This window comes from Sphaeramia orbicularis, chromosome 14 (assembly GCF_902148855.1).
Source record: "Sphaeramia orbicularis chromosome 14, fSphaOr1.1, whole genome shotgun sequence".
In the NCBI taxonomy this organism is placed as follows: Eukaryota; Metazoa; Chordata; class Actinopteri; order Kurtiformes; family Apogonidae; genus Sphaeramia; species Sphaeramia orbicularis.
In genome coordinates, this window is record NC_043970.1 from 27827573 (window position 1) to 27936735 (window position 109163).

At 38.1% G+C, this 109163-nt stretch overlaps 5 protein-coding genes across 7 annotated transcripts; 4 read left to right on the plus strand and 1 right to left on the minus strand.

Moving 5' to 3' along the window:
- Positions 1–477: 477 nt before the first annotated feature.
- LOC115432776 (calpain-5-like) lies at positions 478–16181 on the plus strand. Its single transcript, XM_030153779.1, has 13 exons — positions 478–724; positions 3308–3496; positions 4282–4413; positions 5970–6178; positions 6322–6514; positions 6594–6784; positions 7116–7193; positions 8392–8587; positions 8672–8794; positions 11028–11230; positions 11961–12082; positions 12166–12302; positions 13474–16181. Exons 2-13 carry the CDS (start codon positions 3332–3334, stop codon positions 13654–13656), a joined length of 1932 nt encoding a protein of 643 aa, XP_030009639.1. The 5' UTR covers positions 478–724; positions 3308–3331; the 3' UTR covers positions 13657–16181.
- A 682-nt stretch (positions 16182–16863) lies between these two features.
- On the minus strand, positions 16864–46368 carry LOC115432777 (serine/threonine-protein kinase PAK 3). 2 transcript variants are annotated; one of them, XM_030153780.1, is made up of 16 exons: positions 46167–46368; positions 34052–34245; positions 33830–33930; positions 28854–29007; positions 28702–28739; positions 25240–25302; positions 23164–23319; positions 22906–23080; positions 22100–22163; positions 21465–21513; positions 21254–21366; positions 19671–19788; positions 19376–19475; positions 18298–18494; positions 18030–18167; positions 16864–17374 (listed from the first exon to the last, which is right to left on the minus strand). In XM_030153780.1, the coding sequence occupies exons 2-16, from the start codon at positions 34221–34223 to the stop codon at positions 17285–17287; spliced, it is 1728 nt and encodes a 575-aa protein (XP_030009640.1). In that variant the 5' UTR covers positions 34224–34245; positions 46167–46368; the 3' UTR covers positions 16864–17284. The 2 variants fall into 2 exon arrangements, with proteins under 2 accessions (XP_030009640.1, XP_030009641.1); XM_030153781.1 differs by lacking the exon at positions 25240–25302 and having other exon boundaries at positions 46167–46367.
- Positions 46369–60782: 14414 nt separating this feature from the next.
- On the plus strand, positions 60783–71199 carry LOC115432533 (7SK snRNA methylphosphate capping enzyme-like). Of its 2 annotated transcripts, none has more exons than XM_030153420.1 (5): positions 60783–61102; positions 61780–63608; positions 66930–67148; positions 67241–67364; positions 67459–71199. In XM_030153420.1, exons 2-5 carry the CDS (start codon positions 61827–61829, stop codon positions 67491–67493), a joined length of 2160 nt encoding a protein of 719 aa, XP_030009280.1. In that variant the 5' UTR covers positions 60783–61102; positions 61780–61826; the 3' UTR covers positions 67494–71199. The 2 variants fall into 2 exon arrangements, with proteins under 2 accessions (XP_030009280.1, XP_030009279.1); XM_030153419.1 differs by lacking the exon at positions 60783–61102 and adding an exon at positions 61109–61230.
- Positions 71200–76013: 4814 nt separating this feature from the next.
- spag7 (sperm associated antigen 7) lies at positions 76014–80051 on the plus strand. Its single transcript, XM_030153423.1, has 7 exons — positions 76014–76227; positions 77288–77355; positions 77571–77659; positions 77750–77834; positions 77925–78014; positions 78802–78955; positions 79047–80051. Exons 1-7 carry the CDS (start codon positions 76035–76037, stop codon positions 79160–79162), a joined length of 795 nt encoding a protein of 264 aa, XP_030009283.1. The 5' UTR covers positions 76014–76034; the 3' UTR covers positions 79163–80051.
- A 410-nt stretch (positions 80052–80461) lies between these two features.
- chrdl2 (chordin-like 2) lies at positions 80462–87087 on the plus strand. Its single transcript, XM_030153421.1, has 11 exons — positions 80462–80606; positions 81005–81117; positions 81283–81376; positions 81494–81639; positions 83487–83580; positions 83725–83786; positions 85136–85304; positions 85437–85625; positions 85718–85891; positions 85976–86068; positions 86156–87087. The coding sequence occupies exons 1-11, from the start codon at positions 80540–80542 to the stop codon at positions 86287–86289; spliced, it is 1335 nt and encodes a 444-aa protein (XP_030009281.1). The 5' UTR covers positions 80462–80539; the 3' UTR covers positions 86290–87087.
- The last annotated feature ends 22076 nt before the right edge of the window (positions 87088–109163 follow it).

A 109163-nucleotide genomic window follows, 5' to 3' on the forward strand; every position in this document is an offset into this window, starting at 1 on the left:
GATCATATCTGTAACCTCTGGCATGCGTCCGTGTTCCATCTCTTCACATCTAATCCAAATGATTTACTGAGATTTATATACTTTTTTCGTCTTTGCTTCTTCTTGGATTTACCTTATTACTGTTGGCTTCCAACAAACATTTTTCTGCTGCCACTTAATGCCTCTAGTTTGAACAGTGGGATTATCCAGACAAGATTTTTGTCTGTCTGAGGGAGTCAAAGAGCTCCTTGTGTTCCCTCTTAAATTAATCCAGGACCACAGAGCATTGCCAGTTTGTCTTACAGTGTGACCCAGTATCAGCTGTGTTTCCTCGCCTGACTGACATCTAAATGAGGAAAAGATTGTTGATGTTGAATACTGCACTGGGCAGGTTTATGCTTGTTTTACCTATGCATATCTGGGTGGTGGGAGTGAAGGTGTTCTGTTTCAGTTTCTCCTCCCCTCCTGTCGTATAATCAGCTTTTTGCATTACACCTCCCACTGTAGAGAGGTGCTTGTCAGACCAGTTTTCAGACTGTGTTTGTGTACAAAAGGACCGATTTGGAGAATCCCCTGTTTCCAGAAACAAAACTCAACAGGATCTACTGCTCTGAAAGAGGTGACTGTTGTTTTTCAGAGAGACTTTTAGGACAGAAATGTGGAACTGACAGTAAAAGGTTTCACAAGAGATTAAAGTGACAGAGATTGTGTTTCATCCCATCACTGCCAGGATAAACTCACACAGGTATGTTTTTAAAGCTTTGAGATCTATTAAATAACACTCACTTGCAATTTTAAGAGCTGTACATTTCTTGCTTTGTGATTTACTTTATGTCTCGTACATCTTTCAGTTTCTTGCTTCAAAATAACACATACAAACTTTGTTACCAAGTGACGTTAGATCTGTTCAGTAAAATGATCTCATATATTACACAAAACATCTTTTCTCTTGTCATAACACTGAAAAACAATGTCTGTTAAGTCACGTAGTAGCATGTATGACAATGTCTGGAAGGAATATGTGACCCAATTTAACCTTTACACATATTTACATAAAGATTAAAACTGTAAATACTCTTAGCACTAAAACAAACTTGCACTACGCTTACAGTATAGTCATCTTTAAAGAAAGCTAAATAACAAACCAAAAATAACCTGCCTGACCACATTATCCAGGAACTCTAACAGATAACAGTCACACATTCACACATCAGACAAAGCCTTGGCCTATTTCCACACACACAGCCATATAGTGATTTATTTTCAAGCAAATTAACAATTATTGGAAGCATATTACTCCTTCTAACGTTAGAGTAAAAGCAGGAGGTAATAGAAATCTAACACATGACGAGACTAACTCCTAGGTGTGGCTCTACAAACGCACATGCATAAATAGGCCAGTGGTGTGTGGGCGGGAACTGCAGGCAGGTAAGTTTCCTTCCTGCTGTAGAGGCGGAAGCAGTAATCGACTTTACACAGGTACGTTTGGTGTTTTGTTTCCTCCTCTGTTTACTGATCTGTTTTCCTGAAATAATGTCTAGTTTTAGATTCTCAGCACATTTAGTTCATTACCACAGATTCTTTCTTACGTGAGATTGTTGAGTTTATGTTGATCCTGCTTCTAACATTTCCCACTTCAGGTGTGTTTTTACCTTTTAAGTGACATTTTAACCCAGTGATCTGATAAATAATTAAATCCTGTGTGGGATTTTTGTTTGTAAAAAATAAACAACGTCCTCCTTAATTACAGTTGTTTTGCTCCAGGAAATGAGATTTGGTGAACTGTGGTGTGTTATTCTTGGCAATCTGAAAATATCAGGATATGTTCAGCGGAATTGTAATCTCAGTGGGTCAGTGTGAGTGGGCAAGAGGATCAAGAGTTAAAATATCATCTTTCCCCAGACAGAGCACTTCTTCTGTTATGTATATTGTATTTCTGTCATAGAAAAATCCATATTTCAGTAAAATTATTTGATTACTACAATATTTTATGGTCTAAAAATGGTGTTCTCATGTTTTGGCAATGTGTATTGGACTTTTCCTCAAGAAAATAATTGTAAAATTTAAAGGATCTTCAGTTAAACAGGCTTGTATGGATTTAGTTTTTCATCTTAAACTAATGCAGAAAACAGTAAGTATAAAATAGAAGTTAAAGCAGATGTTAGGTTTGTTTTCTACCTTTTCTATAAAAACATTCATTATCAGCATCTCTTACTTTATTCCAATAAATGTAGTTGTGAGTATTTAACCCTTTCACGCATAGTGGTCACTACAGTGGACAGTTATTCTATAGATGTTCTCTTGTATATTCATGGGTTTTGCTGTTTTAGTTCCATATTAGCCAACACAGTGGACGCTTATGCATCATCCCATACACTGACATTCCTGTAACTTTCCTGTTCTTTTATCTAAATCAATTACTAATTGTTATTAGACTGTAATTAACAGTTATTGTTTGTTTTTTTGTTTTGTTTTTTTTTACTTTTTTAAAAAACATATTATCTGAGTGAGTAATAACTAGTATTATAGTGTGTTAAAATGTGAGAAAACATCAGATTAGCAGCATTAACCTCCTGAGACCCAGGAAAATGAAAATTTTTAGCTTTTTTCCATTAAACAATTGTCTTGATTGGAAACATCATAATGCAACAGGGTTTTTTGTTTGTTTGTTTGTTTGTTTGTTTATTTTCAGATACATTTTAAAAATTATTTGTATTTATTTATGTATTTATTTATTTATTTTAGTGGAATGTTCTTTGCAATGGACAGAGGGTAAAACTGTCACACTTTTGTCCCCTACAGAGGACAAAAATGCATTGCTTGGTCTCAGGAGGGTAAAAATGTTTTTATTTCATAGTTTTCACACAGTATGTGAGTAAATGCATGTTTCTGAGCTTCAAAAATTAAATGCATGGAGTTTAGCTGAGTGGATATTTTTGTAACTCCATGAAAAATAGGTTCATAAAAAAAATAAATAAATAAAATAAAATCAATCACTGTGTTTTTTTCATGCCTAAAGAGGAATAAAAATACTCAGGAAAAAATTTTTGATTAAGGTTCTCATAATTCACGCATGAAAGGGTTAAACTTTTAGTTGTCATAAACTTCAGTAATTAAAAGTTATTCCCTGTATGCTCATCAGTAAACCCAGACTCTGCATCACAGAGTGCTCTGTTGATCTGGGACGTTTCTAGCAACTTAGATTTACGGGATGCAACTCTGTCCAAAAATGCTCAGAGTCAGAGGTTGGAACAAAGATCCTGCCCACATAAAGTATTTCTACTATATTAAGAGCCACATCGTGTCTGGTGTCTGTAATCGTCCGCAGCTGTGAGGCTTCAGCGTCTGGACCATGTTTTCCTCTGCCGTGCCGCACAAAAACCAGCACTACTCTGAACTGAAGAGGGAATGCATCAAGGACAAGAAACTGTTTGAAGATCCAGAGTTCCCAGCCACCAATGCATCACTGTTTTTTAGGAAGCCTCCACCTGGACTGGTGCAGTGGAAACGCCCGGGGGTGAGTGGAAGTGATGTGATTAAAATCTTTTTTCACAGGTTACTGACCAATAGAGAAACAAATACAGTTTCTTTAATTCACTTTGATGTGAAACCTCTAATGTATTTGATGACATCTAATGTTCGTGTAGGTCACATGTGTCAAACATGCGGCCTGGAGGCCAAATCCGGCCCACAGGATGAATTTGTGAAAAACTGCAAAAATTACATTGAGGATATTAATAATCAATGGAGTCAAAATCCTTTTAATTCAGGTTCCACATACAGACACATACAGTCCAATCAGATTTCAAGTAGGTCAGAACCAGTAAAATATTATCATTATAACCTATAGATAATGACAACCCCAAATTTTCTCTGTTTTTTTGGTGTAAAAAAGTAAAATTATATGAAAATGTTTTACATTACCAAACTATACGTTTACAAAGAATGTGAATAACCTGAACAAATATGAACAAACTGAAATATCTAAAGAAAAGTAAATGCAATTTTACCAATATTTTGCCTGTTACTAAATGTGTTATGCCTTTTTTTAGATCTGATCTGTAATGCATATGTATAAATGATAAGTCGAGGCAGAATAGTGATAAAATTGTTCTTATATTTCATAACAAATTTCCTTTTTTTCAGGTTATTCACAACAATTATGTCGTACGTAGCAAAATAAGACCCCTTTAATAGGAATAAATAAATTAGAAAAGGTCCAAATTACAGTTTCTGGTGCATCATTACATCAGACAGAACTTCAAAATCCTAAACTTGTTGAGTCATTTCTTTGTGTTTTAGGAGATCACCAATGAGCCCCATCTATTTGTGGAAGGCATCAGCTCACATGACCTGAACCAGGGGGTTGTGGGTAACTGCTGGTTTGTCGCTGCCTGCTCCTGTCTGGCTCTGAAACCACACCTGTGGAAGAAGGTGAGTTAATGTTGTGTCCTCAGAGTAACTATGTGACCTGAGGGGCTGTTGTTGAGTAAATGTCAGAAACCAGTTTTTAAGTCGACTTCAAAAATGACAACACAACAACCTGGTACAGCTGTGAGGTAACGGGAAAAAAAGGGGGGGACACAGGTGTCACAGTGCAGCACAGGAATTCACTTCAGGGAGTTTGATTTATGATAATAAATAGTGTGGTTTATTATAAAATGTACATTTTAAGACAGATTTGTATCAATAAGGACAGTTAGATTTATTAATTTTCATTATAGACAGAATGTACTAGTACTAGGTAGTGTGTGCTCAGTACTGTGTGTGTATTAAAATTGGTAAAATGCAGATTCCCTACAGATATAATAAAGTGAGTTAACTTTCATAAGTTCTTGATGTCAGTGGAAAATCTTTTTTGGTCACATTCTTCTCTGTGAAGTAAATGTCAATAACATGGCATGTTTAGAAAGTCATGTTTTAAATTAAAAATAAGACGTCACCCAAAAAATTCATATTGTAAAAATGGTCTCAAAATGAACATCATAAGTGATTATGGGAATACTCATAAGTTTTAATACTGAATGAAATCCTACTTGTCTGTTTTTGATAGTTAAATTGACTTATTCAGTGGAAAAAGTGGGTTCAGAAGATGAATGAATGAATGAATGAATGAATTTACTTATTCATCCTTTATTTATCCTAGTGAATCCCATTTATGTACAAGATCTCTTCTCATCAAAATGGCGGCAACGAACAGTTTGGCATATAAAACATACTAAATAATAACAAGATCACAATAACAATAAAGCAATATATTAAAAAAGAAGTAGAGAGAATAAAAGAGGTGAAGAAAATGAGAAGGTACCAAATAGATGATACAAGTGACATACACTGTTTTCATACAAATTTCTCTATTTGTACACATCAATAATCACCTCTGATCAAGTGCAATAATCTCATAATGAGTCCCAGTTACACATTATTTATCAAAAATGAATCACATTGTCAAAATAATTTCATGAGAAGAAGTGAAAAAAATTTTTTTATTCCGACTTAATGTACAGTAGTGTATATAAATCATACCCCTCTACAGAGATTTATGTGAAGCAGCAACATGTTTCACAAAATCTCTTTAAAAAAGGAAATGGTTTGAGTGGAGCGATGCTTTGTAATTCACTAAATGCCGATGTTTCATATATTGAAAAAGTGTTATTGAGCTCAGAGTTAACATTGAGAACATTAAGATGAATTCAAACAGTCGATCTAGTTTGTTATAGGAGAAGAGACTGGAGATACATCATCTACTTAACAATGCCCAAGTAATTCAAATAACATACGCATCCTCTGATTTAGAGAAGACCATGCAGTATAATGCATAGCCCAGTTTAAGCAGGGATGAAGCTTATTGTATATGCTTGAATGTACCCAGATGTTACTTTGTGAAATAATTCTCAAATGCTATTCAGAGCTGGAAAATGGTAAATATTTGTTGCATGCAGAATTATACAGTAATTCAAGTTTTACTATTTGTTTGTGGGTTGTTTCAGGTAATTCCAGACTGGAAGGAACAGGAGTGGGATGCAAAATACCCAGAGAACTATGCAGGGATATTTCACTTTCAGTTCTGGGTGTTTGGGGAGTGGGTGGATGTTGTGGTGGACGATCGGCTTCCGACAATCAACGGGGAGCTCATTTACTGTCACTCAAAGCAGAACAATGAGTTCTGGAGCGCCCTGCTGGAGAAGGCCTACGCCAAGTCAGTGAACTTAAAATAGTCTATTATAATAAGACACAACATACACATCATATTGCAGGGTTATGTTAAATTTCCATATGTGTTCCTACATTATATTAAAACAACTGTGATACTTCTTGTTGTTTCTAACCCTTTGTGTCCAGATTGTCTGGCTGCTACGAATCACTGGAGGGAGGAAACACCGGAGATGCTGTTGTAGATTTCAGTGGAGCCGTTTCAGAAGCCATTAACCTGGAGATAGAAGCTTACTACAAGGACCAGACCAAACAAGACAAACTGTTTGAGGATCTGCTAAAGGTCTACGATCGGGGGGGCATCATCAGCTGCTCCATCAAGGTTCCTGCAAATGAAAATATTTCATTTATTTGTACAAAGATTTCTGGAAAATAACAGTAAAACGTATGTTTCATGTCAGGCAGAGCCTCACGAAATAGAGCTCAGGTTGGCAAACGGGCTGGTGAAAGGTCACGCATACTCAGTTACTGCAGTGAAGAAGGTGCGATTAGGCCACGGGCTGCTGGCCTACTTTAAGAATGAAACCATTCCTATGATCCGCATGAGGAACCCCTGGGGAAAGACAGAGTGGAAAGGAGCCTGGAGTGACAGGTGAGGAGGAGGCAGCTCCTTTATATGCACTCTACTGTATATTCTCCATTATGTGAAGATTTCAGAATCATTTCAGGATCATTCACCACCTGAATGAGCTTTGGCTGCAGTAATTTAGCTCAAGTTATCAGACCTTATAAATGTACACAAAGGAAGTCATCTGGTAGGTTTTCATGAACTTTTTTCTGCTGTTCCAAACTGATAGCATCATTTTTCATCTTATTTTTACTGTCACCTTTCAGTCCTGTAGGGGTTAAATGTTTGTAATGTAACTGTAAGTACTATAATACCATAATAATACTTTGCATGTATTTGATTGCTTTGTTTTCAGTTCTGAGGAATGGGCAAAAGTTGGAGACACAGAAAGGGGAAACCTCGGCCTCACAGTAGAGGACGACGGCGAGTTCTGGTGAGAGTTCTGTTCATCTTATTTAGTTTTATTTAGAACCTTTATTTAACCAGGGAAAAAAGCTCATTGAGACTGCAAATCTCTTTTTCATGAGTGCCCAGGCCAAGGCAGCAGCAGCAGAAGTTACACAACATAGAAATCACAGCCATACATCTGCACTAAAAATATACATAAAACACAATAAAAGTCAGCTCTAAAACCATACATAAATCACTAAAATAAGAACATACAGCTCTGGAAAAAATTAAGACCACTGCAGTTTCCTCTGAAATCAGCATATCGGCATGTATGACAGCCATTCCATTCCTGTGTCTGTTGAATTCCAACATAAGCACACCTTATTCTACTTAATAAACACCTGATCCATGTCTTTTTTAAGAAGCAGAAGTATACAAACCACTACTGTGGCCATCATTATCTTCTTACAATAGGCAAAAACAGTTCCATTAGTACCACAAAAGTAACTGGAATCCAAAAGTAACTACTGAAAACTACTGGACTTCTGCTCTGACAATGTTCCTAAACTCTGAGGACTGGCTTTTCTATCAGGACAATGCTCCTGGCCTCAGCTAGGTCAATAAAGGTGTGGATGACGGACCACCAGATGAAGACCCTGTCATGGTCAGCCCAATCTCCAGACCTGAACCCACTTTGAAAACGTCTGGAGGAACATGGATGGTCACAATCCATGGAACATCACTGAGCTTCTTGAATGTCTATGCCAGGAGCTTCATAAAGTCATCCAACAGCAATGGAGGAGAGACAAGACACGTGAAAGCTGTTATTTAAAATCACGGTTAATCCACCAAATATTGATGTCTGAACTTTTCCCAGGTTACAACATTAGTATTGTGTTGTTTAGAAATAAATATGAACTTGTTTTCTTTGCATTATTTGAGGTCTGAAAATACTGCATCTTTTTGTTATTTTGACCATGTGTCATGTTCTGCAAACACATGCTCTAAATAACAATACTTTTATTTGGAATTTGGGAGAAATGTTCTCGGTAGTTTAGAGAATAAAGCAAAAATGTTCATTTTATTCAAACACATACCTATACATGGTAAAATCAGAGAAACTGATAATTTTGCAGTGGTCTATTATTTTTTCCAGAGCTGTCCATATAAAACACCACCATTATTATTATTATAATTATTATGGAGGATATTCATAATGTATTTGATGTTTTCCTCCACAGGATGGCATTTGAAGACTGGTGCAAGCACTTTACAGATGCAGATGTTTGCCGCCTCATCAACACCTCCGTGATCAGCATACATAAGACGTGGAATGAGGTCATGCACTTTGGAAGCTGGACCAAACATGCGGAGCCGCTGTTAAACCGCTGTGGAGGCTGTGCAAACCACAGACAGACATTCCTGCAGAACCCACAGGTACTGAGCATCGTCACGCTGTCGTCACAGTGGTTACCTCAGTGGAAATTCATTCTATTTACTACTTTTACCCTCTTGTTACAGTATCTTTTTGACGTGACAAAGGAGGTGGATGAGGTGTTGATCTCCTTGCAGCAGAGAGACATGAAGATTCACAGAAAAATCGGCCAAGGTGAAAATCTAACCATTGGCTTTGGTGTGTTCAAGGTACGCTCCAGTGTGTTATACCCATATTAACACCACTGTTGTACGACAAAATGACCTTATAACAGGGATAAGTAAACACTACAGGGTTCATAAAACATAACCCGTGTTAATGTTGCGACTGATTTCATAACAGTGGAAGTGATGTTTGTCTGGGTGATAGACATGAGGTCAGGTCATCCAGCGGGGAAACATTTCCCCACATTTGGCTTAAACTTTAGCTCCAATTGACTTGTTATTTTTTTATTCTTTTGTTAATCAGGCTGCAGACATTTAATGCGTATTTTCGTTGATAGCTTTATCAGAATCAAAACAGATCGATTCAGTGAGATGCTAAATCACACTAAAGAATGCACATATTTTTACTGATTGTTTCAAGCTGGAAACAGAACAGATCCAAATGCAAATTCTCAGTAGGTGTCAACAGTTCAGTACCATGTAACCTTGTAGACAACAGCGACTATAGAAATGTGATGTTTCATATGCTCTATGGCTCCTTTATTTACTCTAGAGTTGTCTATATTTACACATTTTATAAGTAAAAAACTAATAGGACCACCAAACAGATGAACAATCTCAGATTTTTCCTACAAATATCCATCATGAGCCATTCTTTCAGTGCTTCAGGTTATATTAACTGTATGTGGCAAAGCAACAGTTGCAGTAAAGTTATTCATTTGCCAAACATCTGGTTAAGTTCAAACACATGCACCATATTTCCTTATGACCGCTGAAGCCAAAGGGACAGGATCAAGATGCAATAAAAGCGTCTGTGACCAGCATACTGTGATTCCAAAAACTGCCCATATGGCAGCTTTAACCCATAAAGGCCCAGCACTACTTCTGTGGCAGTTCTTAAATGAAATTTTCTCTATATTTAACCTTTCTTAAGTGACCACCATTTATTGTAATATTATCTTCTGTATTTTGCATTCAATCAGTATAAATCAGGTATTTTTCTGTATTTAATTTACTGATCATGATTGATATTCATAAAAGCTCAAATTAAAGTTGAGGGCTGTTATATCAAAAACAGAGAAAATGGAGGAAAAAGTGACTTTTCCAGTAAAATCTGTCATTAACTGAACATAAACCCAGTGTGTCCATCCACTGTTGTTGATCTAACTCCATGGATTTTACTGGCGAATCAATGTTGTAGAAGATGACAGTGTTTCCATGGTAACTGTAGAGCCTCTGAACATCCAAATGGGTCATATCTGATGACCATGAAAAGATGAATAACTGTATTTTACAGCAATTATTTACACAGATTTGTACGGTTAGTGGATCAACTGGTATTAAACAGTGTAGTTCAGATGGTTTTGGTCTATGATGGATATTTGGGTCTTTATGGGTCAACTTGTATTTAACTGGAGTCAATAATGAACTGTTGTGTCCTCTTCCACGTGACAGATTCTTGACAATATGTCCAGATTCTGAGCAGCATTAAATGTGTCTTGTTATCATCCACTACATTTATCACACGAAGGTAATGTTTAAGAGAATTATATGACTTTAGATTATTCAGATGTTAACCTTTTACTATCAAACTTCTGTTTTCAGTCACTGTTTAGGAACAATGGATCTGTAGATTAACCCTAAAACCAGTTCAACCAGATTTGTCTGAGACTCATTTATTCATACCTAAATAGTCCACCCATGAAAATGATCACTACATTGTATTTACAGAGTTTATTCATAATCACACCACTAGGAGGTGCAAGAATATGACTAGATACATTGTAATGTTATATCTTTACACCAACAGTATTTGAGTTAATTTTAAGTCGGTCAAGCTAAACAATGCTAAATTCTACTTTAATTGTAAAAAATGTAATTTATTCTTGAGAAGCAACATTAATTTCATATACACTGAAAAAAAATCTAAATCTTACCAAGTGTGTTTTTCTCATTTCTAGTCAAAATATCTCATCACACTTAATAAGACATAATCAGCTAAAGAGTAACTTTTAAGTGAGATATAAGAACTTATTTTTAGACAATAGATCTTGAAAATCTTATTTCAAGAAATCTTACCAAGATAATTTTGGAAGTTTTTTTTTTGCTTAATTCAAGCAAAAATATCTTGTATTAATTTTTTTTTGCTTGGTTTCAGAGGGGCATTTTTTCCAGTGTATTCCAGTCCTTTACTTGGCTTAACATTCTAACATATACCATTTTTGCACTAATATAGTCATGAAATGGGATTCTTTTCTCCTTGTTTTTGTTTCTCAAGGTGGAATTAAACCGGAAGTATCGGATGCATGACATCCTGACCCAGCAGTGTGTGTCAACATCAACCTACATCAATGCCCGTACAGTGTTTATGAGGTGTTCACTCCAACAGGGCCGCTACATCATCATCCCCACCACCTTCAAGCCTCAGGTTCTGGGCGATTACATGATCCGGGTTTTCACCGATGAGAGCTCAGGCTGCAGGTACGACTGTGATGGGACGTCAGGATACAGTACAACTGACTAGTTGAGTTAGTTGAGCAGCACACAGCTGTGCTTTATGAGAACAGACAGAATTGTTTGTTCATATTATGAGCGTCAGATCTTGAGAAACCCATGAAGAAAAGTAGGGCTGCTGATGCTGTTATGTGACTTTTTATTTAGAGACTGGTAGATGGAAAACATCCAAGAAAAGCACACAGATGAGTGTTTTGGAGAGTGGAGAATATAATATTACATTTACCTCATGTTGTCTGTGATTGGTGCAATTAAATCATTTTTAAAGTCAAGGCCTTCTTCGTGTTTATCTTGGCTTGTTTTGTCAGATTTTATATTTTTTGACAGTTGCTGGCAGAACTAAACACAGACTCAAATCATTTTAATCAACAGATGAAGATCCTGTGATCAGATAAGCTTATCCTTCCTTCACAGCGTAAAGCTCATGCAGTAACAATATTAAATTATACAAGAAACACTCCAGCACACTCATGGGATGTTTTAAATATATTAGTGGTCATAACTAATTGCAAATCTTAGAGCGAATAATGTGTTTCATCCTGTGGCATCTTACAGCTCGCTCATGTCCTCATTCAGAGCCAAATAATGTTTTGTTCACATTCAGGTTTAACCAAAGCACTGACTTCATAACAAAGACACTGTCAGTGCTCTACTTTCTTACCTGTTAATCTTAATGAGATCTCCTCTGTTCTCACAGGGAGCTGACAGAGGATAAACCCAGAGTCAGGTGCTGGAGTTCATTCCTCGGATACCCCCAAGTTGTGACTCACGTCTATGTCCATGGAGCTGAGGGGCTGGAAAACCAGGACAGCACAGGAGGTGTGGAACCAACTTTTAGGTATTTCAGGCGTTAATCAAGAAAAATAGTTGGCTTACATAGCTTTCCATTCTTTGTTTTGCAGGTGCAGACCCCTATGTGATCATATGGTGTGAGGGCAAATCTGTTACATCCACTGTCAAGAGAGACACATTACAGCCAGATTTTACAACCAGCGGCATTTTCTATAGGAAGAAGCCCAGAAAGCCCATAACGGTGGAGGTGAGACTGTGTGTCAAATGTTTATGTCAGTTAAATCAGGCTTGATACCATCATTAGACACATCTGTGTTATGTGTGGCATCATGATCACATAATTATTGCACAGTAAATATGCTCTTTTGATAAGAGGTACATGTCACATATGCACACTGGTATATCCTCTAAAGACCCACAAATATATTTTCGTCTTCTGTAGGGAAAAAAAAAAATTAAAATTAAAAAAAGATAGATAGATAGATAGATAGATAGATAGATAGATAGATAGATAGATAGATAGATAGATAGATAGATAGATAGATAGATAGATAGATAGATAGAGACTGTATTTTTTTCTATTTGTGTATTGTTAGTATTTCATAATTGAGTGACTAATCACTTGATTGAATTCTTCCTACATGCAGGAAAGAAATGATCAGTTACAAAGTAAAAAAGAGGAAATGTATGACAGACGGATGGACAGACATACATATATATGCACACACACACACACACACACACACACACACACACACACATACACAATATTTTGTTTTCGTGGGTCGCAGGTAGATACGATGGTAAATACAATGCAGTGCAAGCACAAATGAACACAAAAATCATAACATATGAGGTTTACATAGGACAGCTACACTATACTATAGTGCAGGGGTGGCCAACCCTGGTCCTGGAGAGCCACTATCCTGTATGTTTTAAATGTATCCCTCTTCCAGTCCACCTGACGGTCCTTATCAGGCTTCTGCAGAGCTTGATTAAAGGCTTATCTTTTGAATCAGGTGTGTTGGAGGAGGGATACATCTAAAACATGCAGGATAGTGGCTCTTTAGGACCAGGGTTGGCCATCCCTGCTATAGAGTATCACTGCATTAAAACCCATTGTCTTCTGCTTTTTACAAACTTTATATTACTTGATGCTGTTGTTTTTTTCCTCAGTTTTCAAGTATAAAAAACACTTTAAGGAAAATGGTACTCTTTAATTATTAAGAAAACTTTGCCTCTTTTTCTCTCTTTATTTTCTTTTCCACTATTAATTCACATGAGATTCTTATTGTATGAACTGAAAAAGTGCATTTTAAAGTGATGACTGTGACTTTCACATAATTTGGTGATTTTTGTGATGTAGAACTCATTTGTCACACACTCTGATCTTTCTCACGGTTCCCTGTTAATCCCAGATTTGGAACAGTAACGCCGTCAAAGACCAGTTTATGGGCCAAGTGGTGCTGTCTGGGTCAGTAAAGGACAGCAGTGAAGCTCAGAGGCTACAGCTGAGGAAGCAAGGCCGGCAGATGGCCGACGAAATGCCCGGTAACATCAGTCTGAGGATCGTCACGGCTACTCAGCTGACCGCTTTTTGACCTCATCTGCGCTGAATCGTTTTTTGTGTTCAACTTTGAGAGAGAAACTTCACATCACTAAGGTTCTGCTGCCAGCGGTGGTGTGGCCTGTTTTCTACCACTGTATCAACAGGCTTGTACACAGACATTTAAACCAGATTTTGGTGAATTATTTACAAAGTTGAGGGGGAACAGCACTCTACTGGACAGACTGACTTCTGTCTTTTTTCTTCTTTTTATACATTTTTATACTGACATTTTACAAGTTGACAGCAGAGATATCATTCCATTTTTTATTAGACTGTCATCAGTGGCAAAGATTTATCATCCAAGTTTTAATGTTATGTTTACGTACATTCTGTGCAACACTTAATCCATTTGTAGTCTGTTTTATTGGTATCCTTCTTTCCTTTCAATCACCACTTCATATCATCAAGATTGTGAAAATACAAATAACAAACAGAAGAAATAAAGAAAAATACAGTATAATTCCGGTTGCCTAGAAGCATTGCAATGACTCTGGTTTTCTTCCTCTTTTTATTTCAGTCCAGTTCCCAAACTGCAATTTTTTTTACACTCAAGACACAGCCATGCACAATTCAAAGTTCAAAAAGTCTATTGCTTCAACCACAATTAAAAATAGTTTATCCAAAACCTCATTTCCCCATCATTCACTTGTCCTTTTCAAAGATGGGGGGGAGAAAGCCTGCTGAGGTATGCCGGATGGATCAGCAGTTTTACAAAGCTAGACAATAATAAGAGTAATAATAATAATCATAATAATGATAATGATAATAATTTAAAAAGTAACATTTTTTGTCTTTGTTCCATTCTCTTGATACACATTAATAGAGGAATTTTCACACCACGTGTACAGGTTTACACATTCAAAAGATAGGAATGTACAGGAGCAACCACAGAAAAGGGGCACGTCAGCGGTGTCTCTTGTTCCGAAATTCACCTTTGTGCTCATAGTTCAGACCTGTACATGGGGCAGAGGCCAAATGCCTCCGAGCCGGCGACTTTGCACAAAGCTTCCTGACAGGCCACCCCCACCTACCGCACACATACATACATGTACTAACACTCAGCAGTGGTACTCAGGACAGTCTGTGTGGGCCTGCACACAGCGTGCTGCATTTATCGGCTCTCTGTCCAGATGAAGGAGTGTCCGATAAAGCCCAAACAGGAGAGCTGGATCCAGGAGTGCAGAGACAGAGTGTGTGTTTATTTTTCTCTTTTTCAGTTTCCAGGGTGCAAAACATTTATTGATACATACCATAGAGCAACCTGAATATTGTCATTTTAATATTGTCATAATTCTGAAAAAGGGGTGTTTTTCCTGTCATATTTACATACATACATAAATATCCTAACAATCTTAACCTATCTGAAGATGAGATACAGTGTATAGTTTGTTTTACATGCATGAGATCTGTTGCATCCTCCTGTCTAACATCACTCCTTCATCTTCTGTACATTTGCTGTACAATGGAGGTAAAATATGACTAAGCAGCTACCCTGCACCTCAGAGTCAAGGTGGACAACACGAGTGAGGCATCTTCTAGTGCAGATTGAGGTAGCCCCCTAACACACACAAACACACTCACACACGTAGGGATGCCACGTGGGAATGCCTGACAAATACCAACACAAAGTAGCTGGTAGATAACTTTAGTACAGAAATGAGATTGAATACTAACCAGGCATGAAAGGAATGTCACAGAACAATGTGAACCTGTTCCACAGTTTCTGGTTTCAGTGGTCATTAGGACAAGGTACAGTCATAAAATGACATGCACTGCTTCACTCGAGGATGCTAGCGGATAACACTTCCTCCCTAATCTGCCACACATCCTAAAACTAACCACTACACATACAGATCACATGACAAAAGTCACATAAGACACCAAAGAAGAAGAAGAGGAAGAGGGGAAGGGACAGGTGAGAGAGGTACAGGTTCAGGTACAAGAGCAGTTGTCTATTACACATGAATGCTGTATGCATACTGAATGTAGTCTAGTTTAGTTTTTGGCATTCAGTGAAGAGCTAGTATTAAACCATGCAACGTCGTTTTTTTATCTGCATTTTACATTTGTGTTCAAAGGTTAAATGTGTCTTACATTTCTTTAAGAAAACTGTTAAAAAAAATGTTTTTAGTTTCTTAATCTTGCTCACAGTTTAGATTTGATCATTTCTGCTTGTTAAATTTCATGTTGCATGTTTTTTTTTTTAATCTTTTTACTTGAGCACACAGGCACACATGAAGCAGCATAGGAACCTCTCCAAGGGTTGCTGAACTTCTCAACAGTGTATGCAGAAGATTACAGCACGACCTCATCTTAAATAAGTTTACTTTGGTGTATAGTGTGCGTTAGCATCTAAAAAGTAACAAAAAAAAAGAAAAAAGACACTAAATATCCACAACTGTATGTGTAACTTGTATTACTGTGGAGTAATTGATTACATTTTTTGAGACTTAAATTCAGTATGTTTTGTACTTTATCTTTCATACATCATATGTTGAATGTGGGCCATTTGCTACACGTCAGAGCGATGGAGAGTCAGGACCATGTTTCATATATATTCAGAACATGAAAACTGATCATATCTGGGAATCCAACATTAATTTCGTCATATGTTTGTGATAGCTATCTTGTGTGAGTATATGACATAACATTTACAACAGCTGGTCAACTCCAGTGACATCTATGACTCTGAGAGACGTTTACTGAAATTAAATATGAGAAGTGAACTGAATCTGTGTTGATTAATGAATAAAGGATATTTAAAGCTGGCTCATCCAGACTTTTTCCCCTGTAGCTGCATCCCTTCGTACATTCACACACATTCACACACACACACACACACACACACACACACACACACACACACACACACACACACACACACACACACATACACCAAAATGCCACCTTGAGATGTGACAATCTGCAGAGGAGTAGCAGTGTTTCTCCACAGAGCCAAAGTCATGCAGGCAAAGGTTGGATCCAGAGTCCCAGAGTCACTCTCTCACATCAGCTGGTCACTGCAGGTGTAGGTGTGGCCTGATCGTGCTCCATGGTGGGACTAGAGGAAAGAAACCAAGCCTAAAGCTGGGCAGGGAAGGAATCACAGGCTTTTTAGTTTTTCAGTTTGTCTTCTTTACTCCTGAAGTTTACTCCTGAAGTCTTTTCTTTCATTTTTTCACCCTAGTTTTTGGTTTGGGAGCCTCCCAAACAAGACATATGACACAAGAGATGTGCACAGTTTGCACACACACACATAACACACACACACACTCTCTCTCTCTCTCTCTCTCTCTCTCTCTCGCTCTCTCTCTCACACACACACACACACACACACACACTTGTGATGGACTGCTCTACATGTACAGAGTGCTGGAGAAGAAAACGAGGAGGCAAGGTCTTTTCAGCAGCATGGGTCAAGAGGCTGCAAGGCCAGATGTCCGTCCTACATGTGAGGCCTGGGGGACTTTTGTCCTTGTGCTGTCAAAGCAAGTCACACATGCCCCCCCTTGTGCTGTCACTGTCACGTCACCCACCGCCTATACACCCAAGCTCCTGCCCCTGTGAACACACACATCCCGGGCAGGGCTCCAGCCTTGGGTGCAGGCAGAGGGCTCGTCCTAGCGACTGCTGTTCTTTATGGCTTCCTTCGCAGCTACAATCAGAGGCGTCAGGCTGGATAGAGGCTTCGCCAGCTTGAGGAAGGAATGCTGCAGGGGAAACCAGAAACCACAGTTATTACAGTTTAGAAATGCTTATGAGTTTTTAGTTTTATTTGGTCTTTAAGTTTGGTTAAGTTTTACAAGTGTATAAATAGTGTCAGTTTTTGTTTTATGAGGAATTGACTAGTTTTGCAGGTATGAAAAAAGCTGTGATTTAAAACAGAAAAGGCAGGAACAAACAGTGCAGGTCCCACATTGTACAAAAGTATTATATGTTTAAAGGCTAGGAATCACTGGGGGAAATGACAGTGAAGCTGATTTCACTTGCAACCCTATGCATTTTAAATTGTGATGGATTGTTCACTGTAGTTTTTTATGTCACTAATTTTAGTTTTGGTCTAAGTTTTTGTTATTACCTATAACAATACTAACAATACTAAAATACTACTAAAAAGGTAATTGTGAGGTCAAAAGGGATCTTGGATTCAGAATTATGCCAAATTGGCATTTGGTGATGATTTAGTGACATCTGCAGGGCATGAAGAGAACAGAAGCAACATGGGGACAAACTAAATGAGCAACAGCTATCATTATGATCTGCTCAGACCAGGTGAAAAAGGAACATTATCTAATAAACGATTTTAGAGTGTTCGGAAAAGACGTATGTATATAAATGCATGTGTTTATGGAGGACAGCGTTTACCTGGAGCAGCTCCTTGGCAGAGCCTCTGCGGTCCACATCCATCTCCAGACAGCGGTTGAGGAAGTCTCTGAATACAGACGACAGCCTCTCTGGATTCTGTAGCTCTGGAGTGCCGTTGGTAGCTATCAGGTACAGCGCCTGGAGAGACACATGACCAAACAGACTGTCAAATGTGGGCATGGTAGCAAAAGGTTTTAATATTTCATTTCCATGCATATTGCATGACCACAGAGGCTCTAACATCATGAGACCTGTGTTGCGATCTTACCCTGAGTGGATTCTCATTCAGGTAGGGTGGTTCTCCCTCAACCATTTCTATTGCCATGATTCCCAGGGACCAGATGTCCACTTTGGGGCCATAAGCCTTTCGAGTTACAACCTCTGGTGCCATCCAGTAGGGTGTGCCCACCATCGTGCTGCGCTTGTTTTGCTCTGGCGTTATCTGAGCACAGAAGCCAAAGTCGGCTGCAGAGGGAGAAAGATGGAGGGAGGTGAAGGGACTTTGTTAATGCTTTACTTGCATTTATTGCGTTAAAGCAGGGGTGTCAAACTCATTTAAGTTCAGGGGCCACATTCAGCTAAATTAGATCTGAAGTGGACCGGACCAGTAAAATAATAACATAATAACATATAAATAATGTCAACTCCAAACTTTTCTTAATGTTTTAGAGCGAAAAAAAGTAAATTTACATTATGAAAAGGTTTACATCTACAAACTATCCTTTCAAAAGATGTGAATAACATGAACAAACTGGAAAAATAAGTGCAATTTTAACAATATTATGCCTCAGTTTATCATTTACACACATACATTATAACTTACAGATCACAGTGGATCTACAAATACACAAAACATTTAATAACAGGCAGAATCTTGTTAAAATTGTACTTATTTCTCTTAAGACATTTCAGGTTGTTCATATTTGTTCAGGTTATTCACATTTTTTGTGAAATTATACTTTGTTTTAGTGTAAATACATGAAGATATTTACATTTAGAAAGAGAAACATTTGGAGTTGTCATTATTTATATGTTATTATGATAGTATTTGACTGGCCCTACCCACTGGAGACTGAATTGTTCCGAATGTAGAACCTGAACTAAAAGGATTGTTCATATCTTAGTGTAATTTTTGCATGTCACAAATTCATCCCAAGGGCCAGACTGGACCCTTTGGCGGGCTGGATTGGGCCCCCAGGCCGCATGTTTGACACCTGTGCATTAAATAGTTTCTAAGTGGATATTGTCCTGCACTTCTGCATCAGGAATGGCACTTCATTTAACTTGTACAACACTGAATCCAAATGATAAAATTTAGTTTTCAAGTATAAAAGTTAAGGACTTACTCAGCTTGACAGAACCGTCCATCCCCAGGAGGATGTTGTCACTTTTTATATCTCGATGGATCACCTGGTTGGAGTGTAAGAAGTCCAGGGCTTGAAGACACTGTTGAGACAGATAAAAAAAATGCTGAGATATACGCAATATGTAAAGCATACATTCGTTAATGATAAATACGTTTAAAATCTTTGCTTCATTGTGTGAATTTTTCTGCATCTGCACACCCAAATGTAATGGTCAGTTCAGTTATGATGCAGAAGGAGTGGGTGGAACTGCTCAAGTCTAAACTTGGCGTCTTACCTCTCTGCAGACTGCAGCGATCTGGCCCTCATCCATGCAGGTCTCAGTCACTACATCTGTCAATGAGCCACCAGCCAAATACTCCATCACCACCCATAGCTCATCTCCTACCAAGTAACTAAAAAAAGACACAAGGACAAAAAAGTTACACTTCAGTTATTTTGCAAAAAATCATGGTGTGCAGCTTTATTATGAAAAGAATGAAAAGAGATGAAATTAAAAGAATGTTCCACCTATGATGAAAATTTCTAAAAAAGTACAGAAACCTGTTTTCAGTTCGAGATGTACTGTTATGCTAAATGATGCACAGTCATAGGTGGTCAAGCATGTAAGAACCAGACGCTAAAACTAACAAAAAGACAATTGTAATGAAATGTGATCTAAATAGAAGAGGTGCGATAAAAAAAAAAAAAAAAAAAAAAATTAATCTAGCATTTTTTTCACCCTACATGTTGCTAAATGTTGTTATTTAAATGAAGGTCAAATGAATGTTTTGGTAGATCAAATTCATCTTCAGGTCCCGGCAGTAGGTGTCAGTAATGCGCCTCATGCTGGAAGCTGATCCCCATTTAAAGGAAAAATAAAGAAAATGAGGAAGAACAAGAGGCCAATAAGGAGACTCCGAAGGCCTAGTCAGTGTAACTATATACAAGAGCAAAGCCTTGACTACAGATAGAAAGTGTCTGTGAGGAGAAAAACAGTACTTCTAGTTATACATATTTATAGTGTTTACATGCTGAACGCTGAAAGTGACTTTTTTAGCTACTGTATGTGAATTATCACCTTTACTATAATGTGCTTGAGATCTTTAGTACAGTATTTCTCAATGAAGGAGATTAGATTTAAGTTTATAACACATTTAAAAATAGCTATGATATACATTACTTGACAAAAGTCCTAGTCCGACATTAGGGTTGTATGATTTTATGTATGCTGTACTTTCTTCTAATTATGTTATTTTAATATTTTTATCTTTTATTGTTTAAGCACTTCATTTCTATTTACCTCTGGATGTTGTTTTTATTTGCAGTACTGTGCCAAAATCCCAGGCCAGAATGAGGTTTCTTGGTTTAGTAAAGTTATAATGATCGAACATATGCATTTCTCAGTTTATGTATTAAGATCCAATCTGGATATAAGTGAAACATGTACAGTAGTAAAAACAGTTTCTATAAACCAAAGAGGTAGTATTTAGTGTGTTCTCTTTTTGCACTTAACATGAGAATATGAGACAATATGAGATTTACTGCATTCATTTTCTGATGTTTTATACCAGGTTTCATTCAACTGTTCGTGCTGCTTCTTGTCATGGGGTCAAAGGTCACACTAAATAGCCACTTCAACCCTTAGAAACCATTTAGTTCATTTTTTTTTTTTTTTTGTGTGTGTGTGTCTGTGAAAATGTTTCCTGTACTTTCTTGTTGTATCTGAAGAAAATAGTGGGAAAAAAATATGTAGCTCATTTCAACCCAGCAAAAACAAAACAAAGCTAAAGGCGGCCCAAGATTTTGCACAGTATAATAGAACAACTTAAATGCATGAAACACTCATTCATGGACTGAGTACATTTTACAAAAACTCACCTGTCCAGGTAGTTTACTATGTTGGAGTTTTTGTTTTCCCTCATCACCAGGATCTCATTGATGATCAGCTCTTTTTTGGGCTGCTGCTGCAGATTCATCTGCTTAATGGCCACCTGAGAGAAAAGACAAGATACTTAAGGCTCAAAAAATATCCAGGTTGAAAAAATAAAATCTAAACAGTTGTTATTGTTATTATTGTGAACTGACGTACCTCTTGGCCAGTCGCTATATCAATGGCAGTGTAGACAGTGCCAGACGCTCTGGTGAAACACAAAATTACAATGATGTATTGAGTATTTTACGATTACTCATAGCTTATTTTAGCAGCTTGTTTTGTTTTTCTATTATTCAAGTCTGTATATAGCGTGGCTAATATTAAATGAGGATTGAGCACAAAAATAAGTCACTTATGGTTTCGAATAGCTGCATGTGGTCAAAGGAATGTTAGCATAAATCCCATCCTTATTTGGAAGTGAAACTAGAAACTTATAACCATGAATTTCGACATCACTATCACCTTCTCTGTTTGTCTCCCTGTCACATACAGTACACCTGTGTCCACTATGAAGCTGTGAATAATGAAGCACAGTTACTGGTACTAATAGTTAATGATAACTCAGCAAAGAGTAAACAGAGAGTTATCTGTTGTTGAACAGAGGAACTTCCTGATCAAATATGGAAAAACCAAGCATGGCAAAGCAGACAACCACACAGGTTTATCAACCCTGATGTATATAGTTTAACAAAAAAAAGGAAAGAGGAGGTCGAAAAGAAAATCTGCAGCCGCAAAAACAAGGAAAAACAGACGTGAGTTGACGACTGGTTTAATATCATATTCAGACTTACCCTTGTCCTATTTTTTCGAAGCGTGTGTACTTCTTTTTGGGATCCCCCACACTCACAATACTCCCTGAGTCAGAAAAACAACATATATAATTGATTATGATTGTGTGTGTGTGGGCAAACAGTCAAGGGAGCACAAATAGCACAAAAACAACAACATCCCTGTAGAATAAAATCTGAATGCTTCACCTTTCTATGTCAAAAAAGACCTGTCTCAAAATACAGTTAATATATGCATGGATTGTGTGCATGTTTCATGTCCTGTAGTCTAGGATGAATTTAATTACAGAGAGAGGAGCAGTGTTGAAATATTTTGCTGAAAATACACCGCTGTGATTCCATTATTGCAATCTGTTCTTTCGCATAACAAACAGTATGGAATATTGTATGTAGCAGAGAGCCTCTGAAAACGAAATACCCAGCTTAGTTTCTGATCTAAATGCAATGTGAATATCTTATTACAACCAAAACAGAGAGACACAAATTTAAAAAATGCACTAAAGACACAGACTAGGGCAGGAGCTCCCACTGAGGGTCATTTTGTCTGTGGGGATGTGGAGGTTTTTAATACCCTGAGGTTGAGAATTTAGATTACCAGTGATATTTTAAAATTGTTAAAGTGATGTATTGAAGTTATTGTGTGATTTCATGTGATTCTGATAAAGCAAATGAGTTAAATGTAAAGTTACGTGTTAAATCTTTTATAAAAATGTGTTTTCATGAAAATGAGATGACCTTGAAGCAGATACGCTTCATGTTAGGTAATAAAGAGAAACAATTTTCAATCTTTCTCATCAAGTTGCACATACTGAGTCTCTCCAGAATCTCCTCATCTGTCATTTTGGACTTCTTCCTCTGGCGATCAGTGTGGCGATACATTGTGTTGGATGTGTTCTCCGGCTGAACCTGCGACTCAGGGGGGGTCAGCACCTCTTTCACGGGGGTGGGAGGCTTTGGTGGGTCCATGACGGAGCGTGTGTAGATCTGTAAGGACAAGACAGTTAAAGAAACGCAGAGGGCAACACCTACACGACAGGTTGATTTCCTCATTCATGCTCTAAACTCACAGATTTGGTGTGTTCAGGCCGAGGTGCGATCACAGGCGGCAGTTCATCGTCATCGTCCTCATCTTCCTCCTCCTCCTCCTCTTCTTCTTCCTCCTCATCCTCCTCCTCTGAAACTGGCGGAGCAATCGGTGGCTCTGACGATGATGTTTTGGCACCCTGGATGGTAGAGATAAGAAAGTAAGCCTGGTGTCTTTTGCAGTCAAGCAAAGTGGAATAAAAAGAGCATGAAGAGATCATCAAACTTAAAAAAAAAACAAAAAAAAAAACCAAACACTCTTTTTTCTGCATTAAGTTAAGGAGTGTAAATGAAGACGAATTTGTTATGTGCAAGAATTTGTTCTAGACAGATGAACACTATTTTCATTTCTTAAGCATTCAGACTTAGATTGCTTAAGAAAAACAATAATAATAATAAACAGAAAAGTAAAAAAGACAACTCCTTCTATTTAGCCTTTAAACTATTAAAACACAATATAATTTACAACATGTTTAATAATGTAATGTCAACAACCCTTGTGGGACCAACTGAGTGAAGGCTGATAAGATAATAGAAAATAAAGGACAGTAAAATACAGTAAAACATAGTTGTAAAAAATAACAGAAATAGTTATGACTGGTGAAAAATATAGCACAATAATATATACTTAAATGTACTTCCATCAGCCTCAAACTACATTATAAGACCTTATAAATCATTTAAATATTACACATGCATCTAAAAGACCTTTTTCACAGACATTTGACTTTTGACACAAAAATCACTGAGATGAGGACATGAAATATGTCTGCCTTCCATTTACATGTATCATTTTCAGGATCTTGGTTTTCTTGGTCCTGGACTGACTTCCTGTGACACTTTAATGGAACAGAGCAAAGGTGGATCTTATCAGTTTATCTTCACACCAGTTTTTTTCCTACTGTAACAAGTGAAAAATGTCTGCTGTGAAAAAAGACCATTTTTTAATAAGTATTACAAAACATAAAGCAAGATTAACGCACATAATCACCATGAAAAAATACAGTTTTCTGACTTTGTGGGAATAAAGAAGAGGATGAGAGCAATTCTGTTAACAGGGTATAAAAGCAGTATAAATCAAGTGAGAGCTATTGATTTGAGTGTTAAAAAAAGAGTGAAGTTAGTGCGTTTTATCTAAAGGACTTCGAACTGAGGGGTCCAGTCAGGTGTAGCATGAAACAATGATGGAAATGAATTTTTAAGGAGGAACAAACTTCCATATTTAAGTGTGCTATAGGAGGAGACATGCTGCAACACTGCAGTAATGTGTAATGTGGTGATGAACTGTGGACATCCTCTGGATAAGTGAGACACCTTTTAAGACGTGTTATTAATATGCCTCAGGCAAATATTATGCTTAAAGCTCAGCCTTTATTCCTTCCATCCAAAACACTGCTTGCCTTGGATCATCTTCCTCTTATGGAATGGAAACATTTCATCCATTTCCACTCTCGTCATGCATAAATGAAGCAGTGCAGCTTAGTTCTAGTGATTAAAGGGAAAGAGGGAAAGGGTCTGGCTGAAGGAAAGTCCCAGTCCTTCATTCAGACACACTGGGCCTCGGACCTGCTCCGAGGAGGACTGGGCCAAGACTGCAGTGCAGAAATGAATCTCTGGCTAAGCAGTGCCATGTGTCTGTCTCTCTCTTTTTTTAATAGAGCCATGCGGTAATGTCTACGATGGTGATGAGGTTACAGGCATATTATTAGGAATGAGAATCAAACTGTAAGGAATATGAGCTCATACATGCAGAGGTTTCACAGTCATCACAACCCTCTGTGGCATGCGCCCCTGCCCTGCCATTTCAGAGAGGAATCACTGGAAAAAAAAACATAAGAGGTGCTCTGGTGGAAGATAATCAATCTGTAACGTCAGAAAACTAACCCATCCAATCACACCCCCCAGAAATTTCAATACAGAGAGTCATGATGGCTCTAAAATCTAATACTCGTATGCATTTTGCGTAAGCCAGTTGTCAAAATTAGGATATGATGTAGTTGAATTTAGCTTCAAAGCCAATGCAGAGATATATCATGTGGAAAGTAATATGGAGGAGTTACCTTGTCAAATAATGCGCTGCAGGTTCTAAGGCTGACAGGAGGCCCAGATGACAGCAGTCGGTTCTGAATGTGAAGGTTGAAAATGGGAGGATTTACTCAAAACAAACCCACACAGCGTTTAAGAGTTCAGGGGAGGGGGGAGGGCAGGGGTACGCGACTGAGGGATGGACTCCAGGTCTATACATGACCCCTTAACACACAGCATAAGGAGAAACCACGACAGAGATAAACTGCGATATTTGAAGGAAGTCACTGGCCCTCTTGGAATTTTCCCTCCCTTTTAACAGCTTCTATTGCTGAGGCCACAATGACGACAGTGATTAACTGTTGTTCATTCACTATTAATATCTTTGCATGAGTTGAACTGAACCGCATATTTTTAGGGGAAACTGCTACTCAGACAAAACAAGTTTTCACTATGGATAAAGAATGAGCATAGATCGGCTGCACAAAGATCTCATCAAAATCAAATGGATGCTATAATTGACTTTAATAATACTGCCTTCCATTATGCTACAGAACTCTGAAATATTATGAGACAACAATACAGATTAGAACATTGTAGAATTATGAGCTATGTCTTTGCAATTGTTGTCAACGTTTTAAAATTCATCTATATAAGAAAAGAAAAGATTTCAACTGAAAAAAATACTGTATTAATGTGGTTTATAAACATTATTAGCAGCTCAATAATCTTCCTGATTACCATGTTTTGATGTCAGGTAAGATGTGACACAGACCAGAACTGTAATAAACAACCCTACACCAATCAGCAAAACACAGGAGGTGCAAAGTGAAACACACCTAACCTGATGATCACACAAACAACCAGTGACTGTGAAAGTGAGGTATAGTTACATCTGACATGAAACCATTAAAAACATGACTGAAGTGATGGCTACCTCGTGAAAAAACCACAAATGCTTTCAAATTGCTTAAAGCAGAAAACACAGACAAATAAAACCATCCTGAAACGCAGCGAGCGTCTTGTAGAAATAAATATACAGTCGCGGAAAAAATATTAGACCACCCTTTTTTTTCTTCAATTTCTTGTTCATTTTAATGCCTGGTAGAACTAAAGGTACATTTGTTTGGACAAATATAATGATAACAACAAAAATAGCTCATAAGAGTTTCATTTCAGAGCTGATATCTAGTCATTTTCCATGTTTTCTTGATAATAACCAAAATCACTTCAGTTCTTACATCAATATCTATGGCACTGTACTGAAAAAAAAACAGTACTTTTATGCATTCCATGTTTTCTTTTCTGTCTGTTTTAGTCACATGATACACACAGGAGTTAGTACTTGTTTGCATAACCATTGTTTTTGATGACTTTTGATGGTCAAATATTTCTTTCCGCGACTGTATTTTACAAACAACATCTACAACAAAAATATTCACTGTAAAACATAAGTAATTCTCAAAAATCTTGTATCTGATAGACCTGACAAAGTGAACAGTATGCAGCACACAGAAATGGATAATAACTACAAGGAAACACTGCCAAACCAAAGCCTTGATAAGGACTCAGCACAACATTTCTAGGATCAGCATCTGCAGTGATAAATGTAGGCTGACTGGGGGTCAAGGTGAAGTATAAGGCCAGGCATCTCATCGACAAAATGATGACTGCACTGGTCTGATGCAGGTGAAATTTCAATACACGGCCAGTGGGAAGTAATCTCTTTTCCATCTGACTAACACACAAGTAAAGGCTTAAAACAGCTCTGTTTCCTGACACTTGCTGACAAGACACGATAACAGACAGACTGTTTGACATAAAAGGTACGTTGAAAGTAAGGTGCTTAAGTAAAACAACACATATTTCCATGCACTGCAGGTATGCAGCAGCCAATGTTCAAAACAATCTGGCATCCAGCAGCTCATGAAAGGGGAATGTTAGGGTTTTTTTCTGGAAATGAGGTAGATTTTAGCTGCTGTAGATCAATTTTTGGCCCCTCTCGCCTGAGACATTGCAGCCAATTTTGGATAAAGACTGTGGCACTAAAGCTGAGTCACCTCTGCAAGACATGGACCACTGTGACAGGCCAAGGATGAGATGTTCTCAAATACCCTCACTGAGCTCACACAACCTTTTAGACTCACTACCACACCCGCTTGCCCTTCACTGGCACAGAGCTTTTTCGAGCAATAGCGTTGCATGGAGTAATCCTAGTGTAGTTTGCCTGGGGCAGCGAATCCCACCGAACAGACTTGGATTCCACTTCTTTACCCGACTGAGCGTGCTACAAGCCAAGGCATTCAAAGCATAGATTACTCTGGCCAAAGCCAGGAATGAGGTCAACACAGCAGGAGTCCTCCTAGATGCAGTTGAGCCTCCACTGAAGCTCGTCTATGGGTATTTCAAAATCTGGTTAAGTAGATTGAAAAATAAACAATGAGCAGCAGTAGCCCTCACAGTGGTTTCTGTGCACGAGATTCAGACTGATTGGCATGTATGCAAAAATCAGGGCATTATGCTGCATAGTAGGAGAAGTTTAGTCTCCAGAGGGGAGCACAGACATTTTGCCCATTAGACGGAGAATTCAATGTGAAAGAAATGAGTGCGTAAATAAGAAATATTTACTGTAGTGTCATTGGAGAGGGAGAACTGCTCTGAAGCTCAATATGATTAAATAAAGCCACATCATGTTGTAACTTACCTGTCAAATTATCATCATTATCGTGATTGTATAAATCAAAAATGTAAATTTAATTTCCCAAAGCAGTGAAATGTCAGATATAGCATCACTTAGCTCCACGTAACACGTTGATTTTAACAACAGTCAGATGAGATACCAACAAAATCCTAGTTGGTTGAACTGTTTCAAAGGTAAACAATAAATGATAGTAGTGACATGTACACTGGAAAAATCTAAATCTTACCAAGTGTATTTTTCTCATTTCTAGTCAAAATATCTCATCACACTTAAAATAAGACATAATCACCTAAAGAGTAACTTGTTAGTGAGATATAAGAATTTATTTTTAGATAATAGATCTGGAAAATCATATTTCAAGAAATCTTACCAAAGATAATTTTCACTTCTTCCATTGGTAGATTTTTTTGCTTAATTCTAGATATATATATTTTTTGCTTAATTCAAGCAAAAAAATCTGCCAATGGAATGAGTGAAAATTATTTTAGTAAGATTTCTTAAAATAAGAATTTCAAGATCTATTGTCTGAAAATAAGTTCTTATATCTCACTGAAAAGTTACTCATTAGGTGATTATGTCTTATTTTAAGTGTGATGGGATGTTTTGACTAGAAATGAGAAAAATACACTTCGTAAGATTAATTTTTTTCAGTGTAACAGTAGTTACATGGATGATATCTGTTTTATCAGATTTGTTTTATCCATAGTGTAATATAAGGAATTCAGTGTAATTATATATTTTAAAAATATGAAACATAAGATCAATAAAGTAAACTTGGACCTTTAGAAAAACTCACCAGAGTATTTGCTGCTATGTATCCATGCGCTGATTTGTCTGAAACAGGAAAAAAAATAGCACATTTATAAAAGTAGGTCACTAAGAAGAGTTTACATGCATTTTCCCTCTGAAATAGAGACATTGTTTAGTCTGTATTCTGTTGTTACTCACCTCCCGAAGTGAAGCTCATGTACTTCTGGTTGTTGACAGTTTCTTTGGAGTCGTAGAACTTTAAGACATCCAACACAGCTTGTGGGTTCTTCTTCTGCTCCAGTTTGGTGATGTTGGAGGTTTGTAGGAGCCGTGCCCACTGCTCGGGGATACCCTGCACAGACACAGAAGGTCAGATGTTAGCTGTCTGGGAGAGGATTATATTCAGAGTTATTGGAAGTGACATGGTGGAGACTACAGTAACTGAATGTGAAATGTGGTGTTTGCTAAAAAGACCAAAAAAAATGACAAACATTCTGAGAACCCTCTTAGAAAAATTCCTTGTAGCAATGAATCCTAGCTTAAGATTTCAGTGAAACAGACAAAGAAAGAGGGAACAGACAAGATTTTTTTTATCTCTGTGAGAAGGTGTAGTTGACTCCAGTAGTTGGTAATGACAGATTTAAAAAAAAAAAAAAAAAAAAAAGATGTGTGATTATTTGAGTTTTGAGTGAAATATACTACAGATAAGTTTAGTTTGTATTTTTTGTATGCTTTTTTAGTTATTAAGTTTTGATACACTATATATACTGTTGCCAATGAAGTGGAAATAAAACATTTTTACATCTTCTCATGAAATGATTGTGACAATGTGATTTATTCTTGACAGATAAAGTGTAACTGCACTCATTATGTAATCATTATACCTGGTCAAAGGTGATCACTGATGTGTAAAACAAAATTATTACAACTTTATGGGCAACAGTGTATATTTTATGTGAGAAGTACATGCCGGAGTATACTTTTGCAATACTCATAACTTTTTACATTGAGACTTTGGGACTTAATTTTATTTCATTACTCCTATTACACCACCTCTAAAGCCTTTGCACTGGTTTCCAGTTGGTTAGAATATTTTTGAAGTACTGCGACTAGTTTACAAATCACTGAATGGTTTAGGCCCTGAGTACATCACTGTTACATTTAAAGAATGTAAACAAAGAAGGACTCTTACATCTATGGATTCAGGTCTAGTCGAGCCCAGAGTCCAGACTAAAGATGGATAAGCAGTATTTATCTGTTCTGCTGCAAACAACTGGAACAAACCTCCAGACATGTCTACAGGATAAAAACATTTCTCCTTTTCATGTGCCTGTAAATCTTATTGCTATGTCTGTCTGGAGGACTGTATATTCTTTTAATACTTTTAATCTATATATCCAGATTTGATCTTAACACAGAGACTGAGAAATGCATATGTATGGTCATTAGAACTTTACTAAACCAACAAACCTGATGTTGGCCTATAACTTTTGCACAGTACTGCAATTAAAAACAACATCCATAGGTAAATAGAAAGGAAGTGCTTAAACAATAAAAGATCAAAATATTAAAAAACACAAATTGGAAGAAAGTACAGAATAACAAAATATAAACAAAATCATGATACAACAGACTAAAATAATTAAAAAATATATACAGTACATATATATTTTCTTTATAAAATATGGATTAAAATTATTAAAATAATATACAGTCCTCCCTTTAACCCTTTTGCTCAGACAATATGAGATTTATTGCATTAATTTTCTGATGTTTTACACCAGATTGCTTCAACACATGTCAGATGTTTCTAACTTTGTGCTGTTTCTTGTCATAGGGTCACACTAAATACTGACTTGAACCTTCAGAACCCATTCTGTTCAGTTTTTTGTGTTGTTTAAGGCTGTGCACATATCTCCTGTATTTTCTTGTAGTATTTGAAAAAGATAATGAGAGAATAAATATACACTACTGGTCAAAAGTTTTAGAACACCCCAATTTTTCCAGTTTTGTATTGAAATTCAAGCAGTTCAAGTCCAATGAACAGCTTGAAATGGTACAAACGTAAGTGGTGAACTGCCAGAGGTAAGAAAAAATAATGTAAAGTTAAACAAAACTGAAAAATAATGTACATTTCAGAATTATACAAAAAGGCGAACAAGAAATAGGTTAACAACTTAAAGCAGTTCTGCAGCAATGGAGGTTGGTCAAGCCTCGAAAGTTGGTGCTACCAATTCCTACAGGTGTCCCAACGTTTCTGAATTCCTTCCAACCTCCTCTGTCTGCATAAAAGTAGTGTTGGAACACACTTTGGTACCATACCGTTGAGAGCATTATTTGAACAGTATTGTACTGCAGAAAGTAGTGTGTAACTATAAAAATGGAAAAGAGGAAAAGGCAGTTAACGATAGAAGAGAGACAGACCATCATAACACAGTCAACAGCTTGCGTGATAGGTGACTCAAAGGACAACAGCTTCAAGCACAGCTCAATAGTGGTCGTAGTAAGCAAGTTTCAGTTTCAACTGTGAAGAGAAGACTTCCAGTTGCAGGTTTGATGGGTCGAGTTGCAGCAAGAAAGCCACTGCTGAGACTTCAGAATAAGAAAAAGAGGCTTGCCTGGGCCATGAAACACCGCCAGTGGACTACTGAAGACTGGAAGAAGGTGTTATGGACTGATCACACCTGCAACTGGAAGTCTTCTCTTCACAGTTGAAACTGAGACTTGCTTACTACGACCACTACTGAGCTGTGCTTGAAGCTGTTGTCCTGTGAGTCTCCTCTCACTCAAGCTGTTGACTCTCAGAAACTTGTCTTCTGATTCTGTTGTGTCTTTGGGTCTGCCAGACCTCTTCCTGTCAGCATTTCCCCCAGTTTCTGAGTGTCTTTTGATGGTGAAGGAAACTGGACTTACTGACACCTTGACTTTCTTGGCAATTTCTCTGTAGGACAGACCTACATTTTTAAGTGTTATGATGGTCTGTCTCTTCTATCGTTAATTGCCTTTTTCCTCTTTTCCATTTTTACAGTAACACACTACTTTCTGCAGTACAATACTGTTCAAATAATGCTCACAACAGTATGGTACCAAAGTGTGTTCCAACACTACTTTTATGCAGACAGAGGAGGTTGGAAGGAATTCACAAACGTTGGGACACCTGTAGGAATTGGTAACACTAACTTTCGAGGCTTGATCAACCTCCATTGCTGCAGAACTGCTTTAAGTTGTTAACCCATTTCTTGTTCACCTTTTTGTATAATTCTGAAATGTACATTATTTTTCAGTTTTGTTTAACCTTACCTTTTTTTTTTTTTTTTTACCTCTGGCAGTTCACCGCTTACCTTTGTACCATTTCAAGCTGTTCATTGGACTTGAACTGCTTGAATTTCAATACAAAACTGGAAAAATTGGGGTGTTCTAAAACTTTTGACCGGTAGTGTATATGCACATTTCCACCCTGCAAAAACAACAAAGCTAAAGGTAGCTTAAGACATAGTGCTGTATGTAAAGCACACTAAACTGCATTTATGTATGAAATGTGTAACATTAATAAACTTTTCTTGCCCTGCCTTGCTTACAGTCCCATATTGTGCAAAATCATCTTATAAAGAACAAAAACCATTTTATTCTTATACAATGAACCATTAAGACTGAGAGAAAAACCAAAACAAAGCTGATTTTAGTTTATGTTCCATTCCATTATAGATTTTTATTTCCTTTTTATGTATTTCAAAAGTTTTTATTTCTACTCCAGATGACAAAATATTTCTAAGAAGCAGAAGGAGGAATTTTCTAAATCTTTTCACTAGGAACCACTCTCTGTCATGGGAGGCTTTATGGATATCTGAAGTGAGATCCTTTAGCGAAATGGATACTTTGCAGCTATGAACTTGTTGTGGTGCACATATTTTGCATTACATTTTACTTAGAATTTCTAAATGTTCTACTTTTTCATTCTAAAAGACAACATCCATCATTTGGTCTCAGTAGACTTCAGTTTTGTATATGCAACATTTACACTCTGTGCTGATGAAAAATGCAAAAATGAAGTGAAAGAAATATAAGAGATGGAGATTCATGTAGGAGATTCACAGACTAAGCAAAAAGCAGTTCACTGTCTCCTACTAGAAACACATGACAGATGTTAAATCAGAGAGATCTGATTTAGGCTGGGATGTAATTGAAGAGTAAGAGTTCAAACAAGGAACTTCCTGTTGTTGGTTACAGCACATAGTCTTTGTGTTTCAACCTTATTTTGTGAGAATGGCGATACTTCTATTTTTATTACTCACGTCTTCATGCATCAGCCACCCTCTCTTTCCTAATCTATGTTTTGTAGATTAGTAAACCATGAAGGTGATGGTGCATGATGGTACACTAAAGTCTAAACAAAATCCTGTGATACTATTTCAGATTCATGTTTTGATTACTGTTCTTTTACTACTATAGTTATATATTAATTAATATATTTTATAATCTTTAAACATCTTTACATGTGGGTCTAGTTTATCATTATTTAATGTGTCATTTTTATGTGTTTTTCACAACAAGATTATAGTAAAGACAACCAACAACTGAAAAATGTGTGGAACAATTTTACTTCGACAAAGTATAACTTCAAGAATAACTAACCTACATCGTTTCAGTATGCATCTGGCACCAAATAACACTGAATATAACAGGTTATGATATTATGTCCCCACTATATATTTAAAGCGTGGAGACTTACTAAAACAGATGTGTTTTTTTTTCTCTTTTTTCACCTAGTTTAAACACATCCAGACCTCCTCTATGATCCAATTCAGCAGCCAAAACTGAAGAAATAGAGGAAAGGAGGAAATACTGTTTCATGGTGTTGTATATCAAGGCCTAAGTAAGAATAAAAAACACATCCTGCCTACTGAAACTCTAGCTATAATATGATTTACCGAGCAACGGTAAAAGATTCAGCTGCAGGTTTCAGCCAGTGGTGGAGATAGAGCGATTATCATTCAAGTCACTCACACTGCCAACTTTGGATAGAGGAAAATATATTAACAGTCAGCTCTGTCACCTCTGGGAATTGTGATTTGAGAATTTTGTGCTTGGGACCTTGCGTTCAGATGGGAGGAGAATTTTTAAAGCAAATGAGCCCTTGTTTGTATGCTTAATAGTCAGGTGAAAGGGATACTCACTGTGAATTCTCCTGTTACAGCGTCAAAGCCAACATGAATGGTGTGTTCAAAGTCTGAGGGTAAGGATATCTCAGGACGTTCCTTCTCCTTCTTCTTGTTCGCTACAGAAATTGACATAAAAACAGTTGATTTCTAGTGTTTTGAAACACACAAGAGTCATAAATTGCAAGGCAATAATCGTAAGGTTAAGTATGAAGGTGCCCTGTGAAGAGTGATACTCACTTTTGTCTCCCCCGGGGAAGATGGAACGCAGGCGGACTTTTTTGTTTTTCTCTTCAGGAGCCATTGGAAGCGGTTTAGAGGCGTGATTCACTGATGAAGAGTCTCGGGAACTACTGTTCATTCTCAAGGGGGGGGCTGGTGGTTTCTCTTCAATATCGACACTATCAGACATCTTTAGTAACACTCACAATGTCCTGGGAGAGAGAAAGAGAATCAAAGAAGAGAGGAGTTCCGTGTTAAGACGTTTGGAGAGATACAGGTGTAATGAAGGTCAGGAAATATTTCCTAATAAATGCAACATGTAAATATTGTATAAGGATAACATTTAGTCCCAGTACATGTAGAAAATACAATGGTTTTGTTCATTTTAGAGTGTTATTACATTATGATTACAGAATTACCAAAACTAGTGGAAATAAGATTTTTTTTCTTCCAATGATTTCTTAAAGCTTGGACCATTTATTCGAATTTTTTAGACTCTAATTAAGACAGATCTGTCATTGAGATTTTACTGAGATTGGTTTCTCCCTGGTTTCTGAAGTAGCATAACTGGGGTAACATGAAGGTGAAAAGTGTATAAAGAGTTCAGACAGATCAAACACATACAGTGCTTCTAGTTACAGTTGCAAAGAATCGCACTCTCTGAGCTTTGGCCTATTTAAGCACAACATGAGGAAACATTAAACATGAGGAGTCTTGTTACAGTGAAATTGACTGCAGGTCTATGGCTTTGCACTGAATAGATCAGTGGGCTCAGAAACTTCACCTCAACAGACTTATGCACCACTTAAGAAGACACAGTATCTAAAAAGGCACCTCTTGTAATGTAAACTAAAGAATGATAATGAAATAATGTCCCTGGTTGCTTGAAGAGGCTGATGTACATGGAGCAGTGGAGGGGGGTTTACCCGCTGTTCATTTGAGAAACAGGAACCAAGAGATGATTCTAAGAGAAAGTGGCGAGAGTAAATGTTCCCATCACTCATCCATCTCGTCACCCATCCCACTACCATCTTAGACTCCTTCACTGCCTCACCCCGAGGCCAAGCCCATCATGTGATGTGCTCACAACCGTCCCAGAAAGCGGGCCATCCAGGCTGCCCCCTTAGTGGAGACCTACATTAGCAAACAAAGACCACTCCTTGGCTCTTACACAGTGTGCACCGCATCAGACAAATTACACATGTACCTCTATGATTTTACATAACCATTTTCATCACAATGACTCAAACTGAGAATAAGGACAAGGGATTTTTTTTCTTTTTCCCCAGTTTTAAAATGTCAGTGATACTGGTATTGTGTTGTACATGTTATGTGGAATTTCTTCTATCAACAATTTTGGACAAGAGTTATATTATAATGCATCAAAGAAAAGGAATTACTGAAGCTAAGAATCACAAAACAACACAACTATTAAACTGTGTTTTCTTAAAGACCATCTGCCATCTTACTTTTTGAGTACATCTGATACTATCTTTTCCTCACTACACATTGAGTAACAACAACAGATTTATATGCACACTAAAGTTGATTAAGCCTTTAAAGAACAGCAAATTTATGTGCAAGAGCTAAAGCATCTCATCTAATCAACAGTTTCTCTTCCCCTAGATAGTATTACCCAATGTGCATTAATGTGCAATTAGGCTGATTCTGATATTTAATTCATGCAAACACAGCTACAAAATATTTGTCACTCCTTATTATGCAAGGAAGTATTTGAAATATCCTCGGCCTCGGATAAAAGAGCACCAAAATAAATCAGATATTTCAATATCTGGCAGAATCTCACCCCTCTCTGGTGATGGGATGAGAAAAAAGTGAATTTAGCTTCACTTGGCAAGAATATATTCCACCGACGTCCCATTGCGATCCTTTCAATTAGATAAACTATGATCTCTGCACAGACGCTTGAAACGGTGGGAACACAGCTACCGTTCAGTATCAGAGCTGTGAGCAGAAGGTTTTTATGTTTTTATGTGTGGTTATGTGGACGTACTTGACAAGCAAAGGGTGTCATCAACAGTGAAGTATGGGAAAATAAACATTCCAATCCAAACACATGCTGCTCTTTTTGATTTATTTCTATGAGAAATTTCCTGTTACTCTTTTCCAGGGCAGATTTAAGAAAAGGTGACTCACACCTGTTAGACTAGCAAACTCTACTAATAATAGTCAGCAGTTAAACCCACTTTGCTGCAGGGCATCAGCTATTTTGCTTCTAAATACATATAATAGTTCATTTAACAGATTACTTTCCTTAGTTGCATCTGGCTAATGGTGAGCAGGTTTATATTTCAGGGCTCTCATAAGATGGGAGATGACCATATTGGCAGTTTCTATCTGGTTGTGTTAGTTCCACGTGAGTCCAGACAACAACAGCAAACAGGTTTTCTCAGCTTGGAGGTTAGGTGTGTCGTAAAGAATAAAACCACGTAAAACTCAACTGTTTACACAGGATTTTCACTATGATGAAATGCTAATGCAACAGAGAGTTCCTGACAACATAGCTTTTATGCAGACAGAAAGAACAAACAGGAAGTTGTCAGGGAAACATCAAGGACAGAGTCACATTATAGGATCAGAATGAACCAACAGTTTCATTCTCCATATCCTCCTGAGACCAAGGAAAGTAAAACTTTTGGCTTTTTTACATTAAATAATTGTCTCGATTGGAAACAGCAGAATGCAACAGCTTTTTCAGATACAAGTATTTATTTATGAAATGCCCTTTGCAGTAGACAGTGTTTTTGTTTTTTTTGGTTTTGGGTTTTTTTTTTTAAGAAAAAGCTGTGAAACTCTTGTCCCCTACAGAGGACAAAAATGCATTGCTGGGTCTCAAGAGGATATTATACTGGCTAGGAAAGGATGTTTTCTAAGGTTTTCTGCTCCATGTAACAAACTCAACAATTAAATCTGCTGGAAAAATACGTGCAGCATATCATGAACTACTGTTTTTTATACAACACAAGGACAATCAAAGTTCTGTTCTGTTAAGGCCAGTGCTGGTGTGACTAATAACTCTTTATCCATTCACATAAAGTAGGTAGTGCACACATTTCTGCTGTTAGGTGGATTGTGTCCAACATGTGCATATGCATAAGTAAGACCGGACAACAGTAGCTGGGATCTGATCAATCAGGTCACTATCTGGTCAGCAAGTACAGAGGGAAACAATCGATCGATGCAGCAGCGGTTAATGATGAGGTTTCAAACCATCAAACATAATAACAACACTTGGATTTCTTGTGAGAATTGTGATTCTGATTTTCATCACCCTGATTCATACAACAAAGAGTAGCATGAAAAGCTGCATATGCATAAAAGCATTAAAGGCTGTTGCATGGACATTTATGATAATCCTGTAAAAACCATTGAAGAGCAGTGGTAAATGATGTGGCTGAAATGTTCTTCAGCTTCTAGTGGTGGTCACACACCAGGCAGCAGGCTGTGAGTGCAGCAGTTATCCATGCAACCACCTGAGGGATACACCTGGAAAACACTAAGAACTGAAAGATTTTATATATTACAAATCCCCAATGCCTGCTCCAGTCCTTGGTGCTTATTTAGATAGTCAGCTGACTGCCAGCTGCTGCAGCTCTGCTAAATGGTCAGACGACCAAAGACGGCAGATTCATGGAGGCCCAGACATTACGGATTCTTCACTCATATAAAACACTGACCTATTTACTCTGCAGACTGACAGACAGGCAGGCAGTCAGTGAGTGAACTGTCCCTGAAACAAGCATCCCTTATGTCTGAAACACAGACAGGCTAGTATCCTAACATTATAAATCAACCCAACGCCTGTGTTTTGTTTGTTGCTGAAGGCTGTCTTCTAATAGCAGAAAAAAAGAAATCATTAAATGACCAGCTTTTAAGAGTCAGATACTGGTCAGTTAATTATTGCTGCATGTTTTTACACTGTAAATGCAGACTGTCCACCAGTTCGCAACATGCTTGATTGTGTTTGTAGAAGTGACATTTTGACAGCGACCTACAAAGGTACAAGTCTCTATAAAAATCACACAAAACCACCACACACACGTCAACTCAAGCCACACATTACTGGGGATGTTTTCACATTTCTCCTCCATAAAATATTAATCTATCCATGAAGAGCAGGCATTTTCTCTCCTCTTTCAAACATTAATGCTGAATTTGAATGGCTAACACAGGAAGAGGCTCTAATCTTGAGCCCATGGCGGCCCAGTAATGGCCCCCGCAGTGGGGGGAGGGCTCCATAAGCCTAGCTCTTCATGCCCCTGATTAGGACACACTCTCTGTTTGACTTGGCCTCAGCTTTGGCTGTGCTTCTTTAAAGGATGCTGATTACTTGGATGGGATGGACAGCAAGAGGACATTCAAAGGATAAGGAAGAGGGGGCATACTCCATGTTGTGGTTTACCATTGTTATCTCCTAGTGATGTTAAAATAGTACTCTTAATGGCCAATGTGGACTGTTTTTATGCCCTTAGAAAGAATAAATTGTGTGGTGAACAACTGATTCTTTGTTCACTGTTTTTTTTAAGACAGATAACGTGATCATCAGACTTTTACAGACCAGTTTGCTTGCTTGAACTTGTGTCATAAGTTTTATGTAACCAAGAAAGTCAAACAAACCCCAAAAAGACAAATAAAGCATTTAATCGAGTCTTCAGGGGTAGAAATCCACTTTACTATGCAAATGATGCTTTCTCTGCCTGTCAAGACCATAATAAAACAAAGAAAATCACAGAGATCTAATGCAATGTCCTGTCCCTTTAACTTTGGGGTTTGAGGAGGATGAAGCTGGTCTTTGGTTCAAGTGGGTTCCAGAGGGGCTCCCATTGAAAGAGACATTAATAGAATTTATTGTCACAAGATCCAAACCTCATGCAGTCAAACATTCCACAGCAAGGAAGACATCTAACTTAATTTTTAGATTCTGAATGATATAAATCCTGTTTTCCTGAAGTATCTTTGTGTGTCCTGAGTTATGGCTTCAGGTGTTTCTGCTGTCGCTACCCAGGTTGGGAGCCTGACATTGAATTGGTGACATTCTAGGACCACAGAGCTAAAATTTGACCTTGTGAAGTTATATACCATGAAGTACGCTTTCCACCCAGCCCATCAAACACATGCTGAAACATATGTTGATTTCTTACACACATCAAACACAGCTGGTCATTGTAATAAAACAATTACTGTGACTTGGTTGGTTTGATATATTTTTTTTTTAATTCAATGAAACAGCTTTTGTCTGATAAAGCTCCTCCTCTCTGGTGTGGCCACACTTCTGCAAAACTCGGTATCTCTATTTTGCATACAGCTGCGAACGTTTGGTTCATGAAAGGGACAAGTCACAGGAACTTCATCAGTTTGCTTATGACAGGTGGCAGCTGAGATATGGGTGTGCGTTTTTTTGGCCACTTGAATACTTGAATACTCATATCCAGTGTTGTTGAGTTAACTGAGACTATTCCATATTTAAAAGGGGATTTTTTTTTAAGTTTAAAGGCTGTTACTATTTAGTGTATTTTAATACTAATAATGTCTGAACAAGGGCTTCCTATTAGATATATGACACAGCCATAAATAGTCATCATTGTCATCACTGTCAGTAGAAATAGAACCATATTCAAGTGAAGAAAAAATTCAATATCAAACTTTTTGCTTCTATTTTTAGCTGACACACATGCCTTGGGGAAAGCCATGAAAACAGTGAACATGAGTGTCTTTTAATCATGTTGGTATAAAAGGCTTATACCCGTTCATAATACGCCAACTAGAGCATGATCACACAATATCAAAGGGAAACCCTCGGTAAATGGATGCAGTGACTACTCATGTGCTTTATATGGACATTTACACTGACCCGTTACATTTCACGGATATTCACACACTGTGTAACCTACTGAGAGTATTTTTACTGACACAGAACCTGGTAAGTTTTCTTCTGACAACTGCACATTTCACACAATTTTGTGTGACAAACTGTCTTGCTTTACAACAGTTAAACATCTCTTACTAGTAACCAGTACCATCTATTATTAGCCACCAGACATATTATCATGTAGTGGTTCATCAAGAAACCAGTGGACACTGTTTTTAGATTGTCATTGTTTATACTATAAGTGTATTTCTTGCATGAAAAGTCCAACCAGGGACATGAGTAGTAAATTAGTTAAAGGCTCTATACCCTTCATACAGAACATCAGATGTTTTATATGTTGCACTGTATTGTCCCTGATAAATAAATGAATAAATAAAAAGTGTTCACACATATACTGTACAGTAAGCACCATTTGCAGTTGTTACAAAATGCAGTAATTTCCTTCCTAAATATTTAAATACATTCATTATTGTCTAAAACCCACAGATACAACCAATCATATTCAGTTTCAGTTTTTTCCCCATGAACCCACTGAAATGTGAGCTTTTTCTGTTCAAATCTATTTCAATAAAAAGAGATGAACACAATTCACCTTTTGTTTAGCCATTATAATTTTACAAGGCAACCAACAACTCTAATATAAGCGTGAACACATGCAAATAAATGCCGGCCTTGTTTACTCTAGATTAGCTCACAGTATGTCCTCTCTAACATCAGAGCTTCAGTGATTTTACAACACACTCTCACTGACTGACTTACTTTCTGTTATTTTGTTCTGCTCACAGGTTGAGGGGTAATGTTCCTTTTATTCAAAACAGATGAGAAAAAAGCAGGTTAGTTGACACTCAGGACCCATTTATTCACCGCAGTTTACAATCCACTGTGACTCTCATTTTACCAGGCATCATCCTTTCCCAAACTCCCCTACTGGGGAGGCTTGAGAGCTCATCTGTCATTTAATATTTAGTTCTGGTGAACCTGCCTCAGTGCTATTCTCTTTTATATTAATACATGCACGTGTATCCACAGACAGGCAGAAAGACACACACACTTAGGCCCAGTATTTCAGATTTTTAATCAACAGAACACCAACAAGATTGTGTTATTGTGTTAGTGTGTCTGCATTTTGAGGAAACATCATTTCCATTTTAATAGTCAGAAACAAAACTAAACAGTAAGAGACAGTAAGAGGCTAAATCTATCAAAATGGTCAACGATGCTAAGAGGTAAAAGCGTTTTCTCTGAAATTTGGAATACAAGTTTGTTTTAAGGTGGAGAGTTTATTTTGTCATGCAGGAAACACTGGCTAAAAGTAGCTTATTCTCTAACATGGACAAACACTGTTGAAAATCGAAAATGCGCTTATTTTTTTTGTTTCAAACTTATTTAAAGCACTGGATATCTTTTCTGAAAAGTAAGGCAGATAGATGTACAATATAATGTCACAGGAAATTTTCATTAACTTGTTCATTTCTTGACAAAAACTGGTAATTGACATGCGTAGCTTTGCTTTTACATGTGACCACATTGACAGATTTTCTTTTCATGTTGTGTAATTCCATATTAAAAATTGCTACTTCTATCGTGTATTAAATATTTCTGCAGTATTAATACAAAAGTTAATAAAATCACTCATCCAACATTAATGCCTTTCTTATTTTTTTGTTTTTTTTGTTTTTTTAATAGTAGATGTGGAAAATAAATGGAAAATACAAGGTAACAGCAGAACATGACAAAAAAATCCCTTCAAAACATTACCAGGGTCACTGAAGTTATAATTTATGCTTCTCTGACTACTAGTGCACAAGTGAGCCCAAAACCTTGAATACTAAAGATTTCCAAGTGGCAGTCAGAGCAACAGCCCACACGGGTGTCTGCGATCCATGAATACATGCATCAAGTGAATGCACAGTATGTAACAAGCCCCCACACCGTCTGCAGATGAATCCACTGTCCATCAAACACCAGTGTCCTATTATAGGTACTATATAGTTTTCACTATACGTCTTTGGAAGCATTGAAACATATGGGCAATCAATCAGGCTAGGGCTCCACTTTCTGCTCACATCTACTCCTAATGACACCTTTGAGCCATATTATGTTCCCTAAATCCTTCATGAAGAACATCATGTTCATTGTTGACTAGTTTGATCTGGATTTAGATTTTCTTTCAGTCTTTTCTGATGCTGTTATTTGTTGCACACAAGGGGATGTTTCTAGATTAAATATCACTTTATAATACACTACACACAGGTGAGGCTGCTTATCGTGTGATGTTATCTCATATTGTCAGCTTTAAACTTCAAAGCTAGTTTTTAACAATACGGCAGCATTGATGGTCATGTTTGAGAACCAGGTGGAGGCAGAGGGGGGAGTGGATTCCCTCTTGCCATGCCAGCTGGTGCACCTGCTCTGAGTTGAGTTAAAAGGGTTAAAATGCACCTGCAGAAGGGGACACAGTGCAGTGAAAACACAAAAACAAGATGGAGATAAGGCCACTTTCATTCATTTCTTAACTAGTCTATATAGGCTATAGCTTGAACATCTAAGGACAGTGTATGGGATAAATTAGAATAAATTGGAATAAATTAACTAGTTGTCTTCATTTGTTTGCATGATCTGCATATAAATTAACATGTAATTACTGTAATTTCGATAAGATCTCATTTGACATACATGTAGTTATACTACAAAGTTGTATCTCACACACACTTCTGTATGTGTGAGTCAATCAGCCGAGATGCAGTGTAATGCCAAACAAGGTAGTTTCACCTCAATGTAACTGAGAAGAGAAACCAAGTTCTTTGTCTAATTTGAGCTGAGCAACAGTGTGACAACACTCACTTCACATATTCTGTAGCTGAAAAGTGTTACTTATTTGTTTCAGAGTTTGGAATCTTTTTTTTTTTATGCAATCTTATTTCATTGTCAAATACTGCTTAAGATAATTAAACTCAACTGAAATGAAAGTCCCCCTTAATTTATAAATAATTACCACCTTGTAAAACACAAAAGAACATACAAATCCATCATTAGATGTCTGACGTGAGATCAACCGTGAATATTCTTACAGAAGGATGGATCACATAATCGCCTTGTGGACCATATCTGAGGTCATCTGCATCCTTTCATCCTTTAGACATCAAACTTTCGGTTCATCTTCAGGCAAATTCTACTTCTGACAACTCTCTACAAACTCTTGACCCTGAAAAACTTGATAATCTCTTAAACCATCTGCACTCACTTCTACCTCTGCAACATTTCATCCTTTTATTCTGTGCAGTCTCTATCCATCTGGAACGTCTGCACTCATTGCATCATCTTACTGTAAAGGCTTTAACACCTCTTGCTTTCTGGACTCTTAAATCCTTCCCTGGACAATTCATCTATCTACCTACCTACTGTATCAATAAGGCTATTTTTCAGCCATATCTATAATTGTTACTAGACACACATGAACAGTATATTAAATGAGACAAACAAGTACTAGTTGTATTTTTAGTGCATGTAATCAGACACATAAATGCACACAGAGACAAGTAACCCTGGTCTAAGTACCAACAGACATCAAGTAGGGAGATTACGGAGGGAGCTGTGTCAATGTGTCAGTGTGTGAGTGTTTCCTCTCTCTCTCTCTCTCCCTCTCCCTCTCTCTCCATCTATCCATCTCTCTCACTTACTCCCCTCCCCTTTCTGAGACAAAATGGCCAGATGGCTTCCAATCCTACATGCTAATCCACAACACACAGACCGTAGCTCTGACACACCTACCACAAGACTACTGCTCTGCTCAGACAGCTATGCCCTCAAATGCACACTAACACACACATGTGGACACCCCCACAGGAGACCACTACACATTTATGAACTGTCAACAGGCGCCCTAAACGGCCACTACAGTGAACAATAAGCTTTCCACCAACATAACTCACTCAGGCTAAGTCCTCAACAGATGGAGGCCTACTTGTATGTGTTGTGTGTCCTACTATCATATTTCAGGCAGCCCAGTTAGCAGGCTACACGCCAAGATGAGGATCTGTGTCTACTGCTTTTGTTCGCTGAGGTGAGGTAAGAGAAGCTGTGTGTGTTGGGTTACAATAGGCAATGGAAAAATGGGGAAGCCCAGAACTCCAAACTAATATACAAAGAAGCACAAAGTAAAGAAATATCTACAGTATGTGTTCCAAATCCATTCACCCCTGAACAAACTGTGTTTAGTTAAGTTCTTTTTAAATAAAGGATGGAATGATTATCAAGTTAACCATTACTTGAGGCTGAATCACCAAAGTTAAGTGAACAGAAAGAAAAAAGTAAAAGATGATACAATTATCTATAGCTTTGCCAACATATTACAAACGTCATCTGTAAAAAAAAAAAAACAAAAAAAACAACAACATTAAATCTAAGACACAGTAAGCTTAATTTTGCCCTCAGTCCTTATGTTTATACTGTAAACAATTTACTAGAAGGTGCAGTTTTCCTTTTATTTTTAGCAACACATATGTACAGTATGTCAGAGCAGTCACATTCCCATCTTCTAGCTTAAGTCTAAATGTTCTGTTAAATGCACTTTTTGCATTTCATTTGGTTCATGTAACCTACAGACCAACGCTGATAAAATACAGGGCTAATAAATGTCAATTTGCTTCGCATGCAAGATGTCTGTGTGTGCAGATAAAGGTGTGATGAATATATTATGTCTGTAGCGTGTGGATTCCACGAACCATTTCACAGATCAGAACATGTACACACAGAAACAGTATTCTAAAAGTATCTCTGTTTAACATGTTTCTGTCGTTACTTCTGAGAGAAATGGTCCAGTATAATGTGCTCTCATAGCCATCAGCCAATGCACAATGAGTGTAAAGGAAAAAGTAAGTCAGCCTGTCAAATTATGTTAATTAACTGAAAAAAAAGGACAGGGGAGGGGCTTTGGATTGGTGTGTGATTTATATATTGATATTTTTAAGCTAACAGTGGCCATAGTGTTTCTAGTGAATGAATACAGAATAAAAAAGAATGTGGAGCTGGTGTTGGATGTCTGGACAGATGGATTAGTGGTCAATGGAAGGACACGTATCACATTTATATCAATGTAACAGGCTAATGTTCACAGAGAGTAACACCTTCCCATCCCCCAATTCCCTTCTTTAATCTTCTCACCCTCCCTCGATCACTGAGACATCTCCCTAACATCCCTCTTTCACACGACAGCCAGACAACAGGTCTCCCATCAGGCCCTGCTTCTCGCAACCAGAGGATGACTGTGCTTCCTGGGAGAGGAATCACTCACTCCCACCACGCCGGCTCTGACACCACTAGTCTAAATGGTCAGAGGTGATGAGGAGGCACACGTTTAGCTCATACATTAGCCAATTTTTCTATCTTTCTCCACTGATGGCTGTGGAAGAATCTGAAGGAGAATGGCTCAGCTTTTGCAGGACCTGCCCCCACCCCCACTCCGATCCCCAATGAAGTCAGGTGACCAGATGTTGTATATCTCCCTGTCACTACAGCCGCCATGAAACTGCTCCACACATCCATGTTGAAGCCAGGAGACAGAGGCGCGTCTCTGCTCTGTGGGGGTGTGCAGTGGAGGACAGAAATGGAAGTAAATGCTATTCCTTTCTGAAACCCTCCCTATAACAGCCATAAGTGAAGCGGTGCAGAGATAACAAAAGAGCATCTATCAGCATATTAAGCATCCATCGCCCCCCTGTCCACAGCATATACAGCTCAGATCCAACCGTCAGCCTCGGGTCTACAGACCCAAAATAGCATTGCTTCTTTTTTGTTCTAGTGTTGCCACTGCAGCTGCTGCATTTCTCTAGGACTGACACACACACACACATATACACACACACACTCACACACACACTCACAGACAGACACAAGGCCCGTACAAACGCCACCATTGATTCCAACACCTCCCCATCAATAAAGATGCTATTTGTGAGGCACAAGGGAGTGCATACAGAGATGATGTGATGCAGAGAGGTAAATGGTCACACAAAACATGTCCAGCCCATCTGATGCAGGCATCCATTTCCATCTCGCCCCTCACGGACAGCCTGCTGATGAAACAGCTGCCTCTTTAGCAGGGCAGAATGCAGAGTGGAAGAAGAAAAAAAGGCTACAAAGCACCCCCACATACACAGCCTCCCCCCTCCTCCTTCTCTCCTCTCCTCCCTCCTCTGCCTTCCCCCTCCACATCCCCTATTGCATACACAGAGAGGGAATTACCTGAAATATGTCTTCACATTCTCTTGCTCGCTGTTTCTCCTTTGAGCCCAGAGCTCTGGTAGATTCATCGTCAAGCGTACAGTCCTAATGACAGTTTAAAGGCAGGATTGCCATTCTCTTGTCAGACCAGTTCCTGACCCTAAAAGCAAGCTTGTTCGGCAGGCTGGATGCTTCACTGGCTGCTCACTGTTCCCTAGCTCATGATGTCATCCACCCTGCTCTGGCGATTGGTTGAGAGGCTGAATATTAATGCAGGCAGCAGGTCTGGGGGAGGAGGCAACCGACAGGCAGACAGAGTTGGTTTTATGTTTGACAGACCAAACCCTGCTGCCGAGAAATGCAGGAGGGAGCAACCGTACATCTATCTCTTTCTTTTGCAAATAAAACCATTTTGTCAAGTCTGGTATATACATGTTTTTCATGATCAATTTCTAAAATAAAAACAAGATTTTTAATTAGTCTTTTACCCTGAAAACAGTTACAGTTTCCAATGTATGGACTGTATTAGAAATATAATAAATACACACTTTTTTACATTAATGTTCTAAATGAATATAAGAACATATGTAATTTCAGATTTGCAGTATAAACGTGACATATGACTATACTTCAAGTAGTAAAAAAATCAGTTTTTTAGTGCTAATACATAGTTTTTTATTGCTCCAAACAAGCACTATCATATCACCCAATAAAATATATATTATGGACCAACCTTTAATTGTTAACACTTTATTTGGATAGTGCTCTTACATGGAGTATTTATAACATTTCAAAAGCTTATTAGTTTTCATTTTTCATTTTTGTACGTAGATGAACATACAATCTGTTGAACATCTTTGACTTTTCCTCCTGCTATAACTCTGCTTGGTTCTAATTTTTTTTTTCTTCTGTTTTGTTAATGACATATAAACTGAACATAAGCTTTTGAAATACTAAAATACTCTTCAATGCACTGTCCACATAGAATGTTACCAGTCGGTGAGGTCAGTACTTGTACACACACCATTATCCTTTAATAACAGATTCTAATTCTTGAGCAGTATGTGACTAAACACATGATGAGACAAAGATCTACAATATTAATTTTTTTCACAAGCATCCAACTATATTTAGCCACAGTGTAGTAGAATATACTACATGAGATGTGAATGATTTATGTTTTAAATTACGTTACAGCTATTTAAAACATAGAAATTATATCAGGCTGTTAAAAATGTGCCTTATGGGTTAATAATAGCTACAGTTTTTCATGAGATCCTCTGTAATCCTTATTATTTGTGACACTGGATAAAATACAGTATATTGTTGATAAAGGCTAAATAAATATATATGCTAGATTTTATGCTTTTTTTTTGTTTCTATTTTTTTTTCATCATTTATTCATGAATTTTATACTTGTCTTCTTTTTAGTGTATATAAAAATGCCTGTGGATTTAGAGGCAGGCGGAGACGACAACCAAAAGACTAGCTGCATTTGTCCTAATTTGCCTATGATGTCATCTTTTTCCTCTATCTCACCTGTGATTGGCTGGCTGGTACAGCATCTGCTCAGTCTCATGGCTAGTGCTTCTTGCTCAAGGTGGAGGCCTATCTGAGGCTCTGTGAATCATGGCTGGTTGTCCTGACAACCCCTGTAATGTCGACTCCTTGTTGGAGAGTAATATGGCTGTTCTGTGACAGCGTTCAGTCTAATGGAGAATCTGATGACTGCACTAAGACAGCATCCCTCAAAATCCTGTACAGTGGTCTCACAGATTATTAAATATAATTTCTAAGGAATTAAGATTATAAAATATGCAAATTATGATCAAAGTAATGAATATTATACACATTTTTAGTGTTGAGCATTTTACATTTTAAAAATCAGATGTCTGCATTGTGCATTGTATTTCTTCAGCTTTGCATGAAATGTTGCAGACCCGGTTAAACCCTGCCAACATGGCCAAGATGGAAATGCAAATGAGAATTTGATTCAGCAGCAGCATGCAAAAAACTTACTTTAAAGCAGAGATGAGGAGGATTTTCTCTGGGTATGCACTAAAGATTATTATGTTCTTGCACTTTAGTACTTACACATTAAGCACCAGAAAAGTGTCAACTGTTCAACAGTTCAACCATGCCTTTCACATATGACCAGATATTTTGAATTTACGATATTTTGGGACTTCCACATTCTTTTCACATCCCTTTTTTAACACAAGGCAAGATAACCAGTTAGTTCTTCATTGGCATTATCAATATCAATAATCAATACTGCATAAGATTCATTATGTAAATATTTTTAGTTAATAGCAAGCATGTGGATCTATATAATTTGTTCTTTGCATGTCATGAATCTATGATACATTGCTGCTTTTTCTTAAAGTTTGATATGTTTCATCTAGTTTTCTTTCATTAGTATTGTACTTTAAGCCATCATCATTATGTATGTTTAGTAGACACAGACTATATTACACTTATATTACTGCTTGGTATCATTTTATTAAAGAGCTGTATCCTTAATAAAAAATGTCTAATGTGTTATTCTAAAGCAGTGGAGAATTAGTATTTTTTTTCTATGAGCTGAGGACAGTATCTACCAACTGTCTGACTTTTGTATACTTTTAACACATGACTGTAATTCCGGGTAGACAAATTAACCGAGGGGCTGTCCCCACTGGTTTGTGGAAGGGAAATGCAGTGATCATGTCATCAGTCTACACAGTATCAACAAAGACCCGTACAGTAAATAGACACTGACTGTAAAATTACCAGTCAACACACTAGTCTCTAAAGTCTCAATGCAAACACACACGACTTGTGTTTTCAACAACTGCTTTGAGCTTTCATCTAAATATGAACGGTTAATTATGGCATAGATATGTGACTCTTCACTTGTCACATGTACAAATACACAATGATTCTACTTCTTTCACTAACCCAGCAATGCAATTTGATTATAACGTCCTGACAGTGATCTATCTTTGAAATGAGAAAATTCCACATTTGTTGAATGAGAATGAATGATTCCTCACAAATGCTGTAAAATATAACCATTTGATACAGAACTTCATTCTATCACCAGCACTGTCTGTAAGATTACAGGGTTACAGTATCCCAGATGCACACATTTCACTTCTTTTAATCGATTAAGATGGGCAAAAAGAGTTCAAAATATTCAAACATTAGACTTTCCTCATTAACCACCAATGTGACTTAAATAAACTACTGAACAACAAAGTTTAAAAGCTCCACAGGCAGTCAAGGGATTGGATGAAGAGAGTTATTTTTAAGCCTCAGCTGTCTTTGTAACCTTTTTCTTCACCATAATCTTGTAGATTCAAGTAGGTTTGAACAAGTGAAATGAACAAAGATCTAAAGAATTCACCTGGATTAGTGTGGTTGGTCTGCATCATTAGAAGAGCCACACTTTTGTACTCAGAAACAAGCTGTGAAGGCAACAATGACTAAAAAGGCCAGACATTTCACCACAGCCAGTGTCCAGTGTCCTGAATAAGAGTCAGTGTTAAGCCCGTTAACAACTTGCTAAATTTTTACTCCTTCCTCACTGTAGGATATGAACGTATATGAATTAAGTTAAAAAATAATCAACAAATCACACATTTACAGGTTGTCTATGTGATTTTACATGGTCTTTTGTCTTTAACTGAAACAGTCTCATTAGATGTGAGTAATGACCAAACTGAAACCTTTTCTTAATTTCCCATGTCACACTGTGCCAAGCATTATTTTGCTTAAGACTTTGTTACAGTGACACCATGAACTTCGTGAAGTAGTACTGAAGACAGATCATTTCCTGAAGCTCAGCAGTGAGAGCTCAGATCAGTAGCTGACAGGACAGCCTGCAGCTGAAGGAGGAGCATGATTTACTAGAATCCATAGGCTGCTGTTGGTGATCAGGTTTATATAATGAATCCTATAAATATCCTCGGAGGCAGAGTACGTCTCTCTGGTGACATTTTCTAATAAGCCCTGTCTGGATTTACTAGTGTTTGGGCAGAGTCAGTAAAATTGCTTTCCAAAATGATACGTGTTATGTACACTAATCAGCCTAATAACTATTTACAGGTACAAATTAATTCATTTAATTTATTTACTTTACTGTAATGTTGTATCTGAAAGCAAATGTTTAAAGACAAGTAATAAATACAGCTATAAAACGTATTAGTTTAAACATAGCACTATTATTTAATGGTTTTAAATTATATATTGTTTGACCCACTTCCTGCATTTTTTAAGAGCACATTTTCGGATGTTGTCTGAGGATCAACACAACCTGAAACCCATCTATGTTCTTTACACTATTACCTGTGTACATTGAAGATTTGAAAACAATTGTATTAGCTAAACAATAATCTAATTAAATAAAAAGTATATAAGTAAGGCTTCACATTGTAAATGTATAATACTTAACTTTGACAGAAAGAATGGCTATCATAGATAATATAATTAGTCATCTTTGGGTTTCTGAATTGCTGTTGTGAAACCAGTAGTTTGTGATTTGGCCATTGCACTGTGGCTAAAAGTGACTATATTTGGACAAAAGGGGTGGAGCTGCAGGAACACAAGGGGTCAGAGCCATTTTCAAGGGGACATGGGTGATCTAATGATAAGCATCTTTTATAGTGTTGTGAAATCTGTTCATCACCACTAAAGTGGAGCTATCTGTCCAGAAAAAGGCATTTTATTAAATATACTCCGAAAGTCTGACTCACACAGCTGTTGTCATACAGACCTGCCAATCAAAGGTTGACGTGGAAGTCATTTAGGCTTTCTATTGAATCTGAGATCAGAGAAAAAATTTTAAGATAGACCAGATCACTTGTAAGAGATTCTAAATAAAATGAATACGGCCAGAATGATTCCCGGAAAAAAAATTGCATTTTTAGAGAGAAGTTCAGTGTAAGTCTATGGGAGTCGGGGTTATTACCAGCTATCCCCAGTGGCCATTAGTGGAATTACAACTTCAAGATATTTACATACCAACTTTATTTTTGTAGCTGAGGTCCTAGCCCCTTCATTTTTGTTAATTTCTAGCAAATGGTTTAGTACAAATCTAGTACAAATGCATTTGTTTAGTTTTCAACAGGTTTCTTCAGTTTGTAGAAGCTGCATTTTACATTGCATTTCAGTCTATTTGATCTGTGGGAGAATCATTGTCTGGCTTGACAATGCACAGCCCTACATTCCATCATTAAAAATATTATGTATGCCCATATGAATGTGGAAAATTTCATCAGTGCTTATGTTCAGCAGCTCGATGATCCTTCTTCATCAGTCCAGGAAGAATATATCATTGCACAAAATGGTAGTGGTAAATTTGAGATGATAGCTTCTTTGGTCTAGAATCAAATAATCACAGCACTGGTCAATCACTACTGTATACAGCATATCAAATTATGGTTTAGATGATCATATTATGGTAGAGCTCTGTCTGCCTAGGGAACAGAAGCAGAGGGAAGCTTCAGAGAGACATGCAAGCCTCGCAGGAAATGATGATATACGAGAAGAGATGAAGTGTGGAGGTGAACAGGTCAACCTCGCTTTGTGCTACAAGCATCAACAAAATTTCTCACCTACAGAGCCAGAAAGTCCTTCCCGTAACAACTATGTGATTTTCTTTTAGTCATTGCTGACACCAGTTCAGGGGTAATGACAGGTCTTATACATCAGAGTGGTATGAACTCAAGTTTTTTGACCACAACATTAGAAAACAGCTTTTTAAATATTCAGATTGAGATTCTCTTCAATGCGGTGCTGCAATAAAAGACTCTGCAGCAAAAAATGTGTATCTTATACTTTCACTGCAATGTTTTAAAGGCTGAGCTACAGCAATCAACCAGTTACTTGTAAGATGTAACATCAACTAGCAACTATTTGGACTGAACCATGTTTCTTAAAGTTAGGGTCCTAAAAAGGGTTGCGGGCATGTTTTTACTGGGTTGCCAACTAGCCAGAAAATCATTAGCAATAATATGATATGATTATTTTTAAATGTTCTCTGGAAAATGTTTAAATATTGACTTCATCAAAGCTGTGGGAAATGTAGAGAAGAGGTGTCCGTTGTATCAGACAATACAAGATGAAAATAATATAAAAGATCCAACAAGAAGAAAATGGCATAATGGACATGATGTAAAAGACGTAGCAAGACAAAAATAATGTACAAGGTGCAATAACAGGACTGTTAATGACATAACAGGACAAAAATGACATAAAAGATGCAACAAGTAAAAACAAGCAAACAAGTTAAATTTCATAAAAGACACTGAATTACATTTGAAAAACAGGTTTTCAGTGACAGTGTTTGACTAAAATGTAGATTTGCAATAATTCATTATTTTTTGTAAGACTGGTTCTCAAGTAGACACCAAATTCCTCCTTCAGGATTCAAGCTGAAAAGTTTACTTAAAGAAAAAGTCTATTTCACTGATTCTTTAATCTATTAGACCAAAAAAGACAGATGAGAACATATTAGGGTTATTAGGGTTTGAGAAACACTTATTGCCTTTTAACACTCTTTCTTGGACCTTTTAAAGACCAAGCCATGCCACTTATATTTGCTTCAGATAATCAAAACCAAATTAAAAAATTACTCTTACATTTGCAAATATGCATTCAAGCATTAACCGCAATTTTCAATATTCTCTAAAACTGTGGTACAGCTATGGAGAGTATATTATTATAAATGCTCTTCATTTTACCACATCAGATTAACTTCTGTAAGCCCTGCACCAGTAACTTGGCATGTAAAAGATAATAGGTCACGCTCGTCCATGCTACAGCTACAACAGGAAAATGACTTTTTGTATGTGCTGGTACAGCAGAGATTACCCCCAAAGGAAAATAATTGAGGTCAGTGGGCCTCGATCGTGCTGATCATGGGTAACCTATTGATAGATTACTGTATATATGGTCTCATTAGGGGCATTTTTCAGAAGGAAACATGCTCAACAGGAAAGTAAGTACTGACAGCAGAGGACAGTAATTACGGATTACACAGTGGTTTAATATGTGTGTGTGTGTGTGTGTGTGTGTGTGTGTGTGTGTGTGTGTGTGTGTGTGTGTGTGTGTGTGTGTGTGCACTTATCACCTTGCTCATTTTGCCAAATTTTCAAAGTAGGCTAAATGTTACACTTTTCAACCTGCTTATTCAAAGAGGATGATGAGGTTAGCACAGTTGATCTTTTGCATCATGTCTGCTAGTTTGCACCATCACCTAAATCTTTAACCCTCAACAATTATGTGGTTATAGGAGTAGTGTATGTGCGGGGTTGTATTGAGGAGGGGGTTGTATTGACTTTTGAAGTATCATAGTCTGCTCTATCTGCAACCACTTGCTTGCTGATGAATGTGAACAGGTTCTCTGCATAATGAAGTAGGACATAATCAGGTTGAGGGCTTTGTTCTGATATAATATCTAGTTTGTTTGCACACAAGGTTGTATCACATGAACCCAGAGGATATTCAATAAGATGAACTGGTCATTTATTCTAAATTTGTTTTTGACTATTATTCTTAGCTCGCTTGGAAAGACAGCTAGCAACACTTATGGTGAAAAATGAATTCATATTCATATTAGTGTTTTTTATGTGTTTGTATAAGACTTAAGTGCTGGAAAAAACTGGAAGGGCTAGAGCAGACGATAAATTTCACTAAAGAAAATTAAAGGGGACCAACTACAACTTTATCATCATAACTGAGAAAAGTCATTCAGGCTACAGTCACACTGGTCACACGCAGGTCCTCATGATCAATTCAGTTTTTGGCTGAAATATGTCTTTTTTTTTTTGCGTGGTTCTTCAATTGATAATTCAAATGCGACTGCCATCAGACTCATGTGTAAACAGTTTATGGTCCCAAAGTAGCCTACATGCGCAGAAGAAGATGTGACGTCACATGCGGCACGCAGTGTTTATGGAAGTATGGACGTTATGGAAGTATGGATTTTGCTGGGTCCTTCCTCCGCCAACACAGAACTGTGACGTCTGTTGCATTTCAATGATATCAAAGTCAAAAGAAATGCGGCATCACTGTCCAGACTGAAAACATGAGATATGTATCTGATTTAGGACCACATATGAAAGTGGCCAAGGTCTGATTTGATTGATTGATATGATTTGTGTCATAAAAAATGAGATATGGGTCACATATGGGCAAAAAAGTCAGATTTGCCTGCGCTGTTGCCTGCAATGTGAACAGAGCCTTAGTTCTGATATTCTCAACATTGTTTTCTATTTATTTGATTTAGATGGAGCCTAAAATGGCTTGGATCCGGAACCATAGCCTTATAGTAGTAGTGAAAACCCTGCATTTCACAGTGAAATATATCTAATAACCAAATTAACCAAGGAATTTTTAGAAATCTGTACAAAATATTGGACTGAAGATGTTACATTTCAGCTGTTTCTTTGATTTTTTTTTGTTCAATTTCTAAACTAGAGTTACATATATCTGCCAATGCCCTAGATTCCCATAATTCAATCAAACTAAAAGAGGAAAAGGTCAACCAATCAATCAATGACTCAAATTTTATTTATATAGCGCCAAATCATAACTAAAGTTATCTCATGACACTTGGTCAAACCCAGACTCTCAAAACGTCTACAAACTTAATTTCCAAAAATTAACTGGTTCACTCTTTCATGATATTGCAGTAGTTTTTATATAATCCTGCTGATAGACCACTCATCCTCCATGGTGGAGGTAGTTACAGTTGACTCTGATGTTGCTGTTGAATATTGGATAGTGATTGTTGAAATATAACTTAAATCTTTCTCATATGATTAAATTACTGTTTATCACAGAAGCAACATGACAACTCATCTAGCCTTGATATTCTGGTTTCATTTTCACATGATGGCGTGAAACTATGTACTATCTTTATTTACAGTACACGGTAAAGGCAGGTGCAAGGGAAAGGTGTGTATTTCTAGTTCCAGTGGGTTTTTTTTTCTCAAAATGAGACTGAAAGCTCATTTATTATTTGATTTAAAATTGTGTTAAGATGCAATTACATTTACCAGTCAGGGTTATTAATAAACAAATTTTTACCAACTATAGATATGGTCTATAAAACATATAAATTGCCTGATGCATATCTTGTTTTGTGTGCATTTTTGTGAATTTCTGTTCACAATCATACAGTCAAATAACACTGGTTCCATAAATATAAACTTTAACACATGTACTTTTGCCATGTAAAAACCACACATCTTATTAATTCAAAACACTCTGCAAGGACAAAGACTCTGATGCTGCTGAGATGATGCTCAGAGGCGCACCTTTGAATGTAAAACAGGGATCAAGAGGCAAATCAGTGGCCTCTGGGGAATGTGGAAGGGGCTTTTTGTGTCTGCTTTTAAGGATGTTCAGTTGCTTAAACTAATATTAAAAAATGCCAGCTGATGCAGAAGGTTCTTGATTCTCAGTACACTTTTGAAAGGGCTGCTTGGGAAAGAGGGGCAGCATTAGCAAAACTCAATATGAAAAAAATCCACTATATAGTTTCTTGAGAAATAGGTCATACTTTTCAGTCACCTTCCATTCACCATTTGAATGTGCAACAGGGTCATGATGGATACTCACATACCAAAGTGTCCAGGTTCCCTTCACCTTTATGTTTTGAATATATACCGCTTTTACTCACTTGCTTGTCCTCAATCAAGCCTTGTGTCAATATTAATCAGTGCATAGTCGGCCTCAAACAGGAGCACCTATCAGCTCTCAGAGGGCACCACAGCACAAAAGTCCTATCTATGACAGCACTAGACTGAACAAGCCCCTCCCCCTGACAGCTGGCTTATTGTGAGCTGCGCCACTGAAGCGGCCTTGTTTCCCTTTGCTTGGACAGTTCAATAACTAATCTCAATGCACCCAGCAGCATGAAGCTTTGAAAACGAGTAGCGCAGGTCTAATGGAAAGTCATCATCTGTCTGTGGGTTACCTGCAGTTCACATGAGGATTCAAAGGGCTCACAAACTGTGCACACACCTACACAGCACAATAACAGCCAACAAAAATGAAATGAATTACCATATAAGTTTTTGCTTGAGGACTCAACTCCTTATAAGATGTTTTAGAGGCTTTTTAAGAGAGCCTCTTCTTCAAAATGCCCTTGTGTGATACATGTCTAAGCCCTTTTTCTATAATTAAACAAACCCAGTGTTTTAACAAAGCAGCAGTTCACTCTAAACTAATGCACCACCCTTAATCATGAATGTGCACCCCAATGATTCAATCAATAACATTTATTTCACTTTGTGCAAAATAATTTGGTTTGTAATCAAATTTATTTTATCAAAGGTTATCATGGAACATATGCAATTATTCTTCCCAAGATTACAAATGACATTTTGATCTGTCATTGTATAGTAGCCCTATGATAATGCAGTTGAGAAAGGGCATCTAGTTTGGTCTCCAATCTTCAGTTCATTTGTCCATCTGGCAGACACACAATTCTGAATAAGCCTAGTGGGAATGGGCCATGTCACCAAGCTATACTAATTAGCCTATGGACGGTAGTCCATGTCCCCCCTTCTGTTGGGTATATATGAAGAATCACTAGGTGAATATTAACAGGATTAATTAGAATCAGTCATATACAAGGCTAAAATGTAATGCTTTTTATTATTTATGGCCAGGCCACTCTTGTAAAAGAGATTTTTAATCTCAATGAGGGTTCCTGGTGAAATAAAGTTTATATAAAATCAAATCATGTGAGATGTAAGAACTTTAGCAATATTTTCAATTCAGCTTTATTATAAAAAACATGTTTGGCTAAATGGCAAACAGAATGGATTTAAGTTTAAGGAAACTTTTTGTAACATTTTAAATCTACTGACAGAGAAAGGATGAAATATAAATTTTTATCTTTCTTGTCACTGTATCACTAATAATTTTTCAAATACTCTGTAATCTGTGACCTATATATCTTAATATACTTGGGGAAAATGACAAAAAAGGGCACATTTGCCTGTCAAGTCACACTCAGTCAATTAAAGCAGAGTGACATTGCACATTTCATCTGAAAAGAAGTGAGCAGACCAAGCGGTGAATCTTCCTGATGTTACCGAACACAGGCCACACGCGCAGCCCCTCCCTTTGTCGCATGTAGGCTAATGAACAGCAGGCTCGTGCTCTTGATGAAGAAGCCTTTTGGGCCACAAGAATCATGTGTACTCACCACTTTCTGCTTGGACACACACAAACAATGGGACGTGTCTGGAGTGCTTGGGGCCCAAACCCTGAGGAAGGGCAGATGGTGCCCGGGATCGAGGACCGCACCCCCATTAACATGAGAAAAGAGAGGGCCAGAGGCGGGGGAACAGGTACCCTCTCTGCTATTTTCCCCATCTATAGAGCTTAGTAAGGGGGTGACTCATTTACCCAACAGTCTGTGGCACAGATCTGAAACCCAATTACGAGCATGCTGTCACCTCGACTCAGTGAATATTAAGTGTAAGGATCCCATCTGAAAAGACACTGTCCCAAACACTGTAGACATGTTTTTTTTTTTTGTTTTTTTTTTTACCCATTTCAAGATATACTGAGTTCCAGTTAAAAAGTAATTATTCTAATTTGCACTGGGGAATAAGAGTAGTCATTTAAAAGTAATGCAATCCAGTAGCAACCACCATACAAAATAGAAAAACTTTAATTTTCTAAAATGTCTTGGAGCAGAATTAATTTTTCCTCAGTTTTCAGTCATCATGTGAGCTCAAATGCTGATGTTCACTCTATAGTATCAAAAAATAAAAATAAAATAAACAGCATAAAAATCTTTTATGGTTTCCATATGCTTTTCAAAATAAAACCTTGCCAGCTTCCCTGGGGGCTGGCAGTGTTTTCTTTTCTTTTCGCTAGAGGCATCTTTTACCCAAAAACATAAACAGTCCTGTTGCCACAGCTGCAGATTTCGAGTGCTGGGGCCTCTCTGTGGGTGAAGTGAGGCCACTCTGTTGTTTTGACCCATTAATCATATGAACCACATGTAAGAAGACCTATTTTCCATGGCTACTACTCTCTTAAGAGAATGATCTTTTCTATATTTCAGCCAAAATTTACTTTGAAATGACCATGTATTAAAACTCAACACCCAAACAATACAATAATCTAATTATTCTGATAAACATTTTCCATAATCATAGATACAACAATAGGGGGAAAGAGAGAGGGTCAGTCAGAGAACTACATTTCTACTTAATAGCTTTTCTACAAGTGACAGCATGTTGTTAACCACATATATGTCTCCCTCTAGTGGCTACTTCTGGAACAGATAATGTCTCCTCTCCTACAATGATGTCACAGACATGACTAACTTTTCAACATTTGATACTAATCCCTTATGTCACAGTTGAATTGAGTGCAGAGGAAATGTCCCTTCATGCTCTCCTCCTTTGCTCTGAGCCCTGAATTAAGGAGACTGTGCTGCAAATCAATAAAGCATGTTTGAAATATTTAATATACAAGCTCAGTTAAGGTGGACTGATCACAGGTGTGCAATGAGAAGTTATCTGGTGATGTCGTTATTCATTCATTCCTTCCTTCATTTTCTGAACTGCATATTCCTTTGGAGGGTTGTGGGGATGCTGCTGAAATCAGGGCACACCCTGACTGTGTTGCCAGTTCAAAACCTATAACTTTTATACATAAAATTTGTCTGATATTAAACTCTGCTTGCCAGTGAAATGGTGCCACACAAATACACGCAGACTCTAATGCTATACTTTTCACTCACAAATGATCACCTGCAGACATACTTGTCATTAACCTGGGTTAGTCTGAATAAAGTCGGCCACTTCATGCAAACCATTAACATATGTCATAACACATGGAAATGAACCTCAGCTCCAAATGATACCTGGCACTGCAAGTTTTTAGGTTTGCATTTATTAACTCCTTCCGCAAAGAAAGCTTATGACGTTGTAACCATTTGCGCATCTGTCTGTCAGCATGGTTTATCAACCACACTAGATTTCATAAAACTGAGCAGAAGGGTAGGGCATGGGCCCAGACTGAAACTATTATATAACTCCAGAAAAACAAGTGTATCTAAGACATTTTTTCTTTACACATTTTCTAATCTTACAAGATATGGAGTTACATACAGTTACAGGACTGTGGGACTTATATGCTCTCAAAGTGTCTTTCTTGTTTCCTATGGTGTCATGAAACCACACATGAAGTGCATAATCACATAAGTAAGCATCATGATAAGATACAGAGCAAGTGTGGTGTGATCATTTTCTATGACGCTACCCTCCTTCCTCAGCAGAATTTCCTCTAAGGTCACAACTAAAGTACTATTTTCAGATTTAGACTCAAGACATTAGTCAGGGGAGCTACAGCGGGTGAACATGCTTACCTTAATGACTGCAGCCCTTGAGGTTACTGTAATGGTGTCATTATAGCCAACTCACCTACAAGTGGTTTTTGGACTCAGACTGCAGTCATGGCAGTGACACTGTAATGAACCAACCAGTGTGAAATGTCACTGAAAAAAAAAACCTTTTCAAATCAACAACATAATTTCACGATACATCATGTAAAGCATTGTGCGAATCAACGTACCATGAGCTGGGAGATGCATTTAGACTACAACTGCACCTATACAGACAGAAAACAAGTTTGTTACATTGTCAAAAATGATATATATATATTTTTTTTAATGGAATAATACTGTTTAATATATTTTCAATGCAAAGAATGAAACTGATGTGCTGTAGAGTTTATATTTACTGCTAATTTTAAACTCTTGTGCTTAGTTGGGCTTTTACAAGAACAATATAACCAAAACAGCCTTTAAATGATCAATATGTTAATACTACACCATACAACACAATTAAATACATATACACAACTGTCACAACAAGCAGTTACATGACAAACATATTTACATTACACTACACAGTACCACAGAACCAGCACTACTTAATAACAACAATAAGACCCTACAAGACAAATATAATCCTGTCGAGACACGAAGAAGTAGTGGGGAGAGTTTCTTTTTGTTAATTATTTATTTTCAGTTTAGTTGCTCATAATGCAAAATACACATCTTATCCTGAGTAGACTGTCCTTGTGGACAGCAGTTTCACAGCTTTACTTAAATAAATGTATAGGAAAAAACTTTTGCATCGTACTTTTATCAAATAGAGGTATTATTTAATGTAAAATAGACTAAACTTTTCCTTTCTGGATCTCAAATATGTCTATTTGTGTGTGGAGGCCTACTTTATTTGATCCTACTTGAAACAGGCCTTTCTTTGGGTTGTGGTGTGTGTTGTAGGGTAGTTAGTTGGCTGTAGTTTGTCTATTAGTAGATGACTTCTGTTCACTTAATTTTTTTTTCCAGCCTGCTCAAAAACACCTCATGTTTTCATTCTCTCCCTGCAAGTTTAGGAGTGAAAGTTACCTGAAGGCATCACCCTGGGCCCTGGATATAAACACAGGCAAAGTGTTGTGTAAACTGCTGTTTATGTATTAAATGATAGTTAGTTTCAGGCCTTATCTGAACCAGGTAGATATGTGGTGCTTCTCATTATAATAGAGCTCAGACCGAGCCCTCCTCACCACATCTCGGGCTGGAGTCTCAGATCCCCGCCCCAGTCATCTGTGGCTGGAACTCGGAGCCCGGATGCGCCGCCATGCCGACTCTCCCAGCGAATGGAATAATTTATTCACCAACCTGCCTGACACTGGGCGACTAGGAGTTGACTCAAGAAGTCAGCAAGGCAGTTTGGAGGACAGAGGAGCTTTTGGACGGGGGCAGACTACCACAAAAGACCCGTGCCGTGTGTGCTTCTGTGGCTGTGACTGCCACGGCTGCATCGGCGTGGGGGTACTTGTGTGTATTAGCTTAGCTACGTTAGCGTTAGCTCGAGTGGAGAGTGCGGGGTAGTGACAGTCCGGCCGGAGGCGGGGAGAACGGAGAGGTGAGACTGTTATTTTGATGGTGACTGCACTGTAGACTGTACGTGTATAGGTGGCCATCTGCTACATAGTACCACTTCAACAAATGCGACTCTTGGTTTTAGAGGTGTTCAGGAAGCAGCTTATCGAGGTGGGTACTTGACCGTTTGTCTAACGTTTGTTGGCCGGAATGAAGCTAACGTCAACGTTTACTCGACGTTCTTGTCTTCTGGCCCGCGGTACAGCAGCTAGGTGCTAACAGGCTAACTAGTAAACTGTCCAACACAGGGAGTCCCAAACTTTTTCCACAGCAGTGACCCGTGATGTCAGAAAGCTTATCTAATAACGGTTTAATCACACGGAACATGCACATTAAAGGAAGACTTTTCGCATCAGTCTTACACTATGTTTATAATGTTTATGTATCAGTGTTTTATCGTTACATCCTGTTGTGCAAATTTGCTTTCAGTGACCACGATATTGAGTAATGTTAGGAAAAATATATATATTAACGTTGAACTTGTGCAAAAAAAGACTAACTAGTTGTAGTTGCCAGCTAAGATTGGTACAAGTCAATAGTTTGCAACTATCAGTGTGTGCTGTTGCAGCAGTAATATGTTTATTATATTTACAAAGCTCTAAACCACTAAAGTGAGTATGTCACAATGTTTACACTAACCTGCATTTTCTGCCATTTCAGATCCAGAAAAACTTTCATGTCTGCATCCATTTTGGAAATCACTAGAGATGTCTGTTGATGAGGAGACTGTAAAAACTGGCAGTCCTCAGGCCAGTTCAACTTCATCTCTACAGCTGTCAGAATGTACTGGAGGTTACGGTAATATATCAGCAATTGTGGAGGGTACTGCAGCCACACCTGACTTTGCAGCTGCCTGTCCTGTCCCAGGCTCTGCAGCTTCACCAAAACACACCAGCACAACTGACACTCTTAGCCCCTCAGAGAACACTGGACAGAGAGCCAGAGGGAATGAAAATAACATCAATCGCAGGAATAGCTTTCATCATTCCAAACAACAGCAACAGATGAAACTAACAAAGCGCCGCAACACAGCAAATCCAAGCTTCAAGCATCCGACATCTGGCAAGAGGAGACGAAGGGCCAACTCTGAGAGTGACTCTGTCCTTCCCACCAACTTCCTCTTAGGTGGAAATATTTTTGACCCACTGAATCTCAACAGCCTGCTAGATGAGGAGGTCAACAAGGCACTGAATGCAGAGACGCCCAAATCCTCTCCCCTGCCAGCAAAGAGTCGAGACCCAGTGGAGATCCTCATCCCAAGAGACATCACAGATCCACTCAACCTGAACAGTGGAATAGCAGACAGCAGCTTTTTGATTTCTCCATACAAGAGTGGAGGCAGGAAGAGACATCGCAACAGACACCATGGAGGAGGTGGAGGTATTTCAGCCACACAGGTCAACCTCCCAGAATCAGGGAGAAATGAGGTAAAAAGTGGCTCCTGTGCACCACTTCCAGGTACTTTAGCTTCGTGCTCCACACTAGATATCTCCAAAGAATCAAACAGTTTCTCCAGTATCACAGGAGATTCTCATGAACATTTAACTGACAGCTCAGCTAGTTGCAAAGAGGAGATTACACCAGTATCCTTGGAAGATTCCACTTCCTCCTTATCAGGGGTACCAAATCATCACACAAGCAGACGCAAGCGAAGGCGCAATTCTGGTAAAATTGACCCTCCTGTGACCCATTCTACCCCCCTCGTAAAGTCAGGATCAGACAGGAATAGTAGCACAGGATCTTCTCATTCCTTTCACACACCTAGAGGCGGTCCCAAAACTGGGCCTGGAGGTCGTCCACATCAGCAACCCTACAACCAGGTGAAGGACCAGCAGAGGAAGAAGTTTCAATATGGGAATTACAACAAGTATTATGGTTATCGCAACCCAGGAGCCAGCGAAGACCCTCGAGTCCGTGTGTTCCGTCCAGAATGGTTTGAAGGCAAAGAAGTACTGGATTTAGGTTGCAATTCAGGCCACCTAACACTTTATATTGCCAAAATATTAAGACCTGCTCGTATATTGGGCCTTGATATTGACAGTGGTCTGGTACATGCAGCCCGTAAGAACATAAGGCATTATCTGTCTGAGCTGCAGACCCAAGAGGCCCGGCGTGCAGTGCAGGGGAAAAAGAGCACCAAACAGGAGGAGAGGAATGGAAATGAGAGCCACACAGGCACAGAAAAGAAGCACAATGAAGCTGAGAGCACGGTTGAAAATGGAAAGCCAGTGAAAGGAGAAAGTGGCCCTGCAGAGGCTGTAAATGACAATGACTCGTGTCACACAGATGAGACAGGGACCCAGAGGCAGGACGGCAAAACAGAGGGAACGGGGCAGGAAGATAGTGATTTGCCCCCTGCCGATCATTCTGTGAGTTGCTCTTTTCCTGTGTCCCTACGGATCTCCAGGGGGCCAATCGCTGCACCTCCACTAACAGAAACACCCACATTACAACCAGGGGAGTTCCCTTCCAATGTGTCCTTCATCAAGGTAAGACAGGGTTGTCTATGTGAACAAGTGGTGGTTAGATGTGTGTGTTTGCTGTGTTTCTGCATGTGTGAGACTTAGATCTGTAGATGCTCACATCTTAGATATTCGAACTAACCAATATGCATAGGGTTGGACTGTTAACAGGAGCCAGACAAACTTATTACAAGAAGTGCTGCATCTTAGGAACCATAGACTGACATCATTGCATGACATGATATAATTTATGCACCCACTTCCTTCCTCTGGGACCCAATGAGGATAATAACAATTGTTTTGCCTCTATATTAGGGGTAGCACTGTAGCAGCCAGTTCAGATCTGTTATCCTCTGCAGTGTGCACCAAGACAACACAATACCACAGAACTGAGCTTTACCTTTGACATTTTGAGTGAAAACGTGAGTGAGTGTGTATAAAATAAAGTATTGTGGTGTGTATACTTTACTGGAGGCAAAAAAGATGATTAAATTGTTTATTTCTTTTTTTTTTTTTTTTGTATGATAATGAATTGTAAGCCCGACAAATCCTTGAGAAAATGGCTTGGTGAAGGAGTAATTAAGAGCAGATAAAAATCCTCTTAGAATTTATTGTTAAAATAATTTAGAGAACAGCCTTGTTGACCACCATCTATTATAGTTACATCCTATAATAACACTGAAACACTTAATTAATGTTTAGATTGTTCATTCTGGCTCTGAGGCCAAAGACTGTTTTGTGTGTTTTTCTGCCTGTTGCTCATTTAGCTGTTAGTCTCCTAAACTTTAGGAGACTTTTTTTGTGGCTCTAAATAAGCCAGAGGCTTTATCACTACGCCTACATTTTAAACAGAAATTGGCATTTGTTGTAGGTCTTGAATAAAAAGGATTAGTGTGGTAAACAGTATTGTTTTAACATTAAGCCACCTCACCATATAAGCCCATTAATATTTTATCACACTAACCTTATGAAAAAGAGCATTTACTGGCACATAATTTTATAGCATGAACAAATTATCTGTTGATCAGGGTTCCCAAACACCCTGGAAAACCTGGAAAATGATTGACCAATATTCCAGTCATGGAAAACATATGGAAAAAAGGTCAAATGTCCTTGAAATGGATAAGTTATCCTGGAAAATTATTTAGCCTATCCTCACCCTGCCTTGTGACCTTGTGTGCCTAAACTGAGATGAAATAAAGGAAATTGTTTTTCAGTGATTTATTGAAAATGTACAAATATTTTTAGAGGAAGTGCAGGAGAGAAAGTTGAGTTGGGAATTTCCCAGCTGAACATTGTAACTCCAGTTTGTCATGCTAATGACGTGCTACGCTGTAATCTGTGGGTGTGTTTGCATTATTCTTTGATACAGTTGTCATAATTATTTTTCATAGATAAATTATAGACTGCACATCAAATGTCTGAGTAACAAACAGAAACAATCTGGGTAAATGCAAGTTACAACTGTAGAAAAGAACACTTCCAAAGAATGAGGGGCCACGTATTAGTGTATGATGTGATAACTTGTCTCTGTAGTGGCTGAAAATGTCCTGGAAAAGAATTTCAGGGAAAGAGTGGGAACCTTAACTTGATGCTTTTTCCTTAAATATTCAACATGACTGGTGTGACAGGGGTTAACTATACAAAACCCTTTACTGTTATATTCAACCAAGGATAAAGCCAAAAATATCCCCTTCAGTACAAGTTCTCCAGTGAACTCCTATCAGAAGAGGAGAGAGATGCAGCAAGATGATGTCATTAAAAAGTGCCAGTCAGATAGGTGAATAGATATGATGATCAGGACTATGTCAAATAATCATAACATGACAGCATTGTAAAAACTGTGACAAGCCTAGCTGGAAGCAACACACATTTTGACTGAGGTAGGGACCTTGTAATCCCCTGTGCAGGAAAAACCCTAAGGCTGTCTGTTGTCTAAAGTTGCCTGTAATGTCAGAAACTGAAAGATGACAACAACAACCAGTGTGCTGTTGTGACAGGGAGGCATTTTTAATAACAGCAGATTCTTGTAGATTATGTCACACTGGGCTGAATCTTTGGCAAATATTTCTACAGTTTTCCACTTATCGACACAGTGATCATATATTAAAATGTTTATCCCAAGGTTTCTGAAGGTTTCTTCACTTGAACGGTCCAAGTGCCTCGCAGGCTTTATGTAAGCAGCTACATGAATTGATTATATGAAGAAACCAATGATGTGTTTGAATAAAACTGATAACTGCTTCCTCCTCTCTGTTGAGCATTGGGGGTAATTGCAGTGCAGCACAGAGCTTATCCTGTAAATCATTGAAAAGCCCTAAGATGATTGCCTTAGCCTTCTCAGTCTGTATAATACAGAGTAGATAGAGAGAAACTGGTGTGGAAAGTTATAGGAAAGCATATATTATTACATAAAGAGGGTGTGTTTTAATCCTTATTCCCAACTTTGAAATTTAATATAACTTTAAAGATTTGATGTCAAAGGACCCTGTTTAGCTTTATTGGATGTGATATAAACCAACACCCTTCTATGATTCCCTAAAACTCTCCCAGTAGATCTTTTTACAGCAGACATTTTGGCATGTCATATAAGAGTGCTGGTGTAACTACCAACATTAACAATGACTCTGTGTCATTTAAATGTCCCAGTAAGAGAACATTCAGGGCCAATGCAACTGGATCAGCTCCATAGATTCTAGCCATCGGAAATCTGGTGTGTCGCAGTAATATAACAGTGGTTTTCTACTTTGGCAAGTTAAAAGATGAAGTTAAAACAGACAGCTGTTTAATTCTGAAGATATTGATATTTCATTTTTTGTCTTCCACTTTGGTTTTTTTGGAAGGGGGCTCAAACTAGATGTCTAATTAAAAAAAAAAACGTATTAGCCAATCTTAAATTCTTCAGTTAATCTATAAATCTCTGCATTTTTACATGAATAAAAATTGTACGTCTTTTGCAGGTACTCTTAAGTGTGCGTAATTTGTAAATCAGGAGTTTACAGAGAAATGTACCACATGCAGTAGTAGCTGAATGTGATGTGGTTATCCTCTAGAGTAGCTCCTGGATTTTGTATTGATTGCATGACTTGGTCACAAGATACTCTGGAACATCAGTGTTTTTATCAGAAATATGGAGTAAAAATTGCATAAATGGGTGTTGTATTGTTTATACAGGTATTCCAATATGCCTAAAGCTGAACCTATGGTAATACTGCATCTGTTCGTGATTTATATTGGATTCACACCCACAGTAAATACACCTGGTGCACATACTCATGACTATTCTTTAAATGTTTGTACATAACTGTGTCCTTCATTGAGATTTGCCACATTTCTTCTCTCCTTTAGGCTAATTATGTTCTGCAGAACGATAACCTCCTTTTGACTCAGCATCCAGAGTATGATGTCATCCTGTGTCTGAGTGTTACCAAATGGGTTCACCTGAACTGGGGAGACAGTGGTCTGAAACGGCTCTTCAAGAGAGTCTACCGACATCTCCGTCCAGGAGGCATGTTCATCCTTGAGCCTCAGCCCTGGGAGTCTTACGCCCGGAGGAAGAAGCTAACTGTAAGAGCAAAGCTACCGGGGTTATTCACAGATAGAGCAAACCTTTGTTGGCTGAAAAATACTAAATATCTGTTTTCGCTCTTACTTTATAGGATAACATAAACAGAAATTATCACAACATCCGTCTGAAACCTGATCTGTTTTCATCATACCTTACAAATGAGGTGGGCTTCAGAAGTTTTGAGTACCTTGGAGCCCCCAAGTGTTCAATAAGAGGTAATTCTGTAGTTTATCAGACCAAATTCGTGATTTATTATTCAGCTATTTCTTGATGGCATGTTTATTTTTGTTTGTGTTTCTGTCATGACAGGTTTTCAGAGGCCAATCTACTTATTTCACAAATGACCACTCCTGCCTTGAAGATCTTGAATGTGAGTAGCCTAAACCACCACCACCATACATACAAGCCAGCCCGGTGACCTGCACTGCAAGGAATCATTGGAATGCTAAACAGATACGCCAGATTTTCAGAAGCTGAAGAGGAAATTCACACAGGAACACGGGACCAAAACGTGGATTTGATTTGGAACAGATGAGCTCTGTCAAGATGAGGGACTTATGAGAAGGTTTTGCGACTACAAATTATTGAATGGATTTGGGAATAAACTCAAGGCGGGACTCCACAATGCATAACCTTAAGCCAAACTAGTAGGTTTGGCCAGACTGCTGAGGAGATGCTCCTCTGGTCATTTCCCTGGTCAGTCCAAGTGCTGATGATTCCCCAGTTTGATGCACAGCCACAGCGTGTTTGAGATCCTTGGCCATATATCTTCACTTTTATAACTTTATTCTGTCCTCACTATTACATATATACATTGTGCATATTAGGGTTGGGCGCTAGGAGAGAGCTTTTCAGTCAGCCACCATCAAGCTGCCACCTGCTGAAAGCCTGTGTGTTCAGCATGATCCCACAGCTCCACTTTGTGCCATGTGTAGAAAACTACATTATACTGCTGGTCTGAAAAGCCATTAAAAAAGTATACTTACATGGTGGAGCACAGGGAACTGGGTTTGTCATGCTCAATGCGATACAGGCTATCATGAGGAAAGGCTCATATTACAGGTAATTGTGACTCATGATGGCATCAAAAAGCACCCTGTAGACGCTAATTACCGACGTCACGGCTAAAGTTTCGAAGTATATTGAGACAGAAATAAAATTGCACACATTTTGGTGAAGTTTAAATCAGCCAAATAATGTCCATCAACTCTAGACTTTCGCTTTTGCCAAATATTGATGTTATTTTTGTGTCCCAACCCTAATATATTCCTATATTTTGAGAAAGAGGCAGAATAGCTGAGTGAACTTGAATCTGTTACAGAGCTGTTAAGAATTATAGACATATTTTAATAAGAACAATATTAAGAAAAAGCTCCTAAATTGCACAAACCTAAGAACATATGAAGTGATTGATCAGATAGAGAGAATGATGCACAGGGAGGAAAAGGCACTCAAGTATGCTTAGGGAATAGTGGACATTGCCACCTTTATCACAAAATGAAAAGGTTTGCACAGTTTCCATTCAAGGACTTGTATAAAGGTAATAATGGCCTGATTAGTAAGCCATTTTTTTTTAAATTTTTTTTTCACTTTTTTGTCGTCATAATATATAGACAGAACAAAAACAACCCATTCGCTTTTTGAGAAAATAGTCTCAATGCAACATTCACTCCCTTTATTTTTAAGCTTTATGAGAGTGGACCACCTGCTATCAACATCACTTAATGCCAGGTGAACCAAATCCGTTCTCTGATCAAAGTCATGAGGTACCATAGAAATCCCCAGAAAAGGTTTTTACATAGATCTTCAGTAAAATAATTTTGTCCACCTGCTTGTGTCTGGTTAAATTTCAGGAGTATTGTTTTGATTGTCAAGGCTCAGGCCTGTGTAATGCAGGACACCGTGATTTCCATGACCTTATTTTTTTTTAACTCCATCCTAATGGTAGGGGGCATATTTGAGCCGCATTGACTCACCTAAAGATAATTCAGCACAGAGATCTGAAAACTATTTTACGAGGTAGATCTGTAGCATATAGGTATGTTGGGTTTTTGGGTTGTTTTTTTTTTTTTTTTTTTTCAAGCCATAGCTCAACCTTCTATGTTGTTTACATTGTGTTCCTGGACATGCTGACTGAGAATATAATTGAGTGTGAATTATAGGAGCCTCGCACCTGTTATTGGCTATTCACTACAGCAGCACTTTCATTGTTTAGTGTGGTCTGAAGTTGCACTGATTATATTTTCATATCATCTATATTTGGCAGGCATTAATCCAAACAGCATCAAAATCACTGGTGCTTTTCCAGATACTTTGTAAAAACAAAACGCAGATTAATATTTGTAGGAAATTATTACGAAAAGACTGAAAAATATCCACAGGACTTTTTAAGACTTTATAATTACTAATATGCTGTTTGTATTAAAGCACTGCCAAATTATTATTTATGGGCCCTTTAGTCCCTGATTCTACAACACGTCATTATCAGTTTTGTGTTCGGCTGGAGGACATCCGCTTTTGGTTACGGGAAGCTGATCAGTCTTTGTGATTGTATTTAGGTGTGCATTTATCACCATTCATCTACAGTCTTTTGTTCAAAGTGATTGGGATATAACATCTTTCTGTTTTGGTGACTGGGTCAAATACATTTGGCATACTAGGGTAGGAGATGACTGAGATGTATGTTTCTGTTTTAGTAGAAGATCAGTGTAAATAAGTTTGGAAATTTTATTTTACTGGTGTCAATATTAATTTCATGAATGCTTTTGTAATTTTTTTTCTGTCTTTTTTTGTTTTTCTTTCTGCCAATTTGTGAGTTGATCCCAGGTTACAGTTATTGTCCTTTAAATGGATCGTTAAACCAGTTCTGTAACAACAACTGAATGTGTACATGGAAAAGTTCAGATGTTTGCTTTGTTCTCTCCTGGCAGGTGCATAGATTGTTAGATTAGCTCTTTATTTTTTTTATAAAGTGTTTGAAAGGAGTGTTGGTGTCGCTGCACTCTCATTTCACATTATTTGACACACTTTGGATGTTTTACAATGAGCGATCAATCTTCAAAATGGGAACAAATCTGAATACTTTTTATAATATTTGTGGAATATTGATGAACTAATAAAATAAAGCTTCAGGTTACATTGGAAATTGAAAGTGATCTAGCAACTATTTCATTTGGCCCAAGAGGCACAGGGCACCAAATCTCACCTTTCTCCTAAGCTAAGACAATCAGATTCTCAGGCTTAGATCAGCTCCTGCTGTCATTTTAAAGGCATTTAGCGTTTTATTAGCGTTGTGACGATTTCTGCGACCAGCAAAAACTCTGTCCTCCTCAGTCTGTAATCAGTCCTGTGGATTGAAGTTCAGAAAATCTGAGCATAGTTTTGAGTGTTTGATCCTGGTTTCCATGTCGTAAAGATAAAAATAAAGATAATTCCATTACAAGTGTACTCTCACACATGTTGAAGGTTAATTTATTTTTATATGTGTAATTGCGCAGTTTTAAATAACAACCTGAAAACCAGAGAAGAAACATAACAAGAGAATTGAGAAAAACCAAGAACCCTTAAATACTGACGTTAAGAAAAGCTGTCCTGTGCTTTACTGATGATGCATTGGCTATGATTTTTTTTTTTTTTTTTTGTCTGTGGCACAAATAAGCCCTGATTAAAAAAAAAAAAAAAACAAAGGCTGTGCTTACTTCTGCATTCCTAGTTGTTATTTATTTACATGTTTACCAGACATCATCAAATTGTTCTGTCACTGAAGTTCAATAGAAAAAACACAGGGTGTATTATTTTTATGACACCATTATTCAGCTCTCTGTGTTGACTTTGCACTGATACGACTCGAGGGATTATTGGTTTAGTGAGTTTTAGAGTTAATATTTTACATGTACCATACTTTTGCTAGATTTTTTTTTTTTTTTTTTTGAAAAGTGGTGATAAAACACCCTGGTGTCAGGGAAAGCTTTTACATTTAATGCCTCTGAACAACATGATCTATTTGAATGTTTGTGTTCAATATTTTAACTGATTAAAAGAGAATCCAGATTTGGAGGTTCTGTATTTGCTTATATAATGCATTTAACCACACTGGACGTTTTTTGATGAAATTTAGCTCAAAGAAAGTGTGTTTTCTGTGTCAGGTAGTACAAACACGGAGGCTGGAATACAAAAAATGCTTGCAATGTGCATACGCAAACCAACTATTAACAACTAATGTGCCTTTGTTAGGTTGATGCCAGATTTTTCCACATATGACGTCTCTTTATCTTATTTGTCACTTCATCTTTGAATTTAGAACAGATCCCTTAACTTCAACTGGAAATACAAATACATAACATCAGTTTATGTGAATGAGAAGAAACTGTAAAGGAAGTTAATTAAACACAATAACTGACAAACATGGATCAACCATCTGTGACTTTCAGGCAACAGAAAAACCTCAAAGCTTATTTAATTTGTTATTGTGGAAGATACTTTGAGTTACATCACAAATTAGTTTCATATTAACACAACTTTTTACCGTCTGTTTTTAATAATCCTCCATTTTTACACATTAATTGGAACTGTGTGTTTTTTCCTTCTAGAAAATACATTAAACACAATTACCTTTGGGTCTCAGATGAATTATAGTTAACATGTCTGCGACAGCTTGTCCTTTATAAATAAATGGCCAATATATTCAAATGGTATTTTAAAGTGAATAAACGAGCTGACATCTTTAATCATGTCTGCAGGAGGAAGGAAAATGAACAACAGATAATCAATTATAAGCACTACTAAAGGCTTTCTTTTGCTTAGAAGATTAACACTCTCCATCAGCGCTGTTCATTAATATGTCCCTCGTGTCATTACACTCTGTTTTAAGCTGTTGTTGTCAGCTTTGTGAAGACAGACAGCCTCATGTAAACAGGTTTGTGGGGGTTTGCCCTTTTGTAGTTTAGCCACGCTGCGCTGTCTGAATAGTACAAAGATGCAACCCAGATGACAATGCAGGGCACAATACAGTGGCTCATGTTTACAAATAGCATCCATGCCTTTAACACCTACAGGCCTGGGTCAGTCATCCACCATCTTCAGATCCTGACTCGGTTAAGTTCGATATTCACAGCCAGTGGAGAGTAAAATGTTTAAACTGGTTTATATTTCATCAGCAGATTATTTGATAATGTACATAACATTTATTAGACTAGATATCTGCATTCTTACACTGCTGTTATTGCTTTTACTTGAAGCTAATAAGTTAAGAGGGAAGAGAAGATAAAAAAAAAAAAAACAGCAAACTTTTGACCTGAGCATCAGCAATAGGCAGACATAATGACAATGAATTTGCTTTGCAATCGTGGCGGGCGGATTGTGACATCCGTCTGATCCAGACAATGTTGTCCAGACAGACAGAGTGGTCAGATAACATAAACACAGACAAGAGACATAACACTTCATTCACAAAAGCTCTTTTCCATCACAGCTATTTGGGTCAGTCATTTGTCCGTTATTGTCTCCTGTCAGTACAGTATTGGGTGGAGGTGAGCCAGGCTGGACCCAAACTGCTTTCCATGTTGATATGAGTAAGGTCAGGCCAACAGGCTAATGCAGTGTCTTTACTAAACTTTTTTCGACTGGAAAGGAGGCATTACTCTGCATCACATTTATAAAGTTTGACATGTAATAGCAATAATAATGAGAACACAAACAAACAGTGCATTTTTTCATAGATTTATTAGCAACACTGCATTTCAGAAAAGAAGGTCAGCTGTTTCATCATGTTTCATAATATCAGATGCTGAGCTGGTCATATTGTGGTCAGTTAATGTTAATTAGAAATCTAAATGCAAATTATGCATGTCCACCGCAAAAACACTCATTTTAAAATTCCACACATATTCTGAGTCCAAGTGGGTTGACTGAGGATGAACTTGTCATATCCAGAAGAATGTAGTGCTTCTACTCCTGAAGACATGAGCGGTGACATCCTGCAGGCTTCACTGGATGAGTGGCTGTCGCTAAGAACGCATAGCACAACACCTGGAAATAGATAATAACTTTTACAGATAGCGACTTCATTAGAATACATATATTTCCTGCTCAAATGTTGTGTTTGTAATAAAATAATAGAGCAGAATTTGGGTGTCTCCTGGATGACTTTACCAGGCATACCTGTATTTTCGAGGGCAACCGTGATGGCCAACAATATACTCCTGAGCATAACAGAACCGTCTGCAGAGTCCTCTATACCCACAAGTCCAGTACTGCATTTCTGGATCATTGCCTGTTAAATTATGTAAGAAGAGATCATAAAATGTTATCACAATTCATTTTAAATATGCATTGTCTTTTTAGCCACTTCAAAAAACAAAAAAAAAAGTAGTTGTCAGGCTGAAAACCATCAAAATGTGCTTTGATAATTGGTTTTACACTTCTTCCAAACATCACAAACAGGCCCATTATGAGAACAGTGTACTCTGAGTATTTGCCATATAATGATTTGCTGGATTTTATCTCGCACAGGAAGAAAACAAGTGTATCTGTTGCTTACCCTCCCCAACTGAGAGCATCAGGAGAAGCACAAGGAGAACCAAGCTCAGTCCTTTCATGTTTGGGTACCAATAAGCTTTCAGACACTGCTGTTGGCAGGCTGATGCTGCATTTATACAGCATTTCAAACCACGGGGGAGGAGTCCATCCTGCTCTGTCCAAATGACAATAACAAAGTATCACTGAATGATGGGAGCCTGAGGGTCGCGACCATCAGCTTATTCAGTTTAGTCAACAGCTGCAGCTTCTTGAGAATTTGAGATTGCTTTGGGGTATTTTACAAAGAACTATTCAGTAATTTTCTTTTTTCAATGTGCGAACAAGAGTTTATTATTGAGCAGGCCTGGTGATATAGTGATACTGTAAAACCCCTGTCCTCTTAAAAAAAAAAATGAAAAAAGAAAGAAAATGAAATGATAAAAATCCAAACAAGAAAGGGATGGTTCTGTAGTGGTTTTGTAGTATTGTACTTACATAAACCTCTAGGATTGGACAGAGGAGTAATAAAGCACTGAGAACCCCAGCTGTTACAGTTACTAACTAATCTGTTTGTTTAAGTAAGCAGTACAATTCTTTCTGCCCTGCTGTGTTCGTCCACTGCTCTGCCCACATCTGAATATGGCAGTAGTTCATGTGTTATTGCTGATGCTGTGAAACTACAATCAAACTGCACAAAACACACTGCTCCAGTGACGCAGAGAGGATTGTTAGCAAAACAATAACAAAACAAGGCATGGACATATAGACATTTACATGTATAGCATGCCCCCTAGTGCTTATGTAAAAATTGGTGTTTGCTTATGTATTAGATTAGGTAAAACCACATATTTGTACAAAAAAACACACAATTGGGAGATCTATTCTAAAAATGTTCTTCCAAGCCTTTCTTTTTCTGTAACTGATGTGGGAAAACTGAAAAAAGTATACAAAACACTTCTCAGGACATCAAAATAAGGGTAAACTGTGTCACTGCTGTCACTGAAGGTGTGTTTTCTAAAGGTAGTGAAATACAATGTGAGCCTCACACCTAAAAATGTAATCTCTACATGCATATGGAATCCCCACAGATTTATAACTGCTTGAAACTGTCCACAACTGAAAGTGCTGTGTAATCCAGAACATACCAAATAAAAAGTCGCACACACAATAGTTTGAAGGACCAGTGTTAGTTTTGATCACATGATCCATTCACCGTTGCATAACATGCAATTTGACACACATTTTTTTCTGTCCAGGGTTTAGTTAACCTGCTGATTTACTATTTGTTATCCTGCTTTTTCACCCAGATCTTGCACTGATGATGGGTGAGTCAGACTGCTATGTAAAGTCACATCCAAAAATATTCTCAGTGGGGTTCAGGTCTGGACTCTGTGGAGGCCAATCCATGTGTGAAAGAGATGTCTCATTTTCCTTGAACCACTCTTTACAAATCTGAACCTGATGAATCCTGATATTGTCATCTTGAAATATGTCTGGATCATCGAGGAAGACAAACTCCACTGATGTTCAGACTTGCTTATTCAGCATATTCAGGTTGAGTTGACCTCGTTTTATGGATACATAAAACCTTACTCTCAACAGAGAGTAATTTTTGACATGTTGTCCTATTAGTCCAATGCAGAATGCTGCCTCGGAACCTTAATATTACCTTATTCACCTAGACCTGACCTTGAACCAACCCCAGGTCATCAACACTGACCCTAAAGGCTTGTACTCTAGGTTCTAGGCATGATGAGTAATTGTTTCATCCAAATTTCTTCTCATCCTGATGCTATATTGCTCTGGAACAGGGTCAATCTGGACTCAAATTCAAAACGATGTTGTTTAAGAAATTAGAAGCCAATCCAGTTAAGGACACATGACTTTTTGGTGGCTGAAAAATACTGACCCAATGGAAAGCTCTTTCCAATTTGATAAATCTAAGTGGTGAGTTGGTTTTTTTTGTTTGTTTTGTTTTGTTTTTTCCTTTTTTTTTTTGGCTGAACTGTATATTATTGTCATAAATCTATATACTATAGATTAGGACAGAATTCCTGTTTTTATCTTGTTATTAGTTTCCTCTTTTTTAAAATTGGAAATATTAAGCCCACTATTAATCAATATATATATTTTTTGTAAAGCCCTGTAAAAGACTTATAATAATAATAATAATAAAAATAAAAATAATAATTAATTAATTAATTAATTAATTAATTAATTAATGTTAGTAAAATTGTAAGAACATGAATTAAGATCAAATTTCGAGATTGATATTTCTTTTCCATTTTACTGCATTCAGTTTTTCTCTACTCTTACTAGGCATGTTTTATGTCATCTACTTCTCTTACACTAGGTGGCGATATAACATTATGAGCTACTTCTCAAAGATCCGAAGAAAACTTCGGCCCTGTGCGCCTGCGCAGCCTGCACAGCTGCAGTTTAACAACAGTCTGGACGGTGTGCCCTATCATTCCAAGATGGCGGACCTCCTAGGTTCAATCTTAAACTCGATGGAAAAGCCTCCAACAGTCGGCGACCAGGAAAGCCGACGAAAGGCCCGAGGTACTTCGAGTATTGCCTAAATAACGACTCATTTTACCTAAGTTTGAAACTGTCGAGGTGTTTCTAACGCAGGAGTTAAACGTATGCCAAAAAATAAAAAAGGACAGTCGAAGGGAGCTCTTCTGGTGTTGCCATTGGCCAGATGAGCCTTCAAGTAAACCCAGTTGGAGCAGGTTTAGCACCGCCTCACCAGGACATGCAGATCCGCATGTAATGCAGTATCTACCGCAGTCCACAGACCTGCTGTGTACTATAATACCACCCTGATACATAATCCTGTTACAGTTAGAACTTTTTAATTTGATACATTTTAACATAACATACTCCTGAGCATGTAAACCCTGCCTTTGGATGTCTGTGCTCATTTTGTTTTCATCAGTCAGTTTTAGCTAACTAGAGGAAAACTGAATATTTACAGCTAAGACTCTTCATTATGTTACTACAGAGTAAGTACAGTAAGTTAGATAAACCAAGAAGTACTACAAGAAAATACAGTTTACTGTAGACATCAAAATCCTACACTACACTGGACAGTAGTAGATATTGTTATTATCTGAGGCCCTCTAGTTAGAAACAGAAACTGTGCCATTGGTTTGTTGTAAATAAATTACATTTAGCTGCCAAAGGGGAAAACAAAAGGAAAGCTTGCAAATGCAGCTTTGAAATGGCAGCAAAACACACAATTGACAACAACAGGATATTAAGCTAACAGTCACTGCAAATAAACAACTGTATGAAGTAGTGGAATAGCCACAACACAGATGTGATTGAAAAACTGGTCAAATCTGTGTCGTTAATGGTCATGTGTGTGCTTTCCAATAAAACATCAGGCTGTTTGCCTTTAGACAGTTATAAAACGCATAACAAGAGTCACTCTGCACTCCAGCCGGGACTGATCTGGAAATGTGGTTTTGTGATTACAGGAAGCTTGTCTGTCTTTACATGACTCCTCCAGCTACAATCCAGGCTTATTGTACTTGTTACTGTATACTGTGTATCTGTGTTTACAGTGGAAATGTTAAATAGTATTGAACACAGAAACTTCTTTTCTTGTGTTTAGAGCAAGCAGCGCGGCTCAAGAAGATGGAGGAAGATGAGAAAAGAAAGAAAGCAGAGTTCAGGAAAAAGGTGAGAGAAGAGTGCCATTCTTGCCTTCATTTTCAGTTAAAAAAATGACACATACAAAGCGTGTTTTACATTTGCATTTTATTACACACACCATATAGACAAGAAGGTGTTGCATATCTTTAAGAATGGTCACATCTTCACTGATACACAGTAAGTCCTGTTTGACGTTATTGTGTAGTTATAATCACTTGTGGCTTCTTTCATCATTTGTTTAGATGGAGAAAGAGGTGTCAGATTTCATCCAAGACAGTGCACAACAGAAAAGAAAATACAATCCTATGGGAAAGATTGAAAGGAGTATTTTGTAAGTACTCACTACAGTATCAAAGCATTAAACAAATGTGTTGTTTTTGTTCGACATGCCCACAAGTCTTTCCTTGACATTTACATATAGGCATGATGTTGCAGAAGTAGCTGGTCTGACTTCATTTTCTTTCGGTGAAGACGAGGAGAGCCGTTACGTCATGTTATTTAAGAAGGTTTGATTTCGATCATTTTAAGCATTGGATCATTTCCAGTGTTAAAATCATGCAGAGCTGTTTAGCTATTTTCCCTCTCTGTTGTGACAGGAGTTTGCTCCATCAGATGAGGAGCTGGAGGCGTATCGCAAAGGAGAGGAGTGGGATCCCCAGTTGGCAGAGCAACGACGCAGACTAAAAGTAAAACTGGATTCTCTGTTTACTCTGTCACATAAACACTATTAAATCCACCAAGATGGTTTATGAGAATGACACTCTGCCTCTTTTTAGAACCAGTTGATGCACATTTGCTTGTGGAACCCATCATCACTAAAAACATATATCATAGACGAGAACCAATAAGATAAATGCAGTGGGCTAAGCTGTCATATCAACATTAAATGAGTAACAACTGAAAATGATACACTGAATAACCGACAAAAACATACGCCACCTTTAAAATTGACTGTAGACTTTAAATTACACAGTGAATTAAATTTGCACAAGAACAAAACTGGTCTGTTAAACTTGTGCTGCATCCAAAATACCTACAGGAAAGTGTTCCAGGCTATAGATTAGAGTGTTTAATTTGTGAGGTCTGATCATTAATGACGACATATGAAGTGCATTCTACAGCCAGACGTACAACTCTCAACTTATGGTCACACAAAATTTCATGTTAATACTGAACGGGGCAAGGATATCTTACTTCATTTACTTATTATATTGTGTCTTTTTCCTTATGCATATAATGTATTTACATATTTTAATGGGGGTGTAAAAGGGCCTGTGTGACAGCATGCACAAAAGACAGATGCTCATAATTTAAAATGTCATTAATGTCAAAGCAGTCGACTAACCTATAACTACAAGGTGATTCCTCTCATTAATGCTCTTATAGGTCTTATTTGCTAATTTATTTCACTTATCATGGACTCCTTCGCTTTGAATTGGAGTGAGGACTTATTTTTTTCTCTTGTTTGTGCAGGAACAGGCCGCTAAAGAAGCAGAGGCCAGTCAGACCGAGAAGTCTGAAACATGTCCCAACTCCAACTACAGAGACAAGTACAGTCATCTCATTGGCACCTCAGCTGCAAAAGATGCTGCACACACACTAGAGGCCAACAGGGCTTATGGCTGTGGTGAGTATACTGTGATGTTGAGGTTGCAGAAAGCGCTGAATCACATACCCCTCCCCACATTTGTTCACTCAGTATTTTTTTCACTGTACAGTGCCAGTGGCTAATAAGAGGGACACCCGCTCCATAGAGGAAGCCATGAATGCAATCAGAGCAAAGAAACGGCAGAAGCGAGAGGATGACTCAGGAGTGCACAGCAGCAGTTCCTGAGACTCCACCGTTTTTATTTTCTGTCGGCTGTTGAGTGTGTGTGATTCTGTGTGTGTGTGTTAGGGTGCCTGTGTGCACAGTCTAATTCATGCTCTACCACAATATTGTATACTTCAGACATTTTAAAGTGTAACTTATATGACAGGTGTTGAATCTCTGACCTACAGTAAATAAGTGGAGGATTCTCAGGTGTGCTTGACCCAGGATGTGGATTACTTGTTAAACATTCACCCATGATGTCCTGTCAGTCCTGTCCTTATTCATATACATTGAGTTTTTTTCTGATTAAAAACAGTGTTTTGGGTGTTCTCTTACTTAAAAACACCTGATATGATGAGGCAGAATTTTTAAAGAACAATTTTATCTAAACACATTGATAGTTTTTTGAGCCCAGAATAACAAGAAATGTGTTCTCTGGCTGAAAGAAAGTTTTGCAATAAAGGTTTTAGGCTGCGTCTAAAGTCCAGTGATCAGTGTTACAACTATTTGGTTCATTTCAAAAGGGAAACAAGAATAACGTCTCCTTACTGGTCTGGTTTGTTGAGGTTTTTTTTTTTTTCTTTTTTCCAAACTCTGTAAACATGGAAGCATGCCATTTTCTATCCCATTTTAGGAACTGTTGAATTTTGAGAATCTGTGATTAATTTTGGGATTTTCTTTGTACCAGTACAGCTGCACTGAAGTGTGTTACTACAAAGTAAAATGTTTTAATGCCATGTGATGGCTCGCAATAGGAAACATCATTGAAATTACCTCACTCAATTGTGGGAAGATTTATTATTTGTCTGTTCTGACACATCTGTAAGTGACAGTTTGTTGGCATTTTGGTGTCTCTTTAAACATAGTTGCACTGTTTTATCCCTTGTGTAGTAATAAATGGATAACAGCAGTGGGCTTTTGTTTGTCTGTCTCCTAATCTCTGCGTGTTTAATTCCTTAAAATTTCAAAACGGACAAACTTGAAAGAGTTTTTTTTTTTTCAGACAAATCTGAATGGACATCTCTTTGAAAAATAGAACTGTGAAAAATTTGGAAATATTTACTTTCATGAAAATCACATGAATTTTAGTCATAAACACCAGACTAACTGTTTGCACATGGGTGATTCATGCTCATTTGTTGGTTATTTTACATATTATGGGCACTTCCCGTCTTAACTATTTTACTGTCATGTTTTCACTCTTCTGTCATCTCTCTAATGTTCAGATGTTGTGACCTCTTCTCTCCTCTAGGAGGCGCCGCAGATCAAACATGAAAAATGTTAGATTTTTTTTTTTTTTTTTTTTTTTTATCCCAGTTTCACGCTGTCCTGCAGTTTCTGTCCTGCAGAAACACATATTTATTGCGCCTAGAAGACACAGTCACGCACATGTAAAAAATGAAGTCCATGTTTGTGTTGTTTTTCATCATTTGGTTTGCAGATGCTGAGTTAAAACCCCGGAAAGGTAAGACAGACCCTGCTGATGCTTATTCTGTCCTGATCAGACGTCTAGGGCTTAAAATAAGGAAAAAGTTAAGCAAATAAGCAAAGTTTTCACGGATCCTGACAAAACCGAGCTATTTTTTCTTAGGAATTACAGCTTCTTCTACTCTGATCATAACTTAGTTTATTTTTATTTTTGCTGCTATAAAAGCCACCAAAAGTGAAGTCATTGATTTCTTTATAAAATGAAGTGAGATCAGTGATGTTTTCAGCAGTTTTCCGCGTTTTCATCCAGTCTGCAATTCTTCATTTGGTCGGCTTCACATATATTATCCTTTTTTTTTTTAAATTATTATTCTTTTTTCTTGTGCTGCTCAGTCCATCTGCGCCATTATCATCCTCTTCATTTTTGTCACCCAGGTTCCGGGGTTGTCTGTACTTTTAAAGACCAGATCTACAGCCCAGGAGACAGCTGGCATCCCTATCTGGAGCCTTTTGGGGTTATGTTCTGCATGCGTTGTGTCTGCACAGAGGTACTTCTTGCATGTTTTTTCCAGCTGTTTATTTCCAGTGGATCATTTGATAACATGTGTTGCAGACATAAGGAGTGTGAGTCTGCAAACTCTGAGTTGCTGACATAGTAGGTGGTATTTAAAGGTTGCTTGTAAACTCTGTAATCCTGCTCTCCCCTTCCTTAGACAGGCCATGTGAAATGTAACGCCATCAGGTGTCCTGCTCTGCAGTGTGAAAACAGAGTGCATGAGCCTCAGCAGTGTTGCCCCAGATGCACAGGTAGGATCTGACCTTCCCTCAAACACCAACCCAGCCATCCTTCAGTTTTTGTTTGGGGAGGGGATGGGGGGTGTCCACTGTGGGTCTGGTTGTGACTGTGTGATGGGCTCTCCTCAGATGAGCCCAGGATCCCTGCAGGGCTCCGGGCTTCAGCAAAGTCCTGCCGGTACAACGGAACTGTTTACCAGCCCGGGGAGACCTTTACTAAACATGACCTCTTCCCATCCAGGCAAAGCAACCAGTGTGTCATGTGCACTTGCTCTGTAAGTTGCATCTAATTTACAACTTTTTATTCTTTTAGAGATGAAAATCCTGTACTTCAGTGATTCTCAAACTGTTTACAGTGGAGTATCCCCTGAAATATACTTTTTTAGCCGAGTACCCCCAATTCTCACTTCAGCATTTTTGATTGAAAAAAAAAAAAAAAAAAAATAGGCAAATTTATTCCTGTGCCAAAGGTGTCTGCTTACACTACCAGTCAAAAGTTTGGACTCACCTGGTTTTTCTTTATTTTCATGACTATTTACATTGTAGATTCTCACTGAAGGCATCAAAACTAAGAATGAACACAAATGGAATTATGTAGTTAAAAAAAGTCTGACATACATGTAACTTAAAGCATGTTTTATGGAAATGTACTTAAAGTGTTACCAAAGCTTAAACAAGATGATTGGCAATAAAACTATTAAATGAATGTATTTAATTTGTTTTATATTACAGCATTAATTCTCATTATTTATTTTGTATTTGGTACATGACTTATTTAATGTATTTTTCCAAAAGTACCCCCTGGGCTTCTTTCAAGTACCCCTGGGGGTATACGTACCCCACTTTGGGAACCCCTGCTGTGCTTTATACTGAAGACTGTGTGGATGTACTGTTGAGAGAGAAAAATAAAATAACTGCAATGGAAAAGATTATAACAAGAGCTACTGGAATGCACAATGGGAAGAAACGTGTCACAGTTTGTCTATTTAGTATTTACTATTTCCTGAACAACAATCTTTAGTTTAATAATTTTACATAACTGATGCACTATAGGCCAATACCCTTATTTAACATCCTGAGACCCAGTAATGCTTTTTTGTCATTTGTAGATGACAAGAGTTTCACAGGTTTAGTTAAAAAAAAAAAAGCTGTCTACTGCAAAGGACATTCCTGAGAAGAAAAGTATCTGCAAAAGCTGTTGCATCATGCTGTTTCCAATCAAGGCGATTACTTCATGTAAAAAAGCCAAAACCTTTACTTTCTTATGTCTCAATAGGTTAAGATAACAATTTGGCCAATACAGATATTATTTCTTGTGTTTTTCCTCTTATTTATTCCCTTTTTTGTTCCAAAAAAACTAAGAAATCTTCATCATTAACAGTTCCTTAACTGTTTACGTAATAGACCTGATAACTTTCCATGCATTTAGACCAAAAGAGGTGACAGTTGCATTATCATGTATTGGTTCTCATTTTCTGCTCAAGTATTTCTAACACTTGTGCCTTTCTCTGTTATGTATCAACACAGAATATCTTGGCGTTTGGACTTTTTGGGTTGAAAAAAGTAATTGTATACCTTTGGAATTGTGACATTTCCCATCATTTATCCAGAGTCAAGCTTCAAATTGGGAGAATAATCAATAATTAAATTAGTAGCCCTATATGTATTGACCTTGAGTGGGAGTAAGCTTTTATTCTCACAAAAGGCTGATATCAGATAAGAAGAAACAAGATCCAAACCTTCAGATCATATTGGCAGTGTCCTATTAAAGGCCGAATGTAAAAATTACTCATGGAAACAGTTTGATTCTCAGTTGGCAAAGAAACAACATTTAACAATAAAAGTGATATTCTGACCTCAGCTGCATGTTTTTGTAGACACTCAAACTCATCTTCAGGAGGATCTGTTTTGATTTGTCATGCCTACAACTTGACAAATATCCAAGCAGAGAATGACGTTATGATTTATTATGGTTTTATATGTTTCAGTATGTTTTGTTTTTGTTATCTTACTAACATATGATGAGATGAATGTGACACCATAAAAATGAGCAAAAAGCTTAGAACAAGAGATATGTCTTCATAGTGGAAATATTTTGAACATATGATGTTTTTTTTCTCAGAATGGAAACATCTTCTGTGCTCTGAAAACTTGCCACCAAATCACCTGCTCCTCACCGGTCTCAGTCCCAGATACCTGCTGTTTGGTGTGTAAAGGTAGTCCAACTCATCCAAGTCGAGACAATTACTTCATTCTTTTAATCTTGGAATTTATGTTCCCATAAACTGCACTTCATGCTAACCTCACAGGCCTGTTAATCAGCGTGGATTGTTTTTTTTGTTTTGTTTTTTCCCTTTTAGATCATAGTACCAGTGGTTCTTCGTCGGCTGAAGATGGAAACCAGCAACTGAACCGAGGCGTTGTATGTTCTGCCACTTTATCTACCTCAAAATGAAATGTCTTTACACTTCTACATCTGACAAGAAAATATTAAATCTATCGAAAGGCTGCAATTTGAGCAACAATAACATGACATATAATCTATTTTACTCCCTTCGAGCTCCTGTTGACCCTGACCTTTGACATCTTAATTTCTGTCAATAATGTTTACATGAAAAATCTGATAACTGAGAGTAATCAGATAATTGTAATAATCAGATCTGATGCATTTACCCACACTTCAGATTAAGAAAATCTTTTTTAAGGGAGTGCTGGCAAAGAGGCAGCATGAAATACAACACACAGTTACAACATACAAGAATTTACAGAACAAGTCAAGCTATGAAAAACAAGAAAGCACTCAGACAGCGCATGCTCATGATCCCATTTTAACATCGCAAATTTCTGGTGACTCTAGACATTCAAAGTGAAGACTTATTTTTTTGCTAAAATTAATTTGTTTTTGATTGTGTAATAGTTTGCTACACTATGTTGCAAACAAACAATAATTTTAGACGACAATTAGGGTATATAATGTATATTATTATGGACGGAGGTAGAAAAATCAGGTGTAGATTACTGCACAAAGTGAGGCTTTTATTTTCCTTGGTCAGGATATGTACAGTCAGTCCAGCCTGGATTTCCAAGGCTGACGATTAATACTGAACAAACAATAACTCAAACTATGAATAATTAAAGAGCTGCAGCATCTGAAACTGACCACAATAAACATTTGAAAGATAAACAGTACCACAGTGCTTCAGTTTCAGCTTCAGAGTTTGCCATGTCTTTTATGGATTGGGATTGTCTCTGTCAACTCACTATATATTTTTTATTAGTAAGTTTTTATTTTTATCCATTACTAGAAATTTCAGGCGACCCCATTTGAATTCCAGGCGACCCCACGTGGGGTCCCGACCCCAAGGTTGGAAAACACTGCTTTAGGTGAATATGTCTTATTTTAAGTGTAATGAGATATTTCGACTAGAAATGAGAAAAATACACTTGGAAAGATTTAGATTTTTGCAGTGTATTAACCTACAGATATAGGAAGGCAATCATTATATGATCACCTGAGTAATCTAACTCTAGAAATTGGATAATAATCCGATTTTTAGTGTGCAGGTAAACAGGCTCCATATCTTGAACCAATAATCAGACTTTATCATTTTTGTTTTGTTGAAAAGATAGGACTCTGGGGTTCAGCTGTAAACCTTCAGGATTTACAGCCGAATATTCTTCTTCATCTCTCACTCTGGGGTAAAAGAAAATAAAGCCAAAAACTGAATGCATGAAAGCTAACTTTGTTTTATTGTGTTTGCGTTTACAAAGAGGCATTCAGTGGACCAGTGTTCTGGAGAGCAGATAAGGGCGCGGCCGGACCGTGCCACTCCACCCAGGGTCAGGACTTCTCCCAGAGGCCTGAGCCTCAGTAAACTTAACCTCAAAGGAGCTTCAGAGACCACTGTGAAGATTTTGTTGCAGCGGAAACACCAAAGAGGTGAGACTTTATCAAAACACGAGGTTACAAAAAGATCCTTTATAGGTATTTGATTTTATGGACATGTTCCTCACAATTTTACGATTGTTCCCATATGTAGTACAACACTCAGATGTTTTCCATTTCTTGCAGCGTGTTTGTACAATGGAAAGACGTACTCCCATGGAGACATGTGGCACCCAGTTTTGGGGAGGGTCCTGGAATGCATTCTGTGCAATTGTACTGATGGCCTGCAGGATTGCAATCGCATCACATGTCCCACCGAGTACCCATGCAAACATCCTACAAAGTCAGCAGGAAAGTGCTGCAAGACTTGTCCAGGTAGCCCTGTGTGGCATGTAACATAATGAACTGTTTATGCTGAAATGATGGTGATTGGCTGTGAACAATATTGTCTCTGTTTTTCCCCTAAGAGAGTAAAGCTGAAAACAACCAGACCCAGTGTTTTTTGGGATATAAAAATAACCTTCTGGTGTATAAAGTAGAGTCGACGCTGAAAGTTGACTCACCAGAAACAGTCAGGATCATTGCAACAGAAAGACAAAGTACAGCGGAGGTTGAAGTGCAAGTATGGAAGATTGTAGAAGGTAATGGACTATGGTATATTTAGGAAAATACATTTCTGTTATAATACATGGGTCTGATCTGAGCTTTTTTTTTTGTCTAAGCAGATGTTTTACAATTAATGGAAATTGGTGACGTCCAGAGGAAAGATATTTTGGATCATCCGGAAAATTATGCATTACTCACAACGCTTGATGAAGGTTTGTTCTGTCTTAATTTTGTTAATGCATGTTTAGTTTTACACACAATGTATCTTTTTATTTAGTGAAGTTGCTCTCATTTTACAGAGACATGGAGAAGATTTAAGGAGGAGGGAGAAAACCTGAGTAAAGCACCCCAGACAATAATTTGTGAAGATGGCATTCGAGACATTGTGAATTTCTTAAATCCCAAGCAAATTGAGGGCTTGTGTTCACCGTGACTTTTTCCACCACTGTGTTTATTTCCATATTCCCAGTAAGTACATTGTCCTCAAACATAATACTACATTCATACATGTGGCACTTGGATGTTTAGCATCATTCCTGTAACACGAGTGACTTATCTCATTTATAATATTGCTGTACTTTATTTCACTGGGTGGATTTATGTCAGGAACAAACTGCAGCAAAATGTAAACGTGGACTGAGGAGGTCAGAGCTCACAGCTGGAAACGGCCTCAGTTTCCAGTTGGGAGCTGAGACTGTTGACTCATTGATATTGGTATGCGCATTTTGGGATCAATACTTCTCCAACAGACTGTGTGAAAATACTTTGTTTGAAGGACGAGGGGGCAGCGTTCGATTCTGAATGTGAAGGTTTTGGGTTTTTTTTTAAAGGATTTTATATGATCAACAACATATTTATTGTAAATACATATTGTCACCTAATTTAAAGCCTTTTGTGATTTCTGTGTATATACTTTTGACTTTAACTTTTCCTTTGCAAAAGTATTAGGTGGCGTTGTATTAGGGTTTGTTAGGAAAACACACTGGCAATGTGTGTGTTGTTTGATGAGAAAAATGCCTCTCCAGTTCTGTCTTTCTGATGTCAAAATCTAGACCTACTGTAGCTATTTTTATACAGCCACAGGGTTTGGTTTGTTATTTTATCCTAATGACATTATAAATTCACATACCAGAAATATCTGTATTTTGAAGTGGTCATATTCGATGTAGCTGAATGCACTGTGTACTTCTGCTCACAAATGTAAACCATAAAGTTTTATATTTGTTTTACATTTTTGTCTCTCTTGTTTTGCCCCATCCTAACCTCAATGTCTGAATGGATATATAGAGAGGAGACGGTCAGATGTGGATGTAGAAGTTTGTGGCTCAGAGCTTGTGGCAGTTTTTGAGGCAGAGTTTGAAAACGTTTTGCTGATTCATCTGCACGCTGGCTGCAACAGAGCGGTCCTCCCAACACCATCGCCTGAAGGCTTCCATTAAAGAAAACTCCGGAAGGCCGGATAAACTGTGTTCCCACTGGAGATGAAATGTTATCAGAGGCATGGAAATCAAAAGCAGAACTCCCTTCATAGCACTAAACATACACACAATATTTCAACAGCAGTATGACCTTAAATCTATTGTTTTTGCTACCTGAAGACTAACTATCCTCATGCTGCTCTGGAAACTTCTTTTTTATGTAAAACATGCTCTAAAAAATATTAATGACATAAAAGATTTGATGATTCATTTTTACTAATGGCATATAGGTATAAAATTAGAAAGAAAATGACATCAAAACACATGAACTCTACAACACTGAAACTTTAAATACCAGTTCTTTTTATTTGGGTCTGACATTATAGTTACTGTTAGATCTAAATGTCACCCAGGAGGCAAAGGAACATCTTAATTTTAACTTTCACGTAACACCCTATAGACAGTGTCCTGGTTGTGAAAATAATGAGCTCTCCACATAATCTGTGAAAGCAGCAGCGGTCCTTTAGCTGAGCAGCGGTGTGTGCAGTCTGTCCGCAGGCCTGTTTGATCAACAGGTGTCAAATTATCACTGTAGTTCCCATGACTCAGTGTGTAACTGCAGATTTGGTAGACTGAGTGGGCCCTTCACAATAATATTGCTTCCCTTCTCTGTGAACTCCCGACGTGCTCTCTCGTTTCCCTCCCCTTCGACAATGACTCATTGTGTTTCTTTCACACATTGTGCCAGACAGCTCTGTCCGTCTCTCACTAAAGGCATGAAACAATATTTTGAAACAGACGCACTTCCCTTGTTTGCCTTCATTACTCTCACAATAAGGCCGTCATATTTTAGTGTAAGCTGCTGGATCAGGCAATTTACAAAGAGCCCTTCCCAGGCTAAAGGGTGAAAAGGGGTGTTTGGTTTTATTGCTGCCAACTTAAATTAGTAATTTATGTTTTCATTTTCTCATGCGGTTCATTAAAAAATGCATATCTGGGTTTAAAACTAGCTTCTGCACCGCTATGGATAAGAACAAACTAATCAGAGAAACACTGCAAAGTTTTATAAATCCATTATGTGACCCTGCAGGTCTGTCATGTATCAAATGTCATAACTAATACAAGTCTGATCGTTCCATATTGTGTCAACGTTTGCATTTGTCTCCTAGGACAATTCAGCTATGCATGCTTAGTCTTGGCTCTGGCAATTGTAACAGCTGGGGGCAGTCAGTAGGTATAAATCATGCAGTCGGTCAGCTCCCTGTGTATGTGTGCTTCACCCTGCTGCCCATTTAGCCCAGATTCAGTGCGAAGGGAAGAAAATGTGAGAGTCGGGGTCACGACTCGGCCCAGGATTGGAGGCACTTCTGAGCCATTATTACGATATTATAAAACCTCTTACTAAACCTCCAGCTTTTGTTCTGGAGCGCATGTTTTGTGTGACACAGTAAGAGCACACCATGGCATATATAATACAGAAAAAATGAGAACTTTTTACTGAAATCATTTAACATTTTGATTTATTTCATTACAGACTTTTGCAGTGATCTCCCGGTGCTGCTAATTGAAACAGTCGAGTTGGAATGTTTTAAAGGATTAGGTTAAAATAAAACTGTGCTGCACCAAGTTTTTCCTCACAGATGCATGTTTGTGAGGAACTGAAGCATTGCAAATCAATCAGGCAGTCTTTTGGTTCAAAAGGAGCCAAACTGTGTTAAGTTAATTAAGTCTGATAGATGTGTTTGCTTTCATAGCTGATTAAGGTGCTCAGCAGAACCCCTGAGTTTATACTTCATCAAAATACTTCCGAAATCTATCAAGGGCTCTGTTTTTTACACCCTTACCCTCTCATTAATTAAGTTGGCCCTGATCATTTTAGCTGATGGTTGGAGTCCGGCCAAGATAACACAAACAATACCAGGATGCATGTCGTGAACACTTTCATCCAAATATCCACAGAGGCTCAGCTCTAAGGTCAAAATTTTAAACACATGCTTGTAATGACTGTAAACTATTAAAGAAAGACCTCGGTGAGATCTTTTGTTTCGCAGAGTAAAGAAAATCAACACAACTTGAGCGTTATGATTGGTAATTTATAATGGACTCATTTCCGATGTCAGCCAGAGTATCCAAAGCCTTCCCAGGATTACATGGTAAGTGTGTTACAGTTCAATTGTCCATCAAAAGAAATAATGAATAGGTCCAGTCTGCAGTGAACTCATTTGGCACTTGAGTAATGAGGAGTGTTGATGAGGTATTCAGGCCTATTCTGTCTGAGCCAAATCTGGTGTCTGAGTCTCCACAGGGTTATTCTCAAAGCTTAACTGTTGGCCCTCAGCTTGAGAGTCAAACAGATCTTACCCAAACATTTCTCAGGCTTGATTGCTGTGATGACTGCTCCAGATGTGAAGCTACGATATGTTCAAATATACAGAAATAAAGTAACACGTATAGATATATAAACAAAGATCGGCCTTGTCTAAGACACACACCATCGATGCCTTTCCCCACCAAGTCTTTGTTATTTTTTGCTTTTGGACCGAACATCGCTCTCTGTTGCCAGAGCCTGTTATATCACCAAGAGCATGGATAAAAATGTGGTTTCAGTTAATAACTCACCTCATCGGTTTTTTTTTTTTAGAACAAAAGGGGAGTGAAAGCATTTGTTTAATCTGTGTTAATGTTAATGCAAAGAAGAGTCCAATAAAAACACAAAATCAGGTCTTCTGCTGACTCCATTGCAGAACTAAAAGTAAAGTAGTCTTGTGTTTAGTACAGGAGTAACCCTCCATATTCATATGGAATAAATTATAAACATGTGGATTTTGTAAGTGTTTAAATTGTTGAAGGGATTTGTCATTTTAACAGGCTATTTTGACTTCTTTATGATGCATCTGAACATTAGTGCAGCAACTCCAAAAAAAAATATGAGAAGGTCAGATCAGTCATATTCACATTATGTCAAGAGGCTGTACAGTCTAAATATCACACATCTACAGTAATTAGTTGCTCTGTAAGGCTCAGAATACCATTACAATGCTAATGTGTTAATAATATAAAAATCTAATGTATATATAATGGGGGTTTTTATGAGGTGCTTTGATAGCATGCTTATATTTTCCCATAAACACATAAGTTCTGCTATAATTAAGTAAATCATGCATATTAAGAGACTTTATCCAAAGCCAAACCTAAGACCAAGTACAAAATAAGATTTAAATTTTAGTGAGTCACCCTCAAATGTCTGTACAGAAGTTAATTCATTGAATAGATAATGAAATACTTCAGTCTGATCAAACTTTTTAATATTTCATCCATGACCGGGCCTGACTCATCAGGTCACAGACCCCTGAGCAGAAATGTTGGATGAACCCATTGAACCATCTGATCCAGGTCTGATTCTGGTCAGGTTTTAACTAGTAAGATGTACAGACCATATTCAGAGTAGGTCTAATTCAGAGTGCTGTAAATTACTGGAAAATGAAAAGTAATGACTTGAGTTAAAGTTGCAGGAGCTGCAAAACAGAAAAAATGACAGATTTTATTTCTGTCGCTCTCTCTTCTCTGTCCATATCAAAAAAATAAAGACATTAAAAGGCTGACCTGATGCGATTTCACAGAGATGTAGAAAAGAAAGACAGTCTTTAAATCTTCTATAATTACAGCTGTGACTCACATATTTAACCCCCTACAGTACATGACAAAAAAACCTGGGATCAGCTGAAATCTGTATCATGGGGTCCACAGACGATAGTTAAAATCATATTTCCTCTCAGACCACATGACTTGCAATATGCTAATGCTAATTTTTGCTACATAATGCATAAGACAAGCATTGTATCTTTAAAGCAGGTTCATCAATTATGTTTGTCCAAAGCATTTTTTTTTTCTTATCAGACGCTCTTGGGGCCAGATTTTAAATACACTTTGTCATGTATAATGGGTGTGAATAATGTTCATTTATATCTGTATATAGAAAATGTTTTTTGTTTTTTTAAAGTTCTGAATCATTTTTTGACTCACAAGCTAAGGTTGATGTATATGCATGGTAGGTTTTTATTGTTAGAAAAACTGCAGCAAAGAAAGTTGAAAATTATTACAGATTTACTTGAGGAACATTGCTGAGGATTGTCGCACACAGTGTGGTGTGTTTCTGGGCAATATGGTCTGGTCCATGACAGAACCATGTCACCAGTTCTGACACAAACCCCTTAATGCTCAGACAGTGCATAAATGAACACTGTGGATGAATAGGATCTAATATAGTGTTTACTGTCCAAAAGAGAGTGCAAATAACCTTTTGGAAACAGCTGGTTATATTCAGTGGAGGACATGGTGTGGAGCAGATAACTGATATTTAACTCATGTAACATGGACATGAATTGTTTGGTCTGTTCTACAATGTTTGGCCCAAATAAGAAGGTATAAACTGATATGAAACAATGATTGGTTGCAGGAGGCATCAGTTGTAGTGGCTAGATTTTTGGAAATACTGTAAGTTTTTCTCTTCTAAAGCCTCTCTACATCTTCTCATTTTCATTCATTCATTCATCATCTGAAGCCGCTTCATCCTCACTAGGGTCACAGGGGTCACTTGGAGCCTATCCCAGCCACTTATGGGCGGTGGCAGGGTACACCCTGGACATGTCGGCAGTTCATCACAGGGCTGACATACAGAGACAAACAATCACTCTCACATTCACACCTATGGATAATTTAGATCACAGGTGTCAAACATGCGGCCCGGGGGCCAAAACCGGCCCGCCAAAGGTTCCAATCTGGCCCGTGGGATGAATTTGCAAAGTGCAAGTTAGGGCATCAAACTCAAAAATAATATCATAATAACCTATAAATGATGACAACATCAATTTTTCCTCTTTGATTTAGTGCAAAAAACATTAAATTATGAAAATGTTTACATTAACAAACTATCCTTTAACAATAACATGTGAATAACTGAAACTAAATGAAGAAATGAAGAAAATTAAGTGCAATTTTAACAATTTTCTGCCTGTTACTAAATGCTTTGTGCATATGTATAAATGATTAGTCGAGGTATAATATTGATAAAATTGTACTTTTATTTCTTAACAAATTCCGTTTTTTTCAAGTTTTTCACATCCTTTTTGTTTGGATAGTTTGTAAATGTAAATACTGGCATAACTGAATGTTATTTTTTGTACTAAAACAATTTGGAGTTGTCATTATTTATTGGTTATCATGCTATTATTTTACTGGTCTGGCCCACTTCAGATTAAATTGGGTTGAATGTGGCCCCCGGAAGAAAATGAGTTTGACACCCCTGATTTAGATTATCCGATTAACCTATCAGTGCATGTCTTTGGATGGTGGGAGGAAGCCAGAGTACCTGGAGAGAACCCACACAGACACAAGGAGAACATGCAAACTTCACAAAAAAAGGTCCCATCCTGTCGACTGGTGTTGGAATCAAACCCAGGACCTTCTTGCTGTGAAGCACAAGTGCTATCTGCTGCACCAATCCCCTCATTTTATCAAAGTTTATTATCTGATGAACTGAAGCAATTAACCCTTTCATGCAGTGTTCACTCCAGTGGACAGTTATTCTACAGCTGTTTTCTTTCATGGGTTTTGTTTTTTTAGTTGCATAATCAGTTGACACAGTGGACACTTATGCACCATCCAATACACTGACATTCATACCATTAATGTAACTTTGCTGTTCTTGATAAACCTGATCTGCAGTAACAGGTTTGAGTGTAAATCAATTGTTAATTGTTAGACTGTAATTAACAGTTTTAAAAAAAAAAATAAAACTTTTTTTTTTTTGCATATTATCTCCATGAACAAGGAAGATTATTAGTTATTAATTATTTAAGGTGAAGGGGTGGGATTTCATAAGTTATGCTTCTTCTCACTCCTTTTCGAATATGTTTTATATGTCTTATGTTTAAGTGTTTTGTTTATTTATTTTCTTCTGTTTTGACAGTCATATTCGAAATAAATACATCAATCAATCAAATCAGTCAAGTGAGTCATAACTAGTATTAGAGTATGTTCAAATGTGAGAAAATATCAGATGAGCAGCATTAAAAATGTTTTTTATTTCATTGTTTTCATATTACTTTCTGATATTGAGTTTTAAATACATGTTTCTGTGCTTCAAGAATAAAATGCATGATGTAGCCAAGTGGACATTTTTGTAAATCCATGAAAAAAAAAAAACCTCAATTGCAGTTTTTTTTTTTTTTTTTCATGCCTAAGGAGGAATAAAAACACACAAGAAAAAATCTCAACAAAATTTCTTATAATTCATGCATGAAATTGTTAAAGACCTCTTGCACGTAAATAACTGACTCATCTTTCCTTGTTTTTACCCTTTCCTGCCGGTTTTTGGTGTTCTGTGTTTCTCCCTGACATATTGCAGCGTGGTTCGCTTTGATACTGAGTTGTGTTGAGGCTGCAGTGAGGTCACCTCCTGTCTCAGATGTAAAACTTTTACTGATCACTGCCCAGACTTTGAATGAAAAACAGTTTCACAACGGCCCTTTTTCTCTACCATCAAAAGATCCATTTGTGAAACTATGGCACCAACTATTAACACTTGAAAATGTGTGGTCAGGTAAAACAGATTCTGGCTGGAGAACAAACTCCATCATGTTACTAAATGCAGTAAGAAATTATCTGAGGGCCTGTATCTCATGTAAACCAAAGGCCTGGGGGGAGGTAATAAAAAGTCTATGGAGGATAAAGTAAAAGCCAAACATCAAAAAATTAAAACTGTACAGATGTGGAATCCAGCTGCTATAAAACCTGATCAGTCCAGCAGTGTTACAAGTAAACAACTAAATAACTGATCATTGATGTCAAAAGTTTCCATACAGGTTGAACATAACAGGGATCCAAGAGACCGAATTTAGTCATGACTTGCTGTCCTTACATCTGGATAACACAAACAAGTTTTCTGAGTGTTGACTGTGTTGCAATAACAAGACTGAAAATTTGTTTTTTCTCCGAATCAAGATAATTTCCACCGAGAGAAAAGCATGAATTTCACTGGATGCCTAACCAAGAAAGTTATTGTAAATATTTGGAGGATTGTTAAAACGGTGTTACAAATTACCGGATATTCTTCACCATTTAAAATTCAGAAGCAGGGAAATATCCACATGCTCTCGAATCATATAAAAACATGGAATCCCCAAAAATATCTTCACAATAGCTACTGATTTATTCCACCTGGATTTAATGTGCATTCCACATCTGCAGGCTGCTCCGGAGAAAAACAGGCCACTCAAAATCATACGAAGGATGAGACAGTGAAATTATGTAAAGAGGACAAAAAAAAAGCATTGAAGTAAATTGTAAAAAAACAAAAAAAAAATACACTGGCTTTCACTGAGGGATTCTTCAAAGATGACATAAAACGTAGCTGCTCTGGATGTAATCATTTTGATTTAGATCTAATCTTTTGTACTGAAACGCTTCAGACTGTAGAAGAATCAGTAAATATGATGAAAAGCCCAAATGTCTCTGTTAAAGCTATTTTTAATGAATTATGATTCATTTAATCCCTTTGTTGCATGTTGTAAAAGTCCTTTAGAAACACGATGGACAAATAAAGCTCATTACTTCTATTATTAAAAACAAGAAGTGTGAAATGATACTTAAGATGACGTGTACTGTAACATCTTCATATCTGAAAACATAAAAGAGATATGATATGACACGATATGATATGATATATGATATATGATATGACATGACATGATATGATGTGATATATGATATGATCAGTTCTTCTGAGTCATATGATCTCTATTAAAATGCTCTAGAACTAACTATATTTGCGATATTTTTCAATTGACTGAAGAAAAAAAGCAACATTTAATAAAGAAAAAGAAATGCAACAAGCAGAGAAATGCAGTTAATTTGACATTTGCATAAATTTTAATGATCATAAGCATCACTTTAGATAATACAACAATATGATTTGAAGACAATAAGGTTCAATGAAAGAGCAACACATTCCAAAAAAGTTCCAAAAATGTTGACTCAAAGCAGCCTGAGGCACTAAGTCTGCTAATGTGTTGGTATTTTCTTTTGCGCATATTTCTGTGACATAATTTATACATTTTGTTACCAGTGTGACATCACAATACAATGAGTTCTGAACTGAAATATCTTCATTGTAGTTTCCCTGATAAAAACCCTTCAGAGATAAAACACATTGGTCTGACCTCGATATAATAGAGGATTTTTATTTGTAATTATCAGAGATGCACTGTCACACTGGAACAGGGTTAGTCTGGATTCATCAGACCACATGACCCTTTTCCATTGAAACGCAGTCCAATCTTTATGCTCTTTATCAAACTGCTAATTGTTTAACAGCTGCTTCAGTTAAATAAGTTGGTGTTACGTGAAATATCATCATTGCAGTAAATGAGGAAAGACTGAACTATGTGATTTGTTAATTCCAGTTTTCTGTCAGTGATCAAATTGTTGAATTGCTGAAAATACTTTGACTGCAGTTTGCTGCTCATAATTCAGTACTTTTACTTAAGTAGGATTTTTCATGCTGGAGTTGTAATGGAGTATTTTTTAAGACAAGACAAGATAAGACAAGATAAGACAAGATAAGAAGACAAGACAAGACAAGACAAGATATTCTTTTATTAGTCCCACAAGGGAAAATTCTGAATTTACAGCAGCAAGAGTGGAGCACAAACAATGCACACAAGACCAAAAAAGAGCAAAATCAAAAATAAAGACAAATCCAAAAAAGCTATAAATACTATTTACAGATGTGCACATGGTGAATATGCCACAGGTTGGATAGGGGAGATACTCATACGTACACCTATATACACATATCTACACCAGTGGTGGCTGCTCGTCTTTCAGACAGGGGAAGCTCATTGTCGGCTTACATCAAAACAAAACAAAACAAAAAAAAAGGTCAAGTTATTTAAACATACATTTGGCCCTCCGTTTCTTTTTAACAAAATGCTCAGTGACCTTATCGTACCAAGTAGGCGTCTTTTCCAGGGACTGGACCAGTGTCCTCTCTGCTTAGACTGCCTTGGCCCAGTGTGTTGTGGGTGTAAGACTTCAGCCTTTTTAAACAAAAGATGCTCCTTTCACTCCGACCGAGCTGACAGTTTGATTGATTTAACTATCTACAAAACGATATTAAACTCGAACAAGAAATGATTAAGTAGAGCTCAGAAAGTTAGCACCAGAATTTTGAAATGAAAACGATATAAAATAGGTAGTCAGTGGAGTGAATCTAGTGATGTATCAGAAACTTCCTCTTCCACGCACTCCTCGTCCTGGCAATCAGAAAAAGAATCATGCAATGGTGGTGATGCTAATTTAGTTGTTTTCACAATACTTGGTATTGTTGTTCTTTTGTTACTCTCTACTGCACTCTTTTATGTTTACCTTTTAGACTCTTCTATGTTATTTGCACTTTATGTTTACTTGCACTGTGGGGCCTTAGAGTTCAGTAATTTCAGTTCTCTCTGTATACAATGTACATGGCAGAACTGACAATAAAGATGACTTTGACTTGACTTTGACTAAAATCACTTAGGGTGTGAGGTGTATGTCTGCGACTCTTATGAGACTTAAACATTCCATAAACATTGGTTTGAAAACTACAGCCAACAAACATGCAAGAACTATTTTCATTTCTCCTCACGTGTGTTGATATGAACAAAGTACTCCCTTTCGTTAGCTAAATTCTTGCATGCACATAAGTGACAGCTGAAAGAAGTCAATTCTTTTTGAAAGTGACTAACCTGTGTGGAATGTATTCTACTTTGATGTACAATGAAAGCATTCCATGTCTTAAATGCGCATGGACATTTGGAATATGTATGTGTGTCCTAAATGTGGATGTTTGAGTTTTCACCAACAGAGCCCTCCATCCCCCAGACAGCAACCAACCCCAAAAATCCCAGCCTGTTGTACTATATGCAGTGTTTTCCTCATGTAGGACTCGTCTAAGATGATCAAGTTGGTTGTGGACATCCGACATGTTGGCAGTTATATCAGGTACATAAGTACAGCACTGGTCTCCAATTAGGTGACAGACACCTCCCTTTTCGGCCAACAGGAGATCTAAGGCTGCCCTATTCTGTAAAGAGATTGTGCGGAGGGCCTTCATCTCACTCGTAAGAGTATCAAACCCTTGTTCAACTGAAGCAGTGAGATTTTCCAACTCAACAGAAAGTTCTTCTATATACCAAGCTAAATGGGCAGGGCCGTACAGGGGAATGATACTGATTGCAAACTTATGGCCTCCTGAAATCCGGTCCCGTTTAACACGGGTGTGAGGTGGTGACATTAATGGACTAATGGTCAATTTGGAAAAAGCAGAAATCAGATAAGAGAAATGACACGTACCTGCCCAGAGGTACAGATATGAATGTTGACCACACGTCCACACCATATCTGTGGGACAGCCATACCCATAATCAGAAGGAGTGAGAGCTACGGTGGCATTATATGTGGTAGTAACATTAGTTTTAGCATCAAAGTATGTCAATGGGGATGGTGTACCTAGCAATGTAGTGATGTTATAGAGGACCAAAAATGGAGAAGGGGAGAATGTCCCTGTCGTAGGAAAGGTAAATTTATCAGTCCTATTTTCGCAATTTGCTAACCCGCAGGCTACCTTAAGAGTAATGTTACACCCTTATGTGTGTCCCAGATGATACTGTGTGTGTTCTGTGACTGGGGAATGGAAGCACAGCTGTGGAATGAAAACAGGACTAGAGAGATTTCTGAGCCTAAAAACAACATTTTTCTGTACCATAGAAGTATTAGTGTCTCTGGAAAAATTTCTTGGGTCTCTCAAGATCATGTTGGGTTTCCACCCCAGCCAGGGGTATATTGATGTGATGTTCGGCCAGTCTCCCACTGTCCACTTTATCAGTGTCAATAAAGTGTGATTGATCGGGAGCGGATAAGGAACAAACAGAGTACCTTTGTGTGAGCTGTGTGGCATCAAACTGCACACATAGCATAACTGGTTAGTGACATGCCATGTCAGATCACGTGTCACCCGCCACCACGTATTATCATTATATTCGTGGTGATCAATGATGTGGAGGTCACATCCGTGACGTCTCCAAGGTTCTTCTGTCCCTTGCTGTCTTCCGACAGACCAGGGCGCAACTGGAGTGTGATGCGTTGAAGAAGGATCAGATACCTGACAGAATGTGCCATGGTACCATATGTACAGACACATGAAGATGACCGCTGACCCTTTGATCACCTCCATCGTCGTCGAATCAGTGTATGTGTGGGGCAGGGGTCTTCAGTCACTCGCCAGCAACCAGGCAAAGGATAGTGTGTATGAGACGTCACTAGGGTCGTTATCACCGCTAGGTTTCAACCAGTGAGTCTTGTGAGTGTGGGTGCGTGATGCAGGGTCTCCAGCTCCGGGGTCTACGCTGTCGATCGATGGTCCGGCCCGTCCTCGGCTGCAGCAGTCGGCGGTTCTCCCAGAAACCGCTTACAGTGGGTCGCGTGGAGCCACGTGGCACGTTCGGTAACCTTGGCTGCTGTGTGCGTCGTCAGGAGCACCTGGAAGGGGCCTCGCCGCCTGCGCTGCTTCCAGTGCTTCCGTCTGAAGTCCCGGACCAAGATCCAATCCCCCGGCTGTAATGGGTGAAGCGGCCACTCTGCAGGAACCCGTAACGCTGATCTCACCAATACCTGCACTTGAGATAGTTCAGAGGAGAGTTTTTTGCAATAAGACAACATGTCATGCTCCAACAATGATGTCAAGTTGGTGCTCAGTTGAGGGGCCTGGAGACCTGTATATGGGGGTCTCCCAAACATAATCTCAAATGGACTCAGCCCACTTCGACTCCTACATCTCATTCTCATTTGCATGAGAACCAGAGGTAGGGCCTTGACCCAGTTAAGCCCTGTTTCCTCGGCGCACTTAGCCAGTTTTGATTTTAGGGTACTATTTTCCCTTTCAACAGCCCCCCTGATTGCGGATGGTATGCACAGTGTGTTTTGAGGTCAAAACCTAGCATATTGCCTAACTCAGTTAGTGCTGCGTTCACAAAGTGGGACCCATTGTCTGATGAGATCCTTTTTGGGATCCCCAACGAGGCAAGATTTCAGTTACCAAAGTCTTAGCCACTGTGGAGCTGTCTGCATGTTTAGCAGGAACACATTCAACCCATTTTGACCACATATCTACCATCACCAGACAATACTTTTTACCCTCGGCTGGAAACAGTTCCACGAAGTCCATCATTAGATGGTCAAACGGGAGGTTTGGTTGGTCATGACCTGTTGAGCGACAAGGGAAAGACTTTGCCGTGTTATGAGCAGCACAGATAACACATTTCTTACAAAATTTCTCTGCAACCACTGTAAACCCCTTTGTAAACCAGTGTTGTGCAATAGCCTCTAACATTCCTCCCTTAGACACATGATCTACGCCATGTGTCAGCTTAGCAAACCAGGGGAAGAAATGTTTGGGCAGACAAGGTCGTCCATCAGTTGCCCGCCACGCAGAAGAAGAATCCACTGCACAGCCACAAGAAGCCCAGACGCGCCTTTCGTCAGGAGTGGCAAATGACTGCATGTCAGGAAGGGAGGCAGGAGGAGCCCCAGACAATGGCTGAGACAAAAAGGAGGAGGCAGGCTCCATAGAAGCAGCAGCCCTGGCAGCTGCGTCCGCTCGGGAGTTCCCCTGTGTGACCTCAGAGTCATCCTTCTGATGTGCCTGACATTTCACAACTGCAATAGCAGAGGGAAGAAGAACAGCATCCAACAAATTTGCCACAAGAGATGGATTAAGGATCGGCTTAGTGTATGACTTCAAGACTTTGCGGTGTTTCCACAGGGCCCCAAAGTCATGAACCACGCCAAAGGCATACCTGGAATCAGTATAGATAGTGACAGAACAGCCCTTAGCCAGCTTACAGGCCTCAGTCAAAGCAACGAGCTCAGCTGCCTGTGCTGAATAATGTGAGGGCAGGGGGCCTGAGGAGACCATGTCAACAGACGTGCAAACCGCAAAACCAACCCTATTTGTTCCCAAAGTGTCCTTAAAAGAGGAACCATCTGTGAAGAAAACAAAGTCAGGGTTTGAAAAAGGCGCATCAGTGATATCAGGGCGGGGGGAACATGTCTGTTCCAAAGCGGTCTCACAACAATGAGGGTGTCCATCCTCAGCAGTGGGAAGAAGTGTGGCGGGGTTGAGCGTGGTACAGCGCTTCACGGTGACGTTTGGCATGTCTAGAAGAACGGTGGTGTACCTACACCACCGGGCCGTGGACAGGTGTGAGGTCTTTTGCTCTAAAAGAATGATAGAGACAGAATGTGGAACCAACACAGTCAAAGGGTTATACCCAACAATGTCACGTGACGCAGCCACAGCCTTTTCACATGCAGCGACGGCACAGAGACAAGAAGGAAGCCCAGCAGCCACGGAGTCAAGTTTAGTGGAGAAATACACCACCAGACGCAAGCGGTCACCGTGAGCCTGCAACAGAACAGAAGACATGAAACCTCGCTTTTCGTCCACAGTCTGAGTGAAAGGTTTGGTTGGATCAGGGAGGGCCAAGGCAGGGGCAGAACACAAGGCAAAAAATAAAATGCATGGTGTCCAGCTGAGTGGACATTTTTGTAACTCCATGAAAAGTAGGTTCATTAAAAAAAAATTCAATCACATTGTTTTTTTTTATTTTTTTTATTCATGCCTAAAGAAGAATAAAAACACTCTGGGAAAAAAAAAATCTTGATTAGAATTCTCATAATTCATGCATGAAAGGGTTAAAAATCCAGAGGGCCCAGTGTTCTTCCTCCATGCTAACAGTCAGCTGGTTCGTCCTCTCACTGTCAGTAAACGGTCTATGTCAGGGGTCAGCAACCCTGGTCCTACAGAGCCACTATCCTGCATGTTTTAGATGGTTCCCTCTTCCAGCACACCTGACGGTCATTATCAGGCTTCTGCAGAGCTTGATAATAGGCTTATCATTTGAATCAGCTGTGTTGGAAGAGGGACACTTCTAAAACATGCAGGATAGTGGCTCTCTAGGACCAGGGTTGCTGACCCTTGGTCTATGTCATGGCACAGCAACCTAACCTCCAGAAAAACGGGGAACTGACCCGCCTGCTTAACAGTAAACGGCTAAAATTTGCTTGGAGGTCTTATTTCTGTCTTTGTGCATAAGAAATCAATATAAGTGAATCCCCAAAGGAACTTTGTGTTGGTAAATGCAAGTTCTGCAAATGTACAGGATTTCAGTTCTGTTCAACATGTTGATGGTCATATGAACTATGTTTTCAGCTCAAAAATGTCCAGTTCCATCACAATTAATGCTATATTTTCATGTTACAAATGGCCAAGTTATATTTTAACTGAATATACCTGAAAAACAAATATTCTATTCTTTTAGACACATTTAGTGTGTTTGTGTCAGCTGTTATTGTTTTAGATCCACAATACTAACATGTATGAATAAGAGGAGAATTAGCAATAGTAAGTACGTAAGTTTATTACTAATGAAGTACTGGTACTGACCAGATCATCATGGGTAATGTCACATCCGTCCACCAGCAAAAGTTTTCACATACACCTGCTATTACAATCCAATATTTATAAAAAATATAGGTTCCACTGTCTAATAATATCAGTAGTCTGTGCATAAATGGATTAGCATTATTTCAACACAGTTCTATGCATTTCTTACAACTTTCTTTTGACCAAAATGGCCACTCATTTGACCCCCTAAGGAAATTTCAGCCGTAATGTAAATGTAAAGAATGATGTTTACCGAGAACCATCATGTTAGCTCTCCTCTGCCAGGCCAAGCCACTGCACCGCTTACAACTGCCTCTGCCCCACTAAACTAAGCTCAGTTGTCAACAGCCCTCTTGAAAGCACACACTTTAGACTGAAGTCGACACAAAACATACGCTGTGTGTACATTTCGATGAATATGACCGCATATAAAATAATACTCGCCAACAGTCGTGTAGCTAACGTAAGCGGTAACTTAAGCTAACCTTAGCATTGACACTGACAGATTCATGTTGCTCGGTGCTAATAGCATATAACAGCTTGGCTCTGTGAAAACAGTGCATAAAGTAATTCTGAATAATCTTGCATAAGATTGAATTCATCCTTACCTTGTAAAGAGTGGTCCAAAGCAGCATTATTCTTAGAGTCCCAGCCTAAAAATGTCCGACTGTAGATGAGGTTTTCCTCCTAAAGCAGGAGCCCAGGAGTGTTTCTGAGAAGTCAACATGACTGACATATGTTAGGAAGAAGAATAGAATTAAATTGTGTTGTATATGTTATGAATTCAATTGTGCTGTATATGCCAAGAACATATTCAAAAAGTGAACAACCCTCCCTTTCCCCTTTTTTCAGTGTGTCTACATTTGTTTCTGTTTCCTTCCTTCTGGAGGTTCAACTGACGTGGAAAACCCATCCGTCAGATCAGACCGAATCACTCTATTCTAATACTAATTCACTGTAACTTAATACTAAGTCCTGTTCCTAATAGAAGTTTAAAAACTCACACTTGGAGTCAATAAAGAAGAGTTGAGTCAGCCCGTCTTCAGCAGCCTTTTCCATGGGTTTCTTCATGAAGTAAACACACGGGTCAGTTCTCCGGAGAAGAGCCGACAAGCTTTTCTACCCTTTTTCCCATCCTTCTAGAAGCTTCGGGGTGTTTTTCCACTGGCAGAAATTATCTTATGATTTCTATCCCCTTCAGAAGCTCTTGTTTTCTTATTCACATTATCTTTGATCAGGCACATCTGTGTTGTTTACCGTACTTGCTACACACACACACACACACACACACACTAGGTCATTTTCGGTCTTCCTATCACTTATTTTGTTTCTTCTCAATTAGGTAGTGCAGCTAGCAGCGGACCAGGGGCTAACAGCGGACCAGGGGCTAACAGCTGTGCGGACACCTGCCAGGCAGACTGTCTGTGGCCTTGGGCACACTGCCAACGGTTCCATAAGCTGGCACCTGCAGGGCCACTCCATGAAGAAAACAAACAGAGGATCCTTCTACAAAACAGTGTAAAAATGACTGAATTTGTGAATCCCTGTGGTGGTGCATCCATGAAATAAAGGTATCCCTCCGTTTTGCAAATGTTTCCCAGTTTAATAGAGTATTTTGGATTGAGCTAAAACTAGAGCTGCACAATTAATCAAACTTAAACTTACAAGAAATATTGCTTTGATATTTACCCTAAAAATTATTGACAACTTGGCATTTATGTCAGTCACAATATGTCAAATAACATGAAATGTCAAGTTCTACAAGCTGTAGATGTGTCATGATATTATTATATGTCTATTAAAAAAAAGGAAAAAGATAGAAAAGAATTATTTAATATAATTATAAATTTAATATAATATAATTATAAATATAATATAATTATAAATTTAATATATAATTTATTTGGTTTAAACATACAAAAAAGGGGTGTGGGCCCTCCCCCTCCCATTCACCCCTATAAAGGCGTCCCACAGCATGAAACAAAAAACAAACAAAAAAAAAAGTATTCTCACCCCCGTATATATAGAATGTGATGACGTAATTTTGACGTCAGCCAAGCCACACCCAAAAGGACAGCACGCCAGCTCAGCGACCTTCACCCATGCTCACCCACCCTTACTCACACACCCTCCCTCCACACTCCCTACTGGAGTCGACACGCCTCCAGGGGCGGGTGAACCCTGTCTCCCTACCAACCAAGCCTCAACAAGGCCCATTGGCCCCACCCCCTTTGACGTGTGCCCCTGGCAACTCACTGGCACCACATCCCACACACCGGCCACACTACGCCAGCCCAGCCTACACAGCACTGGACCAGGGATGATTACGTGCTTCCAGATGTGGGCGGAACCTATCACCCTACCAGCCCCCTCGATAAGACCGTTGGCCCCACGCCCTTCAGCTCGCACCCTGAGCACCATGCCGACCCGGTGACGCAGCCCAGCTTTCCACCACTACAGTACCAGTACGTCTGCCGTAGGGATTCCCATTCACACAACACCTCGCCCTGGGCGTGAACCCATGACATCCGCTCTGTGAGACATGAGCTTAGACCACCTCACCAACGTGCTGCCCCACTCATAGTCAGCTCGGTACTGTATTTAACGCTTATGAAAATTATGTCATGCCTCACCCCTCCCACCCCCAAAATGCCAACTTGAACATTCTAAAAAAAAAAAAAAAACTATTGACAGCCTGCCTTGGAAATGAGTAAACGCCCCAGATCAAGTCAAATAAAGATAATAATAAATAAAAATAAATAAAATAAAGATTGAAGTAGCCAATCGCGGAAGAGCCTTTCTAGCCAATCAGAGGCAAGAAAGGCAGTACATGCAAATTCATGTCTTTGCAGAACAGGAGGAAATACCAGATTTAGACAAAAGAAACTTTCTCATTTTCATCAACACTTACTTTTATGGTGGTCCTTGGTATATAAGCAGAACTTTTCCCCTCACAAATGTTAGATATGGAAGAACCGGAATATATGTTTCAAACGTAAGTCATTGTTTTTAAAGAATTGGGTTGATTACGGAACACTGCTTGTCTGTCAGTTGTTTAACAAGGAAGGTCAGTTATTTACTTAGAGTGAATTTTTGTTACAATATAAAATTCCGGTACTCCCGAGAGAATATGCAATTGTGTTTGATGCTATCCCTTCAGGTTTAAAAACTTTGCTATCTTCTATTAGTCCTTCAACAACCATTACCCCTCAAATTGCGCAGGTATCTTTAAAACTGTTTCATAGGTGTTATCCAACTAATTCAACTCTGATTAAGTATAAGATCAATGTCGACCCTTTTTGCTTATTTTGTCATAATTCAGATGAAACATTAACTCATTTGTTTTGGGAATGTGCCTTTTGTCAAATTTTTTGGTGTGATATCAATCTTTTTTTTTTAAATAGAAAGCTGCATATTTCTTTTAACTTCAAAATTGAAGATATTTTATTTGGTTTCTTTACTGATTTGCCTGTTCGGAAATTGTTTATTCTTAATCTTATTTCCTTATTACCTAAATCTCATATACATACAAGCAAATTTGCCAATCAGAAACCCAGCTTTGTGGTCTTTAAATCTTATTTAAAATCCTATCTAGACACACTTAACTTTTGCACTAACCCTAAAGCTGTGAAGACTAAAGCCTTATGTGAAGAATTTAAGTTGTAATTTATTTATTTTCATTTTATTTTTTTTCTCTTCTTGTTGATTCCTTTACTTTTATTTTATTTAATTTACTTACCTATTTATGTAATTGTATTTAATTTCTTCCTGCCTTACCTCGAGCATTGTTTTTTTTCTCCATGCCATGTTCTAGTCTATGTGTATACGGTATTTTGTAAGTAAAGTATGAAAAAAAGGAGAAAAATTAAAACAAAACAAAAAAAAAAAAATCATACAAAAGTGTCTTTCATTTTGAGTTCAACAATTAACTAATAAACCTACACCAAACCCAATGCCACTGGAATAAACCTACCTTTTACATGACTGTAGCCGAATATTTCATATTAGTTTGGGCTTTGATCCAAGTTCATGACCGGTGCGGTGCTTCTGTTTGGCTACAATAATGGTTTACGAGGGCATTAAGCTCTCATTGCTGGCTCAATGAGTCACAACAACTCAACATTTTCAGTATAAAAAAAATAATAATAATGGAAAAACAAATTTACAGCAGCCTTGAACTAAATAATTCAGGCTTTTATGTACATTACAATTAACAGCATTAGATTTAAGTCCAAATTAGAAATACTATTGCATCTTTTTAAAAAAACAAACAAACATCTGATTGGGTTTGAATTCATGTTTTGACACTTAAATCTAATGGTATGATTGTTCATTTCCATATTTTGAAGTTTAACATGAGACTGAACTCCAACATAATAATTAGTTTACTATTTCAACAAAAACTTCCCAAGGCTTAAGGCAATAATTAAATCAGTGGTATCTGGTGGCAAATATTTGATCCACAAGCACCAGGCTCATTGATTCCAAAGTAATTAACTATACAATAAATATAGAATAGATGTAAACAATGTGAACAACCAAAAAAGTAGGGCATACCTCTGCAGAAAGTCATTTAACTCTTTAAGTGCCAGACAGTTAAGGGGCTAATAAGCCTTAAAAGTGCCACAGAATTTGGCCGTTTTTCAGTATTTCGCGTCGTTTTTATAATATTTGAAGAATCCTGCAGGAAACCACTCGGTAACATCCGACCGATTTGTTATGACCCTGGGTCATAATTTATCTATTTATATGTATATGTATGTGTTTTCTGTTTAATGTGTGTGTTCTCCCCCGTCCTGTAGGTGTGCTGTGCCCTTTTGTGTCTGTCTATTGCAGGTTGCTGATTGGTGGAGCATGATTGCCCAGCCCTTTAAAAATGGCCCTGGAACTTCTGTCCTCGCTCGCTCTTGCCTCCTGTCAGCTCCCAACCCTGTGTTCGTGTGTGACCATCAGTCTTTGATCCTGGAAAAATCTGATTGTTTGTAGTTGTAAATAGTTTTGTTAAATAGAACCTTTTTCTGGTAGGGGAGGTCGGCTCTTTTGTTTTCACCTTTTCTCCTGTTTTTGTTAGGTAGTTAGGTAAGTTTTCTGTATTTTATTTCCTGCATTTATTTTGGTTAGGTAAGTTAGTAAATTGTAAAAGAAGATATTTTGTTTGTTGTTTTAGCCGCTCCCTCCCCTAACCCTTCCTTAGTTGAACAAAATACTGATAACAAATATTGTGAATCTTAGTTTTTGACTGACGTGTGTGCTTGGGAGCTGGGAGGGGACAAAAGTTGAGCCTATTATGTTCGCCCTGGTGAACCCCTAGGCCGGGGCGTAACAGATTACTGATTAGATCCAAAACGCACCGGACGCAGCCGATTCATTATTGATCGTAATTTGCATAATTTATAATAATAATAATAATAATAATAATAATAATCTTTATTTACATAGCACTTTTCATACATTAAAAACTGTAGCACAAAGTGCTTTACATATCAGTTTAAAAATCAGTACCGCCCCCCACCCACTCACCCACACACACACACACACACACATATACATGCAAACCCACAAGCTCACACATACTTAAGAATACTGACTGAGCACGGGTAGACCAGAACAAAAATGTACAAGTAAAAGTAAAACATCAATTTAGGAGGCGCTGTCTCAGGGAGCCATCCACACCAGGAGGCAGCCGCCGACCCCGGCGACCAGGCACCAGCAACACAGCCCCGCATCCCAACTAGTGGGAGAGGGCCAACTGGGACCCCCACCCACCAGAAAGGAGCGGACCCCAGTGAGAGAAGGCGCCACAGCCCCCGGAGTCCACAGCCGCCCCCCGGCATGGAGGGCTCCCTCTGATGAAACACCGGAGAATTAGAAACATTAAAAAGATATAAAAATATTATTCGGTCGCGTGACCTCAAATTCCCATCTGCTTGGTCTCAAAAGGGGGACACAGAAAGAACGTCATCGAAATGTGAGAAAGAAATGGGGGTGGATGGTTTGTTTGTACACAAATATGGCATGTTCTCCAAAGCCGATCTGATCGGCCCGTGGCACTTTACAGGTTGTTTTCGTAAAGCCAATTTAATCGGCCCATGGCACTGAAAGTGTTAATTCAATCAAAATCTTGCAATGAGAAAAAAAAAATGTAGTATCCAATTTGTACATGTCTGCTCCATAAACTACTGGGTTCATCCATGGCCGACGCTCTACGCTTCATCCAGGTTTCATGAATATATGTGCAGTGGATATTCAGAGAAATAAATTAACAAGCGAATGGAGGAGAGAAAATAACATCTTCAGACGACTTAACAAAAATATGGCAGACAAAAACAGATTTAACATGAACAAAACATTATGATGGGCGACACGGTGGTGCAGTGGTTAGCACTCGTGCCTCACAGCAAGAAGGTCCTGGGTTCCATTCCAACACCGTCGATGGGGGGTGGGACCTTTCTGTGTGGAGTTTACCTGTTCTCCCCGTGTCTGTGTGGGTTCTCTCCAGGTACTCCGGCTTCCTCCCACCATCCAAAGACATGCACCGACAAGTTAACTGGTTCATCTAAATTGCCCATAGGTGTGAATGTGAGAGTGATTGTTTATCTCTATATGTTCAGCCCTGCGATGAACTGGAGACTTGTTCAGGGTGTACCCTGCCTTCGCCCCTATGTAGCTGGGATAGGCTCCAGCGACCCTAGTGAGGATAAAGCAGGTTCAGAAAATGAATGAATGAAAACATTATGATGGGCCATGAAGGCCACAATTTCATCTCATTTATATTCAGGAATGAATATAAGCAAAATTTAGCAAAATTGTGTAAAAGTTATTCTTAAAGCAGCGAGCTAATAATTAAAAACCATTTCACGATACAGTCTGAAACCACAGACGTCAACAGGGTGACTGCTGATCCAACTAAATAATCTGCTACAGCGCTGTGTAAAAAGTTGTATATTAAATTGTATCACCAAAAGATATGACACAATTAAAGAAAAGCAGTTTCTGTGAATTACAGGCTTGTTATTTTGACCAGAATAAAAGCCAGGGATTGTAGTTTTGTCCTCCGTGAAGCTGTGGCAGCAGTTCAGTCAATGTGAAACTGCAGAGAAGTTGTTCATCTGTTTGACTTTTCCTTCAGTTCATCAGCACGAGCTTCTCCTCGCAGACAGATGGGAAAGCACCACATTCTTCTTTATACACCTTTGAGGGACTCTTAAAAACTCACTTTTATAAACAAGCATTTCATTAAATCAGGACAGTGTAGTGTGTGTGTGTGTGCGTGTGCATATATTTGTGTATGGAGGTTTGTTTACATCTATATTGTGTCTGTGTATTGGTGTATTAAGTGTTGGTTAT

Excerpts from the sequence above, each read along its gene's own strand:
- LOC115432776 (XM_030153779.1), top strand. The coding sequence starts at position 3,332 with ATGTTTTCCTCTGCCGTGCCGCACAAAAACCAGCACTACTCTGAACTG. Across the intron at positions 4,414-5,969 it reads AACCACACCTGTGGAAGAAG|GTAATTCCAGACTGGAAGGA; the intron begins GTGAGTTAATGT and ends GGGTTGTTTCAG. Across the intron at positions 11,231-11,960 it reads GATGAGAGCTCAGGCTGCAG|GGAGCTGACAGAGGATAAAC; the intron begins GTACGACTGTGA and ends CTGTTCTCACAG.
- LOC115432777 (XM_030153780.1), bottom strand. The coding sequence starts at position 34,223 with ATGTCTGATAGTGTCGATATTGAAGAGAAACCACCAGCCCCCCCCTTG. Across the intron at positions 29,008-33,829 it reads CTGTAACAGGAGAATTCACA|GGTATCCCCGAGCAGTGGGC; the intron begins GTGAGTATCCCT and ends GTGTCTGTGCAG. Across the intron at positions 18,495-19,375 it reads GGACGGTTCTGTCAAGCTGA|CCGACTTTGGCTTCTGTGCT; the intron begins GTAAGTCCTTAA and ends CTCCCTCTGCAG.
- LOC115432533 (XM_030153420.1), top strand. The coding sequence starts at position 61,827 with ATGTCTGTTGATGAGGAGACTGTAAAAACTGGCAGTCCTCAGGCCAGT. Across the intron at positions 63,609-66,929 it reads CCAATGTGTCCTTCATCAAG|GCTAATTATGTTCTGCAGAA; the intron begins GTAAGACAGGGT and ends TCTCTCCTTTAG. Across the intron at positions 67,149-67,240 it reads CCCGGAGGAAGAAGCTAACT|GATAACATAAACAGAAATTA; the intron begins GTAAGAGCAAAG and ends CTTACTTTATAG.
- spag7 (XM_030153423.1), top strand. The coding sequence starts at position 76,035 with ATGAGCTACTTCTCAAAGATCCGAAGAAAACTTCGGCCCTGTGCGCCT. Across the intron at positions 77,356-77,570 it reads AAGCAGAGTTCAGGAAAAAG|ATGGAGAAAGAGGTGTCAGA; the intron begins GTGAGAGAAGAG and ends TCATTTGTTTAG. Across the intron at positions 78,956-79,046 it reads CAACAGGGCTTATGGCTGTG|TGCCAGTGGCTAATAAGAGG; the intron begins GTGAGTATACTG and ends TTCACTGTACAG.
- chrdl2 (XM_030153421.1), top strand. The coding sequence starts at position 80,540 with ATGAAGTCCATGTTTGTGTTGTTTTTCATCATTTGGTTTGCAGATGCT. Across the intron at positions 85,305-85,436 it reads GCAGCGGAAACACCAAAGAG|CGTGTTTGTACAATGGAAAG; the intron begins GTGAGACTTTAT and ends CATTTCTTGCAG. Across the intron at positions 85,626-85,717 it reads GTGCTGCAAGACTTGTCCAG|AGAGTAAAGCTGAAAACAAC; the intron begins GTAGCCCTGTGT and ends TTTTCCCCTAAG.